At 45.7% G+C, this 124,777-nt stretch overlaps 6 protein-coding genes, 1 long non-coding RNA gene and 2 other non-coding genes across 11 annotated transcripts; 5 read left to right on the forward strand and 4 right to left on the reverse strand.

The window, feature by feature from the left end:
- Positions 1–15,195: 15,195 nt before the first annotated feature.
- On the reverse strand, positions 15,196–18,769 carry LOC133354076 (uncharacterized). The gene is made up of 3 exons (XR_009756537.1): positions 18,008–18,769; positions 16,640–16,783; positions 15,196–15,747 (listed from the first exon to the last, which is right to left on the reverse strand). It is a non-coding gene; the product is annotated as an uncharacterized LOC133354076 (long non-coding RNA).
- Positions 18,770–19,101: 332 nt separating this feature from the next.
- On the forward strand, positions 19,102–45,014 carry SQOR (sulfide quinone oxidoreductase). The gene is given in 11 exon segments (XM_061570633.1): positions 19,102–19,262; positions 23,796–24,001; positions 24,003–24,131; positions 25,443–25,613; positions 25,933–25,986; positions 34,733–34,927; positions 36,737–36,946; positions 38,930–39,113; positions 40,658–40,725; positions 42,813–42,991; positions 43,788–45,014. Coding segments are annotated over 10 exon segments (1,383 nt in total). The 5' UTR covers positions 19,102–19,262; positions 23,796–23,866; the 3' UTR covers positions 43,846–45,014.
- Positions 45,015–50,406: 5,392 nt separating this feature from the next.
- LOC133354113 (anoctamin-5-like) lies at positions 50,407–76,924 on the reverse strand. The gene is made up of 21 exons (XM_061570696.1): positions 76,822–76,924; positions 73,937–74,040; positions 72,750–72,842; positions 70,651–70,719; positions 69,760–69,846; positions 68,942–69,148; positions 67,909–68,016; positions 67,169–67,284; positions 66,592–66,726; positions 65,115–65,220; positions 64,304–64,364; positions 62,940–63,085; positions 62,227–62,301; positions 60,566–60,791; positions 59,198–59,364; positions 57,626–57,723; positions 55,769–55,899; positions 54,602–54,807; positions 53,710–53,915; positions 52,067–52,172; positions 50,407–50,798 (listed from the first exon to the last, which is right to left on the reverse strand). The coding sequence occupies exons 1-21, from the start codon at positions 76,841–76,843 to the stop codon at positions 50,418–50,420; spliced, it is 2,850 nt and encodes a 949-aa protein (XP_061426680.1). The 5' UTR covers positions 76,844–76,924; the 3' UTR covers positions 50,407–50,417.
- Positions 76,925–77,090: 166 nt separating this feature from the next.
- Positions 77,091–86,379, forward strand: C46H18orf54 (chromosome 46 C18orf54 homolog). Of its 2 annotated transcripts, none has more exons than XM_061570773.1 (8): positions 77,091–77,255; positions 79,058–79,477; positions 80,177–81,064; positions 81,590–81,725; positions 82,988–83,078; positions 84,128–84,256; positions 84,782–84,855; positions 85,204–86,379. In XM_061570773.1, exons 2-8 carry the CDS (start codon positions 79,162–79,164, stop codon positions 85,268–85,270), a joined length of 1,701 nt encoding a protein of 566 aa, XP_061426757.1. In that variant the 5' UTR covers positions 77,091–77,255; positions 79,058–79,161; the 3' UTR covers positions 85,271–86,379. The 2 variants fall into 2 exon arrangements, with proteins under 2 accessions (XP_061426757.1, XP_061426758.1); XM_061570774.1 differs by having other exon boundaries at positions 79,061–79,477.
- Positions 86,380–87,274: 895 nt separating this feature from the next.
- On the reverse strand, positions 87,275–98,559 carry POLI (DNA polymerase iota). 2 transcript variants are annotated; one of them, XM_061570949.1, is made up of 10 exons: positions 98,285–98,559; positions 98,070–98,189; positions 96,641–96,769; positions 94,964–95,128; positions 93,923–94,072; positions 91,772–92,008; positions 91,096–91,274; positions 90,467–90,558; positions 90,239–90,387; positions 87,275–89,953 (listed from the first exon to the last, which is right to left on the reverse strand). In XM_061570949.1, exons 2-10 carry the CDS (start codon positions 98,167–98,169, stop codon positions 88,917–88,919), a joined length of 2,238 nt encoding a protein of 745 aa, XP_061426933.1. In that variant the 5' UTR covers positions 98,170–98,189; positions 98,285–98,559; the 3' UTR covers positions 87,275–88,916. The 2 variants fall into 2 exon arrangements, with proteins under 2 accessions (XP_061426933.1, XP_061426934.1); XM_061570950.1 differs by having other exon boundaries at positions 87,276–89,953; positions 90,239–90,375; positions 98,070–98,559.
- A 1,964-nt stretch (positions 98,560–100,523) lies between these two features.
- On the forward strand, positions 100,524–114,494 carry HAUS6 (HAUS augmin like complex subunit 6). Its single transcript, XM_061570948.1, has 17 exons — positions 100,524–100,785; positions 101,470–101,565; positions 101,865–101,943; positions 102,127–102,262; positions 102,574–102,748; positions 103,983–104,090; positions 104,506–104,569; positions 104,687–104,860; positions 105,462–105,655; positions 105,774–105,885; positions 106,375–106,474; positions 106,753–106,837; positions 107,104–107,221; positions 108,716–108,832; positions 110,267–110,405; positions 110,700–112,199; positions 114,200–114,494. Exons 1-17 carry the CDS (start codon positions 100,685–100,687, stop codon positions 114,208–114,210), a joined length of 3,309 nt encoding a protein of 1,102 aa, XP_061426932.1. The 5' UTR covers positions 100,524–100,684; the 3' UTR covers positions 114,211–114,494.
- LOC133354311 (small Cajal body-specific RNA 8) lies at positions 107,265–107,397 on the forward strand. The gene has a single exon (XR_009756570.1).
- On the forward strand, positions 110,050–110,182 carry LOC133354312 (small Cajal body-specific RNA 8). The gene has a single exon (XR_009756571.1).
- A 201-nt stretch (positions 114,495–114,695) lies between the features above and the next one.
- On the reverse strand, positions 114,696–119,673 carry LOC133354253 (translocon-associated protein subunit beta-like). Its single transcript, XM_061570951.1, has 6 exons — positions 119,594–119,673; positions 118,414–118,577; positions 117,640–117,738; positions 116,502–116,610; positions 115,762–115,839; positions 114,696–115,293 (listed from the first exon to the last, which is right to left on the reverse strand). The coding sequence occupies exons 2-6, from the start codon at positions 118,575–118,577 to the stop codon at positions 115,183–115,185; spliced, it is 561 nt and encodes a 186-aa protein (XP_061426935.1). The 5' UTR covers positions 119,594–119,673; the 3' UTR covers positions 114,696–115,182.
- Between the last annotated feature and the right edge of the window lie 5,104 nt (positions 119,674–124,777).

Raw genomic sequence — 124,777 nt, forward strand, 5'->3', positions numbered from 1 at the left:
CAACTGCAAAACGCTACTGAAGTGGAGGGAGAGATGGAGAGCAATCCTGAATCGAGTGTTGAACGTCTTTCTGTTCCTTGCAGAGAGAAATTTACCATTGAGAGGTAAGAAGGCTGAATTGGGAAACCCAAGAAACGCCAATTTCCTTGGACTGATTGGACTTTTAGCTCGTTATGACATTGCGATGGCTGAATATGTTCAAAGTGTTAGGGTAACAAAGGGTGCTCAATCCTACTTGAGTTGGTGCATGCAAAATTTATTTTTAAGTCCATCTCAGATTGTGTCATTCTTTAAATGAAATCTTGACTGAAAGCTTTCGTGACTGCAGGAATTCATATTCTTTGGGTTTTTCGGTAAAGTCACGTAGATAGGTTCAAAGAAAATAACATAAAACTACGACGTTTCGATCGCAACACAAGCGGTCGTCATCAGGAAAAAGGGGCTAGCTTCTAAAGGCAAACTGTTTTATCAAGGTTTGAAATGGGCGTAGCCCAAATGTCAGCAGCATGGGCGGGATAGCTAATGTTAATGTAAGTGGTGGGCGGCGACCGTGACGGTGGTGGGTTTTCCACCAATTGAAGGGCTGCCAGGTAAAAATCAGCATGTTAATGTAAGATCGGTGAGCGACCTCCACGGGGAGCGCGCTGAGGTGGCTATGTTAATGTGAGATATTAGCATGTTAATGGAAGATCGCAGAGCCGCAACCTCTAGGTCGGTGCGCGAAAGTGGCTGTGTAAGTGTGAGACATTTAACCTGTTAAATTAGTGAATAAGTCAGAGCAGTGAAATATAATTCTGTAGAATTAGATTGCGCCCCCGACATTTCAAAGCAGAAACAACCGTCTGTAATACTCTGACATGTAGATATAAATAAAAACAAAGTGGCAAAGATTGAGAAATTGTTGGATTCACATCTGTTACTGACACAACAGGCTTACAGAGACTTTGATGAACACTTGCCAACCTAGGCATTTAGATAGCGAATTGTTGCAGCCAGAGTTATGATAATGGCTCAAACACGATAGAAATTCACCGTGGTGTAGTCATTAATACTCGAAAATAATCCATAGCCCTTATGTATGCCTTGCACAAGCCATAGCTTTAACTTGCTCTTTATGTGATGTTGCCTCCTCAAACAGAGTGCGTTTAAATTTTTTTGGAACCGTACAGAGGCTGTACACAATGTTTTCCTTGTCGGTCGAGTGCTGGGACATTTTGAAAGAATGTGTTGACATTACATTGAAACCACTGAGCAATACGAGATGGGGAGAAAAATTAGACTCAGTTAAAGCTCTGCGATACCAGCTCGGATGTATCCTTGACGCTTTAGAAAAGCTTGAGCTCGAATCAAAATATGTAAAAAATTGTTCAGAGGCAATAAATTGTCAAATGAAATACAGGGTATGGAATTGTTTACTTGTATGGTTATCTGGCACGATATGTTGATGGAAATCACACGCTTTAGTATTGCAATGCAGTCCACCGAGATATCGCTGGACACAGCTGTTATGCTGGTCGACAAGTATAGAGAGGATGGATTAAAAAATTCCATGTCCACTGCTCACATGCTAGCAACGGAATTTGATGCGCGCACAGAGTTTCCCAAGAGACGCAAAATAAAACGCAACATTTTCACGATCAATTGGGCACTGAAAACACTGACCACTCGGAGGATCAAGACCCCCAACTCTGCTTTAAACAGGGCATGTTTCATGTCATTGTTGATACAGTTCGCGGAGAATTTGGGGACAGATTTCAAAATCTAAACCAGATGTCAGAGTAATGTCGCCTCATTCAGATGAATAAAATATCAAAGGAGGATTTGGAGGAATCGTTGGCACGATATGCCTCCACATCACGGGATGTATCCCAAGATATCATTCAGGAAATTTACCCTTGAAGCCGTCTCTTGAATGAGTGCAGAAATGCCCTCGATAAACTGAATTTCATACTGAAAACGAATCTTCAGTTAGTTTTCCCAAACGTGGCAATTACTATAAGTCTTCCTTACCATGCCAGTTCCAGTGGCATCCGCAGAGAGGCAGAGAGGTCTTTCAGCAATGCGCATGATAACTGAATTGTAAGTATTGTACCTTTACATCTTACTGTCACTGTGAAACTATCTTCCTCTAAACCCAATACACGGTGCAACTAAAATAATATATAGTTATAGATTCCAAGAACACAGGATGAGATGTTACTATCCTTTGTGCAAGCACTTCCAAGAGTTCATGAACAGTGAGCCTGGTGAAATTTGGGGAGCGCATCGTCAGTAGTGAACCTTTGGTTCCTAGGGTGTTTCGGTCTTTCATACTATACACCCTCCCCAAAGGCGGCCAGCGACAGGGTGATCAATCCTACGCTTGCGTCCCATTCCCAATTAGTCATAGGAGTTGCCTTGTTGTTGGTAGCCAACATCCCATTATTGTATACGGGTTAAGAACATCTGTAGCTATTTCAGTAAAAGTGAGTCGGGAGAAAGGAGTGGGGCCCACAGTCGGAATCTTGCATAGCCACCACCCCCAACTTGAAATAGAGAGCTGCGACCCTGGGGCCATGTCATACCACCACCATCGTCTCGCTAGCGAATGTTTCTTTGAATAGATTTTTAAAGGCCTTTTATTCCTTCAAACTTATTTTAATTGGAATTAAATTTTCGTGAACGTGCTATAAATCACTGCATGTTCGTGTCTAGTCCTTTACAAGGTAATCCACGTGCACAGGAACCCACGTTTCCCTGTCCTCGTGTAGCCCTGTAGCGACTCGCTCGCGGAACAGCGGCACCCGGGTGTTTAAACCCCCGCGGTGGAGGAAGGGGCGATTCCTAGAAGAGTCGCCATCTCGGAGTGAGATGCCAGAAAAATGTTGGGATGAGTTGCTCCGAGCTTCCCCCATGGATGAGCAGTGACCTGGAATCCCAGAGCTATCTAGGGAGCCAGGGAGACCTGCCTGGTGAGACTGACAACTGTGGAGCTGCTGACTTTGCTGAAGCCTGTGAGTCCTTGTGCCTCTAGTCTGCCTGGTCCCAAGACCCAGTCTCTCAGTGTCCTAAAACCAGTTCAGTTTAGTTTTCATTAATTAGGTATAACCCTGTGAGCCATGCGGCTCTTGACTCGGGTGCAACCGCAACAAACAAAAACATGAACAAGAAACATTTAAAAGTGACTACACGCAACAGAAAAATCCAGGAAATAACAGCAGTCTTCCAGAAAAAACACCGTATATCAACACTGTGTGCAAAAATCCCAGTGGGATGCAAGTCAAACAATAACAACCATAAGACAATTGGGATTAAAGTTATCAAGCTGTACTACAACAAACAAACATGGCTAAACCAAAACGTTTTCAAAATCACCAAAATATAACGATAAAAAAATGTAAGTGATCATAGGAACTGTGATTCTAATTTAACAATATACGATATATATAACATATACGACCAAACTTTGTAGCCATAGCTGGCTGCATGAGTCACTCCATAACAGCAGGAGTATCAGTAGCAGTATAAAAGAAATTCAATACACCTTTAAAGATCAGCACACTATAATCAAAACTCAAGATCATACTTTGCAGCGGTCATCCGGAATGATACATTTGATTTCAGGCCATTCTGAATAGCAGTGGCAGCTAGGGGTGTACAACTCCTCTAGAACAGTTTTGAGTGAAAATCTCACAGGTAATGATCCAAGTTGCAGTTTATTGGCGATAGCATTCCAGACCCTGGGGGCATCAATAGGCAAAGCCCTTCCTCCAGTATTTGTACGGCAATAAGGAATGTGAAGCTGGTAAATGAGCGAAGACCTTAGGTCACATTTGTTCTTCGAAACAGTGAGGAGATCCAGCAGGTAGTCTGCTGATTCGTTTGGAAGTACATCGTGAATAAATAAGATCTGATGCACAAGCCGTCGATCATTAAGATAAGTTAAGTTTGACCCAATGTAGAGATCGCAATGGTGGGTCCTATATGGACAGTTCAATGCAAATTTTAAGGCCGAGTGATAAATTGAGTCAAGCTTCTTCAGTATAGTACTGGGGGTTGATTTATATACGATGTCACAGTAATCAAGTAGAGGCAGTATGGTAGCTTTTATCAATTCCAAGCGGAACATAGGGGGAAGCAGTGCTTGCGTCGATACAGAAAACCAATTTTTTTATTTTGTCTTTTTACCAATATAATCAATGTGATCTTAAAAATTCTGTTTTGAATCAAAGATGAGCCCAAGATACTTATAGATCTTGACTTGCTTTATTTGATGATTATTTAAGGAATATAATTGGGGAAAAATAACTTCCTGCTTTAGTCCTGGTGAGAAGCATAGCACTTTGGTTTTGGAGGTATTCAGGACTAGTTTACGAGCAACTAGCTGATGTAGTTTGTTGAAATCATCTTGGAGGTTAGCAATCACGTCATCCGGAGAGCGGCAAGCAGTAATAAATATCGTGTCATCTGCAAACAGATTTACCCTGGAATGATCCAGGTCAGTGCCCAAGTCATTGGCATAAAGAGATAACAAGAGGGGGCCGAGGATTGAACCCTGTGGAACCCCTTTTGTTATCTTAACACTGTTTGACCTTCAACCATCTGTGGGTGCGTGTTTGGAGAAACGGAGGCAACTTGGTTTACTAAGCAGGGTGTTGTGGTCCACTGTATCAAAGGCTTTGGACAAGTCAAGAAAAAGACTGGCGCAGTACTGCTTATTATCAAGGCTACTGTAAATGTGATTCAGAGGATCTAATGCAGCAGATGTGGTGCTGTATTTTTTTCGTAACCCAGATTGGTTTCGATGTAATAGATTGTTGTCGGACAGGAAACTGCTAATTTGGTAGTTCAATAATTTTTCTAAAATTTTCATCAACGGGGACAAAATTTATATAGGTCGGTAGTTATTTGGATAATCTTTAGGGCCCCCTTTGTGAAGTGGACGAACATAGGAATGTTTGCATTCTAGAGGTACTGATGCTTCTTTGATGGACAGGTTGAAAATATGGGCTTAGGTTTGTATATAAGGTGACCAACAGTTAGCCGAGCAAAGATGGGAATACTAGCCGTTCCGGTAGAGGAGGACCCTTTGAGGTAGGACGGTTGTTTCAGAACATTACTTCCGTGGATAGGCTGGAAACTAAATTCGTTTAATGTTTGGACAGGGTGTAGGAAATTGCATGAGCAGGGGTGACTCCCAATACATTATCAAAAACGTCACCAGCTTCAGAAAAATGAAGATTAAAATTGTCGACAATTTTTTGGGGCTCTGAAAAAGTCCCCATTTTGGTTATGCGCAACAGGCAGATTATCTGTTTTGGATGCCTTTTCGATACATCTGATTGTTTTCCAGAAGATCCTGGCATTGCCATGTGATTCCAGGAGAGTGGAGGAAAAGTAAGCATTTTTTGCATGCCGTATTTTTTTTACGCATCTATTCCTTGAAATCCTGTATTCTAGCCAGTCATTGACCAAATTACTTTTCTGAGCACATGCCCAAGCATTGTCCCTAGTTTTCATGAGCTTAGTAATCAAAGGATCAAACCATGGTGGGCGGTTGCCTTTCATTTTAAATCTAACCAACGGAGCATGTTAAGAATTTGGAGAAACGTGTACCTGAAGGTCTCCCAAGCCGTAGTCAGGTTGGGGATATCACAGACCTTGTCAATTTCCGAGTGAAGCACATCATTAGTAATTGCCTGTATGCTGAAGTGTCTCATGGAGTGCTTATCAACCAATTTAGGGGGGGGCTTTGGGTCTGGCTGATGGTCTCACACCAAATATGAAGGCGTGATCTCTAAGGTTATTACCCAGAACACCAGTAAGTGTGAAATTGTGAGGAGCATTAGTCAATAGGCCGTCAAGCAGAGATAATTGTCCCGGATTGTTTCGGTTGGGTCTTGTGGGGACATTTATTAATTGAAATAGGTTAAATTCATCTGCAAAATGTGTGGCCACAGCCAGCGGGTTTAACCAATTCAGATCACCCACTAAAACTATTTCGCCTTTAGGAAGGCCCCCAAGAAGCTCTCTCAGTGCAGATGCAATTTCAACATCCTTTCTACTAGGCAGTCTATAGCAGCACACTGCCAATATCTGTTATTTGGGAGAGTTATTCTGAGAGCCAAACCTTCAAAGCATTTTTTTTAACAAGGAGTGAGCTGGTGAACATGCAATAGTATTACGAATATAGATGGAAATTCCACCTCCTTTAGACCCTCGGTCAAGCCGAAAAAGGTTGTAGTTGTCAATCGTATCTGCAAGTCATTTACGGCAGGAGTGAGGAATGTTTCTGTAAGGCAAAAAATGTCCGGGTCCAAATTTGCCACTTCTAGTTTTAGTTGACTTAATTTAATCACAGGCCCTCTGATGTTGATTTGTAGAACACCAACACCTTATCTGCCAGAAAAATCTACAGAATTATACGAGTTATTTACATTTGAACCGGGATGAAGTTCAATACCTCCCAGAAAAAAGAAAAGTTGAATTAATAGTTTGCACAGGTATTTTCTGTCAAAGGATGAAAAGCGGCAAACATTGGACGAATAGCAGCAGCTCGCAGATGGTGATATTTTTAAGAGCAGAATGAAGTTTGGAAGGAGTGCTGGTGAAGTTATGGGAAAAAGATAGGGTTTTAAAAGGATACAATGATGGAGTGTAGAAGTGTCTATAAGCTGTTTCATTAGCAGGTGTAGTGGCAAATTGAGCAACAAGTATGGACCAGAAATAACGAGGGTTGCCGGTGGTAGAGTTGAGTGTGGCACTAGATATGGCCGGGAGGGACAGTAGTAGGATACACAGCCGGAGAACTGCCATCTTTATGCACGGCTTCTCGCCCATGTGCTTGAGTTTTTGGAGATGAGCACCGCCCTCAATGTGTCATCGGAGCAAGAGATCACTATTGATCATAGAATTGGAGGTGAAGCGGAAGTGGCGCGCTCATTGACGGCCTTTAGCTTCTCGTTGCACTCGGGCGGCAGCTTAAGGGTTTCCAGGTCGTTGAGCGAGCGCTGGAGGGCGGCTCCGTGCTTGCCGATCAGGTCGTTGCATGTGCTCATATCCTCGAGCTTGGAGGACAGCGAGCGGAGCGTGGTCTGCAGTTCCGTCTTGTTGGCCTGTGTGCCTAATTTCTCATCGTCCGAGTCATATGCTTGCAGCACGCTTGTAGAGCCAGCCCTCCTTCACCACCGTCACCTCCGCCATGGCGTCGTAGTCCTTCTGCCGTGGCTCTCTCGGTCTGCTCAAGCACTCCACCACAGACTCTCCGTGCACCTCACACGAGCATGAGCGACGCGTCACTCCTCACCACCACGACCACGGCGGTCCGCAGGGCCCTAGGGTGCTGCTCCCTGTGACTTCGGGAGACAAAGGCGGCTGGGCCTGGTGCTACCCACACACCTCCTGTGCCATGCCGGCCCCCATTTCTGCTGCTCGGGAACAGCACTTGCCCCAAAAGCACGTTAAGGCTAAATGGGGGTCTTCGTCTGAGTGTGTGTGTCAGTCGACCCATGGCACCTGGGTCATGCACATATCCTGGCACAAGCGTCGTGGTCACGTCACCACCACTTAGTGGCAAATTGTGGTTGTTGTTGTCACTGTTTGTGTGTGTGGGTGTTTGTGAGTGTTGAGTTTAATATCTGCGCGGTTTTAAACGTCCCAGGAGGCCTGCCTACGACCAGTCCTGGGTGTCACCAGACCGTCTCGTGTGAGCAGCTCACAGACCTACGTTGAACTTCGTTCGCACCGTACACAGCCAACCGCGATAATCGGAGGTGCGAGGGAAGGATAACAAACTGAACACGCAAAAAACACTGTTCTAAAGAAAGTAGTTTTCAATCTGCCCGAGTGGCTTCCTCATATTCATTCATAAACACAATACGAGAAGCCTGAAGCCTAGGGCTTTAGATGAGGCACTGGCGAACTAGGCCTTGATAATTTTAACTCAATAAACAAAGTAAATAAACCTTATATTTGAAAAAATATCCGTGCATTTGTATTTGTAATAAATACAGACATGTACATTTATATCTGAAAGTGCATAAATTTACACAAATTAACAAACTATTTAAAATTATTTACAAAAAGCCCTGGGCTTTAGGCGAGGCACTAACGGACTAGACCTTAATCACATTTAAACTCTATAAAAATCAATAAACGAAGTTAATAAACCTTCAATTAGAATAAATAGACGTGCATTTATATTGTAATAAATACTGTAATGAATACAGCCACGTACATACTATAACATTTTATCTACATAATTACACCTTTCCATACTTACAACGTGTAATCTTATTTGTATTTTTGTATTTTAAGATTGTTTAATACAGCTAATTAACATTTTACATTCGCATTTTATAAGGTCTACTTATTCATAATTTTAAAGATTTTAGCCCTTTGGTATTACTTATACTTTGTAACGTTAGTATAGTTAGAGTGTATACCTTTTATATAAGTTAAGATTCCTACTTGTTCAATGTATGCACGGTCCCGCCATAGTAAATTCCTTGTTTGTGCAAACTTACATGGCGATTAACACCGTTTCTGATTCTGATTTATATTTACACTGACGAGAGATATGATGGAAAGAGATGGAGAAAGAACACACGGCGACACCGACACCTCAAGACCCGATACCTGGTCTTCCTGGTCCCTTGGCCCAACATCCCAGAATCCCAAGACCACGAGACCCTGTGTCCCGGTCTGGTCCTCGGACCTCGAGACTCCAACACCCCAAAGCCCGATGAGACCCAGTCTACCTGGTGCCAAGACCCAGAGACCCGAGACACCGATACACCTAAGACCCAGAGAAGCGGTCTCCCTGGTACCAAGACGACTTGAGACCCCAAACCTCCGAGACCTTGGGTACCGGTCTCCTCAGATCCCATACCATGCATCCCAAGATCCTGGGTCGCTGTATCCCTGGGTCCTGGTCTGCCTGGGTGACGAGACCCCGAGACACGGTCTCCATGGGTTCTACCTCATTATTAGCATCAGAATAATCAGCATAATTAGCATAATTAGCATAATGGCAATTATAGTCATACCTCGGTATACGACCGCTTTGGAATACGTCGAATTTGGTATACGTCGTGTTTTGACGAGAAAAAAATGTCTTGGGATACGACACGCTTGCTAGAACTTGTATGGATCGGGATGGGTCACCGCGTACCCGCGTAGACCCCATTCACGACTGAAACAAAGCGCCGCTCCTCAGTTTGCCTGTAGATCTCGTTCAGTGCACAACCCTTGCTATAACTCTCTGTGCATTTTCACGTGTTTTTTGACATTTTAATTTATGTATGCATTTTAGTAATAAGTAGTGTCTAAATTATTTTATACAACCCCATTAATGTATAATATGCCGTATAAAATATCATTTCTTATACTCTCCCTTTATTTCTTATTGGAAAAATTCGTTTGGTATACGTCATTTTCGGTATAAGTCCTACCTTCTGGAACGAATTAACGACCTATACCACTGTATTAACATAATCACCCCCATCAGCATAATCGTACACTCGTACACATAAACACACCTATGAAGGCAGGTACAGCACACGAGGGGGGGTGGATCACCAGCAACCGCACCCGACCGATTTTGTCTCCCGAGTGACGATGTTTACACACCGCTCCAGGTACTCATTTTGAGACTAAGTCGACCTAGGGGAGGCCCAGGACCGGTTCAGATAATCGCCACTGGTGTTGTTCGTGAGCTGGAATCGAACTCGGGTCAACCGGTTCGCAGCGCAGCACGCTAACCACCGCTCCCCAGGGGGCACCTCACCAAAGACACACACACACCTGTCCGACTATTTTCTCTTTAAATGTAACGATTGTTTGACGCGACCCCTGAGCGCGGTGACCGGCACGTGTCCGCCAGAGGGCGCCGCGCAGCCGCACAATGCGGGAACTGGAGTAGCGCTGATCTGGCCACCAGAAGGCGACCCGGTAATTAAACTGTACTCGCGTTTTTTTAAATCCTTTATATTAAGTTCACTTGCTTGCTTGCTTGCGCGCTTACGACCGTGCGAATCTTTCGGTCGTTTTTTAACCCACTTCCCGTGATCCAATCGAGCTGATATTTTGCACACAGACTCGTTGTGCGTGACAATTTATTTTCGTGAAAATTTTTTTTCCTAAATTTTACACTTTTTAGGACAAAAATATTATATTTAATTACCAATTGCTTAATGGTGCAATGCAATCATCTGACCCATAGGTGGCAGCCATCTCAAGCCAGAGGACGAGAGGACTCTAGCCACCACGCATATAAAGGATTTATAGTGAAAAACTTTGTTTTTACGGGTTATACTTATTACACCATTGGAACCTCATTTGCCAGTAAAAAATATAATTGTTTTTTTACCCTTCTATCTGGCAACAAAACTGACACCTTTTTTTACAAGGAGTCATGTTTGCACAGACCACAATACCTGCAGTCATAATGCAAACAAAAAACACAACTCTGATAATGTATGCACTGTCCTTGAAGTTGATTGGTCCACACCCGAGACAGCTTTCCTTAGAGCCTAGTCTCACATGGGCTGGACCAGATGACGCCAAAAGGCCCCTTTTGGTTTATGCAAACATGACTCCTTGTAAAAAAGGTGTCAGTTTTGTTGCCAGATAGAAGGGTAAAAAAACAATTATGTGCTCGCGTTTGTCAACCATAACGTTCGTATTCAGAGCCCTCTCGAGGCTACGGGTGGAGCTTCGATGTCACGGTGTCAGATGTGTAGAGGTGTGAAGACACTCTATTCGGTAACCTGCGGGGCCACTATGTATTAGAGGGGCAATGCAGTGTTACCGCTCTGGGACCAACGGCCGGGGTCAGGGAGAGGTGAGAGCGGATCGTAAACACGGATTCCTGCCAGACCAACGGCCAGGGGTCAGATGAGGTAAAAGAGAATCGAAAACGCAGATTGTAAAGAACCAATCAGAGGGTCCCACGAGGGAGCGTGGTATTGGATAAGGACCGTTACAAACGGGTATAAAAGGGCGAGCGCGGGGAGCGCCCGGGAGTTCTCCTCACACGAAGACAGAAGCCCGGCTGAAGAAGCTAGGATCCTGGACCAAGCCTTCCAGCTCTTGTAAGAGCTAAGGCTCAGTGTTCCAGTGGTCAAGTGGAGAATAGGTCCTGGCAAGCAGGACCCTGGCTCCCCAGCCTTCCAGCTCTTGTAAGAGCTAAGGCTCTGTGCGACCAGTGGTCATGGGACCCACCGAGCCAGCAGTGGGTCAAGCTAGCCTCCCCTAGGTCACAGCCGGAGGACGCTAGGGTAGCGGGTAGACTGGGAATAGCTCCCGCCAGTTCGGAGGCTGTACCTCCCTAGGCTAGCAGTCAGAGCCATGTAAAGGTCCCACTAGGTACGGAGGCTGTACCTCCTCAGGCTACGGGTGAGGGAACCGGATATCCCTCTGTGTGTGTATAGCGACTGTGTCGCAAGAAAGACAATAAACCAGTGTGTGCCTTAAAGAAGTTTATTCATCTCTTATTACAACACTACAGATGTAATACTTCTGGTTTAATTTGAAGGCGTCGGGGGTCCGGCACAGTGAGATTTACCCTGGGCCCCGCACCTTCCTATCGACAGTCGTGCTCCTATTACAAATATAATCTATGCCTAGAGCTTCCCGGCTGCCTTCTGACTGGGCTCCACTCCACCCCAACCATAACTCTATTGTCCGCAGCTGTGGCCACAGAGCCACCTTCCTTCCATATACCAGGACGTCTTCTCGGTAGAGGCACAGTGTGTATAGGTACGGCAAACACAATCCTTAATATTCTTTAGGTCTTTCGTTAAAGCCACATAGATAGAAAAAATAATAAAATAAAAATAATAACAATATCATGACGTTTCGATCGCAACACAAGCAATCGTCATTAGGTGAAAAAAGAGGGGGAAAGCTGCTGAGGCACGTAGAAAGAAAATAACTTAAATTGTAGAATACGACGTTTCGATTGCAACACAAGCGACCATCATCAGGTAAGAATAAATGAGAAAACAAACCTAGTAAACTTAGAAATATACTGCAATACAACACAGAGAGTCGGCTAACACAACAGTCAACACCCTACGTGGTTGATTACCAGGTAGGTAGAGACACATAGACAGACACACAAGTAGAGAGAGACACACACAGAGGCACACAGAGAAACAACGCCTCTGTTATAGAGGGGGAGGGGGGCAGAGAGAGAGAGGGGGGGGTAGAGAAATTGTGATGCCGCCGCCGCGAAGCCGCTCGGCGGACACCCCATCTACGACCCCGCTTCCCCCTCACCGCCCCCCACATAAACAGACCCTCACACATTTTCCCCCATAGAGCTCCGAGGGGAGGTCTCCTGGCTGGCAGGTTTTTACCCGAAAGCCCTCATAGGGATAATCTTCACGGTTTCCTGCGGCCAGGGAATTGGGCGACCTCCCCCGATGCTAATTCGCACCGCGGTGCTGTGACCCGGGTTGAGATTGCATGGTCACGGCGGGGGCTGTTCAGCTACCACGGTCGAAACGCACCCCCCCACACACACGTATCGACAAGGCAGGCAGGGGTCCGCAATCCACAAACGAACGGCGGGAAAACGGGGCCCCGCCCACTGTTCGACTAGACGACGCAATCCACAAATGAACGGCGGGAAAACGGGGCCCCGCCACCGTTCGATGAGACTACGCAATGCGTCGTGCTAACTGGATTCGAACCGCCCAAAACCAGCCAGAGGACAGGTGAAGCGCTCTGATTGGCCAGCGGAGCGGGACCCCTGTGAGGTGAGGGGGATAAAGAGAGGGGTGAAGGAGGATAGAGAGAGTCTTCTCAAGTCAGCTCCCGGGACCGTCAACTCCCTAGTCCAGCCACTCGAACGCTCGTGCGACGTGTCGACGTGCTGCGAGGACAAGCCGACAGGAGCGTCTAACTGTGAGTAAGAGGAGAGAGAGTGTTGGGATTGAGTCTAGGGAAACCCACACCGCTTAGAGTCCATCAAACTAGATAAATCGGGTACAGACCCTCGGGCGATAGTGTAGGCCTGCCTTGTCGATTCTTACTGACTTAACAGCGAATCGCAATCAGCCGGTAATAAATCTTTAATAACTAATCGTAGCCTCGTGTGGTTTCGACGAGAGTGTGAAAGCGCGCGGTGCTGTGTGTATGTACGCTCACAGCGTGTGAGTGCTGTGCGGGGCTGTGTGAGGGGAGGTGTCGCGTTTGATTGAAGGAGAGGCAACGCAGTGTTAACAGGCGTACGGGAGCCGGCGACGAGCCATGCCTCTCTCGCGAACCCGAGGTGGGGTGACCCAGGGAGGGGAACCGTCAGGCAACAGTCCCTGCCCCGCGAGCGATGAGCCCAGCGGCGGCAGCGGCTGCTCGCACAACAGCGAGGGGTCGGGAAGCGACGGGACCCCTGCAGTCAGAACACAGCAGGAAGAGATCTCGGGGGCTAGTGACCCTCGCAAAATTAGCATGTCAATGAGAGAGTAATGTTGAAATCCTCCCCGTAGCGGGTCGGCTATGTGTAGCTACGTAGAATTTTATATAGATGTATCGGCCAGTGTTGTGCTTAAAGTGTGAGAATAAATAAGAAGCCTTCTACACGACGTGTCTCGGAAGTCGCTCACTACACATGTGAAGTATTTGAAATGACGGCAGGAACTTCTTGACGGGTAACACACTTTTATTAAATCTTGTCGTGTCACAATACAACGTGTGGTTTCTATTCTTTTGTCTATACACTCCACATAACTCGTGTAGACTCTATGCCTCTGGCTACACACAATGCACTTGACTCGTGTAGACCCTATGCCTCTGGCTACACACCATGCATTCAACTCGTGTAGACCCTATGCCTACGGCTACACACAATGCATTCGCCTCTGGGTTACACAGAGTCCCGGTCCCGTTAGGACAGCGGGACTAGGTACCGCAGGGCCCTATCTCTTCGATCCCCGTCTTCATTCTTCGCTGGTTACATACTGCCTTTACGCCTGTGTGCATCCCCTTTTATAGCCCCTGCTCCCGGGAGACGGAGCTGATGCGGACGTCGACGTGAGCATCGCTCCTTAGTTAACCAATGACGACGCGCTATCTCTACGATCCGTTTTCCCCAGCGCGTGTTAACACTACTCAACCAATCACACCGCGCTGCCACCCGATCACTCCCTCTCAGCGCGTCACCGGCACACAGCCAATCAGCACCACGTAACCCACGACCCCGCGCTGACCCCTGATCCTCCACCGTCAGCGCGCGTCACCACATACCCAGCCAATCACTACGCGCTGGCGCACGATCCCTACCCCAGCGCGTATCACCACTACACATGTAAGGACAAAAATGGGAGAAAGCTGAGCTGTAACCACAGGTAGGCACACGATTGGCCACGCGGTACGTGACCTTGGGCTTTTGAAGTCAGGGGGATAAAAGGGGAGCCTGGGGGCAGTTGGAATGGTTGTTCTTCAATATCTTGGCAGTCAAGACCCCTCCAGCGCATCCTGCCTTCTCCAGCCGCTCGCAGGGTCTGTGTGACACCAGCGAGTGCCGCTACTAGCTACGTGGTACAACGCTTGAGTCAGCAGGAGTCTAGACGGCAGTAAGCTAGGCTCTTCTCGCAAGATGTTCCCCCCAAGTAGTGGCGACTGGGCAGCTTAATTTAAGGGAGTGCGGTTTGCGCGGAGAATAAAAGTTAGCACAGAGCATAGTTGTGGTGTCTGTGATTTCTGTGTGGAGCGACTGCGTGTGCAAGCCGAGTCCCGGGGTAGCGGTAGGGGAACGCGCGGCGAGAGTGAATGCGGGGCCGCGGCGTGCGTGCGCGTTAAGAGGTAATCGCTCGCATGTGTGAGCGCGTTCACGGCCCCCTTTGCAATAGTTGCGTTGTGCACGGGCGTGTAGTCTAACTCCGTGTGGCTCTAAAGCTAGTAGCACGAGTATGTCCCTCAGAGAGGGCGCTAGCGCAGGGGGCGCCATCATTCAGTCAGCAGGGGTCCAGCGGGAGCCAACCAACGCGTTGGAGGAGGGAGTGGAACGGGCGGACGTCACGCCCCACCTGCTTAGCGAGGGCGGTGGGGTTGGACGTCGGTGCCCACATCCTCTCTCATTGCATCTCCCGAGAAGTCATTCCTTCTGAATTTCTCACCATCACCACCACTTCCAAAAAACACAGAAAACATACTTTTTTATATGTATTATTTATTGTAGTCATTGTCATTAAACATTTACAATTTCCTCCCTGTGCTCACTCGTACCAGGAACGTAACCCTATTTTTCCCGTTGAATAAGGTATCTGAATTCGCGAATTCTAAATTTGCGAGCATTGTAAAGAATCTAACGCTCGTGAATAGAGGGGGTTTACTGTAGTAGTCATTCACCATGTATATAACATTGTCCTGGCTTTTGTTCTCTGCAGCCCATGTAAACTCTCCCTTCCCATGTAATATGGTGGCTAGTGTTGTCCCAGCCATGCTACGTTTGGGTCACTATTGAAAGACAACTTCCTAGCTCAATGGGCTTCACCCGAAATAAACTGACAAACCGGTTCTTCCAAATTCAGTTTAGAAAGGAAAGACATTTTTTTGTTAAAAGCCAACATTGTCGATGTTGCCGAGTCAGCGTTAGTCTTGTCTTTGTGAACGAGCGGGCGTCACGTGGTCAAAGCCACGAGGTCAAAGCCACACCGTCACGCTCCGTGGCGTCGCCGGTACAGGAGAAAGCCGCCGCAGAGCGACGGCCGTTTCCACCGAGGGCTGTCAGCGGCAGATCTCATTTCTGTCAATTCACCGTGTCTGGGGAGAGACAAAGAGGGACGGAGAGTTGAGGGGGCAATGGCTGTGGTGGTGATGGTGGCTGTGGCTGGAAACACGGCACTGTGGGTGTCGTGGGGTGTCCTATATGCAGGGGAGGGGTACCATTCCGATTGGGAGCGGTAGTGTAGTGGGTTAGTGCGCTGCGTTACAATACCGGCGACCCAAGTTCTATTCCCGCTAGTGGCAAACACCAGTGACGATTATCTGAACCGATCCTGGGCCCTCCCCTTGGTCGACTCAGCCTTAAATGAGTCGCTGCGGCAGTGTGTAAACATCGTCACTGAGGAGACAAAGGTGACCAGGCATAGTGTTGGCCACCAACCCTGTTGTGTGCCTTGCATTTGACTCCTATATCCTTGTCTGTTTACACATACATATAAGTCATCCTGTATCTGTTTAATACTTAACTAACTTAACTTGTAATTGCGCTAAGATCAGTATAAATGAATCTCGATCCGAGCTGAGTTATGCAACAGGGATTTAGGATGTTAACATTGCTTTATGTTTGTGTGATATTTTACATTTCTCATGTGACGCAGTTGTTTCTATTTGCTTTGTTTGCTGTACTTTATTATTTGAAATAGATTTTGTCATTTTGGTGACCTAGGTAAACTTTGGCAAATGAGACTTCTAGTCTCTTGTGTTCCCACCTAGGCATTCTCTCACCCATCACCTCGCCATCTCACTGATCCACTCACTCATTCACTGTGCATATGACACTCGTGCTACTCGCTTGAGCTCCCACCTTGTTAATCAAAATAAACTTGAAACGTGTAGGCCACCCCAAACTTGCCACGTGTGTCTGCACCGCTGGTGTGTGGAGTTGTGACACCTGGTCGACTCAGAGGCTCCTGAAGGAAGCCATCCTCACCAGGCTCAGGGGAGAACTCCACGTGCCATCCCTTAGTCGTTAGCAACAAAAGTAGAGGCCTGTTGTGGGGCCTTCTTTTGTGTGAAGACGGGGGCAAATCGCCCCTTTTACACCCCCGACCCGCTCCCACCACCATGGGAAGCCCTGTGTGTGAGCAGAGACACCAGGCACATCACTCATCCAGGTGAGCAGGTTGGCGCATTCCACCCGCACACAAGTAAGGTGCCGAGTCACGATGACATACGAAGTAAAACATCGGCTCGAAGGAGGCTCTGGAATCACTCTGTGCCTGGAGCTACGTGGGGCTGGGCCGGGTGAAACCAGAGTCAGATTTAGTGGCTGCGGGACAAGGCGGGGGGCAAACGGGATATTTGTGCAGGGCCCAACGCTGCATAGGGAACCACAAACAACAAAAAAGATTCCCCATTTAAGACGGAGTCCACTTGTTTTCACAGGAAAGGTTCAGTAAGCCTCAAGATAATAATAATAATGCAATTTGTAATGCACACGATATTTTCCCGACGTAAATAACTGCGACTGAGGCGCTGAGCGTGGCTCAGCGTCGCTCTAAAGCCACACGAGAGAGAGGTGGAGCCTCTAAAAAGTCAGGCAAAGATTGAACGCTGCTGCTGCGAAACGTGTAGGCCACCCCAGATGGATGGAGCTGCCACAGAGAAACGTTACCCGGCTGTGCCGGTCCTGCTGCTTGGTGTGGACAGGAGGTTGTGAGTTGTAGTGCAAGATGATGGGCGTGAAGAGAGAGATACGGTAGACAGACCGAAAGTAGAGATGCGGTGGCGCAGGCAACTGATCTTGTAGCTGGCCCTGGTGGTGGTAAGCCAGCGGAGGGAGTGGAGGGAGGTGAGGAGGGAATCCAGATGAGGATGGCAGAGGGGCCGAGGACCTAGCAAGCGAGATGGTTTTGCAACGAATGGAGTTTCTTGAGGTTACATAATTTTTTTTTACGATTTTATTTATTAGGTAAAGCCGACTGAGATATTAGCTATTTTTCAGCAGCAACCTGGCCACAAATGATAGCTCAACGAGGTGGCTTATCATGTGGAAATGTTTATAGCATCCACATAATTTAAACGCATCTTGATTCTTAATGTGGAGAAAAATCCACGCGACCACGGGGTGTGAGAATATGCAGGGTTGGGACCGAACTCATAAACCTCCTACATACTAGGCGAGAGAGATAACATCTCACCACCGTGGTGCCCCTGATACCAAAGTCAAATTCCAGGAGGCCAATAAGGAGAGAGTGGTTCACGCTGCCGATGGCTGCAGAGACATCGAGGCTAACGAGTGCGATGATGAGTCCACAACGGAGAGATCTGTCATCGATGAGTCTTGTGAGTGCAGTACCAGTGGAGTCGGTGTAACAGAAGGTGTGAACTTGCAGCAGTCGACGTTGGGAGAGGAGGCGATGTGGGCCTTGAGCTGGACGAGGGAGGGCACTGCTTTCCAGGAGTTTTAGGGAGTTTGTAAAACACGTTTTTTAAAAAATAAGTTAATAATTTTCTGTGTAATTATAGAAATGTGAGAAATCCGGATGGACGTTGGCGTGTTTACTGGGGATTTAGGAGGAATACTTTTAGAACGGCGTTATTGAGGTATAGTGGTCTGCAAAACTTGAGGGTTGACTGAGAGTGAGTGGTCCGCGGGTTGAGCAAAAGGTTGACTTAGCCAATGATGTAGGCCTTGCTGTCTGATGTAACTGGACGTTATGTATCCAGCAAACATCGAACGTTGGGCCATCGTTGGGCTAACGTTCGCCCAACGTTCAATATTTACCGGGTAGCAGTTGCCTGCGGTATGACAATCTGGCAGCAGAGGGGGCCCAAGGGAGATTGGGAAGGACTCCCTGCACCTGTGCACACAACCTGTGGCGTCGTCCATTGCTCTTTGGTCTCGTCCCGTATGTGGAGCGGTAGTGTAGTAGGTTCACGGTCACCAACACCAGTGACGATTATCTGAACCGGTCCTGGACCTCCCCTAGGTCGACTCAGCCTCAAATGAGTACATGCCCCCTATCGCACGCACACTCGATCACCACCTAGCACCCGCTCACCCAAGCACGAAACGATACACCCGCTCACCTACCCTACCCTCTCACCTACCCACCGACTAATCCACCCACCTCATTCATCTAACCAGTCGCTCAACTCGCCTACTCCACTCTCGTACTCACCAATTCCACCATATACCCTACTCACTTTCGCCACTCCCAACTACCCACTCACCTACCCCATCATCCCACTCACCTACCCTTCTCTCACACTCAACCTACCAACTCACTCATCCACACACACACAACCCTAATACCACCCACTGCCAGCACCGTCCCACTCACCAACACACTCGCCCATTCACCAACACACTCGCCCATTACCCCTCCCCACCCTGTCACTTAACCTCGGTTTGTCCTCTCCGCCGCCACCCACAGCCCCCTCCCTGCTTGACGCGTTTCCGCAGGGAGGCCACTGGAGGGGGCCGAGGGAGGGGCCCCGTGTGGGGGCTGCGGTTTAAGTGATGAGTGCGTGACACATTGGCCACCAGCCCTGCATTGCCACCGCCACCACCACCTCATCCTCATCCTCCTCCTGCTGCTGCTGAGCAGGTGAGCCGCGTGCCTTGTGGGAAGGACAGCATTGAGTGGTTGGCTGGGTGAGTGGCTAGCCTGGGTGTAGTTTGGTTGCTCGGGTTGGTGGTTGGCTGGGTAAGTGAATGTGTCGCGGCGTGGGTGGTTGGCTGATACGCTGGATGAGTGTGTTGCGATGTGAATGGTTCGCTGGTGAGCTGAGTATCCGCGTGCTTGAGTGAGTGCGTTAGTGGCTAGCTAGGTAGCTGAGTGCTTGAGTGAGTGCGTTAGTGGTTAGCTAGGTAGCTGGGTGCTTGAGTGAGTGCGTTAGTGGCTAGCTAGGTAGCTGAGTGCTTGAGTGAGTGCGTTAGTGGCTAGCTAGGTAGCTGGGTGCTTGAGTGAGTGCGTTAGTGGCTAGCTAGGTAGCTGAGTGCTTGAGTGAGTGCGTTAGTGGTTAGCTAGGTAGCTGGGTGCTTGAGTGAGTGCGTTAGTGGCTAGCTAGGTAGCTGAGTGCTTGAGTGAGTGCGTTAGTGGCTAGCTAGGTAGCTGGGTGCTTGAGTGAGTGCGTTAGTGGCTAGCTAGGTAGCTGAGTGCTTGAGTGAGTGCGTTAGTGGCTAGCTAGGTAGCTGAGTGCTTGAGTGAGTGCGTTAGTGGCTAGCTAGGTAGCTGGGTGCTTGAGTGAGTGCGTTAGTGGCTAGCTAGGTAGCTGGGTGCTTGAGTGAGTGCGTTAGTGGCTAGCTAGGTAGCTGGGTGCTTGAGTGAGTGCGTTAGAGGCTAGCTAGGTAGCTGGGTGCTTGAGTGAGTGCGTTAGAGGCTAGCTAGGTAGCTGAGTGCTTGAGTGAGTTGGTGGGTGAGTCGCTGGGGGAGTGAGTGGCTGCGTGAGGACACCACACTGTCTCGTTGTTGTTGAGTTCTTCAGTAAAGTCTCCTGTGCTTCTTGACTTTGCTTTAATTTACATTTCCTGTATTTCTGTTTCTATCTCGCTCGCAGTGGTGTTATCTCTATTTCAAACCTCTGCCGCCTGTTATGAAGAAGGTACAATCCGTTACAAAGCTTGAGGATTGGTGTAATGTTGAGGTTTGCCAGGTACTGTACTTTATTTCCAATGCTGCAATTAACTTTCTTAACCCGTGAAGCATTACCGAGGCTCAAGACTCCTTTTCAGGAGGGTTGTGCGGCCGACTGAATGATGCCCCCCACCCCGCGCTAGCACCCTCTCTGAGTGACACACTCGTTCTGCTGGCTTGTGGCCACACGGAGTTGGACCACACACCCGTGGAGGTTGTGGCGCTGCGATCCCATAATCTCATGGTCTGCCCTTCTCGCTTATTCCACCCCAGCCTCTCCCGATGTCGTGAATGACTCATTGCGGTAAACCTTTTTGCGCCCATACACTATTAAGCCTACTCAGGGGCACCGCAATGTAACCTGTCCTGGGAGGGTCGGTCAATCCCCTGGTACCGGAAACCTTGGGACTTTCTTCATAGGTACCCTTCGGATTAAAACCCATTGTGCCAAGCAATCCCCCGCCAGGACACTACGTGTGTGCGCTGCATGTGTGTGCTCAGTGCTGGGGCCAGCGGGGGGGGGGGGGGGGGTCGCAGGTGCTTGCAGAGTGGATTCGAGGCCGTGGCACCACAGGGTCCTCTTACATTGGGATGTTTGGCCAATCCCATGAGTAATTGAGCGTTTTCAGTTTAGAGAGTTTGGCTTCATGTGGGAGGAACATTTTTTGCTGTTACCCAAAGACAACCCACCACACTTGCAGAGGGTGTAACACTTTGGAGATTCGCACGGATAGGTTCAAGAATCTATGGTAGGAGCGAGTGGTCTTTCTAAGCCCCAGGGGGGCAATTAGGGTGACCGTTTGGTGCTAAAAGTAACCGTGGACCCGGCACATACAAGCGCCTCACAGCCATCGCAGGGGTCATCGCCTTGCGCCCTTTCCACCAGGATCAACGTGCGACCCCAACCCCTGTGTACATTTATGTTAACGTTAATTAATTAACAGAAATATGTTGTTCAACAAAGTCAGTTTCCGAGGGAGTAATGCCCTCAAAACCTCTGCACCAATGGATTCATAATCCATTGCTCTGCTTCCCAATATTCCGACCACCTCGTGGCTGGCGCCTACCTCACCGGTGACTGCACCCAGAGCCGTTCCGAGGGTCCGGCGAATCGGGGCGATCATCCTGGGCCCCGCACTTTGGAGGGCCCCGCGTTTTCATGTCACGGTATCAGATGTAATACGTCAGGCCTCGTTTGAAGGCGTCAGGGTGGGGATGGCACACAGCGAGATTTGCCCTGGGCCCCGCACCCCCTTATGGACGAGCCTGACTGCACTCGGTAGTCTACAATCCAAATGTACATCCTGGCTCTACCTCCGCTCGGCTTGCAAGATCCCACGAGATGGGGCGCATTCAGGGGTGATTTGTTCGCAGACCATAGGAACGTGACATTTATAGCGCTGATTCGGGCGCAGGTCAAATCTCCCCAAGACATTTGTTAATGTGGACTTTGTTACCTAAATATATCTGTATCAGCTCGTTAAGTACTGTACATATGTAGTGACTGACTTGGAGCCATAACTTCTTGGAGGCAATTCTTTAATTAAACACCAAGCACACTGTTACACACTCTCTGCAGTTACACAATGCTCTGTCTCTCGCTTAAACGCAACGTTACACTGATTGCTAGCCTACAACACAACGCTAGCCATCTGACACTGACGGCGCTGAACTAAGACAGCCAACTACTGCTAGCTGCGCAATATCAAGTGGACGATGACAGTGACGAAGGCACGAGACGACAGCGGCGAAGGCAACGATCTTTAACAGCAACGACGACGGGGATCTCACTCCAAACGACGGCCTGATCTCCCACTCGGGGTCCCCTTTTATCCTGTTAGCGTGGCCTCGCCTGCGCCCCGGCCACTCTCCCCTTCTGGAACCTACGAGCAGACTCTCGACGTGTCCCTTCCGTAACCTTTACCCTAGATCCCTCTCGGTTCTATCGCGTGGTCTGCTATCAATCAGGGCTGCTTCAGGCTGCAGATCCCCTTCCCTGCCAGCAGCCAGCGCTATGCTACGTAGTGACCAATTCTATGTCACTACACATATATGCAAAGTGAGTGCACCGGGTACATTAAATTAGTTCAGTTGACTCGTTCAGGGTACAGTGACATTTTCTTTTAAAGCTCTTTCAGAAGTGACCTGGCCACAAATGATAACACAACAAAGTAGTTTATCATTTGGAAATGTATAGCAGCCAAATAATCTAAACACATGGTGGAGGGGAAAACCGGAGGGCCCGGAGAAAAATCCATGCAACCACGGGAAGAGATAACATGCAAACTCCAAATTTATAACAGGGTGGGGATCGAACCCACAAGCTCCTTCTCATATCAGCCAAGGAAGATTACAATTCGGCACTGTGGCGCCCTATAGATATCTGTATCTGTATAAGCTCGTTCAGTACATATGTGCTAATTTGTTCAGTTGACTCGTTTAGTGTACGGTGACATTACAGTACTTGCTTGTGTAAGACAACCCGGCTCAGCACTCCTTAAGTGAACTCCATTACGGCCGCAGAATAAATATTTAAGGGATTATTTTCCAGATAATCCAGATTAGTACCTGGTGCAACTTGTCAACATCACCATGAGGAAGACAAGGGCGGGTGGGCGGGCGTGGCGCTGGCCACATCGCTTCCCGTGTGTCATGCCGGCCTTCATAGGTGCTCGCTAACAGCACTTGCTGCTTCAGTCTGTTCAGGCTATACGGGGGATCTTTGTCTTTGTGTGTGCACTTATGCTGGTGCGTCTGTGCGTACGTGCTTGCATGTGTGTCACATATGCTCGCTGGACTTTGGATCGATGTGTCTCTAGTGAGCAGGATGTCGTCCATTGTGAACGTGCCGACTCTCCAACACTCGCACTAAAATCGATCGTTATAAGGTTCACAGCGCCACTCCGCATGGCGGTGAGCGATCGTAAACTCTCATTACCTTGAACACCAAGCCAGCACCTCTGTGGTTCTAGCTTGGAATCCCAGCCTCGACACAGATATTGTCCTTCCCCCACACCACCGATGAGCATAGTTGGCTGGGTATGGTGTGAAAGAAGGTCAATATACATACAAGCATCTTCCTGGTGAGTTCTTTCCTTGCCTAGAATTGTTTAGATGTTTTAACCCCAGCCTAACTGGACACAGACCAAATGCTAGAATTTATCCCTCCAGTTTTACATCGTATATTCTGATATCCACACTTGTATTCCAACTTGTGCTGTTGGCATTGCCATGTGACAAAGAACATTTATTTTTTGCAACTCTGCAGGTGAGCAGTGCATCACCTTGCGTCAGTGAACGGCCCGAGAACATGACAACGCAGAGCTACCACTGAAGTCGCTTCTCTAGGCCTCTCTATTCGCACTAGGGCCTCACTTTTTTATTGTTCGTCGCATGTCAATCAAACCTGAATATTTAATTCTCAGAGCTGGATTTGAACCCAATTAATTGAAAAGCCAACTTTAATATGACTGTGTTTGTTTGCATTCATTTGTGGCTGAGCAGAGAGCATCAGCTCACTACACACTCGCACCACCGAGTGCCCCCCCTCGCTGCCACCGTCACTCCCCCCAGCGATGGCTGCGCTGCGCACGCTCGCCCTCCGCCGCGCGGCTGGGGCCCTGGGAGCCGCCCCGCTGCACGGGCCGGCCTCGTCCCGCCATAGCGGCCAAGCCGGCGTCTCCTCCTCCCCCTCCTCGTCCGCGTCATCAGTCGGCGAGCGCCGGAGACTACTACGACGTGCTGGTGATCGGCGGAGGCACGGGCGGCATCACGATGGCCGCCCGCATGCGGCGCAAGCTGGGGTCCTCGGGCAAGGTGGCCGTCATGGAGCCGAGCGAGGTGCCCGATTCACGGACGCGCCGCGATTGCCTCGCGCACCCCGGTTCGATTCGTGGCTGCGGTGCGAGCGAGGATCCCCGTGCGCCCACACGCGGCCGGTATCGGCACGATCGCGTTGGCATGATGGACACGAGATGAGTGCCGCAGTCCCAGTGGCAGGCGGTGGTGTCTGAACCCGGATGGGTACTTGCCTGGGTCGACTTGGCCTAACATAATGAGTACCTGGTGCAGAGTGTGAAATTATGTCCAGTCAATAAAGGTGGCCGGGCGTGGTGCTGGACACAGCCACCATTGTTGAGCACCCGGCCGACCATTTATAGGTGCTCGCTAACAGCATTTGTTGTTAGCGAGTACCTATTAAGGCAGTATTTTAGTTTAGTTTTTATACAATTAAGTGCGTGAACCGCTGCGCCACCACTCCACAAACATGATAATAACTATTATTTTCATTTACCAGTGTAATTCATGCAAGTTGCATCTCACAATCATTGGTGGAGGATTTGTAACGTGCATAGTTTCCACACGGAGGGGAACGAGCGAACAATTTGCAGACAAATGGGAGAGGGAAGGCAGCCGGAACCAACGCTACCAACAATTGCCCAAGCTCTGTGGTCCTATATTGTGATGTTTGGCCATGTGTATATATATACACAAGTAAATAATAATATTAATAACTCTAGGACGGGTAACGCCAGCTTCCAGCAAAACCCGGTACAAAATCTTAATCTTTATAAGAATCAGCATCTTTATTTAGACTAGAGGAATCCGATGAGCTATGAAGCTCTTTTTCATACTTGTCCAGTCGGGGCATGGAGTCAGCAACTTACAACAACAAGCAATACATAACACCACCACTTTCACCACCATCATCTCTCCCATCCAGCACCACCACCACCACCAAAAGACAAAGATCCCCCATATAGCCTTAACAGACTGTTGGGGCAAGTGCTGTTAAGTGAGCACCTATGAAGACCAGCACGACACGCTAGGGGGTGTGTAGCCAGCATCATGCCTGGCCGCCTTTGTCTCTCTAGTGGCGATGTTTACACACTGCACCAGGTACTCATTTCAGGCTGAGTTGATCTAGGACCAGTTCAGATCATCATCACCAGTGTTGACCACGAGCAGCAATTGAACTTGGGTAGCTGAGTTCATAGTGCAGCGCGCTAACCACACACCACCGCTCCCTACCACCACCACCACCACCATCCACCACGGTACCCACCCGCAATCCTCCGTCTCATCCTGGGATTTATTGCTTCCGCCCTCCCCCCCCATCCTACCCATCCTGCCCCCCCCCCACCATGGCAGATGCACTACTACCAGCCCATGTGGACGCTGGTGGGTGCCGGTGCGAAACGCTTCGGGCAGTCGGGCCGCTCCACAGCTTCGGTGATACCCAGTGGAGTGAGCTGGCTGCAGGAGCGCGTCGGCACCTTTGAGCCCGAACAAAACCGTGTGCGCACTGTCAGCGGGGCGCAGGTGAGTGGGGCGAGTGTGGATAGGCGAGATTGGGTATTGGTGAGCGTGTGAGTGAGTAAGTGAGTGGGCAAGTTTGTGGATGGGTGGATCAGTGAGTGAGCAATCGGGCAGGTTTGTGGGTGGGTGAGTGAGCTAGTGGGCAGGTTTGTGGGTGGGCGAGTAAGTGAATGGGTGTATGGGTTTGGGTGGGTGGGTGAGTGAGCGAGTGGGCATGCTTGTGGGTGGGTGAATGAGCGAGATGTGAGCCGCAGGTAATGCCGATGCCACCGCTCATGTTGAAACCTGGCAAAAACAAAACTCTTCGCTCTTGTCTCCGCAGATCAACTACAAGTATCTGATTGTGGCAATGGGTATTCAACTCAACTATGAGCAGGTGAGAGGCCGAGCATCTATATTCGTGTACATGTATGTGCGTGTGTGTGTGACAAACTGGCAAGGGAGATGGACTGATGTGGTTCAAAAGGATGTGGAGCTGATTGGACTTGTTGATGACTGGCACAAGCAGTGTCAAGATCAGCCTCTGTGTAGGTTCGTGAAGGATGTTGCTGGGCAGTTGGAGGCAGTTGCCCTCCAGCAACATCAGAGAGCAGGGGAATCCTGATCACAACAACGAGCAGAGCACCGGGCCGCTAAAATGCTGAAATTTCGCAGTTTGGGGATCATAGTTGGTGCATCTGCCAGTCATCTCAGTCGGTCAACCCATGGCACCTGGGTCTGGTCTGTGACATCGTGCCATTGGGCCTTTGACACTTCACATGGCCTCAAAGTGCACCTAGCATGGCACAAGTACATTGGTGATGTCACTATCACTTAGAGGCGAATGGCAGCTGTTGTTGCTGTTGTGGTACCCAGTGTTATCACAGGCCACGTGCAGAATCACCAGGTGGGCGGCTCAGCGGTACAGCGAGCGACTCGCAATAGGAAGGTCGCGAGTTGAACTCCTGCTTGGGGGTTGACTCTGCCCATCATTGCTCCCTCCAAGGCCAATGAATTGAGGCAACAGTGGCTGTCTTATGGACAGACTCGCCCACACCATATCAATATGGAATTTCAGGGCTGTAAAGAGGAGATGAGCGCCAATTCCTCAATGCTCAGTTTAGCAGGAAATTACTTAAATTTGTTGTAAATAGAATACAATAAGTGGAAGGATGGGGATCTCATCTTGAAATGCACATGATGCTGGGATACCTGGTATGTTGAAGGAACCTTTTGGTATTTAGGTGGTGATACAGTTGAGCAGTAGCGTTTTTGCCGCTTGTTGCAGAGGTTAGTAGTTCCAATCCAGCAGGCTTCCCTGGTTAACGTTGCGGGCGTATTAGCCATACAATATATATGCTGTCTGCTTCGCAGTGGACGTTAAAGATCACGTGACATCATTGAAAAGAACAGACAAAAGTCCAATTTGAAAAGAATTACACTGAAAATTACTCGAGTAGAATTACACGAGGCACCATGGCCCACTTCTGGCAAACTAATGCCAGGTACCGACCCTGTGCCGCACAGGGACAGCTGCCACTGGGGGTGCCCTTTTACATGTGCTGAGATGAGATGCAATGCACGTCACTTAGAGTTTCTGAAGCATTTAAGCAAGTGCTGTGTAAATACAATGATTATATTATTGAGAGTCAACTCAAAAATAAGCGTGTGCGGATTTATCTGGAGTTTCACTTTATTTGGGCCATCCCTCTTCCTTCCTCGTCTCCCCTGACACTCGTAGGCATTGTGACGGTTGGATCACCGTGATCTGTGGATGTTCCGCCATGTCGCCGAAGGGTTGGCGATGTCCGTAGGTTTTTTTTTGTCCTGGGCATTTTGACGTGCGTGTGAAACCACTCCGGGTGGTTGAACCTGTTCGGCGTCCCCGAGTCGTCGAGGACAGGCGTAGCAGCCGGGGCTCTTTGGGCCCAGCTCGGAGGCATTCGCAGCTGACGCGGATCCGCGGCCATTGTGTGTTTAGTTTGTTGTCCTTCCCTTGCACCTCCGATTAGCACGGTTGGCTACGTACAGTGCAAAAGAAGTTCCACATACGTACATAGCCACGAAACTGGCAGTACAAAGGAGGCAATATAAGTGAGACAATAAAAGAGTGACAGTACAAAAGAGACAGGTGTGTCAGCCATGGGGGTTGTTTGATCATACTCCACCACGCTGATCAGTGCGGTGGATTGCATAAAATATAAGTACTTTATTAATAATATAGAAAATATATTCTTACACTTGAAATGTGGTGCATAGCTCGTGAGCTGAGGAATCGACATTGTGTCAACGTGTCGTGCCGGCCATCGTAGGTGCTCGCTAAAAGCACTTACCCCAGGAGCATGTTGAGACTATACGGTGGATCTTTGTCTTTTACTCCTCCGGGTAGAGGCAATAAAACTATATCGCCACCCTTTAAAGATTCTCAACGAGCTCCGACTGAGACACTCGCAGGAGGACAGGACCCTCCTGAAACTAGTCACGAGACTCAGGGTGGAAAAAATGTGTGCAAAGAGCACAACTGTGCAAAAAGAAACGATCAACATTCCTTGAAGCAGTGCTTTGTGATCCTCTAAAAGTGATTTTCTGCTGCATTGTAATTATTTGAGCTCAGCTGTTTGTACTACACCAGGGAAAGTAAGGGATCTGTTCTGTGAACAGTGGTTCAGGGACAGCAGCAACAGGGAGCATGTGTTCTATTATGTCATGTACGAAGGCTGGGGGCTGTTGCCATTTGTAAATTCACCGACAAACCTACCCAGTCACCCATCTACCGTCCCACTGACCCACCACTAATCAAATTGATCAATTATCACGATTCTGGGTTGTGGTCTAAATATGTTTTTAATGATTTAGTTGCTGTAATTTTAACCACTTCCAACCATCATAACCACAATCACCGCAGCAATAATCTCCACAATCACAACTACCAAATCACCACAGCAACCACTACAGCCACAACCACCATCACAACTACCACCAAAACCACCACAATCACTGTAAACACCACGGCCACAATCACAACCAAAAATAAAGGCAAATATCCTCTTGTAGCCTTAAACTGTCGGATCAAGTGCTGTTAGCAAGCACCTATGAAGACCGGCAAGGCACACGAGGGGCTGAGTGACCAGCACCACACCCAGCCACTTTTATCTCTCTAGTGGCGATATTTACACACCGGCTAAGTCGACATAGGGGAGGCGCAGGACCAGTTCAGATAATCGTCAATGTTGTTAGCTGTGGGCGGGAATCAAACTCGGGTTTACCGGGTTTATAGTGTGGCGCGCTGACCAATAAGCCACCGCTCCCCACAATCGACACCACCACAAACGCCACAACCACCGGACTACGGTCAAGATCACTTGGCCGGCCCCTCCACCCCCTCCTGCATTCCTACCCCCGGGCTGCCTTCCTCCCGCACCCCTGCCATGGGCCCCCCTTACTCCGCCTACCTCTGCTGACCCCCACACCCCAGTCGCCCTTCTCCTCGCTGCACGCAAAGCAACAACACCGACTTTGCCAAGTCACGGTGACTGCCACGGCCGGGGCTCAGCTCCCGGCGAGGCTTGGGCTCCTCTTTTTCGTTAGCGCCCCTCCTCGTCAAATCCCCGTTCCCACCCCTCCTCTCCTCGCCGTGTCACCTCGATTCCCTCCTCGTGTCAGGAGCAGGCGTGGTGCCATGTGCTGCTAGGGTTGTGGCGAAGGATAAGAGTGTTGGGTGGTGAGGGTTGCAGTGGTAGGGATTGCGTTGTAATTGTGAGGGTTAGAGAAAAGTGACGCGGTTATTGTTCGGCTTGGGATTATGATTAGCATTGGGTAGGTGGAGAGTAAGTTTCTGAGTTGGTGTTAGGGTTCGAGCAAGCGTTTGCATTATATATCTAGATTTAGTATTGCTGTGAGGCTTTGGGGTTATGATTAGTCTTGAGGTTAAGGTTCGTGTCCAGGCATGCATTGGGTTTAGTGTAATGGTCGGGTGAGTGCTGGAGTTTAGACACCGTTGGGAAATCCCACAGTTGGGACACACATGCACACAGGGACACAACAACACCAATAGCCTCGGAGACTGACGCTGAGAGATTAAAACGCACATGCAGGGACACGAGGAAATACTCGCTCAAGGACACGGGGACACTTACTCAAGGACACGGGGACAGTCTGCAGACACAGGGACACACGTGTGCACCCACACACACCCACAGGCAGGCGCATCCAGATACAAACTGGTTCCAGATATGATTTGTTTCTGTGTTGAGTTAAACCTCTCACTGGCCTCACGTCAATCCTCACACTTTTACCTCCGACAGCGGAGCGGTAACACTCGCGTCTCAATAGCAAGAAGTGCCTGGGTTTGATTCCCGATTGGGGCGCCTTTCTGCGTGTGAACTTTGTATTCTCTCCGCCTGTTGTGCGTGGGTTTCCTTTGGGTTCTCTGGATGATTCCTCCCATAGCTAAACGCACACACGTACAAATGTTATCGATATCGGCCAAAACCATCCCAATGCTGAAAAATACATTGAAAATTACTGAATTAGGACCACGCAAAGTAGCAACATCGCCCCCTCCTACAGAAACTTGCAAGGACCCTCCTGAAAAAGAGCCTTGGTAAACGAACCTGGTGATGATAAAAATACAAAAACTTATCTGTTAATATAAGCAGCGAATAATTAGCAAAGTTCGCAGCAGCAAGTGAATATAAATTATTGTTTATTTAACATTTTTAAATGTGTATGCATGTCATTGCGTGATAGCTATGTGTGTGTATGCAAGTCTGTATTCTTAGTGCAGCGGTTAGTGCACCACGCTATGAATCCAGTTACCCGAGTTCGATTCCCACTCATGGTCAACACCATTGATGATTATATGAATTGGTCTTGGGCCTCCCCTAGGTCGACTCAGCCTAAAATGAGTACCTCGTGCGGTGTGTAAACATAGTCACTCGGGATACAAAGGCGGCCTGGCGTGATGCTGGCCACCCATCCCCTCATGTGCCATTCCGGCATTCATAGATAGAAGCTCGCTCACAGCACTTTCCCTAAGTGTATGTGAAAGCTAAACGGAGGATGTTTGTCTTTGTATTTGCATATGTGTACGTGTCATTGGGCGTTTGCTATGTGTGTGCATGTGAGTGTATGTATGTGTGTGAGTGCGGAGCAGTAGCGCACTGTGCTACAAACCTAATTCTAAGCCAACACCAATGACGGATTATAATCTAAGTCCTGGACTTCCCTAGATTGAATCAGCCAGACATAAATACCTGATGTGGCATGCAAACATCAGCACTGGCAAACAAAGGTGCCGGTCACCCACCTCCTCGTGTGCCGTGCTGGTCTGCGTCGGTGCTACTTGCTAACAGCACTTGCCCCAAAATTATGTTAGGGCTATATGGGGGATCTTGGTCTTGTACATGGCATTCCATGTTGGCTATGTGTGAGTCAATCATAATACATTTGTCAATACATAATTGCGTATCCGTTTCTTCATGAAACATGTTTATGTGGTTTAGGTGAGGCTTTGACCATTTGAGTAATTCCACCCTACATTTTCCTCACTGTATGCGTAAAAATGTGTTTTGCGAGGTCAAATTCAGCACTGTCAACATCATGGATTATGTCTAGAAACACGATGCAACTGTTTCACTTGGTCCATCAGCCTATGGGGCCCTCAGAGCCAATATTTCCCAGTAGTGATTGCTTTTAATCACCCTGCCTGCTGGGAAGACCCCAGCAAGTCAAAACCGGCGTAGATTTTTGTCACCATGAACTAAATGCTGCTGGAAAACGTAAGCTTGGAAGGACAAGAGGCTAACGGACTAAAATAAAGATTAAATTGTAAGCGTAGGTACAGACATTGGCAATTTATTTATTCACCCATGATTCTCCAATTACGGGTGGAGCAATGGAGATTTTTTTAAATAAAACACGCAGAACATATTATTTTATGACCAGATTTTTTTCTGGGTGTTGTAATGTTAAAATTTAGCAGAACCCATTCTTGCTGGTGTGTTTACAGTTGCGGTGTTGCATTAGCGGTGACGTAATCACTAATGAAGATGACGCCATGCCAGTGGCCCAGATGTTGGAGATTCTAAGGTGGCACCGCCTCAAGGTTTAAACCCAGCGGTTATTATTTAGGGATTAAAATGTCCTGCGGGTTTAAACCCAGGTTTCAGCCATGGCAATGCGAGTGGCAGTGAGAGCGTGACAACGTGTGCATTGCGGGTGACAGTCCGCGTGTACGTGTGACAATGTGTATGCGAGTGACAGTAAAAGTATGACGGTGTGGAGTGTGCATGAGTGATAATGTGAGTGATAGTCTGCGTGTGTGTGAATAAGTGTGTGTGTGAGCACAAGAGCGTTTTTCTACGTTGTTGTGAAATGCATCCGTGACCTCACATGTCCCCGGTCTGACTGGAGACAGAAGCTTCAGTTTTCAACTGCAGATGCAATGCACCCAGTGAATGGGGATTACAACACAACAAAGATACAGTTCCCCTGTATAGCCTTGAACAGACAGTGCTGTTAGCGGGCACCTATGAAGGCAAGCACGGCACACAAGGGGGTACGTGGCAAACACCACGCCCAGCTTACATTGTTTCCCTAGTGGCGATATTAACACACCGCACCAGGTACTGATTTAAGGCTGAGTCAACCTAGGGGAGGGCCCAGAACTGGTTCAGATATTCGAACTCAGGCGGCCGGGGTCGTAGTGCAATGCATAAACCACTGGCACCGCTCCCAATGCGTGCACACACACACGAACACGCGTGTGGGCACACGTCACGCACACATATACACGTTACGCACACGAGCAAGTTCTCAAATTTGTAAGTAGCAAGGGAAGTCATCATAGAAGAACAAACAGTTCAGACAGGGAACCCGCACGTCTCTAAAAGACATAAACGCGTACAAATAGCACCAGGACTTGTATGCGTCATACCAAAAGTATCAACAGTTCCTGAAGTGCTGTCTCCAACTTTCATTATCCACTCTAGTTCTCTGGCCTCTCTTATTTAAGTGACATGAAGCAGGGCCATTGCTCATAACGTCGCCTATTATATATGTTTTTGTCAGGCCACACACAGTGTTGTTATTGACGTGCAGTGTGTTGTTGTTCATTGTGTTTGTGCACCACTGCCAAATACAGCAGTAGCAGCAGCACGTGATTTGCACTGTGGTCCTCTTGTCTTTGGTGACCATGAAAGTAAACATAAGTAAATGTGACGGCGTAGGTTTTGGCGGTCATTCCTATGTGAGTGGCACTCTACTCGTGTTAGGCTCGCACAGCAGCCGCGTGTTGTTCGGCGTCGGACGGCGCAGCGCAGCCGAATTTAGCTCCCGACTCGGCGTGCGGAGCGAAACGTCGGACGTCACTCCGCATGGCGCGTGGCACAATGTGGAAACGCGCCGTTTTACGGTTTTCAGCTTCACGCCCTTTTCGCATAAGGTGGAAAATCGTATTTTAATTTTTTATCTTGAACAGCTGTTAGCATAGCAGGGCATCACCGCCTCCCCACCGTGGAAAGCATGCTACTAACTGCCCGTGTGGCCTGCAATCCTCAAACTAACGATGACCGAGCTCTGGTTAAGTCACTTGGTTCCCACGTGGCTCGGGGTTGGGGAGGGCTCATTACGGATTGGAGGAGACGCTCAGCCTGCACCGCTGAGTTTCTGGGTTTGGTAACAGGTTTGGGTATGGGTTGAGGTACAGATTTGGTTCCAGGTTTAGTTCCGGGGTTGGTACCGGTTTGGGTTATGGGTTTCAGAGACCGGGCCCTCCTGGGATCTCAGTTACACACTACCTCGCGCTGTCATGCTCCAGAAACGGACGACGGCGTGCGTACTGCTGGAGAAAGAGACGAATTGTGCCGTGCCTTGTATCGGCACGATATCTGACGTTTCAGTACCATGTGTAGGGAGCTTCTTCAGCAACTGAAATGAGCCGTTCACCTTGTCCCTCGATTATACAGCATTGCAAGAAGCTCCCCAGGCAGCACGTGGAGCGATATGTCAGACATCGTGCCAAACAAGAACAGCAACCTTAAAAAACGTCGGAAAGAAAAAAACACAAAAATCTTGGATCTGACAATGGTACAGCCGCTGCGTGCAAAGCTCCGGTTAGTGAGTGCTGCGGTTACGTGACTTCCCAGACTCTCCTCGTTACCCTGGGACGTGGGATGGGGAGGAGGGTGCCGGGGGCACTCTGCTGGGAAGGATCGAGTGTGCGCTCACAGCCATAATCCGGTGTCGATTGGCGAGATCGCGAGCAGTCGGTAGGGGGGCCGCAGTAGCTAGGTGGTCTGAACCCTCGTCCCACTAACCGACCGGGCCCTCTTGAGATTTTTTTTTCCCATAATGGCGTAGAAAGGTGCAGCCACTGTCGGTGTCGGTTAGTCTGCGATGCTGAGATGACCTCGCGGGAACTTTTGTCAGAGAGCCGCTGCCTTCACCACTGTTGCCCCGTTGTGTTACTGCGTGATTCTATTGCCGCACGTCCCCATTGATTGCTGTGTCCTAGATCACTATCAGGTGGCAGCAATCCTGCCCCCCCCTCCCCCAAATTCACTGCCGTTGCTTCCAATTCACTGCTTTCCCCCTCTTAAGTTCACTGCCACCTCCTACTTCACAATTCATTGTCACCGTGAATACTACTGCTCCCCTAATTCGCTGTTCCCCCCCACCCCTATCACTGCCCTCTTCTTTTGACTCTTGCTGTTGATTTCACTGCCGTCCCTTTTCGGTCTCCTCCTTTTCACAGCTGCTGCTCCCATCACACTCTGCCACTCCCATTACAACCGCCCAGCATCCCCCATCCCCCACCGTGCTGCGGTGGTGAGATGTTATCTCCCTCCCCTGGTATGCAGGTCTTGGGTTCGATCCCGACCCTGATGCCTATATAGATGTTTTTTATACAGGCGTCAGTTTTCACTTCCACATTTAGAATGAACATGCGTTTAGATTTTTTTTGCTGCTATAAATTTCCACGCGATAAGCCACTTTGTTGAGATATAATTTATGGCTAGGTGGCTTCTCAAAACGAGAGACGTAGCTCAGTGGGCCTTACCTGGTAAAATACATTTTTAGTTTATCTCACCATCTTCCATGACCCCCGCCCCTTCGCCATCACCACCCCTTTCCCCGTCTAGGTGCGAGGGCTCCCCGAAGCGTTCGAGGAGGCGGGAGTCGGCTCCAACTACTCACGCCACTACGTGGACAAGACGTGGCGCGCGCTGCAGGACTTTCGCGAGGGAAACGCGATCTTCACGCTGCCCAACACCCCCATCAAGTGCGCCGGCGCCCCCCAGAAAATCATGTACCTGGCCGACGACTACATGCGCAAGGTGCGCCGAGCACCGGAACTCGGCAACCAGCGGCACGGGTTACCATGGGTTATCATGGATTACCATGGGTTACTGTGGGTTACCGTACCACCACTAGGCAGTTTTCGGGCTGTTGCCACTCACGCGTTGTCCGGCGTTTCCTTCTGCGTGCCAGCCAGCTTCTTCTGGAACTGGAATTTAACAAGATTCCCGTCACATGCAGGGACACCAGAATCTGAATCTTTATGTAGATTGAAGGAGAAATCCGATGAGCTATGAAGCTCTTTTTGACAGATGTCCAGTAGAGGCAGGTCAGCAAGTTCTAACAGCAAATTATACACAAAAAATAGAAGTGCAAATATATAGAAATATTTATAAGTAAAAAGTGCGTAAGTACATACATTCCTTCCAGTATTTCAACACTAAATGCAAGCTTGGGCAAGGCAGCAAAACAACAACAAAAACAGTCCCCAGCCCACACTAAGACAACACGCAACGCTTGACATTGTACCTAACACATGCCGGCACAAACCGGACAACGTGAGCCAGGCGGACGTTAGATTCCCAGTGAAGGGGTTAAAGTGAGGTGACGGTTTCTTGAGCAGGGCACGTCAAGGTCAAGAGTTAATTTTGGTTGATGCCACTGTGATGGCAGCGCCTGCCTTGCCATCACTTTCCTCCACATGCTAGATCCTGCAGTTGTCGTGAAGTTGCCTTTCAAAGCCCAGCCTCCCAGTCTGTGCCAATCTGGCTCGTAAGCCTGAATCCACATTGTAAATAAAAAACAATACAGATCGATTGTGAAGTCAAATCGTGGTGTCAATCATGATGATTCTTCGTTCCATGAAAGGGGCAATTAGAAACATACATATAGTTACAGGCTGCCTATAAAGCTATCGTCCGTTATTGAAGGATTAGTAACTTAGGCATAAGTTTGAACATTGTTCGATTCTAACCTTCCTCGATCCGAGGTCTAAGCGCGAGATGGACTCTCCTCTATCCTACATCACAGGGCCCTGTCTATGGCAGTCTTTGTGTCGAATTGTCCCCATACTGAGCCCTGTCCAATCGGCAACAGCGTCGTAATCCCGAGCTCTTCTGGGGTCGGCCTCAGCCTCACTTTCCTGGCTTATAAAATACACACAGGTTTGAGCACGTTTGGAAAAAATTACACGAGCATTTGGTCGTGTGAATATTTTTTGTTTACCTTATAAGGCTCATCGCCCTAACCCTGTACATGTCCACCACATCAAATCGAGAGTCGAGAGGGCCCTAGGCATTTGCCACCTTCTCAGCTGTGATAGCTTTTCGAGTGTGACCAGAATGTGCCATCTAGCTCACCCCAAGGGATTTTTAATTAGACACTTTACATTCGCTTATCCTCAGCATTCCACCACACAGTTCAAACTTGCTCTCTCATTATAATTGTTTAATAATGTTGGAAATAGAGCTTTGTGTTGCACTGCAAGACCGTGAGAGATGCTGGATAGACAATGGATATCTCGTGTATTGATGACAATGGTGATTGATGATGATGTGTTAAAACAAGGAGATAATGGATGATGGTCAAGAATAATAACGGAGTGGCAACCGAGGACTGGAACGTGTCCAAGAGGACATCCAAGGAGAATAGAGTGATATTGGATCATGTGCAGGTGCTAGGGTGTGTTATTCAAATTCAGGATCGTGGAAGGTGGTGGTGACTTGGGGCCGCCTTCATTCAATAGATTGACCATGGTAGATAAAGCTAATTGATGATGGTGGATAACGGATAATGCGTACGAACAACTCCCGTATTTTATTCTAATTCTTAAAATTCATTTTTTTCAGACGGGCAAGCGAGACAAGGCGAACTTCCATTTCTGCACATCTCTGGCCGTGATGTTCGGCGTGAAGAAGTACGCGGATGTGCTCACCAAGATCGCCGCCAAGCGCAACATCGCCGTGAACTTCCGCCACAACCTGGTGGAGGTTCGCGCCGACCGGCGGGAGGCCGTCTTCGAGAAGCTCGACCAGCCGGGCGAGACCGTCACACTCGAGGTTCGGCAGAAGCGTTGACTGTATGGCCTCTGTCCATCCATCTGTCTGAAATTATTAAAACTATAAACTTAACTTTCTATTTAAAGCTTTCGTGACTGCAGGGATTCATCTTCTTGGTTCTTTCGGTAAAGTCACGTAGAAGGGAAATAATAAAATAATGAAATAATAAAAATAAAACATAATAAAATAATTCTCACGACGTTTCAGCCACAACGCAAGCAGCCGTCCTCAGGTGAAGACCAGGTCTGTCGGGGAGACAGCTTCACCTGAGGACGGCTGCTTGCGTTGTGGCCGAAACGTCGTGAGAATTATTTTATTATGTTTAATTTTTATTATTTCATTATTTCCCTTCTACGTGACTTTACTGAAAGAACCAAGAAGATATAAACTTAACTCTTTCTACTTTATCAGGTAAAGCACATTGAACTTTTACGTCTTTTTTTTAGTCAGGTCCCGCAATTTTCATATCAGAGCTCTCCGACACATTTGGCCACTATTGAGTAGTGACATAGCCAACACAGTGGCATGTAGCATATTATCGACAAGGCTCAATTATTGCAACTCACTCTTCTACGGGACGTCTGCTAAAAACAGCAAGCTACGCTTCTGCGGCCGTCTGGAATGATGTTCCTTCAGATATTAGGAAGCCACTGGAGATATGCACTTTTAAATCTACATTGAAACCTAATTTCTTTAAACTGATTTTTGTGTTTAGTTTGTTGTCCTTCCACCTCACCTCCGATTAGCACAGTTGGCTATATACGGTGCGAAAGAAGTTCAACATACATACATACTAATGATAGCTGAATGAAGTGGCTTATCACGTGTAATTTTATAGCAGCCAAATCATCTAAATAGATGTTTATAAATGTGGAAGAAAATCCAGAGGACCTGGACAAAAATCTACGCGACCAAGGGGAGAACATGCAAACTTCAAATATACAGTCATCAAGGCCAGGACCAAACCCATGAAATCCTGCATTCCACACGAAGGAGATAACATTTCGCCATTGTGGCACCTAGAGATGGCCCAATATGAGTTCAACGTTAGTACAGGTGTCCCTTAATTTACGAAAGGAATGGGTTCTTTAAAAAAAACACGTAGAACGAAGTTCCATAAATTGGAATGGCCTTTCCCATAAACTTAATATAAAAAAATAGGAATGTGTTTCGGCACAGGGAACTAGATCATTCCAACTCTACTCATAACCAAAACATATACACCTATAGCACTTTAAGAAATACAAAAATAAAGAACATAAATATTAAAACGATTGAATAATAATGAATTAAAACATATTTTTATAACCTTTTCATGGAGCTCACCAAAACATCTGCATGTTGGAATGACTGGAAAGGTGATGTGGAGGCGTGACTGTTCAACTGTAGGGACACCGTGACGCTGTCGTGGATGGATGACGTTGTCTTCCGGGTGGCTCTTGTTTGATATCGTGGTGCATGCCGAATTAAATTTCGTTTACGTGGAAATTCGATTTCGTAAATCAAAGAGTGTCTAGAATTTGCCAATTACATTGACGCGAAATTTCGTTAATCGAACGTTTCATAAATCGAGGGATGCCTGTATAAGGGACCTACCCTAGATCAAATCAGCCTCATTGATAAAACGGTTGCGCAAAACATGGCGACATAAAATCGGCGTGAAATGCACAAACCTTTTAGTTCAACCCTTCTGAGCAGCAGTGGGTCAGTAGTTAGCATGCTGCACTCCAAACCCAAGTTTGATTCCCGCTCATGGACGATAACAGTGGCAAATATTTGAACGGGTCGACGGCCTCCCATAGGTTTACTCAGCCTTATATGAGTACATTGTGTGCTGTGTATACATCAGTTCTGGGGAGACAATGGCAGCCGGTCGCGGTGCTGGGTGACCACCCCGGCGTTCGTAGATTGCTCGCTGGCAGCACTCGCCCCAACAGTCTGTTAAAGGCCACACGGGGGATCTTTGCCTCTGTGCGCGTGCAGTACAACCTGCTGCACGTGACGCCGCCCATGGGCCCCGTGAACGTGCTCAAGGGCAGCGCGGTGGCGGACGCCGCCGGCTGGGTGGACGTCGACAAGGGCACGCTGCAGCACAAGCGCTACCCCAACGTGTTCGGCATCGGAGACTGCACCAACATCCCCACCTCTAAAACGGCCGCTGCCATCGGTGAGCACACCCGTTAGCACGCCCACGTGTTAGCATGCCCGTTAGTACACCTGCTCGTTAGCAACATGCGTTAGCATGCCCTCTCGTTAACACGCCGGTTAGCCCGCTGCCCAGTTAGCATGTTCTCTAGCTCACCCGCCTATTAGCACGGCTATTAGCACACTTCCCCGTTAGCACGCTCGCTCACTTGTTGGCTTACTTGCTCGCTTGTTAGCAGGTTAGCACACATGCTTGCTTAACCGTTGGCTTATTCAGCATGTTCGTTCGCATGCTCGCTCACAAACTAACGCGCTTACTTATAAAAAAAAAACTCACCTACTTATGAGCTCACTCATTAGCACACTCGTTCACTCGTTAGCACGCTCGCTCACTCCTTTATTTGCATCCTATAGCTCACTCGCAGTCTCCTTCTCTTACTCCCGCACTCTCGCTTGCATGCCCGCTCACTCCCTCTAGTGGCTGTAGACGACAAGCCAAGCTGTTGAGCTAGAGGAGACATCTGTTCATGTTTTGTTGATTACTAACAACGCAGACGTCCTTTGGAATTGACTGTTCATGCGTCCGTCCATCGCTTCCTCTGGACGTGACGTCCTGCCAGCCAGCCACATTTGTTTTGCATATCGTATGATATTGAAGTTATGCAGCTGTTGAGAGAGGTCCCAGTCAGCTTGACTCTGTGCCGACATTTGCAGGCCGTCCAGAGGAAGTGATGGACGGACATAAAGAAATGAACGGAAGTCCATCACTTCCTCTTTATTTACACAAGTTTATAAGTACAAATAGTAAAAGTAGATACTTTTCTGCCGATTTTTCAACACTAGATGTAAGCTTGGCAAGGCAACCATTAGACCGGTTCGCGTCCCGACCATGTAAACACAGGGGTCCCATTGTAGTGACAACAATAATAATAATAATCTGGTATATTTGATGGATAGGGCAGAGGTTAGCCCAATGGATTACAAGCCCGGCAACCCAAGTTCGATTCCCACTCACACCCAACATCAGTGATGAATATCGGAACTGGTCCTTGGACTCCCCGAGGTCGACTCTGCCTCAAATGAGTACCTGGTTTGGTGTGTAAACATCGTCATTGGGGAGACGAAGGCGGCTGGACGTGGTACGAGCCACACCACCCCTTCTTGTGCCATGTTGGCCTTCATTGGTGCTCTCTAACTGCACTTAACCCTACAGAGTCTATATGGCTATACAGGGATCTTTGTATTTGTGTGCGTTTGAGGAGCGGTAGCTGTAAACCCGATGACCTGACTTTGGTTTTCGCTCACGGTCAACATCAGTGACGATTATCTGAACTGATCGAGGACCTCCTCGAGTTAAACTCGGCTTTAAATGAGTGCGTGGCATGGCGTGTAAACATCGGCACTGGGGAGAGACACCGGCAGTCTCAAACGTGGTGCTGGCCAAACCACCTCACTGTGCACCGTGCCGGCCTTAATAGGTGCTCGCTCACATATATTATTGGCTAAATGAGGGACCTTTTGTCTTTGTGTGTGTGTGTGCGTGCGTGTGTATCCCCATGTATGCAGCTGCCCAATCGGCCGTACTGGACAAAACAATCTCGAGGGTGATGAAGGGCAAGGCCATCTCGCACGCGGTAAGCTATGTTTCACTCATGGGTAGGGCAGAGCTTAGCGCAATGGATTACGAGCCCGGCTACCCAAGTTTGATTCCCACTCACACCCAACATCAGTGATGAATATCGAAACCGGTCCTGGGACTCCCCTAGGTCGACTCTGCCTCGGTCCGGGGGTTCGCAGTTCGACGTGAGCCAGCGCTCCCCCTTGACCCATGTTCCCACGACGTAGATCCCCATGCTTAGCGCGGCCCACTGATTTACGTCAACCCTTCCACCCCTTGGTCGAGTACGTCTTCATCTTCCACTTGCCCTTCTGCTTTTCCCAAAAAGGAGGAATATGAGCCTCATCACTACATGTCCATCTCTCTCTGTCTGAATAAATCCGACATTTGTTTGGCAACATCCAATTACAGGCAGTCCCCGAGATACGAATGTCCAATTTATGAACATCCGCACTTAAGATGTTATAATTTTTTACCATGTGACTTGCGAACAACCGGTTGTACTTACAAAACCAAACCGCGTGATGCATACCCCTCTGACGAGCCAGCTAGCATCAGGATGCAAGGACTGTGAAAATATAAAGGATATTTTTGCTTATGTTACTTAATTTAATATTTTATTTACTATCCAGTATTTATTACACTTATACATGCCCGTATTCACAACGCTTTTTAAAAATTATTTTCTTGTCCTTCATATTCTCGTCATGCTTCCTAAAAAATTTCTCTCCTTCGAGTGGTTTCCTTTGTCACTTTTTTGTTCATAGTTTTTCTTGTCTATCAGATTCTCAGCATTGCACTAAAGCACAACATCTCATGCAATATCTACAGTATGTATTAATGTTGAACTTCTTTTGCACCGTACCTAGCCAACCGTGCGAATCACTGATTCAGTGTCCTAGTCTGACATCACTCGCAAGAGTAGGCCAGTGTGTGCCGGCATCAGGGTCCTTAATTCGGCAAATTCGAAAATGAGGCTGCAAGTTACTCTTTTGGGATCTTATGCGATAAGCATCGCCCCCTACTGGAAGACAAACTACCACGGCTACTCTTGCAAATGAGACTCCGTCCTGGTCTCTTGCATTCTGACCTGGTTAAACGAAATAATTTGAAACTTGTTTTAATTTATTTTTTTAATGATTCATACCTTGTCTTTTTGAATTCTAACATTGGCAGAAAACCCTGCTTGTTCGGTTTATGATGTTCCCCTGCTAACTCAGCACCACATGGCCATATAGCATATTAACTGTAGATAATTGTCATATCTGGTATCTTAAGCACGTGTTTTGCAATGCCGTAATATTGAATGGACGATTGCGGGCGTTACATTTTATATTTGTCCATTCCTTTGTGACCATAAGCGTGCGTGCCCATGTGTGTGTCAGTGTTTTGGAGGCAGTCACCCTCCTACAAAAATGAAGGGCAGAGGAGTGACGCTCACAACAATGAGCAGATCGCCGGGTGGCTAAATCGCAGAAAGTGGGCACACTGGGGAGCACAGTTGGTGCATCTGCCAGTTATCTCAGTCAACCCATGACACCTGGGTCTGTTCTGTGACCTCCTGCCAGCAGGCCTTCGACACTTCACGTCGCCTCAAAGTGCACCTAGCATGGCACAAGCCCCGTGGTGACATCACCGCCACTTAGTGATGAATGGCAGTTGTTGTTGTTACATGTGTGCCTCTGTGGGGAACAGGTGACGCAGTGATTAGTGCACTGTCCTATAACCCTGACGACCCGAGTTAGATTCCCACTCATGGCCAACACCAGTGATGATTATCTGAAATGGTCCTGGGCCTCCGCTAGGTCGACTTAGCCTCAAATGAGTACCTCGTGCGATGTGTAAACATTGCCACGAGGGAGACAAAGGCGGCCAGGCATGGTGCTGGCCACCCATCCCCTCGTGTACCGTGCTGGCCTTCATAGGTGCTACTTGCAAACAGCACTTGCCGCAACAGTCTGTTCAGGCTATATTGGGGGATCTTTGTCTTTGTGAGACCGTGTATGTGTGCCCATGTTTATGTTCACTTGTGTGTTTGTGTGTCCGTCCATTGCTGCATGGTCACGCCCACGTACCTGCCCGTCCGCGCGCGTCACGGTGCAGTACGATGGCTACACGTCGTGCCCGCTCGTCACGAGCTACAAGACGTGTGTGCTCGCCGAGTTCGACTTCAACGGGCAGCCCCTCGAAACGTTCCCCTTCGACCAGGGCAAGGAGCGGCGCACCATGTACCACCTCAAGGCCGACGTCATGCCACCACTCTACTGGCACGGCCTGCTTAAGTACGTGCCCCACCGCACCCCACCACACGCCAGCGTGCCTCAGCGCATCCCAGCGCTCGGCCGGCCGAGCTTTGCTAGTCAGGGCACCACAGTAGCGAGGTGTTATCTCCCTCGGCTGGTATGCAGGAGATCGTCGGTTCTATTCCGACCATGACGATGCCTGTATATATGGAGTTTGCATGTTCTCCCCGTGGTCGCGTGGATTTTTCTGTGGGTCATTTAGTGTCTCCCTCCACATTTAAAAACATGCGTTTAGGTTATTTGGCTGCTACTATAAATTTCCACATGATAAGTCACGTCGTTGAGCTATCATTTGTGGCCGGGTAACTTCTAAAATAAAAGCTAAAAGCTTAGTGGGCCTTACCTGGTAAATAAAATAGTTTAGCTTAGTTTTTTATTTAGCTCTCCGAGCAACGCCGCAAGCGTCAATGCATTTCCTTCGTCTGTCTTGCCTGTAAAATTTAAGATCAAAAGTTATTTCCTGCAGCAATGAACACTGACAGTTAATGAGCACCTGGGACCCGAGCAGTTGTGCAGTTGCAAATATTGTTGTTTTTGGAGTAAACCTGGCAACAATTTAATCCACAACACTCACGCAAAATCGGCAAGGTGCTGTGCATGTGTCAGCATCGGCACTTGGGTGGCCGGGAGTGTGCAGTGCTGGCCTTCCTATCACCCCCTGCCGTGTGCTATTGTGCCAACTGTAATAGCTGAACACAGATAACATGTCTCCTGACATGGTAACCAGACTAACGTGTGATTCTTTGTCTCTGGTTGTGTCTGTGTGTTTTTTCAGGGGTTTGTGGGGTGGACCAGGGATTTACCGCAAAATTATGCACCTGGGCTTCAAGTGAAAATCTTACCCATGATACACTGCGTCGCCAACCCCCTCTACGACCCCTTCCCTCCGTCAAATCACGTCACTACTTGAGCGAGTTAAAATGGCCACTTGTTGTGGTCCTTCCTCTCATGAGAGTGAGTTTTTAGTTTTATTGCCAGATCTCGCGTTGTCTCCCATTTTGCGTTTTCCACGTGAGTAAACTTGTTTCTTGTCTTGTCGCGTTGACGCCGCACAAAGTTTTGAGGTTCGCACAGATGGGTTGCTCGGTATGGTCACGTATGTGACAGTCTTTGCCTAGAATGACAGCCTTCATTTGTACACGGCTCCCGAGTGCAGCTGATCACGTAGAACAAATTCCGAGCATTTAAATCGGAAGTGAATTCACCTCGACTTGAAACCTGGCTTTTTATGTTCTCACGTGACAATTGTCGCTTGTTACAGGAAGCCAGGCATGGGGATGCCAGCTCACCTTTTCGGGACGCATCAACGATTGCAATGTGGCCATATAACAAAAGTTAATTTCAACAGCTGTTCAATGTGGTTTCTTTGCATTGCTTACATGTCAAGTATTGGACCATGAGTAATACTTGCCAAATCAGACATTAATCATCCCCGAATAATGATGAGACTTACAATTATCCACACCTATGAAAAGGAGATGCTTTTAGGGAGTGAGGAGATAAGGAAGGAGAGCAGCTTCTGCTTTCGTGTGGGATTATACAAATCAGCAATCATTGCCCCACTACTGGCCCACTTAACTTCCCAAGTCACTCCTGCATATGAGACTCGTCCTGGTCTCTGTGAATTCTCGCTCTAGTTAAACAAATGCAACATAACTTCCCAGATGTTATCGGACGGCTTTAGTTGCCCCCCGTTTTGAGATAGGTAAATATCCTCCTCCCCATCTCCCGGAGTTAACACTGATCTTCAGCACCGTTATTGGGACTCACTGCACTGCAAACACATCTCGCATAGACACTATATTTTTGCATTAAGGGAGAAATTTGTAATAATGTTTCTTTTTTTATTGTTTAAAATGAAAATGCATAGACGGTTACGTTTGTGCGTGTTTGAATCGTCGGCAGCTGCCGCCACTGTGATGTTACTGATGGCAATGGTAATAACGACGACAGCTGTCTTTGGGAAGTAACACAATAAAATTTGCTTGTGGAGTGACTTTAACTGTGATACATTCTCTACTTTTCTTTCCATCTTGTTTGGTATTTTTCTCTAAGTTGTGTTCCCAATTGTGTGATCGGTGTCATCTCCCGAGACCAGGGATGCTGTACCCAGCCGCGGCTCGGCTCCCAGGTTAACACTCGGGCCCAGCGCACGCTTGAGTCAGTTTGATTGCTTCCTAAAGACGCACGAGTTAGCGGCTCATAGCCATCATTATTTGGCTTGTAGGATACCTGAGCACGGCTGGAATCCTGCTCAAGAGCCATGGCTCACTTGAGCCACAGCCAAGCCTGAGACGAGCCACGACTAAAACTATGGAACTGAAAATCCATTCTGATGCAGGGCAGTGCGAGCTGTGTTACACACATTTGTGTCACAAATTATTTGAAGCTTTTGGTGTCTTGGCAGGGGTGCATAAGCCAGTCTTTGTGCTTGTTGAGGATGGGCCCGAGTTAATCAAGAACAGCAGTGATGTCGTTTTGTAATTGAGCTGCAAATGAATTGACCATCAATGCAGGATTTAGACATGCCGATGACGACCGGATGCATGCTCTGACGGAAAGCATCGTGGTCCAATTGTTTCCAGTCCCTGGATGACAGCATTGTGACGGATGGACAAATAATCAGTAATACCACTTTGCACGTCACGAGACTATGATCTGCAATACCGTACCAACCTCTTTGATAATAACGTTGGTCACAGTTACAGCATCTGCGGATGTGAAGATGTGATTCAGTATATTGCCGAGTGACATGTTGCGACACTTGACGTATTGGGTTAAACTGTGACTGTCGATAATATCGGCGAGATCACTGCTGTTTTTACCAAAATAACTAGTTGGTCCGGGACAGTTCAGGTCACTTAGATGACGTAGCGAGAGTCAAGTGACCCACAGTCTAACAGACTGGAAATCTCAAAAAATAATTCCAACAGTGTTAAGGATGGCAGTCCATAGATGACAGCCATAGTAAATCCCCGCATGCTGTTATTTTCACAAGCAGCAAAATTCGTGATTTTCACGCAGATATTTTCACGGTGAATAATTGCAATCCCTCTACCAAGTGGGCTGCCGGTGCCAGGCTTTCCACGACGGTGATGATGTACAATAGCATATTCGTTAAGTGCAGCCTCAAACTTAATTACCCAGGTTTCGGTCACGGCCAATATGTCGCGTCCACTATTGTTGATCAGGTGCTAGATTAGTGCCGTCTTGTTGACTACGGAGCGTACATTTGTAGTGGATTAATGCGCGCCAAGGGGGGAAATTGTAAACACGTGTGGGTTATGGACAGTGGGGTCGCATCAGGACAAGCAGGTGTTGCTGGGGGATAACGGCCGGAGAGAGACGGCTCGTTAGGTAATTATGGGATGCAGGGCAGTGATTGGCCGGTTGTTGTCAGGGACAAGGTGGCGCCAGCAAGTCTGGGGATGGGAGCAGGTGGCGGCGGGGGGGGGGGGGACGCCGGTTAATTAATTGGAAATTAATGAGGACGGGGATAAATACGGGAGCGTGGGAGTGAGACGGAGACAAGAGGGAGATACAGTCGGAGTGAGACAGAGAGACCGAGAGAGAGTGAGACAGTCGAAGCCGAGACAGGCGAAGCAGAGAGGAGAGTCGGGGAGAGAGACAGAGAGAGGAAGGGAACGGAGCGAGTGAGGCCAGCGGAGCACGGCGAGCGAGCAGAGAACGCGCTGAAGTCTTGGTTGTGGAATGTCATGATTTTGGTAAAATAAAGTGACGACGGAAAAAGAATAAGTTGTCTGCGTAAAGTTCAGCACTACACATTGACCAATCCAAAATTGAGGAGCCCTGGTCCCGGGTTTTGCTCGATACCCGACATCAGTAGTATGGCGATGAAGGCGCTCTTCCGTGATCGTTGTGGATGTAGGGCAGAAGAACTGACCAGATCTACAGCACAACCATGTGCGAGGCATTGCAACAAGTGACGAACACAGTCGGGTAGAGGTCAGTATTTCCACAGCAGATCGTCGCACAGTGGGTGTGGAACTCAAGTAGCTTCAACCGGAAAGTTGACCAATCGGCATTCCCTTCTGCATGTTGGATGTTGGGCCGAGTCTGCTGGTGACACCCACCGCAGTATCAGCGATGTTTGGGTGAGATGCCTGTGTAGAGAAGACCCTTCAATTTCGTGGGGGTTACGTTCTTGGAAAGTGACGCAAATTCAGCTAAAACTGCGATATTCAATCTTTAAGCCTTACTTAAATAATGGTAAGGCTTACAATCGATGCACGTGCAGCAATGGAATGGTAGCAGAGTGTCTGCGCTAAAGAATTAGAAAAACCCATTTTTTCACGCGGGTTTTCCAATTGTAAGTTGATTGGCCATGCAATCGCTGGATAACTTATCGGGTCAGATTGGTTCTGCATGCAGAGAGCTCATCATATTCTCCACAGGTGTGGGTGATTGAACTTAACACATGATGAGTATAATCAACCAATGGGCTGGGAGCAATGAATAGCCAGGGGAAATATATAAAGGAGGCAGCACTCGGACAGTGCGGGAAGCAACCCAAACATGACAACATTATGGAGCAGGGGGGACACCACGTGGCCAGCCAGAGACGACGACCAACAGAGGTGTAAGCGTTATAGGAAGAGCCAGTCAGGGAGAATGTAAAGAAACCTTTACACCCACTATGAAAGTTGAGGGTGTCTGGGTAGAGGGAGATCCTATAATAGTTCCCCCTCTGTTTTCAGGGAGCCTGGTGGGGGAGCCAACCTGGGGAGCAGAGGTGAGCAAGTACAGGAGTTGACTGGCGTAACCCAGAGTCGCCGAATTCCTGCCTTAGATGTCCTGCTACTGAGTTTCCTGGGAGGAAACCGGACACCAGTTTTGAGTGACGTATCGTTGTGGAAGTACTCGTAGTCAGGCATGTGAGCCGTACTTCAGAGTATTGAGCGTGCATGTTCTGAACCGTGGGTGTTTCACTGAGATGAACACAGGAGAGGTAACTGAGGGCACATGGTGATTGTTGTACAGAACGATGTGGAACAATGTGCCTATAACTAATTTAGGATGAGCGAGTGTGTAAGCAAGACTTCTATCTGGTGCTCCAAAGTAAGCCACAGCTCATTGTCCAGGGGCTTCCCTAGTCTTGCGTGGTTAATTCGGCCCTAAATGTAGGTAATGTTAACACCAGGCTACCAGTGTTTGCATTGATCAACCTACAATAATATCAGGTGGCACCAGTGTGGTGCAACTCCTAACTCATTCAGTTGCTACATGGGTTGGTGACTGACAACCTGTGTACCAACTGGCCGAGCAAGAGTTTGTGTTTGAGCGCAATCGCGCCGGTAGCTGTACCAGGGAGTTTGGTGCAACAGTGTTTAGGTGTAGCAGGGAGTTTGGTGCAACAGAGTGTTTGTGCAGCAGGGTGTCCGGATTGTGTCGGCACACTGCCCTTCTATCCGGAATGTCCTAGGGTGAGCTCCATTAAACGTTAACTCGGACCCCAACCTGTCTAAGCGCCTAATCTCGGAACGTGGTTCTCACCATCGTACCTCACCCATTTTACACGTCCTGGTTTTACAAATGTTGATAGATGAACTGGATGGCAAGGGTCTGGAGGACCCCACATGGAGTCTGGTTTCTCACACCTGAGCCTCCAGTGACATGTCTGGAGGCTTGTCTGGGATATTTGTTAAGTCCCATTTATTGAGTGCGGATTTGGCTGGCTTCATCCCAAGATGTCATCCAGTTGGGGAAATACCCGAAGGTTGTGGGGAGTCGCCCCGTGCTTCAGTTTCTTTCCAACCCTCGCTATGGCCGGTTGCTCATCAGCCAGAAATATTTTGCTGCGTACACCACGACCGAGGTGTTTCGAGCAACCATCTCGTGGCTGGTCGGCAATGGAGTTGGTGTTGTCGATTAGGGGAGCGTGAGTCTGTGGCGTTGGTGGTGCTGCTGTCACGGAGGCGACATGAGTTTAGGAAATTCAGTTTTGTGGGTTTCCTGTAAGGAGAACTGAAAGCTCCTCCCTTCCTCTATATCTACCCTTGTCTCTGCTGTCTCCATGTCCCCGTTCAACTCTTTCTACACCGCTTTCCTTGAATGTGCAGCCGCTCTCACAGCATCCCTTCAACCCCTTCTCTCCACCTCCAACCCATCGCCGTCGTAATCTCCTCCCCTTTGTTCAGGCTCTTGCCTTCCTTCCTCAGTCTATGGATGGGGTTATTGTTTATCGGGCTCGTATACAAAAATGGAGCTCATTTTAGCCTTTGAATAGGATTTTCTGTTTTCCTTCAGTAGCGTGTTGCGCACATAGGGAAGATCGAGCCACGCCACCGTTTCCCAATATTAAAATCGTTGTCGACTTGTCTCCCTCAGTAGGAATGCCGTTCCTTCTCCAGCAGGCAATTGTCTTCTCTCTTTCTCCTCTGGTATTTCTTCCAATGTGCTTTCTTAATCTCACTTGCTGTGTGTATCGACTCTATCATTCAACAAGGGCAAATTTTATGATTTGCTTTTTTTTTCTCCACTGCTCTACCACTATAGCTCCTGAGTGGGTACTCAGAGTTTCATCTAATGTATTATTTGATGAGTCGCTTCCACGCAGCACTAAGGTGGTAGCTATCCGAACTGTAAAAATGATTTTTATTTCTTTCAATTTCGATAGATTCTCGAATTATTCTTGGCCAGTAGTAGCTAGTTTTGCACAGAACTTCAACATCAAAATCAATTGAGTGTCCTTGTTGGCACGTGTGTTCTGCTTCTGCTGAACACGGGTGCCAACAAATAATACATTATTTAAATGCATGCCTATAAAGAGCAGCATACTTCAATAGGGATTACCGTTGGTACGGATATTTTAATACACACTAGACAGGAAGGACAAGATCAAAGGGCTATCATAATGCACATGCATCATGTACGTTGACTGTAATCCCCCCCTCCCTCACTTTGCGCGAGAGCGCCACAAATCTGGTTATCGCCTGAGGAAGCTAGTTGTAATTACTGGCAAAACGTCGTACTCCGATTGTAAACGTTGTGGCTTGGCTCTCCAACACACCGGTGTGCTGTACTAGTGACGAATTGGCACGTTCTGTTTACGTGACAACCCTTACTAGTTGGCTGTGTCGGGTAGTGGCGGGTTTTAACGACATGTTTATATATTTACGCGATCGAACCCAAAAACCCTCTATGGATGATATTGGTCACGAAAGCCTACGTGTTAAACCAAAATAAAAAGATATACAAAACAATTAATAATTTCTAGTTTTCCTCATTCACATCGTGATTCGTATGAAAGACATGAGATGATTGAGACATATTAAATTAGAAAACGTATTTATTAATATATATATACAGATAGTCCTCGACTGCAATGTACTTGTCCAAGTGCAAACAGTGAGGATAGCAACCTCCTTCAACAGTCAGCGTAGATTTATACGCTGTAGAAGACAGTTGACGAATCCTCGCTGCTTGATTCCTCCTGGGATCTTGTCAGCAGTGAGTTGTCGCCAGTCTTCTCTGCCTGCTCATTCTCCATGTGGCACCGCTGGGGTGGGTGCGATGCGCCAGGAGACTCCGCATGCAGCGAGCAGTGAAGCAGGCCCATCTCTGCCTGCTCATCCTCAACGTGGAATTGAGGCGATGGCGGTGAGCTGGGGGCATCGGTGAGGAGGGAGTTGCGGAGACGGCCCAGCACTGCCTGCTGAAGAATCTTCTGTACGACGAAGCGCTCGCGGCGCATGCAGGCTTGCACATGGGATGGCGTGTCCGGGATGATGTATGCAATGCAGGCCTTCGTGAGTAATACCACGTGCTGCACACGTCCACACACAGGAAAAAGATTTTCAGTTTCAGGATTTGCATGTAAAGGGTGCTTACGAAATAAAATATGGCAGCATCTCAAAGTGCTTTACATCTCAGGTCAACTATTCCGATGACCTGCAGCCTAGGGATACGATATTGTTACGTCGTTTTTCCCAATTAAATTAAGTAATTTGAGTGATTTTTTGAAAATTTGGCAAATTATACCGAGGCACTGACCCACAAAGGCCACTTTTTTGAATTATTTAATGGTTTTTTTAACATTCACTACGCAGCAGGCAACATTTATGATATACAGTTAATGCAACCACCGTATTCACCTGGGCAGCCGCAAATTACCGCAACAATCAGCAAACACTTACACTCGGCCATGTCACCACTACAAAGATTCCCTGTGTAGCCTTTCACAGACTGAGACAAGTGCATCTATGAAGGGTGGCACAGTGCCTGTGGGGGTGGTGTGCACCTTTATCTCGCCAGTGATGATTTTCACACACTTCATCAAGTACTCATTTTAAGACCGAATCAACTTAAGGGATGCCCAACACTGTTTCTAATATTTTCTACTGATGATGGCTGTGGCCAGGAATAGTACTCTGGCCACACAGGATTGGTAGCGCAGTTCACGAACAACTACGCAGCCGCTCCCCTTCCCACACGCCCACATGCTTACGTGTGACAAATGTCATCAACAACATGAATCATCTGCTGCATGATGACAGTGCGTATTGTATTACCACTATTATTTGTGATCTCAGAAATGATGTGCAATTGTGAGGTGTAATAGCATTACTGGCATTATCTGTAATGACCCATGGACAATGATCACGGTTTGCTCTGCTGACCTTAACAACTGCTCACAGATTAGTCTATTCGATGGTGCCGTAGTGTAAGGCTTTGCACACTTAGACTCGCAATCCAGAGGTCGCGGGTGTGAATTGATCTTTGATCGTGGCAGTGTAAACAATGGTGAAAGTTTTTTACATTCCACTGCCTCTTGTCCACCTAGCAGCGTAAATGGGGTACATCCAGTCAATTGGTAGGCTGAGTTTGGTGCTGTCCAGTGTGGCAACTCCCACCTCTTCCCAAGACGTCTGACCAGTGTTGAAGAGAAGTTCAAATACATCTTAAGGGTCCCTCTTGAGCTCCCAATAGCAGGGGCCCTTCTGCCATCAGTGACATGAGCAAGTGATTGGAGGGCTGTACCTTTATCTTTCAATGGGTCTATGAATATGTGTGAGTGTGCATGTTGATGTGTACCTGCATGGCAATGACAAAGGCCAGCTTTGCCATCAGTACTTGCCAGTACTTCTTGGTGACGGAGTAGGCGTGGGGATGATCCGGCGGGTAGCGATAACCTGAATATCTACACACGTACAATCACAACCACAAGCACGCATGGGCTATATTGAGCAAAGTGCCTCGAGAGTAGAGTTGGCGCTAAATGGAACAAGTATGGTTGTGCACAAACGGGGTATATGCGTTCAAAGCCCTTTTAAAAATCCGCTTCTGAAAGAGGGCCTTCCCACAACGTGCACCTTGTGGGGGCTATTTTGACCATGGTTCCCGGTGGTCCGTGCCAGGTTGGTGAATGCAGGGAGCACAGACAATGGAGAGTAATATAGCACAACTGTTAATTTTGCTGAACTACCCACTGCTGACAACCTAGCTCCACAGTCGCCTACAGCACCTGCATTGTGCGTGGTGATTATCAATCTGAGCACGAACGAGGCTCAAGCCTGCTTGACTTCCGGAGTCTAAGATCAGCTGTATTCGTGGTGATTTGGTCATAGTCAAGTAAGGTTATATTAAATATCGATCAATATGGTTATATTGCTTATAGTTGAGTATGCCAGCAATTCAAAAACGTTAGAGGAAAGGGTTGGTAGATCGCATCAATTTCTAACTAACTGTGCTGTGAGGTGACCAGAAGATGGCTGTAGAGCAAGTGGTTTCATGAACTTGTCCGTGTGGACCTTTAAGCTTCTCATTATCATGGGTTCTCCAGGACCTCTTATTGCATCCCACATGCATAAAACCACCTTCAATTGGAATCCCAATGCACTTTCTTCATGAAAAGGGATCTTGAGACTCAATTAAGCAGTCTTGGATAGATAGATAAATAACATTACTGTTTAACACGTAGGCTTTCGCGACCAATATTATTCATAATCAACGTTTTTGGGTTTAGATCGCGTTATTTATAAATGTGTCGTAATCCTCCACCACCCGATGATGCTGGATGCAATTACCAGCGAAAACGTCGTACTCAAATTGTAAATGTTGTGGTTTCACGCTTCAACACACCGGTGGGCTAAAGCAGTGAACTAATTGTCCTTTGTCAACGTGACACTTTTTTACTGATTGGCCGTGTCGGGTGGTGGAGGGTTATGACACATTTATAAATAACGCGATCTAAACCCAAAACGTTGATTATAAATAACATTACTCTTTAGCAAGGTAACAATGAGCTAGAATTTATATCAATCTATTATTATATTTCTCTAAGTGGGACTTTGGTTGTGAAGCCATCCCACCCCTACCCACTGCTCCCCCCTCCAATTCCCCCCACCCCCTGTACAGTCCCCGCCCACCACGCACACTCCTCCCCCAACCCTACCACAACCCCTTACTACCCAACAAAGCCAAATTCTGTGTGCAGGGTAAGGGGCAGGGCCTAAACAAAGGTGGGGCTTAGGGGAGGTGTGGGTCTTAAAAAGGAAAGTCACGGAGTGAAAAGAGGAAGAGAACGAGCCTAATCAGGAAGGGGCGGAGCCAGGAGGAAACCGCACCCAGAAGGATGTCGCATCTACCTGGACAACAACATCCAGAGATCGCTGCATCACATTCGCAGGGACGGCGGCACCCCCTGAAAGCTGGACATGACACTGAATGGCACAAACCTGCAAGTTGTGTGGATTGCTGGATCAAACCAGGCTGGCAGGATATTGGGATGATTTTGCTCCTTGAAGTCACTGATCTTGAAAATTGAAAGGCTGTCCTCCGTGTACCCATGCATTGTAGGCGAACCTGAGCCATACTCTGCTGAGTATCCATAATAATACACCAGGCGTGGGATGATGTCCGTTGTGAACGCCAAGATGCATGACTGTGGAATTAGCATACGGAGACACAGCGATAGCAGTCACTTAGCATGCAATGATTTTACCAAGGCTTCTGAACATCTCACCTTGGCAATTAAATTAATTTTCACAAATACAATTTGGGGGGTTGCTGCCAGAGTGTAATGGTTGGCATAAGGACTTGCAATCTGGCAGTCATCAGCTCAGTCTCCTGACACAACAGTTGAAGCAATGGATCATTTTCTTAAATCTCCCCCACCTCTGTCCAATTAGCAATATAATGGGTTCATCACTGTTTTAGCGCAGGTAATTCCACATCTTACAACATGTCTGGTCATCATGGAAGAGTAGGCCAAATACCGTGTACAGGGGTTCTCTAGAGCTACCTTGAGTTAAGGCCCTTCTGCCAGCAGTGGCATGAGCAAGCAATTGCAGGGCTATACCTTTTGCGATTTTGGGAGAGAGTGGATGGGAGCGGTGGTGCAGTGATTCGTGCACTGCACTTTGAATCCAGCACACATGCAATTGACTTCCAGCTACAGCTAACATCAGTGACGAGTGATACCCGAACCGCTCATGGTCCCCCACTCCACCTCTTTTCAAGCCTGCTATGACCAGAATAGTGAAGTATGGTAAAAAGAACCCACACAGCTAACATGTTATGTCACTCACAGGATGGGATATTGAGCGAGCAGACAATCTGGCGACTTACATTGGTGACGACGGAGAGGATGGCCACGATACTCAGAATGTCGGCCCAGGCTCCAATTCCACTTGCTCGCGAAACCACAGGCCTCCTCATCTTTGTTACGAGCTTCCACGCGTCTACCCGCACTTCAATGATGTTGTTGAGCAGTGCGAGCAATGGCGCAAGTGGAAATGATGCCACGAAGAGAGTGACAAAACCGAATTGGATAACTGGGGGTATATTTTGAGAAGGGGTAGGGTGGCAAAGATAGGATGATGAGTGAAACAGGATATAGACATACACTCTTAGTGCTCTTATGCTGTAATTACTTTAAGCAAATAAAACACGTTTTAAATGCATTGAATGTGTTTTTAGTCAAAGGAGCCCCCAAAATATGATCACATTTTCATATCATTTGTTCACAAAATTCTCGTGTCCATTACAATGGCCACTGAGATGCGACCAGCCACTACCATCTTTAATGCTAAGCTCTGATTCACCCGGGTTTATTTTGCAGCATTTTCCACCACTAGGTGGCTATAATGACTAGATCACATCCTGTATTGAGGACTCCATTACCTGTACCACACATTTTTAGGCATATGCACTGTGGCTGAAATTCCAACAAATCACAGCAGTTAACCACAGTGGACATGATGCACAAGAGTTTTTAATAAATAGTATGGGGAGAAACGTCAACCCAAGCTGACCAACGTAGCTGCATTGGTTAGCAGACAAGAGGAGCAAATATGTGCTCCTATTGTTTCTAAAACTTAACTCTGTACATATGCACATACGCGCATGCTCATGTTGCAGTATATACATAGATTGATGCCTATGGCCAAATAACCAAGTATGCGTCAGATTTAATCAGATCACAGAAGTTAAGGAAAGCTGATCCTGGAAATTGGTTGGATGGGTGACCATGTGACAGTTGTGGGCTGCGGGGTTGTGAGCAGCAGAGAACGGTGCAGCAAATTACATTGTTGGATTGTACATTTAAGCTCTCACGTCTGTGCTCCCTGCCTTCAACAACCCGAAGTATGGGCAATATACCTCCCACAACTTGTGCGACAGATACACAAGGGGCCGTACACACGTGCCTATATAGTCAAATGATACCCAATTGTTTTTTTTGTAATAAAGTAAAACGCATAGACTCCGTAGTGTGATCCTCTGAGCTCATCGTACCCATCTCGAGGTATTCATCAAAAAGTCCAAGTGGGCTCTGGGGCTGTAGGTCCATGTCTTGCTCCCAGCGTGTGTAGACAGCCTCAGGCTTTCGCTTTGCCTGACGCTGGACCCACCAATTGTTGAACCATCTGGGGAATTGTGGAGGGAGGTACGCATGTGCAGACACAAAGACGCCCTTACACACGCGCATATTCATTCGTTCATTAACTCTAGGTTGGCTATTTCATAGCTTTACACTGCGTTTTCAGGTTGTACCATGTGAACATCCCAAGCACGTGGAGCGAAACGTCAAGACATGCCAAACAATATGCAATATGACACAAAACATGTCAGAGAGCTGTACAGAATAACTGCGAAAACCTAAGTAGTAGCTGTTTTTCATTTAGCCCGTTGTCAATCCACTACACTCTGTCAGTCATGGGAGTTGCTTGTCTAATATTATGAAACTAAGTAGCAAGCGTCTGATCGGAATAACGCATGATTACTACGAGGTGAACTTTGTCCAGTTGACTGGTGTTCACTGCTTAGTCGGTGCACACTGCTAACAAGCTGTCGACCTGAGTTTTATTCCCAGCCGTGGCTAACCTCAGTGGGGAGTGGTATCTGAATCAGTCCTGCGCACTAGCTTCACCAACCCGAACTGAACACAGTGGTGATGTATGGTCAGATAAGCCCCAAGACCCAACTGGCATGAGGCACCCCTCATTGGATTGATAGCACTGTACATGTACGTACTGTGCCCAAATGGTGCTAACAAGATATGCAAGGCAAAGTTGCTGACACACGAGATGATTATAATGAGTATATTTGGTGTTAGATTAAGGTGCCTACTTCTCCTGCTGCAGATTTGGATACCACACATCTTTGTGTTTTACAGTTTGATGCCTGGCCACGGTTAAGATTAATGGTGATTATCTGAGCCAGTCCTGAGCCTCCCCTAAGTCAAATCAGCCTTAATGAGTTCTTGGTGTGTTGAAGAACATCAACACTGGGGAAACAAGATGGCCGACCATGGTGCTGTGCCATGCTGTTAGTGAGCACCCCTTGGGTAATAACAACACTTGCTCCAACAGTCTGTGTAGGCTATATCAGGGATCTTTATCTCATGTGTTCTAGAACTGGGACGATTAGATGATTTATTGTTCAACTAAAAATTGTAATCGACTACTTATTTCATGATTGATTACACAGGCCCCTTTAAAATTGGCAATCGTCCAAACATTTTCCTTCAAGGTGGGGAAACCAACTGAAAGCCCTGCCCAGCGTGACGTGGATGGTGATGTCAGCTAGCCCCACCCATTACCTACCATCCATTGGCATACGTGGGAACAGAGATTATACTTCTTCTTTACAACCTTTGTTTTCCAATAATGTGAGTCATTGAACCGATAATTAATCTATCAGGTATAATCATAAATCTGGCCTGTCCTCGCTGAATGCGTTTTCACACAACACATTTTCACTGTAACACGGTTTTTCTATTTGGGGAAAACTTTTCACACAATGCGGAACGTGCCCATTATAATGCGGAACGCACATTGTTATACGCCGAACACGGCCATTATCATGCGTTCCTGAGCAGTCGACGATGAACTACTTTCTTGAGCTGCGTGGCTGAGCAGTATGATAAAGTATGCCTAGTGATACAGTAACACGGCAGCCTTCCCCGAGTTATTTATCCCACCATTGGATGACTGCAGGTTGATTTTACTGTGCAAATGTGATTAACTCAGTAATTCCTTGGTTTGCGCATTTTTGCTTCACGCAGAAATTTTCAGGAACGCATCTATCGCGTTAAACGAGGAAACGCTGTAATCAGACTTCACAGCTATCGTGTGTTCATGCAATACTTACGGGATGACGACCTCCTGAAAATTGCCAACCATCTGCTTCACTACCATGATGACAGTGAGTTGAGAAGTCAGTTCAAAGAGACAGCCTTCTGGGGGACACTGGAGGGGGGATGGGGTGGAGAATAGATTCAGGTTAAACACTGAAGATATTAAATATTGGGTAATACATATATGGATACCACACATCATTTCTAATGATCCTTTCACTTTCTCTTCTTCAGGGCAATTGCATACTGCAAAAGTGACGGCTCCATATGTTAGAGTGGACAGTGATTAAGAATATCAATATTCATCTTCTTGGTTCTTTCGGTAAAGTCACGTAGAATGGAAATAATAAAACATAATAAAATAAAATAAATCTCACCATGTTTTATTTCTATTATTTTATTATTTCCATTCTACGTGACTTTACCAAAAGAACCAAGAAGATGAATCCCTGCAGTCACGAAAGCTTTAAATCGAAATATCAATATTCTCCAGATTATAAGAAACACTGTCCCCCCTCCCCCCATTTATTTTAAATAAAGAAAATGGTGGCGCATCTGATGCTTCATTTGTTGACCTTCGCCCACACATCAGGTGAGTTTAATTCCAGAGCATCTTCTAATTGAAAAAGTATCGTAAAACATGAAATTAAGTTGGTAGAAAACACAGAGGCACTTATATAATAAGCTGTATTCTCTATCCTTTATTTGTATTGTTTTTGATAGGATATCAATAAATGGATCGCCCTCGTGACGAATTTCTGCAAATCTGCAGCAGGAGAAGTAGGCACCTTAATCTAACACCAAATATACTCATTGTAAACATCTCATGTGTCAGCAACTCTGCCTTCAAACAGAAACATGAGCAACAGGTGCACATTTTGGGCAATGGACTTCCGAGCATAGAGTGATTGCAAATACTCAGGGTGACTGAATGGCAATTATGTAAATGTTAAACTACGTGTCATTAACAGTCTTAATGACATTGATTTCACGTGTGCACAACGCAATGCTGCTTAATTCCTTACTCCAGAATTCGTTCTTGATATCATATTCCGGGGCCATTCTTTAACACAACGTGCTCCACTGCGCCACAGTGAGTCATAGGTAGTGGCTAAACATATCCTTTAGGGGGCTGAAATACTGTACATTTTTTAGGATGATCAAATATATTATTTTAAATAAATGGCGTTGTTTGATAACTACGATATAGAAATGAAAATGTCCAATGAGAGACCACAAGGGTACTACTTGCAAAGTATGTGATAAACGAACACCCCCAAGGTAACTGGATTACCAATTGCATCAGTCTAACACGTGTTCTGCTCGTGGTGACCTCGTGCGCTCTCAAGTCTGGTTTTGTAAACTTTTTTACACCGGAGATTGTGTTAATGCTAGAGTTGGTGACTTCGATGTGAAGGCAATAAGGCATATTAGAGTTCCAAAAGAAAGAGTCTTTATTTCGACATTTCACCAACAGCACGGTGTGAAGACAATTGTTGGAGAAAATATCAACTATAAAAATAAAACGTAAAAATGTTGTACAAACAGCCTAGACAAGACAGGGCCAGCCCCTCGGATCTACACACCTCCTCGATTCTCCAATTTCCAAAGTAAGTGTAGCTTCCGGGGAAACCGGTGAATTTCCCTTTGAAGAATGCAATGTAGAAAGACGCCGAGTAGAAGTTGACGAACTGAAATAAGAATTTCTTGAGTGTCAGCCGATACTCATATTCTCCTTGCGTCTTGGGCATCTCTGTGGGTGTGACACAAAGGCACACATGGACACAAACATCAAACAGGGCAATCGGTTTTGATGTTACTTATATAGTTTCCGGCACACAGGCTAGAAAAAGCCATTGATAATGATGCCGCATTGAGGAATAGCAACATCTCACAATGTGACGTCTTTTGATATCTATTACAATGCATTTGAAGATCAAAAGTGATTTTCAAAGATGCTGCTCGGGAATGAGTGACAGTGGACAAGTTGTTTAACAGGTGTTGTTCACCACATTCGCCCTGTGGAGTGTCCTTCAGTCTCCATTTGAAATTAAGCGATTTACACTGTCCGTATGATGATTTTCAAATGTCTTAAAGGTATATATTAGTCATTCTCATGGGTCATCTTTCAGAGGAGGTGCAGGCTTCAACATGGATACCGTGCAGGATAAATGACTATTAAAGGGCTCAATAGAGGGCAACTTGAGCAACACAAGCAGATATCTAACAGCTGGCTAGAAGGTAGCAATGCAGCAGTGAGGGTCAGCCCACATTTACATTCAGTGATTAAATGCATCGAGAGGTGAAATCAGAGTGCCAAGTTGGCACCATTGAGATCCTGGGTTCAAATCCAGGCAGCGGCCTCTGGTAACATGTGTTCTCAAGTGCAGTGAATTTATGGCTTCAGGACGATTACTAATGATGGCATATACATCTGTAACATAATACATTTGGTTCCTCACTTAAATTGGTGAAATTCTAGTTGTGAGATTGGGCAGTTTGACTGTTACGAGATGAACATTATATTCCGTGGCAGGGTGGATTGAAAAGTGCTTCCCTGGAATGTGTGAACCAGAGTTCACTTAAATGAAGGGTCTGAGAGGTAGCTCAGTGATATTCACTTCTAGGGTCATTTCATAACATTAAGGGTTGCACTGGTCTACAAGAGATCCCATTGGATACTTCATCTCAAGACACGATTCTGATAGCCCAATCGGAATGAAACTGGAGGAAAAATGTAACAAAGTTTTGACAAAAACAGGAAGTAGTTGAACATGTGACTGGATGATGCACTGATGCTGCTATTCATGGCCCAAGGTTAAAATCATGATGACATTTTTACAGCGACATTATTTACCACGCACAACATTTATCCAAGCTTCAAATTTACATGTGTTCTCTGGCGGCGTGTAATAAAATAAACATATGCAAACCGAGATGGTGACGACACCTACCCAGATCAGTGAGGACGAGGGCCAGCTTGTCGTAACCTTTGTTGAGTAGTAATATGATTACGATGTTGAGGATGGAGGCCGTGATGGTGGTAACCATATCAGGCGTGAGCAGGACACCGATCACCTTGATCTCGGTCACATGTTTGGGGATACTCGAGGAGAGTATGCCGAAGACGGACAGGCGGTAAACTACCACACCCAAAATTGCAGCAACAATCAGGAGGATCTGCCAGTAACACAAGAAACACAGAGGTGGGTGAGATTGACAGTCTTGTAGCTCTTTTCCACTGAATAACCGAGCCGTGAGTTAGCTGTGCCGAGCTAACCTTGTGTGGCTCGGGAGGTGCCAGTTCGTTTGTCTACTGCAGAACCAAATGACTGGCAAAACGTTGTACTCAGATTGCAAATATTGTGGATTTGCTGTACTAGTAACGAATTGGCAAGTTCTGTTTACGTGAACAACTTTACTAATTGGCTGTGTCGGGTGGTGGCGGATTTAATGACACATTTATATATTTATGCGATCTAACCCAAAAAACCTATATTATGGATGATATTGGTTGCGAAAAGCCTACGTGTTAAACAGAACCTGAGCCGTTTCGCTAACATCACACACAATGAACGTGTAATGGTAACGTCACTTGGTCAATTGTAGAGAATGATGCAAGATTATGAAATAAACTACTATCCCTGGCCCTGCTGGACCTCGAGCCAGGTTCAGATGTCTTGTGAGGTCAGAGCTTTTCTGTTTGGTTCTCAGTTCAGCACAGCAAATAGCCAGTGGAAAACACCCTAACCATGAAAACACCATGCTGGCTGAGCTCGAATGTGCCAGTTGGAAAAAGGAGTATTGGATTCAGGGCCGGGATTCATGATGCTAAGGCTGAGACCAAAAGCCACAAGGCCAAGCTGAGGCCAAGGCTAGCAGCTTTTTAGGTCACAATCAGTGTCAAGGCCACTCAAGGTTGGGTGCTCTAGTATGAGGCCAGTGTTAAGGTCGGTACTTCTAAGCAAACTCCTCGGACTGAGGCCACACTCTCAAGGCCATGGAGCTGAGGACATGTTTTAATCTGGCCTTAAGGCCGAGGACTGGTCTCGAGAAACCCAAAACGAGGTTTTCAGGAGCAGGTGGATTACATGATACGGCCTTGGGCCACCTGGAGATATTTCAGGTGATTGATTGACAAAGGGCTGTAAGTTATATAATTATGCATGTATCTATACCCTCAATTGTAATCACTCAATGGATCACACAGGAGGAACAGCAGAGTTTGAGAGCGATTCTGACTGGTGGAGCACAGTGTGGAGTTTGGGATTGGGTCAAGTAAAAATATATATGTATAACCCGTATATGAATCCACCGCTAGATGATGGCCTCTCTAAACCTGTGCAGGTTGCCAGGGTTATTTTCCCACACTTCACCATGCACACCAGTACAGTTTGGTAAAAGATGGAAGCATCTGAATGCAGTTCTCTGTTGGCCACAAGGTAGCTCTGCAGTAGCCTACAGTCCATTGTGTGCATGATGGTTACCCATTCGTGCAGTACCCAGGCTCAAAACCTGCTTGGCCTCCAAGATGAGGCACATAGCAGGTGACTTGGCCAGAGCTCACTGGATCAGGAGAAGGAGTTCAATGGTGCTGTTGAGTTGGTGGACTCACCCAGAACAACACCACGATCCCGGAGAGGCAGTAACGGAACCTCAGTGTTCTCTTAGGCATATGAGGCTCCTCCTTCTGCACTCACAATGCACGGACACAGACGGAAATGCATTTGTATATAGATTAGTCTGTCAGAGTGACCAATGTTAGTGTGAGCCATTAAGGTTGACTGATGAACCATTGTTTGTTTTCCCCACTTAGTTAAGCATGGCTCTGATGTCTGAGAGTTGAGCTGCCAGCGCTGAGATTCCTTGGTTTGAATCCAGGCAACTGCCTCCAAATAAACGAAGTAGTAAGCCGATAAGCCTGGTCACCAATATTACATTTGTTTATTTTCTTAATTTGGCCAAATTTCACCTTTCAGAATTAAAAAAGATCAGTTTGACCATCATGAACATTTTTTTTGTAGCAGGAATGATGGGAAAGGGCCACCCTCTAGTGTGTGTTCACTTGAAGGGATCTTAGAAGTAATTCTGTAACATCTGTTTCAGCAGACCTTTCCATAACATAGAGTTCCCAATGGACATTATTTCATAACGATGCCGATAGGACGTTCGGGATAATATTGGGAGGAAAACACAATTGTGCAAAGGCCAACAAATATGTAGAAGAAAAACGAGGAAAGCAGTGAACAGTTACACATGCAACAAGTACAAAACAGAGGTATGTGTGTGCAATGAGGTAGTTGCCGTGGTGACGGCAGAAAGCATTACCATGGTGATGATGTTACATTTCGTAGTCGTGCAGTGAGCCAGGTACTCCGGTCGGATGGGGTCTCCCTCCTCCGCCGCTGCCGTCAGGTCCCAGCGGTACGCGAGCGACGCCTGGCGTCGCTTCCAAAATTCCAGGAACACTGTGGCTGTTGTCACACGCCACACGGGGAGGATTACTTTGAAAAGTAATTTGACTATCGATTGCTCAAGGGTTCAAAAGTTACCTAATGTAGTCTGTTAAATGTCATTTTCAAAGTAACTTCATTAGTACTTTTTTTCTTCTTTCATAAATACCTTTATTGGATTTTTTTAGTACATTTCCACAATTTTTTCCCACTTGCACTATGAGTGGCATGGCATGAGATTGAGTTTTCTTTTGGATCTCTAACAGAGCAGTGTTGCTCTTTGTGTTACAAAACGTTACACAAGAGAATGTCACAGAGCTACTTCTGTGATCTCTGATCCACACAGTCGGGGTAGCTCTTTCCCAACTGCTTTGCCACGGAGAGTAGCGTTTGTTACGTGATAGTCATATTCTTAGGTTTTTTTTTCTCGGTAAAATCACGTAGGTAAAAAAAAATAGAAATAAAATTATAATTCACGACGTTTCGGAGGCAACACAAGTCTCCGTCATCAGGTGGGACCGTCACAGCTAAATTTATTGTATCAAGTGAGGAAAAATCCAACAGACAAGCTCTTAAATACGTGATAGTCAAGCTAACATTTTTAATCTCAGAGCTGGAATGTAGCCTAATTAAGTACAGAACCAAATGTAACATTATGGATTTCTTTTTTATTTGTTGTGCAGATATCGGTGACTGAGTTGAGACCATCATCTCACTGTAATTGAGAAATTGAGAAACTGGTTTAATCGCAGGTGGCCACTTTCATTCCAACACAGAATCTCAGCGGTAGCAACGCAGCACTCTGAACTCTGAGCCACCTGGCCACTTTGTATTTTTCATGGAATCGCCTTGGGGTAGCGCAATTCGTTGCTTGTTGCAGAGGTTCGTGGTTCAAATTCTGTGGCTGCCCTGATTAATATTGCCGGTGTATTAATTATACAAAAAATACACACCATCTGCTTCACAGTGGACATTAAATATTCTCGGTTATCATTCTTAAGAGTAGGACAATGTGTGCCTGTCATGGTCCAAATTTGCCCTCATTGAGCAGTGGGTTCATAATAGGACTGTCAGGATCACAGCATTGAACATTGCAAGACATGATGGTTTATTGTTGTACGTGTGTATGTTGAACTTCTTTCACACTGGACGTGGCCAAATGTGCTCATCATCATTGCATACATGTTGATACTTGTCATTGTGTCTGGACAATGTGTTCCAATGCTTCGCATCACTTACCCCAAAGTCCCATGAAAATTGCGAAGAATATGGTAACCGGATTTTCATATATGTGTGAAGTCTGCAACGGCACAATCAGAGGTGTTAGTCACAAACAAACCTTAAATCTTAGCATCCGCGTCTTTTCAATATCAACAGCAGGAAAGTAACGATGCATCGATTGATTTTTCAGCTAAACTAGATTAATCACTCATGAAACATCCATTAAATTGTGGAGGTGAGAATGTTCTGCAATGTCTGATATTATAGCTCTATTCATGTAGCAAACAAATCTGCATGACAAAGAGCAAAATAGGAAATGGGCAGTTCCCTGATTGTGGACATACATTTCAGACACTTTAAAGTGAATAATCATTATTTGGGCATGACATGTCAACTAATTAGCACTGAAATTCAGATTTAAAAAATACTTTGTCCACTTGTATTGATCGTGGAGAAATACTCATGAAATACATCGTGCCGGATTTACTCAGACAAAGTAACTTTTGTATTCCCGCTGGGATGTGACGGTGCATTCATTTTCATGTATTTGTCAAACCATCGACTTAGTCCATTAAAATGCCCTATTTGCTAAAACTATAACTAACTACCTTCAAAACAATCACACGTGTATTATTATAATCATTTTTTTAACACCCACACGAATGGCAGCATAGCGTTTAGCATGATGTGCTACAATCTAATGATCATGGTTGATGTTAATGATCCAATCTCAGCAACGTGAGTTCGTTTTGTGATAATGATGCACAGCACCAATAACCAATAAGTATCCTTATTTAGAGTGACCATGGATGGTGTATTTGTGTGATACCTTCACAGTCTCGCAGGTTTCATTTAGCCTCCAAAAGGTGCATTTTTGGTCACACTGAGGACACATGACCAGGGATCCTCCGATGGTGTTGTTGCATATTTCTCCACTGCAAAACATAGACACGCACGAACATAAACACACTAATGGGCATAGTACACTTGGATGAGAAATATTATTTGCCTATAGGTCATGCCGCCTTTGAATGTGTCTTAGCCTCCCTTTAAACAAAGTCGGACTAAATGATGGGTGCTAACGTCGAGCATTTTCCAAAGTAAAATTTATTTCCTGATGTTTGGTTATTATTTTCGTTGATATCAGTGGTGTAACATCTCTGTATGTATTTATTTACACGGGTGTTTACAGCCCTTCTATCAACCCACTGCTGGCTGAGGGTCTCCCCCACACCTTGTGGGTCGTGGGGGCTATTTGGTTCTAGTCTCCCACATTGGTCAGTACGGGCTGAATATGGGAAGCGAAGACTCCAGACAGAGTACAGCAATATATTTCCTGCACTTCCTCCCCGCTGTCCGTCATGCAGCCCTGCAGAGTCTATGTGTGTAAGTGGATTATAAGGATACATTTCACATTTAAACATTTTGGATTTGAAAAAATTGTGATTTTCGGATTATTTACAATTTGTAATGGTGTCCAATATATTCATGTTAACGAGAGTGACGCAACCCGATACCACGTGATACGTGTCGTCGTGAGAGTGACAGCACATTGGGAGATGTCATGTTTTCTGAGCAATCCAAAACAATGTTTAATTTTCCCCGGATTGTCCGAAATATTGTATCTAGGCTCGATTTTTTGGATTTACTTTTATATAAACAGAGGCATTTGGAACATATATACATATACAATATATTGAATGTTTGTACTGCATATGTATATAAACTGTGTAATGAGATTGTATATCTGTGCATATGTACATTTAGTGGTGAAATGTTAAAGATGTGGGCCTGCAATTGCTTGCTCATGCCACTACTGGTGGAAAGTCCTCCACTAAAGGATGCTCTAGATTGCCCCTCGAGAGGTTATTTGGCCTACTCGTCCATGCTGGCCAGACGTCTTGGACACTGTGTGAGTACCCACATTTTACCCCACCACATGTGAACTGCTAACTGCGGTGTCTCCATTTATACTGCTGAGCATACGTGGGAGAATTGAAGAAACCTAGCCATTATTTCAGCTGCCATGCCAGGCGATCGCACTGGAAATCTCTAAACTGCAATTCCAGTGATATAACTATTACACCATGGCAGCATCCCATGGGATTGTATATGTGTATACGCATGTCTCTGTATACTGTACGTGTATATGTACTTGTGTGTAGCCTTAGTAGGTGCTTGCTGATACTCATTTTCCAGTCTGTATTGCCATGCAGGAGATCTGTGTGAGTTCTACATCTGACACATGCGTGTACATGTGTGTGTGTGTTTGTATGCATTTGTCTGTATGCATGTCGGGCCAGTACCTAGTGATGTCACGGTCCTTGCTGAATACTCCAAATAAAAAGGAGATCAGGCCGACGATTGCAGCGAAGATCAGCATCTTTGTGTAGAAGCCGAGCCATGCAAAATAAAGCCCCACTTGCTCCCCGAAGTATGACCTGTGCCGACAAAATCACTCGCACACACAGCGCAAACATCACCAACCGCACATGGCACCAGCGGTGTAGCTATCGAATATGTAAGCAAGGACCATGGGCTGGAGGGGAATGTGAAGAGGAGGGAAGGCATGGGCAAATGCTATTCTGGAACTCTATTTCCCCAGCTGTCCATGCTATCAACTCCCAGCTAGTATTCAAGTCCAGCCTTAGGACCTTCCTGGACAGGGCACGTCCCTAAGAGGGACGTGCCCTGTGGTCGAGACTAAGAATGTTGTGGCAGTCAAGAGAAGGAATGCGTCTGAGAGGATGTGCACCACAGAGATTTTAGTAATGAAATCAGCATGTGTGCAGGAGCTGCATGGATCATTGCATCCGGAGACTGGGAGAGATGGTGAAGGCTTAGGGAAGTCTTCATCCAGCAGTGGATAGGGCATGAACCTACCGCACAAGGTCCAGAGGCTGCTCCTTGAAAGAGCGCCCGGCTCTCGCCCACTCCCGTCGCAGTGTGTTGCGGTCGCCCAGCGTGTTCGGGTTCTTGGTGGGATGAACACACTCACTCTGACATGGGGAACGCAGTTGTTAGTCACAAACACTGCATGGACATTCACAAATTACCAACTCCACCCCCCAAAACTCTGCCGTGGTGCTGCTGTGGTGTAATGGTGGAGCACACTGCACTGGACTTGCAAACCTAGAGGTCGTCCATTTTGATTTCATGGGAACGACAGTTAAAACAATGACCATGTTTCTTAATCACGCTGCTTCTGCCCACCAAGCAGTATAAATGGGTGCACCACAGTTAGTCTATTGGTTGGTCACGTGTTGTAGGATGAAGTGTGGGTAGTTCTAATTCTCCCAAAGACTTCTGTCCCACGTGAAATAGTCGGCCAAATACCCTTAAGAATGGCTCTCTCGAGTGCTCGTGGAGTCCCTTCATATGCATGTATATTGAACTTCTTTTACCACCGTATGTAGCCAACCATGCAAATCAGAGGTGTGTTTAGTGAGCTGGGGAACTTGGACACCTATGCGGCGCATCTCTGTGGGACACTAATCTTAAGTATATGGTAAGCTATAGACTATGCTGTAGCGGCCTATACAGGTATGCAATTCAGGTGTCGTACATGGGCCTCCCGTAGGGTGTCAGTGTGCCCTCCACCGCCTTCCCCCCAAACAACTTACGTCATGCAGTGGATAGGCCGCAGTATAGCAGCCATTTTCAATCATTTGGTTGATGTTTAATATGTTATTGCTGTCTTGTGTCATGGGGTTTTGCAGCATGTAGTGGACCTGTGTGAGCACACATGACACGCATGACAAACATCACATACATGACACATAGGGCTGGGTGAGCTATTATTTACTCACTCCACTCTGAAATGTTTCCCCCTCTACAACCACCACCAGCCTACACAGTTATAATGGGCTCCCAGCTCTTATTGGGTCCCCTACTCGGAAGGGTCCCAGAACGCCAAAAACCTGAAGTAGATATGGACCCATTTCAGTAAGTACAGAATCCATATTTCAAGGAGACATTTTCTCTATGCTTCCCATTCACAAAGGCAATTTATTCAAAGTACAATACTATCAAAACCCCAAATGACCACAATATTGGCTCGACAGGATACCTGCTCACCAGGATCCAGGAACCATATCACCGGTAATCTGTCATTCTTTTGTTGTGCCGGGGAGAGTGATTGAGTGGGTGTGGTTATATAAATGAGGGCAGGACTTACAAAGGGAGGGGCTGCTAGCTCACCATATCTCCTGGTTAAGCATCCCAGAAATTTGGTAGCTTTCTCAACAGGGGGGCATATTACCACAACCCCTAAACCAGGGGTCGGCAACCTACGGCTCCGGAGCCGCATGCGGCTCTTTACGGGCTGCTTCTTGACGATGAGTACGTATGTACTCAGATGCATTGCGGCTCTTGAAATACTGAATTTTGTACCGAATTGGAAAGAAATGGCTCTTCTTGTTATTTTGGTTGCCGACCCCTGCCCTAAACCATAAATCAATGCATTCTTAAACCATAATGATTTACACCTCTAATCACATGTCACTGAGAGATCACGATGTTGCGATACAGAGCTAAAAATGTTAATTTAAATGATAAAAAACACAACAAAACCCGATTAAATTCAAAGATGTTATTGCTAAAAAAACACCCCATTCTGGCATTACTATTGATGCAGCATTCGTGATACAAACGTACGATTTGGCTGCGCACAGCCGGTGGGATGAGGACGTCATGATCCTTTATAGGATAGAGGTCCTGCTGCGAACGCTGGAAGGGTGCCGTGAAATAGTCCGGTTGTTTGGGCACGGCTCCCGGGTTCAGGTGATGAATATTTCCCAGGTAGTGAAGAGGCCCACGGTCTGAGCCTGACGCCTGGGGGAGGTCACTCTCCTTGAGTGGCACCTGTTTGATTTAAAACGTATTAAATGCTTAGCCTCGAGCACATGGAATTATCATCAACAGCAAAAATCAGTCCACTAATGGATGAAGGTCTCCCCAAGTTGTTGCCATCTCTCAAAGTCCTATAATACAATTAACGTGCCAAAAGCCTCAACTGCATACCCCACCTACTCTTCAAGTTGTCCCACCAATTGCCACAATCATGAGCACACGCACATGGGCCAATCTTATCTCGCCATCTCTATGATATACATCCTCTTAGGAACGTTTTCTCCTTTGGCTGCCACCTCAATGTCATTTTCGGCCAGCAAACATCATCCCTTCAATATAATGTTGCTAATATATTTTTTCAAATGTACGTTTTTCTAATCCGTTAGTATATTTACGTCTCTCGATATCTCATAACGCCAGTGCTACAATTATTATCTTTGAACGTCATAAATTATAATCATCACCCTCACCATCATACTCTGTATCACATGCATGATCATCGCAAATATCACAACCATTATGAATCCTCACAAACATTATCATTATCACCATCATAATCACAATCATCACCACAATCATCATCACAATCATCAGCATCATCATTACAATGATCAGAATCTTGCCTGGATGTGGAGCATCTCGGCATAGGTGGTTAGTGGGTTCCATGGCGCATGTACTTTCACAAAGCTGGTGCGTCCGCTCACCGACTCCTAGTGGATGGCACAAAGTTCATCGTCAGACTCTAGATGAGTGCGTTTAGTTGTATTTATTAGACTTTGTTTGACGAGGTGAGAGCTCAAGGGAACAGGATGGTCTCAATTGCAAAAGTGTCCACGGCCGCGTGGATTTTCGTGCTTGTGTCACGTGTTGTTCGGACCTCGTGCCGATCAACGTGTGGCACAACCAAATGGCAAATTGTATAATGTACGTGCAGTTAGCGAACACTTATTACAACAGTATGAATAGCTGACATGCCACATTAACTTGGAGGCGGTTTATACCCTCCAGTGTAAATGGGTAAGCCACAATTAATCGATCTTAAGATTGTGCATGGTGGGGTAAAGTATGGTATTCGCTATCTCTTTCAAGACGTCTGGCAAGCATAGAAGAGTAGGCCAAATACCCTCCAGTGGGGATCTTTAGCGCTCCTACTCAAGTAATTTATGCCAGCAGTGATATTATGAAGCAATTACAGTCTTACACATTTTTATTTGTATACAGTGTCTGTCATCTTCTTGGTTCTTTCGGTAAAGTCACGTAGAAGGGAAGTAATAAAATAATAAAAATAAAATATAATAAAATAAAATAATTCTCACGACGTTTCGGCTACAACGCAAGCAGCCGTCTTCAGGTGAAGAATTATTTTATTTTATTATGTTTTATTTTTATTATTTTATTACTTCCCTTCTACGTGACTTTACCGAAAGAACCAAGAAGATGAATCCCTGCAGTCACGAAAGCTTTAAATCGAAAGTGTCTGTCGTCTATAGCAGAGAGACACGCAGGAAACTTACCTCCTTGGGTTCAATCTCGAGATGTAGCCCCATCTTCATCAGGCTTGCCTGATATTCGGTCCTCTTCTTCTGTCGAACAAAATTGACCATCGATGTTATACATTGTTCTCAGTTGTGTCACTGTGGGAGTCAAGTCAAGAGGTGAGGAAACTTCTTGAACTCTTACAGCGAGCAGAGCCTCACGTTGGAATCAATGAGAGAACGGCTCTGCAAAGTAGCATCATCACTGAACTGCTTCAGTCGGTGTCACTTCAGAAGACCTTAATAATATAAAAATGTACACAGCTCTTTGTCAATCAACTGTTTGAGTTCATCTTATTTGTTACAGGGAGGGTGCCACTTGGCTAGTTGCTTTGCTATTTTACAAGGGAGATCCATTGTGCGTGGGCACAGCAGCAACAAAATAAACACAAAAAACATCAGTATTGCAGAGAATGCGTACTGGTACTTCAGGAATATTGCACAACTAAAAAAGGCCTTAATGGTCACACACGTGAATCTGAAAAAAGTTCAAACAATATGAGCAAGTACAGGTGCAACTAAGCTCAGTGTTTTTGTTGAATAGGGACACAAATTGGGTGGTGAAGGGAGGGAACCCAGCTGCAGATGACTGGCAATGGTATTTCAGAAACGTTGAACAGCAATGCAGAAATATTTTTTTACCAAATAAAGTTTTAATAAATGGGATGTTTAATAGGAGTAAGATATGCCATGCCACTGCTTAGCCTTGAACTGAAGTAAAGCTACATTGCAGAGTTTATAGTGCAGTGCGCTAACCAGTGAACCAGCACTCCTCCATCGAGGCCTCACACAGGACTTAACAGTGCTGCTTTAAGGCAAATTCACAATAACATTGATCGGAGCTCAGAAATTAAGCAGTATGGAGCCTGGTTAATAATTGTGTAGTGACATGGGAGGGGAGGGGCTGCTGGGGGGGCTCTGGGACCCTGGGCGGCCCAGGCGTTTGGGCCCTTGGCGTCGGGTGCTGGGTTCCCAGGCGGTCCAGACGCTTAAGCCTCTTGGCGCCAGGCGTTGGGTTCCCAGGCGGCCCAGGCGCTTAAGCCTCTTGGCGCCACCAACGGGGGGGGGCTGTGTGTGCTCTGTGGGATATCTGGGGGCGCACACGGCCCCACCCATCGTTGGGGACTAGGCATAAAAGGGGAGCTCCCTGGACGATCAGGGCCAGTTGTAGCTCAAGACCCAAGACCAGCCATCTCAGGACCCTGGGACGCTGCGAGAGCCAGTGGTGGGACTCTGGAACTCCCGACTCTACGACCTTGTGAGGGCGAGTTCCAGAGCGTAGCCAGAGTAGTGTATCTAGGCTGTGGACCTAGGCTGTGTACCTAGGCTGTAACAGTATCAGGACTGTTGGAGTGTTGGACTGTTGGAGTGTTGGATTGTAATAAAGAAGTTACCTGTACAAGTGTCTCCGGAACCCATTACAATTGGATGGGTGGCAACCAGACCTTACAAGGCATTGTGATGTCAGGTGTGGCTGGGAGATGGTAGTGCTGGACATCACCCTTATTCCGGCATCCTCCCACAGCGTGCCAAACTCCCATTCATGGTATTGGTCAAATATCTCAATACAGGGCCCTTCTATAAGAGAATCTTGAGGCTCTTTGATTTTTATCCTGATTAAATAATTAGCACTGTTATAATAGTTTTCCATTTGGCAGTTAGAATGTGGATATTACATATATCCTGTAAGTTATCTGTCTGGGTGTCGGTGTGTGCAATATTAAAGTGGTGTATTTATTGAGGAGTTGGGGATGGAGTGTGATACGTAAAGATAATTGGTTGTTGTTCGCCAAAGCAGTGAGGCGTATGGTTCAGGGTGTGGATGTGCGAGTTGAGTGATGGGAGTCTAGCGTTCATTGAATAGCGTGGTCTGTAGTTGACGATACAATTTGATAAAGGATGTATACTGGATTTAAAGACGAGTATGGAGGTGGCAGGGTGACTCAGCGGTCAGAGAGCTGAGCTGGCACCACTGCGTCAAACCTGGGTTTAGAGGTGTGTGGTGTTGCACGTGGGGAGGGGGTGATAATGCTGGGTGCAGGAAGGTGGAACATTATTTGTAGGTTCCTCGTTCTCACCTGATTGTTGATGGCGTCCTGAGAATTGACCTCCTCATCGAACGCGAGGATGAAATCGATCCGACGGACTCCATCGCAAAAGGAGGCAGTGTCCTGCACGCAAACGCAAGCACACACATGAATATGAGATGTAATAGCTTACGCATGAAATGTATATTTATTCATAAGCTAATGATACATGTATCAGGACATAAGTTAATCTGCTATTTGTATGCAAGTTGTTTATTGCTATGATGATGTGCTTGTTTACCCAGGAAAACCTCAATGAGTTTACATTTCTATTTTCAAGGAGGGTCCTACCAAGTTCTGTTTTTATTACACGCTCTCATTTAACTCACTGTCTGTTGTTGTATCCTCAAATCTTGTAACTCGATTTTAACCCACTTACAAATATGGTATCGACTGCAAACTTGGTATACTTATGTCATACTGATGACAATACTATATTGGATCATAAAAAAATAAAAAAATATTTTTAACATTCTTTTTTATATGTTATGTTTCGACTTGGGTCTAATTGTCCACGGTCAACTGACGTTGGCTTTAATTGGCCACGGTCCCTTACGTTATGGCAAGCTTCGGGGCCACTTCCTGGAGTCATGGTGTTCTTCCATTACTAGTACATTTCATAAAAGCGTGTTTAAAAAAAAGTTGTTTAGAATATTACTTGTTTTGCAGTCGAGAACGAAGTTGCTCAGTTTAATTCCAATTGAATAATTTGCATGTATTTTTTCAGCATTGGTATGTTTGGCCAATACCAGTTACACTGTGTCATTTAGCTATGGGAGGAAACCAGAGACCTGGAGAAATGTGTACACAAAGCATCCAGCCCCTGTGCATTATTCAAAAACCATCAGTATTTTCTTAAGTGCATTGTGGTAATGTTATCTTAAACCACCATCAAAATAAAGTTGAGCAAATGTGACAGACTAACAGCAGCAGTGATGCAGTGATATGCAACTGTGGACCGGTGTCATCCTCATTCGGACTCATCAGCACAGTATAGTCACCAAAGCACACTGCTGCAAAGGCTGGACATCTATAAATGAGCAGCCATGTCTACACTTTGGGGCCCACTAGTTGGCGAATGCAAACAACTCAATCTGTAAATACCAGGAATCTCCCATCTTTGACATTAGCCAAGCTAATTTATAGGCTGTGCAAATCCACACTGTGCTGCATCGTACCTGGGCCAGGGTATATTGAGATGATGATGTCGAAAAGTCTTGCGGCACTGTTGAAGGTTGAGCCTGCTGCCTCTCCGCTCTCTCATTCATTCTCTCCACGAGCTCTGCATAGGTAATGTGGGGGTAGAGGGTTCGTTGTATTGGGGACAGGGGAGAGGGAGGTGCAGGGATGGGAATGTCGGTAAAGAACCGCACATGGTACTCATGCAAAACGCTTTCTCATAAATGTAGACGCTGATCCAGTATGAGTACACCTGTGGTATAAAGACGTGTTACTATTAGGCGACTTTTATCCCATTGAATATCGTACACTTTAAGCAAAGCCGTACCCAGCATGGTCAGACACAAACCAGGGCAAAAAATATTAGTTGGAATATGCAAAGTCATTTTTGCCCTGACAGCTTGTCAGCTTCCATTCTGCTAATTAAATACTTCCAAATTCAGCACATTGGAGCGTGATACATAATGCCTCATTTAATTTCAGTCTGAAAATACCTTCGGTGTACCTTTCAGCAAATAACCCAACTTATTCAGGACGTTCTTGCCAACTTTTATCAGTCGGGGGTGACGTTGCTAATTGAATAATTTAAGTAATTTATCAGCATTGAGATGTTTGGCCAATGCACATTACAGGATGGGTATGTCTAAGTTTTGTGAAGTAGGGTCATTGCCCAAAATGCCGCCTGTGATATGTTTATTTTTAAGGCTACATATACATAAAACAGGTTGCTATAGGCTGCAACAAAAGCCTGCAACGCGAGTTGGATTCCCATCCACTCTTTGGTTCTTTCGGTAAAGTCACGTATAAATAGAAAATAATAAATTAAATAATAGCATACGACGTTTCGATTGCAACACAAGCAATCATCATCAGGTATAAATGAAATAGAAAACAAACCTAGTATATATATTCTTGGTTCTTTCGGTAAAGTCACGTAGAAGGGAAATAATACAATTATATAAATATAAAAAATATTATTTCCTTCTACCTGACTTTACCGAAAGAACCAAGAATATGAATCCCTGCAGTCACGAAAGCTTTAAATCAAAACCTAGTATACTTAGAAATTGCAGCAGTCGTTTTTTGCGCAGGCTCCGTGCCACTAATTGACATGCTAATTTCTCTACCCCCCCCCTCTCTCTCTATTTAAGGCCTCGACACAGAGGCGTGGTTTCTCTGTGTGCCTATATATGTGTCTCTCTCTATGTATCTCTGTGTTATCTCTCTCTGCTTATACAGTATGTCTGTCTATATGTCTCCGGCTTTATGTTTTATCTCTCTCTCAAATTTAGCATTCTCTGGAAGAACGTAATCAACCAGGTAGGGTGTTGACTGTTATGTTAGCCGACTCTCTGTGTTGTATTGCATTATATTTCTAAGTATACTAGGTTTAAATTTTGATTTAAAGCTTTCGTGACTGCAGGGATTCATCTTCTTGGTTCTTTCGGTAAAGTCACGTAGAATGGAAATAATAAAATAACAAACATAAAACATAATACATTATTTTATTATATTTTATTATGTTCTTTCGGTAAAGTCACGTACAATGGAAATAATAAAACAATAAAAATTTCACAATTAAATATTTTATTATGTTTTATTTTTATTATTTTATTATTTCCATTCTACGTGACTTTACCGAAAGAACCGAGAAGATGAATCCCTGCAGTCACGAAAGCTTCAAATCGAATACAGCTCTTTGTCAATCCACTGCGAGAGCTTCCCCGTGACCACGCAGATCATGGTGGTTATTTGTCCACATTTCACCACTCTGGTTAATGTGGCTTGGTGAAGACGTATAGTATGTATAGTACAACCAATTTTGATGGACTGCCCTTTGCTGCCCACCATGTAGCCCGACACCACACTATAAGACCCCCTATCCTGGTTCAAACCCTGCTGAGCGTCCGATTAAAACACTGACGAGATTTCAATATTTAAAACTGGCCCAAAGCCCCGTCATAGCACGAACATTACACTTGACCTATCTCGACAAAGGTGGATATCATGAATATTCTTAGGTTTTTTTCGATAAAGTCACGTAGGTAAAAATTTTAAATTAATAAAAGTAAAATAAAAATAAAATAAAAATCACGACGTTTCGGAGGCAACACAAGCTCCCGTCTTCAGCTGCATCAAGTGATACAGCAATCGTGCTGTGACGGTTCCACCTGAAGACGGAAGCTTGTGTTGCCTCCGAAACGTCGTGATTTTTATTTTATTTTTTTATTTTACTTTTATTAATTTTAATTTTTTATCTACGTGACTTTACCGAAAAAACCTAAGAATATTAATCCTTGCAGCCACGAAAGCTTCAAATTTAGACATCATGAATCTTTGGTCGAATCTCAGGTTTTGTGAGTTAGAACTCGGGATAGTGACGTCACAGCAAACGGGTGTGACGTCACCTAAATATGGGCGTGGTCAAAAGCGTCCCCTCCCCCCGCTCCCCCCGACCTTGCTTCCCCCTCTCCGAGGCTACCCACAGCAACAAAAACACAAAAAAAAAATCACAAATGTACATTATGGAAGGATAAATGATTTTTAACAAAACTGCTCCTGTGCGGCCTTTTGCCAATCCACTGCTGGAGAGCCTCTTGACGATCGCACGAATCGTGTTGGTTATTTACACATACTAATTCACCATGCCGGTGAGCATGGGTTGGTAAAGGAAAAGAAGGAGCATTAACGTACAAACAAAAACGTATTTTACTAGAATTCCTTCTGCTTCCCATCATGTAGCCTGTAACACCTGGCACGCACGATCCAGGCTCAAACCTGCTTAACGTTAGATGGGAGATATCTGGCACATCCCCAGCAGTTTTGTCCATAGGCTCAACATTTAACACAAACACACGTCCATAACACTAACGTTCAACTTTACCTATCTCGACGAAGGCAGACATCGTGAATCTTTGATCTTTTCTCGAATTCAGAGTCAGAAGTCAGGAGGAGCTCCTCGCGTGCACAGCCAGCCAACGATAAGCTCCGTCCCAGAATGATGTCATAGAAATTTGATCCTGACGTCACCGTGACGTAAGCCAAATATGGGCGTGGCCTGAATGTGGGTGTGGCCAATAGCGGCCGCTTCCCCGCCCCCCCGCTGCCCCTCCCCGCAGGTTTCACTAAACCCTCAGTGCGCATGCGCGGGCCGTGCGTCACGTACATCGTCTTCAGCGGCCGTTAGCGACGCGGCGTTTGTGGCGGCAAAATTAATACAAACTTCTCCGATTAACGGCGAGCTTTAACTCCCCTCACTGACAATCCACACGGATCCTCGGGACGGCGAGGCGAAGAAGACCAATGGAATAATCTGCGGTGAGAGACGGAGAGAGACGTGGTCAGGCGTGAGGACGCTGCGGGTTAAAGGGCGGGCCAGGTTGAACTTGTTGAGCGCAGAGTGAATGGGGTTTGCTTGCCTCAACACAAGGCTTGGACACTTCTGCGTGCAAAGTGTCGTCTTGTTGTGCCGTGTGAAGAAGGAGGATATTCAGTAAATGTCCTCGGTTTGTTCATGGGAGTGTGTGGCACGGGACTGGACTGGGTACGACTTTCAATAGTATTACAAGTTCGGCTCACATTGCACGCTAAGGGTGGTTAGCACGGCGATTATTAGTTATTGTTCATGTTAAAAGTAGTATTGATTGTTAGACGATAATGTTTAGTGTTTGTAAGTGAATCATTACTTTCAATATTGTACAGTATAGCATTGTCATGCTGTGTGGCTCTAACGTGGTGAGCATCAGTGCAGCAATATTCAGTTCGTGGTTGTAATGTACTTCTATTGACCCCTGCCATCAGTGCAATATTCAGTTCGTGGTTGTAATGTACTTCTATTGACCCCTGCCATCAGTGCAGCAATATTCAGTACGTGGTTGTAATGTACTTCTATACCCCCTGCCATCAGTGCAGTAATATTCAGTTCGTGGTTGTAATGTACTTCTATTTCCCCCTTGCCATCAGTGCAGCAATATTCAGTACGTGGTTGTAATGTACTTCTATTGCCCCCTTGCCATCAGTGCAGCAATATTCAGTTCGTGGTTGTAATGTACTTCTATTGCCCCCTTGCCATCAGTGCAGCAATATTCAGTACGTGGTTGTAATGTACTTCTATTGCCCCCTGCCATCAGTGCAGTAATATTCAGTTCGTGGTTGTAATGTACTTCTATTGCCCCCTTGCCATCAGTGCAGCAATATTCAGTACGTGGTTGTAATGTACTTCTATTGCCCCCTTGCCATCAGTGCAGCAATATTCAGTTCGTGGTTGTAATGCACTTCTATTGCCCCCTGCCATTAGTGCAGCAATATTCAGTTCGTGGTTGTAATGTACTTCTAAAGCCCCCTGCCATCAGTGCAGCAATATTCAGTTCGTGGTTGTAATGTACTTCTATTGCCCCCTGTCATCAGTGCAGCAATATTCAGTTCGTGGTTGTAATGTACTTCTATAGCCCTTTGCCATCACCAAACTCACACTGACCAGCGTGGTGAAGTATGGTTAATGACCCATCCCCCTGGGAGCTGCATTGCATGGGACAGCTCTCAGCCAGCAATGGATTGAATAAGGAGCTGTACTACACATACGTTGTTATTCAGGGTAGGGTAAGCAACTTGGAGGTTCGGTACGCATAATGTGCTCGGAAAGTATTGTATTATGTATGTGTGTCGAACTTCTTTCGCACCGTACAAAGCCAACCGTGCTCTACGGAGGTGCGATTAGCACGGTTTTAATATAAGTAGTCATACTACTATTCATTGTAGTATTAGTAGTATGGTAATTTGTTGATATGCAAGTGTGCATGCCAAACGTTAACCAATGTTAAATGTTAAGCCTTCTCTTTTGAAAACATAGTGTTTTAAATATGGAGTTGTCTCCAGCTAATTCTTAAATGTATATCATTCATAATGTAGTAGCAGGCAGGTAGTGCATTTGTGACATTTCAATTGTACATAGAGCTTGCAGGTGTGATGATGGAAACCATGGGAAAGGCAGGATTTTTTATTGAAAAAAGGCCAACAGCCACAGTAGCTTAAGAGACCTAACGCTGATGCTGCTAACGCGAAGTGGCCGACACTGACCGATGCGATCGCGTTGTGACGTCGGACCCACTTTCCGCACACAGCAGCTCGTCATGGTGCCCCCCATACCAGGACCAGCGGTGCCCTGGTAGCCACAGCCATTCCTCTCCCTGGCCCCATCCGGTCCGGGCATCCCAAATCGTACAAAATGTACAGCAACGGTGGTGAGACAAGCAGCCCTTCGGCCGACAGCACGGTGACGGACCTCTTCACAAGCCCCCGCGGCAGCCTGGGCAGCTCGCTGCTCCGGACCGGAAGCGGGGGCTACCGCAGCCCAGTGGTGTACGGAGAGCACTGCTACTCGTCGGCGAGCGATGCGCTGGACGCCTACATCGAGGACTTTGAGCAGAGCGGAATCTGTGCGTCACCACCACCTAGGAAGCTGTACGTGCAGAGCACAGCGCCACGCAGCATGGCGGAGCGGAGACGCGCGGAGGACAGGAGGATGCGCAGTGTGGATGAGGGTGGGTTGTGCCTCTCGCCACGCGAGGAATCGCTCCGTGGTGCTTGCGTTCGAGTGGCTATCGAGTGTGCAGGCGGTGCAATGGTATCGAAGCTAGTTGACTGGAGGGGCTAAGGCACCGAACTACGAAGAGGGGGATAATTGAAGAGGAGAGCGTCATTTCTTTGCTTGTACTGGGTGCTTGCCAAGTATGCTATGCTATCATGAATGTAATGTAATTCCTCTAGAAACGAACCCTTAATGAGGTCTAAAGAGACATTTTCGTGAGAGTCCCACACTAGGATGCTTAGCAAATGCCATTAATGAGTTAATTTTATGTCAGAGAAAACTATCCACAGTAAGCACACGCATATGAGAGGATAGCATAGGTCTGAACAGATATGTCCTTGCATGCATTTTTTTCTCCTGTCATCTTCCAGCAACTTGAAAGTTTGTGAAATCTAAGTGATCCTCCAACCTTTGTGTAAAAATTTGCAGATCCTAGACTGCACACATCTGAAGTTTAAACAGTAACAGCTCATGCACTGATTTATCCTATATTCTTGACTTTTTTCACAAACTCCACAAACGGATAACATCAATAGCTACTGATGGCGCAAAGTAAGGCAACATTGCAGGATTGCCTTTCAGGGGTCAAGAAATCTAGGGGAGAGCAAATTCATTCTGTACCAGTAAAATGTCTGTGGGTCTTACATTGCAGGTGGCACGCTGCTTGTGGAGGACCTCATTTCGGGCACGTGCAACCTCACTGCCACGCTGCGCTGCAGTGGGCGTGGCTCAGAGCCCGACGGTCAGAGTCTAACCACGGACCAGCTCCTAGCGGCGCCAGCTGACGGTTCGTCCATGTCCTTGCTTCGCTCGCCTGGCGCCCACCGAGGGCTCACGGTATCGCACAGAAGCAAGCGGTCATCTCTCGGGGTCACCGCGCACAGCCTCGGCGCATCATTGGTGAGGGGCAATAAGCCAACTGAACGGTTGACCTCAACAGCGAGAAGCAACAAGGCTCTGACGCCCAAAAAGACTTTATTTTCTAACCAGAAGAACGTTTTGTCATACGTACGGAGCAGTGAAGCAACGAGGCGTGAGCGCTTGCCTAGCGGCGGCGGCTGTGCGACAAGTACCTATCCTAGGTGGTTGACAAGCCAAAAGGATGAGCTGGATGTGTCGGGGATCACGAGCATCCCTGAGCTCAGGTACCCGGCCTGGCTGCGTGACTGTGACGTAGACTCCCAGACCAGCAGTCACGAGACGGATACCAGAACAAAGAGAGCAGGTGCCGCTAAGAGCCCGCAAAGCAGACCAAAGTACCCAGAGTGGCTCAAGGATTTGGACATTTCCGGCCTGACGAGTGTAGCCAACGAGGAGCCCGTGTCAGAGAACCTTAGATCCCTGGCTCGTAGTCACGAGCGACAAATCAAGGCCCTCGTGAGCGACGCTGTCGCGGAAGCATTTGGTTTGGCGGAAGACGCATCGACTGTCATCGATGATGAGGGAGAGCTCACAGTGCGGCGCGTCAGGGAGAACCCAGCGCTGCTGGAGCTGTTCCAGGCCAACTCGGCACAAAACACTAAACCACTCACGGAAACGGGTGAGCGCAAAGGAAAATGGTATTTACTGTGTTGTACCATTAGCACAATACATTTTTATCATATAAACTTATCATTATTTTACAAACATTTAAAATGATCATTTGTAATCAATATGAATGGTAAAAATTTACAATTTACATCCCTTTGTTAATCTACTGCTGGATGAGGGCCTACCTATGCTATGTTGTTTCACCGTGCTGGTCAGCGTGGGTTGGTGAAGGTGAGCCCAGGACCCGTTCACCTATCACTCGCTACTGACATTGGCTCTGACCTGAAATCAATCTCAGATTACCAGGTCCTTAGCACAATGCATATATCACCCTGCCACTGCTTCCACCGAAATACACATACATTTTAAACAAAGTAGAAACCAAGCATGCATATGTGTGTGTTTTTATATAGTACTGTATATAGCAGATGACATTTCATATCTTTTCAGGTACACATTCAGTCTTTTCTCACAGAGGCGGCTGAGCGACCACCAATGTGGTTGTGACGTGCGATGCGTGATTCTTGATGCACAGCCTCATTGGAGGAGCTGCTGAGCAGGGCGCGCATGGCGTTGGACTCCCCCGGCTTGGAGACCCCCTCCCCGGGCAGCCTCAACACGGACGTCTTCCTCGGGGCTGATCGTCCCTGGGAAAACCCCCCCACGCCCTTGTGAATTTCTCTTTATATTCACACTCACGCACAGCATAGAGGCTGCACCGCCTCTAAGTATGATGTCAGATTTTGAATGTTATAAGCTAAGCAGGTAAGCCTGGTTATTACTTGGATGGGAGACTATTTGGGAATACCATATATTATCGATTTTGGCTGCTAGGTAACCAGGACTTAGTAATACAGTAATGGAATATTTGCGGAGTTTTGCATTTTACTCCCTCTGTTTTCACCGGGTTCTCCGGTTTCCTCTCGCATACCACTCGCTGATGAAATTTGCAAAATATCACTGCCAAACCCTCCTGAGCTTTGGTGAGATTTTTGCTGGCTTTCACCATGTTAATAAGTAATTTCCACCCTCAGTTGAGGGCTGCCGTTGGAGATGAGGCCAGACCCTATGCTCATTCGAGCAGGGATCCACTTTAATTAAACTCATCCATGGAAAATGTTCAACCAGGAAAAACTCCTGTGAGATTAAACATCTTGTTTTCACAGGTATTTTGGAGCATTTGACAGAGAAAGCGGCTGTAACAGATACAATTACACAATAATTACAACACTGTTAAATCACAGAATAAACAAAACATTAACATTTGATATGCTTTAAGCCAAGTATCCCCAAACTGCCACCGACTGCTGCGAGATGCGTATCAATCCACCTGCCCCATTGATTTGTCACAATTCGAGGTTGCGATTCATTCCATAAGAAGATTTGTGTTACTTTGTGGTGAATGCAGTCACTGCAAGGGTTATATGAACCCGTTATACAGTAAAACCTTGGATTGCGAGCATAATTCGTTCCGGAAATGTGTTTGTAATCCAAAGCACTCGTATATCAAAGCACTCGTATATCAATTGTGATCACGTGACGCTCGGCAGACAAAGTGTATACACGTACTACTCGTATTGCAAGACCTCGCTCGTTTATCAAAATAATATTTATTTCAAAATTTTGCTCGTCTTGCAAAACACTCGCAGACTAAGTTACTCGCAATCCAAGGTTTTACTATATATAACACGAATACAAAATAATCCATTACACAACTCGATAAAATTGTCGTGAACATGATAATCGATTTTATTAAATTAATTGATCCATTGTGTTATGCATGTGTTTACCTATTTACCGTTCGTCCGATGCATATAATATGTATTCACCTAAGTTGCTTTTTATTGAAGAGAATTGCCAGATGTGGAACAGTGGCTATGGAAGAATGAATGGTGTCGTGAGCTCATGCTTTGCCAGTGTGTTCTCTCGGCAGTAAATTACCGGTCCACGTCCATTACGCTGACGACCCCGGCGAGGAGGGATTAGCATCGGCAGCTACCAGCTTTGACTCCAAGAGCCTGAAGGTAGAGAACAACAGCAATTATTGGTGATTTTAGGAAATTAATCAAGAAAACAAACGAAAGAGGGTTTTATTTAGCAGTTACGTACCTAAGCGGTGTGCTTGGGGCTGTCTGATGTGCGTCCGAAGCTTTATTATTCAGAAAAAAAGTTCAAGTAACAATCGCGTGCCTCATGCCATTGTAGCGTTCTAGTGACAACACTTATGTATATTTCACTCTGAACTCTATGCTCTGGTATCAAAGGGTGCCTGAATAGGCCAGGTCTACAAAGTGAGGTTTTATATTTCTCACTTTTTCACAGTTTTATCCCAGTTGTGCTGTAGGCGTCCTGTCTTGAAATAAAGTATCCTTTAAGATAGCTTAAGGGCATTGCAACCTGTCGTGCTAGAGAACGGCACATAGGAGTGAATGGATAACCCTTCAAATTACCTGGTCCGCACATTAGAGGGTAGCACTTTCATGGCAGTCCTTTAGTCATCCACTCTGCCACAGAGTAATTTTCATTGCAAGATAGTCAAACTAATATTGTCAGTCGCAGAGCTCTATTATTCATATCTGGATTCGAATTAACGAGATCCATTTAGTAAAACTACACAAACTCTCTTGAATCCCACTTATGGCTAACAAACCTCGATATTTGCATTTAGCTCCTAAACATATTGCTGTTTTATCCAAATATATGCTGAACATATTTTATTTGATGGGCTTTTTTGTGCAGTTATTGGTGACCGGGAAGTACCGCCAACTTACTACACTTTAAAACCCACTAATCAGAGGTGACTGTTTGGATTTGAACCCAGGGTCTCCGCAGTGCCAGTTCAGAGCTCTGATCTCGGAGCCACCCAGCCACCTCCCCCAATAAACGAGGTGTTTATTTTAATTTTGGAGCTTTCGTGACTGCAGGAATTATTCTTTGGTTCTTTCGGTAAAGTCACGTATAAAGATAAAATAATAAATTAAATATACGTGACTTTACCGAAAGAACCAAAGAATAAGAGATGTTTATTTGGTTGTGCCTTTAAGAAAACTGCTTTTGATGCATGCCGAGACAGGTTGAAACCACTGGCCTGACCGGAAGGCTCCACCCGGGCCCTGTGGAGGCATTGAAGCAAATGCTGTTCAGGCTGCAGAGCGTGCAGCTGGGGACACCTGCAGAGGACACTGGCAGTGCTGGCACGCAGGTAAGAGAAGACGCACTGTCGAAGGTGTATGAGCCTGGCGAGTTCAAATGTTCTCCCTCTATTGAAGAGCTCCCACAACCACACAAAATCTATCCTATTCATATTGCGGTAAACTCATGGCAGCCCTTTTGTCATCATTGTTGGATAAGGGCCTTCCCACACCGTGCAGGTTGTGAAAGTTATTTAACCACACCTCACCATGCTGGCCAATGTGGCTTGGGCAAGGCAGGAGCATTGATGCCGGAGTATCAAAGTACAGTAAAACAATAGATTTTTCTGCACTGCCCTCTTCTGCGCACCACATAGCACAGTGGCAGTCTATAACTACCTACTTTGCATGGTGGTCACCCAGCAGAGCTTAGCTTCCGAAATTTTACAAGATCAGGCTAATTCTGGGTGACTTAGTTGTGGGTCTATGACAATACAGTACGGGACAGAAAGTAATGTATTGCACACGTAGCCCATGCTGATGAGTGTTGTGCAGATCGCTCTGAACCTTTTTACATTCCTGTTTTACTTTCCCAGATTATGGATGAGGCAGCATCTCAAGTTGACTTACCTGAGTTTGAGTCGGTACCAGGTGGAATGTCTCTGCAAAGGTATTGTGTTCATGTTTCACTTCAAGCCAAACATTTGACTTGCAGCTTAATTTTCTTAAATCAGTATTGAAAAGTAGATACTATATTGGCTATTGTGATTGCATTTGTTGAGTTATGATCTGTTCCACAGATAAAATGCATCTTACTGGCAAGTCGGTTCCTTATTTAAAATGTATACTGCATTCTCGTCTTATTTATTGTCAAATATTCTAACACCACTGCTAGACTTCCTTTTGTCAGACATCCTCTGTGCATCTTATGATCTACCCAGCCCATATTTTAGCAGCAAACATGTATTCTGGCTGGTGAACTAAGTAATTTTCTCTCAATAATCGTGTCTCTTCTCAGGGCCCTGTACCACCTGTCACGTCTGAAAGAGCTGGTTGACACCATCAAGAAGAACAAGGATGGTTGACTATCCGTGATGTAGAAAGCCCAAAAGAATTTTATGGCGGTGGTCGAGGTTTGTCCTCAGGATACGTTCGCTTGGTCCTCCTGCTAATTCATGGTTGTTAAACGTCAACGATACCTCAGTAGCTGTGGTGTGAATCGCAATTACTTGTGAACTTGTGGGGCCCATGGGGCACAGTAATTGCCCTGTTAATGGAAGTGCCACAACTAAGTATTGGAAAAATGTGAAGTTCGTTCAGGGTTGGAGTTAGTGAATGGTTGCAGCAGTATTTTGCACAGCAACGCTATACAGACTCAAACGTCACTTGAAAGAGCACGGATATGTGAACAATATTGTGAGCACAACTAAACCAATTGTGGTGTTAGCCATTTTGGAAGGAGCCTACTTTATTGGGAACATACATGCTAGTATTTGTGTAGTTATAAACATTTGGGAAATCACTGTAAAAGTACATTTGCTTATTTAGATTGCACTATACCTGTATTGTAAAATTTCAGAACCTTTTACGTAATTTTTTATCAATAAACCAAAGTTGTATTTGTATATTGTATGTAACTCATGACTTGGATTGTTTTTATCACATCTTGTTTAGCATGGTTGGCTATGTGCGGTGCGAAAGAAATTCAATATACATTAAATATTTTCTGATATTTGAATGTTTTATACGGTACATGGAAATGTATTTTACAATAAATCTCAGACAAAGGCTTATACACATGGAAATGAAAATATTCAGCTATGATTTGTATTTCTCAAGTATTTCAAGGAAAGTCAGTGAGTCTCGTGACGTCTTCACATTTGGGGGTGATGATTGCGATGGATATCCAAGCACTAACCTGCTTATATTCATAGAGTATGGTGAATTTGGGTATTCTGGGTGATTGGGTTTTAGGCCAAACACAGGCAGATGGTTGGGGATAGATGTTTTCAAGCATCTATTAATTATTCATCGGCATGTACTATCTTACGATGATGTAAAGTTCAAAAACATGGTTGTTCATGAAGGGAATGGAATAAAAACTCAACTGTGCACAAGCATGGAGGAATTAATACTTGGAATTCAATACCAAAGATCTGGCCATATGGCGTGTGCTGGGCACAAGGCTTGCCAAACAACACATTAAATATGTTTATCAGGTACAGCTTCTGCATTATGAAAAAAATATCACTTCCTGAAGAAGTGCATTTTTCTTCTCCTGTCTTAGGTCACCGTCAAAATAAATTAGAGCAAATGTGACTCGACTGACAGGCAGCATTTATACTTGTGTAGTGTCCTTCTGGCGTGTGCGTGTGCATGTGGGGAGCGATAGCGCGCTGTGCTATGAACCTGGCGACCCGAGTTCGATTCCAGCTCATGGCCAACACCAGTGACGATTATCTGAACCGGTCCTGGGCCTCCCCTCGGTCGACTTGGCCTCAAATGAGTACCTGGTGCGGTGTGTAAACATCGCCACTAGGGAGACAAAGGCGGTCGGGCGTGGTGCTGGCCACCCACCCGATGTACCCTTCCAGCCTTCATAGGTGCTCGCTAACAGCACTTGCCCCTACAGTCTGTTAAGGCTATATGGGGGATCTTTGGTGTGCGTCGCACACCCCAATCCCGCAACTACCTCGGAGACGAGGTAGTTGCGGGAGGCATCGTCTCTCTTTATTATCTTGTTCACCCCAATCTGGCCGCCTCTCGACCACGCTGCCGTAGAGCCCGGCCTTGACACGACCCTGTCCGCGTTGCACCGACGGCGTCAACCGAGACGGCCAACTCCTGTGGCCACGCAATGATTGGGTGAAGGCGGTGGCAGCGACGACAGCGACGACGAGAAGAGTCCACTCCCAGAACCGGCAGCCCGGAGCTCTCGCTCTCCGCTGCTTTTATTCTGACTCGACGCGCCTCCCTTCTCGAACTCACCAGAGCGTTCCAGAGGCCTCCCTATGAGGTCTTCCGTGACCCTTGCCCCAATTCCTCTGCCCGGCCGGCACATCCGTATATATGCTCAACGGCGTGTGCGCAAACTGTCCACCGCAGTTGTGGCTGCTGAACAGCAGTCGGCGCTGTGTCATTACACTTGTATCAACACAATTACATAATCACATTTACACTTATACAAGAGCAGTTGTATGAAGAACGATTGCACTTAATATTGGTTACGTGCAGCAAGCATTGTCAGATTTATTATAAAGCAAGTAACATGACAAAGGCATCAAATAGCAAAAAGACAGTATTAAGTATAACATATAAAGTACTGAAGGCACTTAAACTTGATTATTTTTACAAACGACTAATGGCAACTGGTAATTACAGGCAAGACAGAGCAGTGACAAGTACATACAACTGCACGATCATACTGTTCAGTCACTGTCAATGGGTTTCTTATCTTAATGAGCTTTACTCTTTGGTTCTTTCGGTAAAGTCACGTAGGTAGAAAAATGAAAAAAAATATCACGATGTTTCGATCGCAACACAAGCGGTCGTCCTCAGGCAGAAAAAATTATCCAGCAGTTTCACTGCTGGAAACGTCGTGATATATTCTTTTTTGTTATATTTTATTTTTCTACCTCCGTGATTTTACCGAAAGAACCAAAGAGTATGGATTCCTGCAGTCACAAAAGCTTAAAATCAAGATTAATGAGCTTTATATAGCGCTTTTAGAAGTAGAGAACCCATGTGCATGTCCAGCCCTTTTGTCAATCCACTGCTGGATGAGGGCCTCCCCACACCATGTGTGTCATGAGGGTTATTTGACCTGACTTCAGCACGCTGGTTAGTGCGATGGCTGTATCCTGTCGTCTGTCTGCATGCTCAGCCACCGCATGCCCAAGCAGCTTTTGTTTGGCTGAATTGAGGCAGCTAAACGCAAAGGTGACAAGATCGCCGTCTGTGGAGGAGGCTCGTGAAAGGTGCTACTGGCAGCTGGATCAGCGCGGGTGGCGCATCTGCCAACCCATGGAACCTGGGGCTGTCCCGTGACCTGCCAGCGAGCCTTCGACATCACGTGGCATGAAGGTGCACCTCGCCTGGCAAAAGCGCCATGGTGATGCCACTGCCACTTAGTGGCGAATGGCGATTTCAGTTGTTAGTAAATGTCGGGAGCATGGCTGTTGAACCATAGTACAGTATAATGGATTTTGCTGCGGTGCCATCTGCTAACGCCACATTCAAGTAGGCATTGGAAATCCACTTTATGGCTGTAATCAGTCCTGGTATCGACTACCTTGGTTGGCAAGACATCTCTGGAAAGTTTTTGTGTGTTACTCTTGCCATAATTTAAACTAAGCCTTCAATATTTGCAATATTTTCTCTGAGACGTCACAGAATTTGCAAAACGTAAAGAGCACGTGGCTAAATGGTCAGTGTCATGAGATCATCATAGTCAGTGTTGTTGACAGCACCAAATTTTGCAATTACTCTCTTTTGCCAGATACCTCAACTTTTGTACAATATATCCCCAACATTTATGGTCCATTTTTAAAGTATCCCATTACCTGGCTTCAGGTTTTCTCTATGGTTGCCTACATCTTGATATCCATTCCAGTGCTCGACAATGCGATTAACTTGATACGCACACATAAACTCTACAGTCACAGTGTAGTATTTACAAGCCAAGCATGCACAGACCTAGCCATAACACGTGCCGGGTTTAACACGGACAACTCATGCCCTTTTGAAATATTTCAAAATGCCCTGCGGGCTCTGCGAGCCGCCCACTATCGCCGCTCCTGTCTCACCACTCTTTTGACAACCGGGTTGCGTGGAAATAGCCGGACCCCTCCATGATGCAAACAGCTCCTCCTGCAGCTCGGCGGGCAGCTGGGTGAACACCTGCGGGTCCACGTCTGCAGGCAGGGAGCTCAACTCCGGGAGTTCCACTGCATGCAACCGCTCAGACGGACTGCGTGCTTCACTATCAGACAGTTCATGAGATGCCCCAGTGTGCTGATCGGTAGTGGATGAAACTGTCAAAACACTGTGGGTACTCATCGCGACTCCAAATGTAGTTTCTGCAATTGATAAGTCTTCATCTGAGCCCAGATTCTCGGTTTCGAAATTTATGTCAGCTGTGCTTGCTGCCATGTTAGGTAAAATTACTCTTTTGGCAGTCACGTCCAACTGCTGTGCTGTTTGTGCGTCGTTTGTGCTGCTTTCTGAGACAGAACGCTGCAAGTCGGCAAGGACTTCTCTCCGTATGTTGGGCGGCAGGGCGTGGAAGACGCTTGCGTCTATCTCGGGAGGGAGGTCCGGCTCACTGACCTGGGTGTTCGCTGCAGTGCTGAACTTTGTTGTGGTGGATGAAGAAGTCCAAGCTGCTCCTGCCGCTCTACTCGCAGAGCTCTCTTGAAAGATATCACGTAGAGTCTTTTGCCTTTTGTTGGGTCGACCGTGACCAGGGGTTTTCGGCACGCGATTATGAGTTCTCTTCACCCGAGGTTCGTCATCTTTTTGTGCAAGACTAACCACAGGAACACGGAGCTTTACATCACTAGTAGATGCAGCCTGACTGAGGCTGTTTACTCCTGAGGTGAAGAAATCTCCGATGGATTTACTACAAGCGGACTTAATTGCTGCCGCACCCAGCTTGGAGAAGCAGATGTTCAAGAGAGTCAGGTGGAATGGCTTTGCCACATCAATAATCTTGTGGAAAAGCTTAATCACCACTTCCAGAAGGGGCTCTATAACTTCCAAGACATCTCCTAATTGAAGAACATCAAGGGAAAACATTGCACATTTTAGTGTTTGTTTCTCTTAAACTTTACTTTTTACTTTCCAGAATGAAGAACCATGTTAGCTCTCATGAAGATATGATATCCCTTTTGCAAGCAAGGTCTGGGTACAAACTATACGGGGAAACATTTTTATTCTTTTTTCTATTTTGGACAATTTCATAATTTGAGGTGTGCTAAAGAAGCAGCACCCCATGGGTGAGCAAGTGAACTCATGCAAATGGGTTTTAGCGATGAGCAGAAACAGTTTGTCACCTGCGTGGAAGCGGAGGAAGAGGTGGGCCGGTACGGGACACTGGCGGCTCTCTCGGCTGAAGTAGCGCTCAATCCCCGGTGTGAAGCGGCGGAGGCTGAGTCTGACCGTCCCAGGAACGCGCCCGTCCTTCCGCAGCCTGGAAAGACAACTGCCCATCAGTTTTTGCCAAGTGGCACCATGTACCAATTTGTAAATGTTCTACGATTTTACAATTTTTTTACAGTGACCTTGGGAGCAGGTTGCCTAGAAGCTCTCTCATCTTTTCCACAACCTCCTCCTTTGTTGAGGCCTTTTGGAAGGAGTCCTCATCGCTCAAAGACTGGAACGAAGCAAGAACATTGGCAATGACCAACAGGTTGTTGACAGTGACGAATGAACAGTTATTAAAATAAATGTAACACTAACAAGAGGACAGATAGGTTTAAGTACTTATGTCTAAGCTCATGGTGGATGCTCTAGTTGTGAAACTCATTTAGAGGCCCAAATATAAAGGCGAAAATGTTTATGTACGTATATTGAACTTCTTTCGCACCATATGTACGCTGCCAACCGTGCTAATCGAAGGTGCGGGAAATGGTATATGCAATGCCCGACTGCACAATGCCAACTTAAATATTGGAAACACCAGTGGCATAGTTGTCAATTGTACAAGTGCAGCAACTGCACCTCAGCCCATGGGTTTGAAGCCCATGTGCTCGGACTACTAATAAGGGAAGGCAGAGAGATGCCCTGTTGCATTCCTTGCACCAGCACCCATATCACCCATGCTACATTAATGGTAAAAAAGTGCCAAGCCATATGCATCGTCACAAACTCAACAACGACACTGAATGCTGCTGATGATTTCATAGTGAACCTGTGGGGGACCAGAGGGCAGCACGGGAGAGTTGTCCTCCCCACAGCTGAGATTCTTCACAAAGGTGGCCGTGGAGGAGCCCAGCGCTTTCTCCAGCACCTCGAGGGAACAAGAGCGTAGCTCCTCCATGCTGCCGACACCCATAGCTTCCAGCCTCTGACTGGTCCTGTAGCCAATGCCTGTCGGGGATCCCGCACACGTCGCGTGCATATAGCAGCTGGCACGTTATCACCATCAGTGCAGAAGAGTCAGATACTTGTGAAGTGATAAGCGATATAAAATTCAAAACACCGTGGCACAGTGCATTCTCTTAACATTTGTCCACATTCACATCCACTGGTATATGATTATTTTCAGTTTTCAAGTGTGCATTCTGTCGGTGTAAAAACAATGTCAGGTGTTCCAAAAAGTTATAAGGTTAAACGGTTCGAAATATTTGTGACGTAGGAATTTGTCCTTTCCATGCTGTACAGGACATTGGGCAATACAGCTTCACCACAACGTCCGATAATCAACCAGCTAAGCCACATTTTATCATGTCATTCCAAAGCCCTTTAAACTGTGATGGCGGTGTCTCTCTAATTTGTTACCAATGTAAAGGATAACAAAGCATTTATTTCATTACACAAAGAAAACCCGGCTCTCTCTTCTTTTGACCGATGGTGCGTTCCCCAACCTGTCAGCTGCTTGGGGTGGGTGAGGTGCCCGAGGAGGCTTGCCATGCCCTCGGGCAGCAGAACGGTCTGCTGGTTCGGCTTGTGTGCCGAACCTACCAACTTAGCCGCCAGCTTGTTGTGGGCGATCCCTGCACAGCTCGTCAGGCCCAGCCCGGACAAGAGGCAACCCCGTATCTCGGCTGCCAGCACTGAGCCCATGGCCAGCTGCACGTGGTGGGGAATGCTCGCGTCCAGGCCTGGGTCAGTAGGGAATCGAACCAGAGAGAAAGTCATTCACTTCTTGCTGTCTTAGCTGTTCAACGTCAAGTTTTAATATTGTTTAACCAGGTGCGACTGCAAGACACCAGGCCAGTCTCATGTGCAAGAGTGATCTGGGTCACCAAAATAAAAAAAGCAAAATAAAATAATGAACAGCATCGAAGCAAATGGAAATCAGAGCTAAAAATATATATTTTACCATCCAACTACTCGACAAAGGCCTCACCCAATGCCGACCACTCTTCATCCTCCCTTACCACCACTTTATATATACTTTAACTTATATAATTGATCTATTTTATGTATTTATATTTATATTCTTAGGTTTTTTCGGTAAAGTCACGTAGGTAAAACATTAAAATTAATAAAAGTAAAATCAAATAAAAATCACGACGTTTCGGAGGCAACACAAGCTTCCGTCTTCAGGTGGAACCGTCACAGCCACGACAGCTGTATCAAGTAAATGAGATTGCAGGAGCTACCACTCCGTTTATATAATGGTTGGAGAGGGGGGGAAGGGCCAAGTACAGCACACTTTTTATTCATATGGTAAGGTGAGGCTTAAGAGGGTGAGCCTTTGTTATGGAGAGGTACGGTTTGTGACTCAACCTGTGAAAAGGAGAAAAAAAAACATGGTAAACCTGTAATAGTTGTCTGTCAAATAAGATTGGCCAAATAAGTGTAGTTAAATCTTTTTTGCATGGTTAATCACATCTTTCCAATGATTACTCAGTTTGTAACCATCATCACGGTTGAAATTATGTCTGTGTTTGTATATTTGTATGGCTTCGTGTACAAACCTTTGATGGTAGCCAGGAGGTTTGCAGAGAACCTTGGTCTCGGAAAAGACAATTTCATGAGAGCCCACCGAGTTGTAGCAATGATCGGCAACGGTGGGCTCTCATGAAATTGTCTTTTCCGAGACCAAGGTTCTCTGCAAACCTCCTGGCTACCATCAAAGGTTTGTACACGAAGCCATACAAATATACAAACACAGACATAATTTCAACCGTGGTGATGGTTACAAACTGAGTAATCATTGGAAAGATGTGATTAACCATGCAAAAAAGATTTAACTACACTTATTTGGCCAATCTTATTTGACAGACAACTATTACAAGTTTACCATGTTTAGTTGTTTTCTCCTTTTCACAGGTTGAGTCACAAACCGTACCTCTCCATAACAAAGGCTCACCCTCTTAAGCCTCACCTTACCATATGAATAAAAAGTGTGCTGTACTTGGCCCTTCCCCCCCTCTCCAACCATTATATAAACGGAGTGGTAGCTCCTGCAATCTCTCATTTACTTGATACAGCTGTCATGGCTGTGACGGTTCCACCTGAAGACGGAAGCTTGTGTTGCCTCCGAAACGTCGTGATTTTTATTTTATTTAACTTTTATTAATTTTAATATTTTACCTAAGTGACTTTACCGAAAAAACCTAAGACTATGAATCATTGCAGTCACGAAAGCTTCAAATCTAGAATTATTTATAGTTATTTTCTTACCGTCCCGATACTTTGCACTCCTATCGTGTTTTGTATTGTTTGTTGTTGTAACTTTCTGACCGGCCCCTACTGGACATCTGAGAAAAAGAGCTTCCTAACTCATCGGATATGCCCATGGTAAATAAAGATTCTGATTCTAATTCCATATCCAGTGCACAGCTCTCTTTCTCCTGCCTTCAATTTGGCTTCCGTTCTATTGTTAATATTGACCATCTGGCATCTGATATGTGAGCCAGATTCCCTTTTCACTTTGTAGAATGCATCAGTTAGCCTTGTGTTATCACTCAAAATTTTTCATTTGAAAGATATGGCTATGTAAACAAATGTCACGATTCGCTTTCATCCATTACAAGTTAGGTTGAATAAAGTAGTGGCATCATCACTCAAGTCATCGTAGACGTGTCCCTCCACTCGGGGGGGCTCCTGGCAGGTCGCTCCTCGTCCCAGCCGCCTGTGCACCAGCTCAGTGACGTCCACGTAATTCTCATCGAATCCCAGCCTTTCCACCAGCGGGCTGAACCGCTCCAGCAGCTCTGGGGAGACCGACGGGTATGGTCACATGGTTAGTAACTCTTCGATATTCCAAGGTCTGTTTACAAAGTGCCTGAAGATTGGGAGAGATGAAAGTACCGAATACACGCGGACTAATATGGATAGATAATTAGCATCAGCCATGGTCAATCCACTGATGGATGAAGGACTCCCCAATCTGCCACCATCTCTCATGACCATGCAATATAATAATCCATCTAGCACCTGCACATGAGCTAATTTCATCACTCCATCTATCATGGATGATGAAATCAGACTTCTAAGTGCCTGAGGATGAGTTTCAGGCTGCATTACTATTCGGGGACTAGATGTGACTATACTTCACCACGCTGGTCAGTGCGGGTTTGTGGAGCTCGCCTGACAACGGGAACACATCACTCACATTTAGGTGGACAAATAGCATTGAAAATTTAAACGAAACTATTGTTATTTTACCAGGTAAGGCCCACTGATCTATATAGCTCTTTTTCAAAAGCTACCTGGCAACAAATGATGGCCCAATCAAGTGGCTTATCATGTGGAAATTTATAGCAGCCAAAGAAATGCATGTCTCTAAATGTGGAGGGAAAAACCGGAGAATCCGGAGAAAAATCCACGCGACCATGGCGAGAACATGCAAACTCCAAATTTCCAGGCATCACGGTCGGGATCTAACCCACGACCTCCTGTATACTTGGCGAGGGAGTTAACATCTCACTAGCGCAGTGCGACTCTCGCCACTGCGGCGAGAGGGGAAGACAGTGGACCGAACTCATGATGGAGTAGCTTCGTCATTGAGGTCACATATACTCTGCACTGAGTAATGAGCAACAGGGAGAGAATATACACAGAGGAGGGCAGTGCTGCATCTCCTTGCTGGTGATGACGCTCACCCGTCACCTGGTAGGACATCTCGCGGTAGTGCGTGAGGTCCTCTCCGCTCACCAGCACCAGCCCGGGGCACTTCACCTGTGCCGCCTTCACGCTCATCATCTTGCAGACACCCATCGCCCGTGCCACGTAGTTACACGTCACCAGCAGGTACTTCTGCTGGATCCCTGATGAGCAAGGAACAAGATATTTATGATGTTGTATTTATGAACTTAGCCTGTATATCCCGGGGTATTATGACTATGAGTTTAATTGATCCTTAAATGTGAAAAAAATACTTTAAAATCAGTCAGGTGTGCTGCCACAGGGTGCTGTAGTCATGTCACTCGATTAGCGTTTTTTAAATGCAGGGCATGAAATCACAGTGCTGTCATTAGACACACAGTGATGTTACTGTGTGTGTAATGATGTGCATAACCGTCATTTTCAAAAATCTGTTTTTATCAATAATACTTACTGTTCATGTCAGACACCTGAAGACATACAAGACAACAGCTATGTCTTTTGGGCTGCACCTTACATTAAGCATGCTGACATGTTGGATGCAGCAATGGCAGACAACTTGAGTTCCTCGTGTATATGGTGTAGCAGACTGATGTAACGTGTGTCGGACAGTTGTTGGCAATTCCATTCCGCAATAGAGATGTGCTACCGATTTTTGGATTAATCCAGAAAATGTAAAAATCAGGCGTAATATTACATAATTTATGTGCTTGTGCAGTGACATCCCAGATGTCACTGCATGGTGCCGGCCCTAGAGGGGCACGGCGTGCGATGTACTCGCATCGCGGACATCACGTGTGTAGCGACATCGTGAATGTCACCGATTAATGCCGTCTCTAGCGAGGCACGGCGTGCGGTGCATTGTCATCACGGACACCCCGTAGGTGGGTGTAGTACCAGCCCTAGAGGGGGCTCGGTGAGCGCTGGGATAGCAGTGACACTACGCGTGGTGTGCAGTGTTGACTCCTACAGGAGGGAGTGTGAGAGTGTCAGCCATGGGATGAGGTTACCCTGGGCCACGGCTCTCTGGTTGACCCTGGAAGACACGTGACCAGTAAGATCTACACAGGGGGCCCAAGCGGGGGCTAGGGGGTGGTCACGTGTCGGGGGAGAGATCCTACGGGAAGGGTCGAGAAATGACAAGAGGTTTCTCGAAGGTAGTCGTGGTCAAGGGCGGGGCCAGCCACGACCTGGGAGCATATAAACCGGGTTCCCACAGGGACCGGGCTTGCTGCGTTATTGTCATCATCCGAAGATCTACGATCTACATCCAAGAGAAGAAGTCACCAACACGTGGACGAGGAACCAAGCCAGGGTCCTGTCCGTTGTAGCTACTCCCTGTAACTAGCGTAGTTAGCCTGGTGGTCCCCCACCATAGGTTATCTGGTGAAGGGGCAGTAACCCCTTTGTGTTAATGTGATGGTGTAAATAAATGTGTTGCCTCCAAGAAGTACGTCTGCGACTCAGTTGAATCCATTACACTTTTACCACGAAGTGATGTCCCATGGCATGGGGTGACGTCACCATTATGAGCATGTAAACATCTTACATTAGTGATTTCAATGATTTAGAATAAATCCGGAATTGATCCCAAATTGTCCTGAATGATCAGAAAATCTGAATCGTCTGTTTAATCCAAAACTCATCCCTATTCTCTATACAGGTGAAAAACCCACCGAGTGGTTTGTCTCTTAGTTCTGGATTCCGGATCATTTCCACTTGGGCATAGAAGCAATCCATGTCCACGTGGATGATGACTCTACTTCCTAAGTTGGTGGCCACGGATCTCGGGAGAGACTTTGCACCTGTGAGCAGAGAATGACACAGGCAAGCAAATCAAACACATTTATCAATTTCACTGCCTTAAGATGAAAAGTATATAATAGGCAACGCTTTGGGCAATTGGAATTCATCATCACACATTTACGTGATACCGTTGACTTTTCACAGAACGGTACTCAATTTATTGGCCATATAAAGATCACGAGTAGAGTGGACCTTCTGAACTATTCAAACGCTCTGCCTGTATACACATGGCAGAAGATGTTATGTGTACTATAAAGGGCCATTACCCGATAAACGATGCACATCATGTTTTCCTTTAAGCCCAGTTATTGTGCTTGAAAACCACTGCCAACGCTTCATCATAAAATAATGTTTACTTATGCAATTTTACTTACTGTATTGACTTTATTTTTATAAATGTTTCTATTTTTAGTCACTTGCTTACCTTTTCTCTATTTTGCACTCGTTTTTTGTATTGTTTAGTGTTGTAACTTGCTGACCCGCTCCTCCTGGTGAAAAAGGGCTTCATAGCTCCTCGGAAACCTCCAGTCTAAATAAAGATTCTGATGTCTAATTACAGAAGAGCAACTGGCCAAACCATTATATTCTTTTGTTAAGCAGTGTTCTTGACAAATGTGTCGAGTTTTACTTTGTTAGTTATGCTTGCGCACCAATTCTAACGCAGTATCGCCAAACAATTGTAAAGGTGACATAAATAACCTACCTAATTCGGAGTGCAGGGCAACTTCTCACGGCAGGTGATTTATGTAACCTGCTTACAAATTGTGATCACAAGACACTGCAAGAATTGACAGTGTCAAAAACATAGACAAGCTGGGTAAGTGGGTAGGCAGGCAGGGAGGTATGTAGGTAGGAAGTCTATGGAGAGAGATTAATATGCAACCTATTCATGTGCCCACATATAACGCATGCAATGACAGCATGGTTGGTTATGTACGGTGCGAAAGAAGTTCAACATACATACAGCCGTACTCCAGGCCGCTCAAAACTATACTGCAATTTCTATTTACCCAGTAGGGCGGCAGTGCATTTGAATTATATTCAGCTCGACTCAACCCATCGCATCTACATGGTCGATAAAACGAGCACTACTTTGTGGGAACAGTAGTTCAAGTTCATGTATTAGGTATAGCCCTGTGAGCAATTCGGCTCTTGAATCGGGTGCAACCGCAACAAACAGAAAACAAAAACATCTGAAAGTGACTGTGCGCAAACAGAAAATCCAAGTTTTTTTTTTCAAAAAAATTTGGTTCCTATGGATGACCGGTGCTCGTCATGGGAACGTGGAAGGCATCGTACGTGAGTCGTTGGCGATGTTTTCTCTCCACTCCGTCTCGTCGTCCGAGGTGGCCCCCTCCTGACCGTCACACGGCACCTCGAGCCGCCCGCAGTGGCTCATCGTGGCCAGCGACTGCCACTCTGCGTGTTTTAAAGTTGTCCTTCACTTCTACAATGCACAATGCAATGCGTTATATTATACAGTGTTATAACATCAGTGCATGGATATTACTCACGTTTAGTTCGGATAATTGATACAAAGTGGGTGTTCGCTCTGATACAGACGCAGAGTCGTAGTCTATTCCAGACGTAAGTAGGTATTTAAGAATCCCACTTTAGACGCTTTGAAAAGCAACAATAACAGGAACAGTCATTGATAGTTGCCCGTATCGGGGATCGAACCCGTGTCACCGAGCTGGGCGGCTTGAGCCATTTGCTTAAAGACAACAATAGCACAAAACAAACGATGGCACATCTTCCCGAACTCCGTAAGCGTGGATTTTCACCAACAAGATCATCTACCAATTTCGGAAGACGTCCGGGAGACAGACGGTAGATGTATTCTGGAAGATGGTAGAATCTTCCGGAATATTTTAATAACACGAGGTTGTAATCTCGTTGGTTCTTTCGGTAAAGTCACGTAGTTAGAAATCAATTAAAACAAATCACGACGTTTCGATCTTAACACAAGCGGTCGTCATCATGCAAAGGAGTCAGCCTCTAAAGGTTTGGAGACGGAGCTAGCCCAAGTGGAACAATAACACCAGAAGCATGGGCGGAGTGCCAATATATCAGCAATGCCAATGCAGCAGCAATGCCAATGTATCAGCAATGCCAATGCAGCAACAATGCCAATGCAGCAACAATGCCAATGTATCAGCAATGCCAATGTATCAGCAATGCCAATGCAGCAGCAATGCCAATGTATCAGCAATGCCAATGAAGCAGCAATGCCAATGCAGCAACAATGCCAATGCAGCAGCAATGATAATGCAGCAGCAATGCCAATGCAGCAACAATGCCAATGCAGCAGCAATGCCAATGCAGCAACAATGCTAATGCAGCAACAATGCCAATGCAGCAACAATGCCAATGTAGCAACAATGCCAATGTAGCAACAATGCCAATGCAGCAACAATGCCAATGCAGCAGCAATGCCAATGCAGCAACAATGCTAATGCAGCAACAATGCCAATGCAGCAACAATGCCAATGCAGCAGCAATGCCAATGTAGCAACAATGCCAATGCAGCAGCAATGCTAATGCAGCAGCAATGACAATGCAGCAGCAATACCAATGCAGCAACAATGCCAATGCAGCAACAATGCCAATGCAGCAGCAATGCCAATGTAGCAACAATGCCAATGCAGCAACAATGCCAATGCAGCAACAATGCCAATGTAGCAACAATGCCAATGTAGCAACAATGCCAATGCAGCAACAATGCCAATGCAGCAGCAATGCCAATGCAGCAACAATGCTAATGCAGCAACAATGCCAATGCAGCAACAATGCCAATGCAGCAGCAATGCCAATGTAGCAACAATGCCAATGCAGCAGCAATGCCAATGCAGCAACAATGCCAATGCAGCAGCAATGCCAATGCAGCAACAATGCCAATGTAGCAACAATGCCAATGCAGCAGCAATGCCAATGTAGCAACAATGCCAATGCAGCAGCAATGCCAATGCAGCAACAATGCCAGTGCAGCAGCAATACCAATGCAGCAACAATGCCAATGTAGTAGCAATGCCAATGCAGCAACAATGCCAATTCAGCAACAATTCAAATACAGCAACAATGCCAGTGCAGCAACAATGCGAATGTAGCAACAATGCCAATGTATCAGCAATGCCAATACAGCAACAATGCCAGTGCAGCAACAATGCCAACGTATCAGCAAGGCCAATGCAGCAGCAATGCCAATGCAGCAACAATGCCAATGCAGCAGCAATGCCAATGCAGCAATGCCAATGTAGCAGCAATGCCAATTAAGCAACAATGCCAATGCAGCAGCAATGCCAATGTAGCAGCAATGTCAACAATGCCAATGCAGCAACAATGTCAATGTAGTGGGTGAGAGGCTAATCTCTCACAATACAAAGGCCCACAGCCTCTGTGGTTGGACCATCTCTAGCTCCACCCAGCTACCTTGGTGCACCCATCTCAGACTGTTTTAATTTAGTTGCTTTCATTTATTTTGTTTTAACAAACTGCATCAATAGTAGGTCATGCTTTCCCACCTGGTGTTGTTTAATTGTCTACCAATTCCGGAAGATGACAACAAAACAGACGGTAGCTATCTTCCGGAAGATCTGCCCCCCCCCCCTACTTCTGGAAGCAACACGGCGAGGGAGAGGCAACGCCCTCGACTGGTGACGTCACCACGCTCGTCCAATGGAAGACGCCGTTACAAACCGGAACGCCCCCGCCCCCGTCATAAAAGGGCGTGGCTACTGTGAGGCGCGACGTGATTGGCTGAGAAGCTTCACCCGCTCGCAGTTGGCGCCTTTTTTTGTGGAACTTGAACTCGTGGGGCAAGAATAAGAAGTAGGAGAGGGCCGGTAGAAGTCATCGTAAGACGTCGACGTTTCGCGACAAGCCCCTCGTGCGAGTGTTACGAGAGAACCTTAGCGATGGCGGAGTGCGACCTGGAGGGCAAAGGCGCCCGCATTTGGTCGATGCTGTTGCTGCTGGGATGGAAGGCGCCGCCCGGCCTACGCGTCTCAATGGGGCCGTGAGTGGAGGCCGCTACTTTTATTTTTCAATGATAATGATCACTGTTGTTGTTGTTGTTGTTGTAAGTTGCGCTATTGATTAATGTGAATTATTTCATGACTAAATGATCGCCGTTCTGTTTGAGTTGTTGAGAGTTTATCGGGGAAGTGTGACCGTTAAATACGTTAGAGTATCGTACTTGACGAGTTCACAAATATTGGCGTCTTTAGATGCCGCGGTAAGATATTTGAGTTAGGTTCGCGTTTAAAAAGAATATGCCATGAACTTATTTCATGCGTATTTATTAAAGAACAATGCCAATTGCCCAGCGTCGTATATACTCTATACAGTACTCAAAATTATATTCTTTGTTCTTTCGGTAAAGTCACGTAGAAGGGAAATAATAACAAAAAATATGTTTTATAAGTCGATGGTGTGTTCCGTTCCATGTTGTGTTATTTCCACCCTATTGTAAAGACATCAGTAATTTTTGTTTTGTAAAAAAAAACACTACAGTAATGTACTCTTTGGTTCTTTCGGTAAAGTCACGTAGGTATAAAATAATAATTCAATCACATCAAATCTAGAATGTACAGTAATGTGTAATTGATGTAGGTTTACACGGCTCTATGTACAGTACAGTGTGAGCATTTATCAGGCTGTCAAGGTTTACTCACTTGTGCATGCTTTTGTCTTCAACCAGGGACATGTTTGTGAAGCCGAACAAATGTGCCTTTGAGAACATTACATATTTTCTATTTTGTAAGCTGAATCCAGTGCTCGCCAAGGAGCGATTCAGGTGAGGTCGTTTTTTTCTGTGTCCACGCTTAATTTAAATCCTCGTCGTATTGTATATCACAGTTATGTGCGATCAAGAAGAACCATTGCCTGACACATCACCTATGTTTTATTTTAAGGCCACAATGTTAATGTATGCGTTTTTAAATTCAACAATGAATTAATTTAATGATTGTTATATTAGATGCAGGTAAAATACCTGTTTCTCAGTGCCTAGCCTGCTGTAATTAACTTAAATGGATAACCTTTATTTTAGTCTGCGTTTTCATTTTTTATTTCCCTTTTCTATATTTCATTCAGACTGTGCATGCCTATTGTCGACAAAAAAATGGAGCAAATGTTTCGCAAAACATGCAGCTCATGGCTTCGAGATATATCGGTAAGTCTTTACTGTCTACCAGTTTCACTGAAGTAACATTTGCTGCATTAAGTGAATGACGAGTCTACTTTTATGTAATAGTTTAATTACTAAAATGACTCTTAATACAACGGATTGTAATTGTATTTTTTCCAGCGAAGTTTTACAGTGTGTTTGTGGTTTTGCTTGTCTGTTCTCCGACAGGAAGAAAAGCAGAGTTGTGGATTTCCGCAGATTCAGCACTCCTTGTTTATTTCTCCTGGGGGAAACCTGTTTATAAACGTCATGTACCATTTCTGCATTTACGTCTTGGAGAAACAGATTTTGAAAGCAAAAAATGGTAAGCATGATAAAGTTTGTAAAACATTAATTTTTGACCTGAGTGTTTAAAAAAAATGCACAATGTGGAGAAAAGGCATAACACTTAAAAAGGTCTCCATGGATGGTCTCACAAACTCACTTGCTGTTCTGCTATTTCCTGGCCACCTTAAAGCACAGTGAGTTTTTTTTTTAGAGTTTCACAAATCTGCATAACTTAGCAATTCTTTTAGTAAAAATTCTTAAGCAAAAATTGTAAAATTGTCGATTAGGAATAGCAAGAAGAATGCACATGCCAACAGTTGCATGGTACTTGATGTTTGCGGCGTGCAGTGGGCGAGTATCGGTCGCGCATGGTCCCACCGGCGTCAATAAAGCCCAGGCTGAATGGCATGGAGGATGTGGTGGCCGAGAGATTGATTGCCGACACGGCACTGCTGCGGAAAAAGACGTTTCAGCGCGTGCACCACATGCAGGTGGACATAGAGGAGTCGTGGAACAATAGCAGGTGAGCACTGCTGCCTCTAAGTGGCTTTGAGTCTCGTCGCCTTGACTGAGGGAGGGAAAAAAGCCAAAGTTTTGCAAAAACTCTGTTCTCCGGAATGCACTAACTGGTGTCTGTCAAACTGCAATACAATCTTCCTTCACACGTTCTGGAAAAATTCCGATAGCCATCTGGCATCATGCCGCGTGCTTAACACATTCCTGCGGAGGGAGCTGGTAGGAACGTTGGGTTGCTCGGTCAATGGCCAGAGTCAACGGCGGCGTGGTGTATTCCGCAAATATGCCCGACCGTGAGGGCGGGCACAAGCCGGCGTGAGTAGGTTAACGTTGAGTTTTATAAGGGCACCACGGTGTGACCAGCCCCTCAACCCTCCCCACCCAGCCCCTCCCTGCACGACGGACGGACAGACACAATAATCCCCTGTGGACTGGTGTATCCAGGAGGTTCCTACCAGTATAATAGACCTGTTCGTTATGGAGCTTCAGGACGCAACCAATTGGTGGCACTTGCGATAGTCTGTACATACAGCACTGTACTTTGTATACTGTACTCTAAACGGCCCCACTGCTTCTCTACAATCAACTTGGAATGCTCTACAACTGACTGGCGAGTATCTCTGTAAAAGAGTATCTTCTATCTTGTATCATTAAAATGTAGGCTTTTTCTTACTTGAAAAGTTTGTACTTGCAAAATTTGGTGAACCACAAGTATAACCGGAATATTTGATTTTAACTGGCACCCTCCATTCTCCATGGATGCCGGATAACAGAGCTGCTAAAATATATATGTGGTGCTTGCCATTCCCTAATCCATCAGTAGTAATCCCCATGTCTATGGTGAGCAGAAGTCTGTAGGATAACCTTTGATTTCCCACACATGTTATAGCAAACCTGAGGATTATGGTTAGGAGTTGGCCCCCATAAATATTTGAACATGCAAAACTTATGATTGTGAGGTACACTCTAATAACACTGACTATTGTTAAATATAATCAGTTGCCATCTCCCAGAACCATTTTGGAACAATTTATTACCTTCATAGTCTCTAGTTTGGGACTTTCATTGAAGGAACCAATTTATGTGACTAGTCTGAGCGTAAGCTTTTAAAAAGAATTGTATTATCTGAGCGTAAGCCTTTAAAAAGAATTGTATTGTTGAACGGCTACTGTCCTCATGAGTGATTTATAATTGAGTGTAAAGAATAGCTCTGATTAATATTGTCCTTGAATGTTCTCCAGATCACAGGACAAAGAGTACAAGGAGCTCACAGTCCAAATACAAAAGGAGGAGAAGAATATGGACCGTATGGTGAAGGATTGTGGCTACGCATTGGTGAATGAAGAAGGGTGCGCAAATTTCATGTCACTATTTACAATTTAAAGTGTTTTGTTTATTCACTGCAGCCGTATAATGCAGTCTTTTGCAAAGTGATACCGACACGTAGCAAGCCTTTTTTCTTGGTAAAGACTGTAGCCAGATTGGGAGTGATTATATTTGTGAAGGACTCTATGCATATTGTTGAGTGGTATAAAAATGTGTCGGTTTATGCTCATATATTCAAATTACATTTTATTGTATTTGGTAACAAAACAAAGTACACTTATATTGTGGTGTAGTGTTGCAAATCAATATTTTACTTTACAAAAAGAGGTTGCGTTTCTACTGTTCACAAAGGTGCTATATAGATGAGGTTTGTATAATAATTTCAGACTTGTAAACAAGCAACTTTTTTTAACGTTGACTGTTGCATGCTCTCGTTAGGGATGCTGCAGTGGAAGAGTGCTTGGATCGTAAAACCGAAGAGAACAAGATGATGTTGAAAGAGGTTGGAAACAAGCAATTGTTCACCAGCATAAGTTTGTGTGTTACCAATTTTCTGCTGATATTAACTGATAACGATGCACCATTGATAATTGTATACCACCCATAATCTGAAATGTAGGTACGCGCCATGTGGGCTACATTGGAGGGGACGTTAAAGGCACTTGAGCCCAGTGTGGAGGCAGTGGGCGCTGTGTTGAGTGGAGAGGCTGATCGCTACCGGCTGGACGGAGCCGCGGTTGACGTGAAGATTCCACGAATGCTGCTCACACTGTGTGAGAAGGAGATAAAGCGGGTATGACGGCGGCAGTGACGTTGACTGTTCAGTTTCCTTAGCCAGGAGTACACTTCCATGTAAAAATACGGTCTAGTCTGTTGGGCGGTCATTGATATAGTGGTTTGCTTATTCTATTTATGGCTTAAATTTATGATTTGTTATTGGAAAGTGAAATCATAAGTTGACTTTAAAACATGAAAAAGCTGAGGTGCGCAATGCACTTTATCCAAGTGCAGCATTTTGAATCTGTTAGCTGTATAATGCCCTTGATTTATAAAAGTAAGCCTCACTGAGTCTCAAGACATACATTGAGATGTTTGTCTAATTCCATTAAGGGATGAAACCCGAGCACAAAACACATTTTAAGGGATTAACTAGCAAGGTCTACACAGATGTATTCAAAAATCCACTCTCTATAGCCAGCTTGGTCACCTTATGGTCCAGCTGATTTAGGAATTTAACAAATCTGTAATCCTCCAACTTTTGCCTCCCAAAGCAGATTTACAGGCGCATGCTACCTCCAGTATAGCCAGTGCATTGGGTCTACTGGCATAACAGATATTTTGTCCATATTGGTTGACTGCCTGACTTTGCCATGGTGCGGTGCTCCTTTCTGCAGCAGCGTGTGCACAACGTGTTTGTGGCTGGGCGGCTCGACATACTGAGCTTCCTACAGCTGCACAAGCTGGCGCTACGCCACTACATGGACGAGCTGCACAATACGGGGCTTCCTGACCTAACAATTGCTGCCCGTGACCTTTACAGCCAGGCCGCCTCCCTGTCTACTTGCCTGGCGGAGATGCAGACACTACGGTGAGTGAACGAGCATGGGGCTAATGTGATTTGAGTTTGTGTTCACGCAGAGCTGGGATCATGAAAGGGCTGTTTGATAGCATGCTTGTGAAGGAACGGTGTTCTCATGCTCACACAGAATTACGATAGCAGGAGGGGTTCTCCCAGACTTGAATAAGGCCGTGGCGGAACTGGACACTCGTTGGCAAGAAAAGAAAAACAAAGGGTTTAACCCCCTCGTCATACAACCGGTAGGATCAGTTGGTAAAACCTCAATGCCAGTTTATTTAAATTACCATCTAATTGAAAAATTTGAATATTTAAAACATTTTTTTAAAAGTCTATTTGTGCAAACCATATACAATCTGTATAATGACAAGCAATGATCATGCACACAATCTTGTAACTCACCTTTCACTCGACACAAGCTACTTTGCCCTGTCATCAATACTCCAATGTTAGCTCATTGGCTATGTACGGTGCGAAATAAGTTCAACATGCGTACATAAATACTGTGCTGCCATTCTATTGCAAAATATCAGATCTGTTTAATTCCCAATGCTGCCACAGCATTTCGGATGAGAAATACATTCTGCCGTGTTTTTTGTAGGGACCACTGTCGATAATACAAGGGCTGTAACTCCCATTTTGTTCGTGGTAAAATGCAAAGATAGTTTTCTCATATACTGCCCTGTTCATATTGCCCAAGAGATATCTTGTTAACCTTAGATTTTCCACAGGCGTTTACTTCGCTTCCGACATTTCCACCTTTGTCGCTTGAGGTGCTGGAAGAAGACTCTGATGAGAATGTGCCTTCCCTCTTCCCGTACCCACGGATGGGTGAGAGGGGGTGGGGGTTAACTTCCATTATCACTCCTGTTCAATGTCTTGCTCAAGATTGCCTTTTGACAATCGTTAGCAGCCTAAAATTTACTGTACTGATTTACATAGCTCCGTTAAGTTTGTTTTCAATGAATTTGGTTGTATAGAGATGAGGCATCTCGCATGAAAACCATTGAACAAATCAAGACATTTTGTTAATAAACCTAAAACCTTTTCTGTGATTTCAACGTTAACTTGCTACTGAAGTACTTAACACATTGACACATGTTTTCTAGAAAAACCAATTGATGTATCTGCCAAGGCTGGATCGCTTCAGGCAGAGGTCGATTTACCTATGTCATCAGGCTTGAAAACCCCCAGGTAAGAATATTAAATAATTGACATAGTTGTAATATCGTTATGTAGTTCCAACTTTTAACCCACTACTCTTTTGGTTCTTTCCGTAAAGTCACGTAGGTATTTACCGAAAGAACCAAAGAATATGGATTCCTGCAGTCACGAAAGCTTCAAATCAAGATTTTAACCCACTGACTGCATTTATTGTAATAAATTATTTTTTTTATAAATATCTCTTTTTAGACTTGGACTGTATTTGCATTCCTTAGTTTTGTAATTTTTCTTATTAGGGCTCACTATCCAAGCCATCTCAACCAAACGGAGAGTTCTGAAGGAGATGGTTCACGGGCTTCTCAACGTGGCCTACGTCATAAACCTTATGCTACAATGACTGCACCGGCAGAGAAGGTCAGTTTTTGAGAATTATTTGTTATCCTCCACACCAAAACTTTGGGAGGCATGATACATGTCCAGTCAGCCAGTCAGTGCCTGGATGTCACTTTGCCTCCCTATATAAAACCTGCCTTCTGATGAGCGAACCGAATGGAGAGAAATTGGCACGTACAGATACGGGGCAGACAGAATTAATATTAGTAACGCGCCTTTTTCCCGTCCAAGGACGGGTGTATTTCAGTAAATCTGAAACTTGCAAACGAAAAGCAGACCTTTTTCGATTGAAAGCTTTCGTGACTGCAGGGATTCATCTTCTTGGTTCTTTTGGTAAAGTCACGTAGAAGGGAAATAATAAAATAAACAAAAAATTACATAATAAAATACAATTCTCATGACGTTTCGGCCACAACGCAAGCAGCCGTCTTCAGGTGAAGAACAGGACGCTGTCTTTCCGACAGACCTGTTCTTCACCTGAGGACGGCTACTTGCGTTGTGGCCGAAACGTCGTGAGAATTGTAATTTATTTGTTATTTTTATTATTTTATTATTTCCCTTCTACGTGACTTTACCGAAAGAACCAAGAAGATGAAAAGCAGACCGCGGCATGATATTCATTGCATCAATTCGTGTGCAATTTGTAAGGCCGCGGTGACAGACTTATTTCATTTAAAGGTTATAATCCCTTGTTCATCATAACGTCCTTTGTACTACTCGCTATTGCATGTAGGGTGTGTAAGTATATATGCCTACAGGGGAATAAAAATATTTTTTGAGGGGGGTCGACAATTTTTGGAAACCCTTTAGATCAACTATTTACCCCCCACTTTATATTACTTTTTGATTCAGGACTTCTGCAAGCCTCTTATAATTTTGTTCATGGACAAACGGAACGCCGGGCTTTCACAATAGCTTAGCATTTGTATGTATATGTTATGTTTTTAAGAGAAGAAAGTTTTGAAATATATTTTTCCCCTGGGCAATGCTAGGTACTTCCTGCTAGTCTATATATATATGGGAAATTTGTGAATGTGTGTGTGTTCAGAATGTTTAGCGTACTTCCCGACATGCAACAAACTTGAACTTTGCCATGTGGTTACTTTCCAGACTGTACACCATGAAAAAATTATAAAAATAGACTTTTGTATTTTGGTGGGGGGGGGGGCACAATAATGCATATATTTTGCACGGCAAGTGAGCTGTGATGTCACATCTGTCATGTGACCCGTATGCGGAATTGTAATGGAGTGTGCCTGCTGATGTCACCCCCCCCCAACCCTCCGCGGGTAACGTGAAATACAAATGTGTTGTGGGTCTGCGACGTTCTTCGCGCAGCATTGGTTTATTATTTGAGTCGTTTACTGCCGTACGGACCCTCAAAGTTGTGTGTCTGCAGCAAGTGCGTGTGTGTGGGGGGGAGCGGTAGTGTAGTGGTTAGCGCGCTGTGCTACAAACCCGGCAATCTAACCCAAAAACCTTTATTATGAATAACAACTGTGTTTTTGAATACAGAGGACTCTGAAGGGAGAGACCAGGTTGAGGAGGCCAGCATGGAAGTCTCAAGCGAAGGACTTTAACCTCAAAGCAAAAAGTGCTATGGAGCGGGCGCATGACAAACTGGCAGAGCAGGTGTGGATATTGGTGGAAAATCATCCATTGACATTCTTGTCATCCAGCAGCAAACACTAATCATCTCCTGTTTTAAAGCCCTGAGCCAGTGGTGGAAATTCCACATTCATATGGCAAGAATGATTCTATCCGTTGGACAATGACTTAACAGTAATACCACTGTAGGGAAGTTATTGAGCCTGGAGGGATGATGGCCTGAATCAGCCCCCAACCAACGTTTTTTTACTCACAACTTGCAATTTGTGAGCCACTCACACTACCATCTGAGTCACCCGGTCAGATAGTGAACATGAGTAAATATGTATCAATCTGTGATCCATAGACAAATTAGTGGTTACATATTTATTTGTTAGTCATTATGGTTATACTTAAAAGATGAGATTATAGAACGTTGTCTGGTCTGCTGGGATTGCCAAAAGGTTGTCTGGGGGAGGGAATCGGTGTAAATCATTACCGTATTTTCCCGCGTATTTTCCCGCATATTGCCCGCATACGCATATAACCTGCAGACGCATAAAATAGCGTTTTGTGTAAACCAAATTTCAGATACCCCGCATGCATTCATATATTTAACGTTGTTCCCACAGCTTAATTCCATCATATTAATAAGAAGTTTATATTGTAATACATTCCACTATCAATTGTTAACATTTAAAATCGTAGCGTGCACAAAGAAAACAAACTAACCGAAAACGAGTGAACTTAAAACGGTAAATAAGTACCAAAATTAAATATCCAATACATAAGTAACACAACTGGTAGATAAGTACAATTTTAGCACTTGTAGATTGCGCATTGTGCAGATAATTAGCGGCACTACGGTACGCCGTTGCCTCGCCCCCCAACCTCTCTCTTCGCACAGCTCTCCCGTCGCCGGTAAACAAAATGCACCCACATCAAACAGTCGTTTCATTGTACAAACAATTCGAATAATTTAAAACGTGATTTAACATGTGCAATTTTAGTGTTAGTGGTTTATTCAACAGTGCTTTAGTCAAAGGTAAGTGTGCATAGTGGATAGTCCTATCCATGAAAAAATTAAACGAGTTATGACATGTCACACGTGTAAAATATTTTTGGGATAGCCCGCACCTCCATATACCCTGCAGGGTCTTGTTTTTGTAAAAAGTGGCATACCCCGCGGGTTATATGCGGAAAAATACAGTAATTGACATCGTTGATAACCAGCTGTGAAAATTGATCAAGTAAAAATACTTTGGGAGGCATGATACATGTCCAGTCGGCCAGTCAGTGCCTGGATGTCACTTTGCCTCCCTATATAAAACCTGCCTTCTGATGAGCGAACCAAATGGAGAGAAATTGGCACGTACAGATACGGGGCAGACATAGCAAAGTGGACACTCCCTTTGTTTCTGTGTGGTAGCCTTTTGAGATCTTACCTAAAATTGTCTTGTGTATTGGTTTGAATTTTAGATTGCAGAAGCAGTGACACTCGGGGTGGTCGGAGAGGGTGCGTGCTTTACATTAGAGGGGGCGGAGGATCCAGCCACTGCTATGCTCAGCAATCCATTCACCATCAAGTCGGAGCTGCAGAGGACACCTGTCCAGATGGGTATGAGTTGGATGCCCGCAGAGATTAATCTAGCTTAAGTTAATCTTCGAAAGCTAATTGAATGATTTACCCTTGTGTTTTGATTTTCTACAGTTTATAGAAAAGGTAAATTACGTGCAGTTTCTAAGTGAACAGCATCTCTGTATTGATTACAGTTAATTTGTCTTGTTTTAAATGCTGTGTGGACAATTGTTTGGAATTCATAGTTCTAGTTGTGACCTGATATGTTCAAAATGAAAGTGCAAGTGTTCTTTTTTGGAAATGTGTTGTTTATTCACCAGTCTTTTACTTTAGTTTCAGATGTGAGGGCTACATGGAGGGAAGACACTGATGGACAGCTCTTGGATAAGACACCAGATAGTTTTACGGATGCTGATGAAAACAAACTGGCACAAATCTCTGACGAGAAATCCGACAATACCTTATTTGAGTTAGGACAAGAAGGCGACCAACACACAGATTCTCCTGTGTCTGGTGTTTGGAGTCCCCAACCTCTGAACGCCTACAGGGCAAATACAACGGAATCAAAAAGGATCGGTGCCTCGGATAGGGACGCTGAAGTAAATGGGAATGGCAGCTTCTTACCAAGAGGAGATTTATCAATGCAGCCTAAGAAGGAGCACCCTCTTAATATTCCCTTGCATAAGATGGATGATGGCATTGGCTCGTTAAGAGATTACCGGAGCGTGTTGGAATGCGTACATTCTTTGCAGGAAGAGTCAAGTTTAGACTGGGAACGCAACCTGCCACTAAATTCTGTGGGAAACCAGGCTTCAACAAAAAATGCAGAATATTTCGGCGAGCATGCAGCAGAGGAGGACCTGATGATCAAATCTTGCCCCTCGGAGAAAAAGGATTGCAATGATTCAAATGAAATGTATTTTATGAGCCCATTTACCACTACGACAGATCGTTTAAAGAGATTGTTTCAGAAGCCAGCTGATAAGAGTGTGGACTATTCACCAATTCGGTCACCGCTGTTAATGTCCCAAACCCCATTCCTAGATTTGTTTTCAGAGTCTGCTGGCAACAACGCCAGTTTTTCTCCACATTTAATGAAGTTTAGTGATACAATTACACTGGCCAAATTGCCTCTTGAAAGGCAAGAATCAACTCTGAAAAACAACTTACTGGACTTAAGCTTAGACTTGATGAAGCCAGAGATAGACAGGCAAGTTTTACCCAAAGTTTCAAACCAGCCAGAGGCTGATGGCTGTACTAAAGCCTCCACGGCCTCGTTTAAGTCATCCAATAATTGGCCAAATCGATGGTTGCATCTGAGGAAAGAGAAGTACGAAATTGATGATGCTGCCCAGTTTGGAATCCTCAACGAGACGATGCCTGAGCTGGGAGACAGCCACAGCTCCCCAGGTTCGCTGTGTGCCGAGGACAGCATGGAGGACAACAGTGCAATGGTGGCAGCGGCAGAGCATCCGCGGTGTCCAGACAATGGTGGTCATGATAGGTGGCAAGATGACACGCGATGGCTCTTGAAAGATTTCACTTCCAAACAGGTGCCAGCAATCGGTGGTAAAAAGGCAATCGCTGATGAAATGGAGGCCGTAAATGAGGAGCCGAGAGAGTCTGAGCTTGACGAAAAATCAAGTAAGAAGGCCTTTTGTCTGGACGACGACTTCCTCAATTCTTTTGCACTGGATAACCAAGAGATGGTGCACGGAGATCGGCTGTCCGTGGAGCTGGCAATAACACCCAACCTTTTAGACCAGCTGGACCTGGACTTCCCACTCCCACAAATTTACTTGGACCGCTTTGCAGGGAGAAAAGTCGCGCCCGGTAAGCTCTGCCCATAATCCCAACTTGAATGGTTGTGACTAGAACACATCTGTCAAGAGCCGCTCCCTATTCTTTTCTTGCATATGACTGTTCAACTAATTGCCAATTCCATGGTCTGCTAGCCACAAGTGGGCTTCAGGGGACTATAATTTTGCTCTTCCTCCATTTGAAGGAGCACTGACAACATACTATGTGGTCCAAAGTTGCACTGTGGCTTTTATTTAATTTTCCATTGAAGGATGTGTGCAGCAGCCTGTTGATGTTTTAATGTGGTTGATAGTACACCGGTGTTTTAAAAGAATGTCAAAGCCAGAAGGTGCGATGTTTGGGTCTCGAATTAGGTGTTTATTATGGCCGTCATTGATCCACTAGTCGCCAGCGTTATTCTGGATCTGGATGAGATTCTAGGATTTTGACAGTGAATCCCAGAATGGGGAGATGGGCACTTGAGTCGATGTTAAGGTACATTTTTGATGTCTTGCTCAATGTCGTTGGCAAGAACTTGTAATCTCCCATGCAGTTTGCATGGGAGATGAAAATGTTATCGAGGGTGTTGGCTCTGCAGCAAGGGCTGTCATCGGCATATATGAATTTGTGAGGTGTACATGGCAGGTCACCTTATGTATGTTAAATAATCACGTGCCAGTACCGAGCTTTGAGGGAGACCATTGTTCATAATTCAATTGCAGCTGTTTACCAGCGATATAGAGTTTATCCTCTTAACGCAGTAGTGCCATGTTAAGCAAAAATACATTCTAGTGAAAAAATTTCCCCATAAATAATGTTACGATAAAGTTTGGCGAGATACGATGTATACACACAGATGACGGTATAAATAATTGTGTACCGCTGCGTTACTGTATCATTCCACATAACATACCGTTCAGCTGCACAGCTCTGAAAAGTAGTTCGTTGTCGACTGCTCAAACTGTTAATGGGTGTGTTCTGCGCACGAGCGTGTGTTCCACGTTGTGGAAAATGTTCCCCAATGGAAGAACCGTGTTATAGCATAAACGCATTGTTTGAACACGCGAGGACTTGCCGTAGCCTGAACATATGGTTTTGAGCATCGTGTCGCTTTAGGTGCACAGTAGAACGCCATCTGATTTTGCCAACTTCAATAGCAGTCCCATGACGCTAAACGGAGTCATAGGCAGCAGAGTTCAATCGTTGCTGTGACAATTTTCTGTTGATGCTGGAAACCAGCTTCTAATGAAGGTGGGGAAGGCAACGATCTGTTCGCACCAGGAATGGCCAGTTGGAAATCTGGCTTGTTGGGGAGGCAGTTGGACATCGATAATGTCGTAAAGTCTGACAAGCATGGCCCATTCCATCAGCTTGGAAGTGGAGGACGAGGGATAATTCGCTCCTGTAGCTGTGGATTTCCAGGTTTTCAGGATGGCGATGACTTTGGCTTCCTTCCATACTTTTGGGATATTGCATCTCTTTGAGCCTCTAAAGACATGCGGCTGTGTGTAGCACATTTAACATGAAGATTTAACAACTTTTAACAGTAATTCTGCCTGCCACATTTAATTTACTTCCTTGCGCTAGGTTTCCTTGTTACAATGTTTATGCCCAACATTTTTTACACTTGACATGTCCTCGGTCTCCTGTGTTAGGTTATCCCATTAATTAACTTTTGGGTGCAACTACAATGTCTTGATAACTTGCCCTCCATCCTGCACGTGCCCCACCCATCAGCGTTTATCTCATCGCATAAAAAAAACTCTTTATTCTCTTCCACACTTTCACGAGTTTGCTGATACTTCCATGAAATACCGATCATCCTCTCGACCGTTTATAGGTCCAGAAAGCTTTTCTAGTTGCTTTGTTGAAGGACCAGCACTGTCCCACACTAACAGTAAAATATAGTGCAGTGCATTTACATAATCCTATTTTAGACAAATGTGTGACCATTAATAATTTAATTTTATGTGTTTGGACATTACCATTATTTTACCTTTTTTATAGACTGCTTCGTTCTTTTGTCTTTTCAGAGGGTGATTAAGCAATCAAGCCTTTCTGGGAAGTGAAACATTCAACTTTGTACCAAGCAACTAATGGGTAGCCAACACCGTACATAATTGTATTGCTCACTGTGTGAGTACAACGTGCATATTTACATGTTGACCGTGTTAGAACAAAGCTAACATAGTACTTATTGTTAGCTGTACTTAGTGTGTGTGGTTTTATGTAATATTTTTTTTGCAATTGTCCGAAATTTTTAGAATGTTAAATACAATTCACACTTTCAATGTTTAATATTTTTTTGAAAATAAACTTATGAACTAACTTTGAGTGGTGGCTCCTTCCAAATGCTGTCACATCGCATAAGCATTCAATAACTGACTTTATGGCATGTTAAGTCGGCCCTTAGAATATATTTGTTAAACCCACAAGTGTATAAATATCGTGTAGACTTAGTAAATCTATTTGTTTCTAGCAAGCATTGTTTTTTATAATTTGTACATTTAAAGCAAAAAGCACACAGGTTGTATTCAATGAGGAAGTTTTTTTATTTGAATCAAATGCAATGACAGTACTGCTTTTCAGTGACTTGCGTTACATCAAACAAATTTACAACATGATACAGGTGCAAATCACAATTATGGTGGCATTTCGACTATTTCAGAAAGTTGTGCCCTCATGTGGATTTCACCTTGAGCTTGTAAGCCCAGTAAAAATATAAAGGGTAATGTATCTCAGCATGTAAACTGTATGCTAAATGATACAAATGTGCTATGTTAAATAACTGAATTCTTGAAAACACAAGTCATTGCAAACTTTTATTTTTGGGTAACTATCACAAGGAATATTTTGACTTCTCAATTGGTTCTCATAAAAATTAATCGTTGGAAATAAACAATCTAGTGTTTACTGCCTGGAACATCACTTACATTAAAAAAAATTACTGCATAGTTAGAAAATCCCAACACCCTTCCATAGTTTGATGTCTGACCAAAGTTTGAGTAAGGCGGTACTAGTTTTTCTTCGACTTGAGGGCATCATATTTCCTCTTGCTGGAGTACCACAGCAGCAGTGGAATGCCGATGGAGGGCAGCGTCATCACTCCAAATGCTGCCCAGTCCAGCTGGGGGAGAGATTTAAAGTCACCACCAACTCTGTAGAACCAGGTAATCATGACCAAGTGGCGTAGCCTAAAATGTGTCAAACGAAAGTACGCCCCAATTGACACCAAGTCTTACTAAAGCATGTTTAAATATTTAACTGCACATGTTCATCCCTCCTGGGCACATTCCTGGTGAATTTGTCAATCACAAGTCCTTGGATGTGCAACCATTATGCGTTACAGGTCTTATAGGTGGTGGGGAAAGAGGGCAGTGCAATTAATTTTTGCGTTTTTCTTGTCTGTTCCCTGCCTGCAACCAACATTGACCAATAGGATGAAGTAAGGTCCAACAACCACCACACCGCATCGGGTGTTGCTGATCCAGTAGACTGACAAAAGAGCTGTCGGTATTTCCAAAATGATTGTTAAGTAACGAGATTCCCATTTTACAAAATGAGGTGGAGGGGATCTGTTGCAGTGCAAACGTACATAGTGAGGAGAGAACTTGCGATCGTATTCCTTCTGAGCCAAAATTCCTCCCTCGCCAGGCGCACTTGTATGGCCGATCTGCAACACAGACATACATGGTTTGTATTTTCATAGCACGACCAACAGCCATCGCTGAGCAACACAATACTTTAGGCATATCAATGACACCTTAATCATGAAAGCCCAGTTGCAATTTATAACAAGCGTTCGCAAGTGGTGTACAATACATCCATGCATTGAATTACATTAAAACATTTAACGTGTGGTGCTGCACTAACTGACCCGAGACTTGTGTTGGTCCTTCATTGCATCATCCCATTGTACTTAGCCTTGTTGGCCCTGCGCTGGGAGGGAAGTGTTGCTCTCCCCTCACCCACTTCCAATTTTACGCTGTCATGTAATACATCTTGATGCACTTAAATGCTTTGTAAATTGTAATTCTACTGCAACCAACTCGATTATCCGTGGTAATGGTGGGGGGGGGGGGCTGATCAAACAAACGGAAAACGCAAACGATCTGTAATTTAGGCTAAAAATATTGCTTACCTATTGAATATAAATTTAAGGTAGGATCTCGTCTGTTTCAAGAAATCGGTTTCCTTGTGGACGTTTGTACTCGTGTCGGCACCAAGTGAAGAGCACAATAAACTAGCAAGCCCATGAACATGTTTTGCTTTTTTGCAAGCATGCAATCCGGATATGCCCACGGCTTCAAGAGAGTAAACTATTGAGCCACTCACCACCACCTCAGCGCCCTCCTGTGGCAGGTAAGAAAGCGTGGCGGATGAGAAGTTGAAGAGGCCCGGCACAAGCGGCCGCAGCACGACGGAGTGCGACACGTTACTCCCCCTGCAGGCAGCTGTTAAAGAAGCTCCCTTTGCTTAACGTTGGTGACCACAGTGCACGTTGAATCCATTATCAACTTATACCATGTTTTTATGGGACATAACCAGTTTCAACTCAAGTTGCAATCAAAGCAGCACGTTTCCGTGGTATATTTTTTTTAAGTTGCCTGCATATTCGGGCTGTAGTCTGATTTTTTTACAAGCCAATCTTGCATCACTGTCTGGCCTGACTTGTGTATTTTGCAAAACAATCTCAATTACTGATGTGGGTGGCAGCATCATTTAATTTTGCATGCAACAATTGTCAGCAACCCTATCTTGACCTTTCATTGAATTTTTGGGAAGGTGTTCTAAAGTATTTTTCGGTAAAATCTGGCCAACTGCAGTAACTTAATGGAAATTCAACTTTTAGTAAATTTTGGGTTTATGAAGCCAACTTAGGCAAACTCAAGTCTAATCGTGTTATGGAAACAAGGCATGCTGCTCACTCACATTGCTGCATTTAAAGGACAATTCATGTCACAAATGACATTTATTTTTGCAGATAAGCACGCAGGCTGCATGTCCTAGGCTGTCAGACCAGTTTCAGAAAACGACGATTATAATCGGTGCTAATTATAGCGTTTATGATGTGGATGCTACAAGAATGTGATAGTGGCATGCCAGGAAGTTATAAATCTCTTCACTGCTTAACAAAGCCTTAGACTCTCTATGGGCAGCTTTGACATGCAGCCTATGTCTTTATATATGCACGATAAGCTATTTTGTGCTGAGTCCAAGTTAATTTAGGGAATAATTTTAGGCAGCGGTTCATGCAAGACACTCCATGCCCAGTGATCAGTTTGATTCCCAGCCACGGCTAACATCAGTGGTGAGTGAGATATTTGAAACTGTTCCTGGGCCCAATTAAATTCACCAACCTGCACTGTCTAGCATGCTAAAATATGTTCAAATAACTCCCATGACTGAACACATTGCATGGGCAAGTTTTTTTTTTTAAACACTGACTGCAGTGTGCGTGAGCGGAGGATACGGGGCGATCCTCTCCCACTTGACGTTGAGCATCCCTGAGACGATACCGAACTGCTCGGGGTGGAAGGCGTCGTCATTCAGCTCCACATCCAGGGCGGCACTAGAATGGTGACATTGACAACAGCGAACCGTATAAAGCAGGGGAGGGAAAACATTCACGAGGGCTGAATAGCACTTGCAAATACCTTTTTACAGTGCACTAAAATTATACATTTTTATTAGGCCAAAAATATTCCTCGAGTATCCGATTAGTGGCGAAGATGCTTGCATTGCTGGATAACTATCATTGTGGGCCATTTCTGAGTGATAGATTCTCTCAGATTCCCCACTTATGGTTAAACAGAAGACAACTTAAAACAGCTGTTGTGGCAACCTATTTAGGAAGTGTCTCAGGCTATCCAATGGGAATTTGAATTTGAAGCTTCATTAATGAAAAACTGCTTGAAAGTTATGGTCAAGAGTGACAATGGAGTATTCTAGTTTTATTATCCCCTAATAAATCAATGTATCCACAAAACGAACGCTATAATGGAGCACTTGTTTGATTTTACGATACTTTTTCATGTTGATTAAAATATTTGAGTTTGTGGTGGACAGCCCAGAACGTAACCTATATCTACGATTTTTGGGGTTGCATCCTTTTAAAATAGTTTCGCATGTGCATGCCAATACTCCAACGCAACAAGGGCAATTGAGTTGCTCGTTTGACGGAGCGGGCAGGCGAGGGCTGCAAATGGGCTCTGTGGGTTCCCACAAGGGTGGTCCAAGACCTCACCTGGAGCCCACATTGTAGATGTTGTATTGCACCGTAAGATCCTGCCCCTCCACCGCGTACTTGTTGAGGAGGCTCTTGGAGGCGAGTAGCCTCGCCCCCTCGTCAGTGCGCACCGTACCACACACCGCCAGGGCCACCAGCAGCAGCAGAGCTAATCGCACCATCTGCGGGCACATGCACATCATTGCTGAAAGCGACTGAAAGGATTTTAAAAAGCAATATTTCTAAGGTGAGATTGGACTGTTTGGTTACAATGAAATCGGTTCATTTATGAACCGGTGAAAGTCCTTCCGAGTCCACAGGCTATTCTAAAATTGTATAAACACGTAAATTAAACTGATCTGTTCGTTCATGCAAAGACCATCAGACACCAGGATGTAATTCGAATATACAGCAACGGTTCCTACCTGAGGTCTGAGGACCACTGGTGGTCTGGAAGATCGTGGAACTGCAGATGTTACAATTTAGATAGGTACATTTTCTAAATAACTGATGCATGGTGGTCCGCGAAAAATGTTTTATTGTTGGTAGTTTTCCGCGGATCCAGAAACGTTTGGAACCACTGGTCTTGACATCCGTGGAGACCAGTGTTGGTTGTGTAAAGACCCCATCAGCTGCTGTTATGCCATTCTATTACCGCCCAGACACCTCATCAGAAACCAATATACTTCTATTGTCGAGACTCCATTGGACACCCGTCTGCTACTTATATCCAGGGACCCCATGACAGCTCTACTATGGGGGTCATTGCCAGAAATGCCACCTATTTAATACAGAACTCAGCATTATTCATCAATTCATACCGTGACCCGACTCAGGATACGATCACACCACAGTACAATCGACTCTTATGGAGGTCACTTGCACAGATGTCAATCTCCAACTCGCGGCGTCGCAGCGTGAACGAATTCGTGAAGCACAAACGAGTTTCAACAACGAATCAATTAACATTCAACTCGATTAGTACGGCAGTCGATGCACCAAACATTCTCCATTCAAACTCTCGACTAGTCAGGCCCTCATAGGCGGACAATGGGGAAATGAACTTTCCTGAAGACGCGGGCCGCCTATTACCAGTACGCATTGTTTGTGTGAAAGTCAAACGTGGTGTAATTGGCTTTGAGCAGCTGAATGGTGGAATGTTTATTTGTGATCTGCTTGGCGGCGGAGACGAACTCACGTTGTTGAGCAGCCGTCGCCTCGCTGTGAACGGGAAGTGGCAACCAGGGAGGAAGAGGGGCCGCGCGGGGCGTGACGTCATCGGCTAGACTGGATGAATGACGTCACGCGTCGGCATGACGTCATGTATTTTAAATGGGTTTTAAATACAGGCAGTCCCCGACTTACGACGGAGATGCGTTACGACGACCCCATCGTAAGTCGAAAATGGCCTCGCCTACCCAGGAGTCTTAAAGAATGGTGATAATTTAGCAAAACAGAGCAATTTACAGTGCCGTAATGTATAAACTATATACCGTATGTATTTATTAATTACAATACTGTATTGCACAGTAAAATTTAAAGTAAAATACAAGGTGCATTCTTAGCCTACCTATATGAAGTGCAATTTCATAGAACGTTTTTTTCAGGAAACAATGCTATCTGCTATAAAAACTTTTAACATGCATTGAACACCGAACCCCCATAACTCCGCCGACCGCTGGTGAGAGTGAGAGGCAAACAATATAAGTATAACCCGTAAAAACAAAGTTTTTCACTATAAATCCTTTATTTGCGTGGCGGCTAGAGTCCTATCGTCCTCTGGCTTGAGATGGCTGCCACCTATGGGTCAGATGATTGCATGGCAGCATTAAGCAATTGGTAATTAAATATAATATTTTTGTCCTAAAAAGTGTAAAATTTTGGAAATAATTTTTCACGAACATTAATTGTCACGTACAACGAGTCTGTGTGGAAAATGTCAGCTCGATTGGATCACGGGAAGTGGGTTAAAAAACGACCGAAAGATTTGCACGGTCCTAAGCAAGCAAGCGAACTTAATATAAAGGATTTAAAAAGAGGCATCACCACGCAAGGCGTGAGATGCGTTCAGTAACATCCCGGCAGCGCCCCAACCTACAGTATCGTACCTCGTGCGCTGCTGCGTTTGCCTGCCGCGCGAAATGTAAAATATTTAACAATTTTGTCATATCGATATCGCCATCGTAAGATCGAAATATCGTAAGTCGGAACACCGTAAGTCGGGGACTAGTTGTATATGTGAATTAAGTGTCGTGGAGAATATCGTGTAACACATTACACAGGCAGACAATTCGTCCCCTTCACAACTCGTGCCTCCACGTATATTTTTGTTTACACATCCATCAGCCACACGGCCTTCCGTGTTGACTGGTGGTGCACAAAGATCATAATAGAGTCCTTTAAATCCAATTCGTATTAACACCTCAAGTTCAAGTTCATTTATTATGTGTAGCCCTGTGAGCCATTTGGCTCTTGAATCGGGTGCCACCGCAACAAACAAAAAACAAAAACATGAACAAGAACACATCTTAAAGTGAATATGTGACTATGTGCAAACAGAAAATCCAAGAAAAGACAGCAAAATATTGCAGAAAAAACACCATACACCAACGCTGTGTGCAAAAATCCCAGTGGGATGTAAAATCAAAGGAGTACAGTACAACATTTAAGAGTTTAGCGGAGCTGCGCTCACGGGGATCCCGTTCACGGCCAACACCGGTGACGATAACCGAAGCCGGTGCTGTGCCTCCCCTAGGTCGACTCAGCCTCAAATGAGGACCTGGTGCGGTGTGTAAACATCGCCACTGGGAAAGACAAAGGCGGCCGGGCGTGGTGCTGCCGTGCCGACCTTCACAGGTGCTCGCTAACAGCACTTGCCCCAACAGTCTGTTCAGGCTACACGGGGGATCTTTGTCGATGGGAATTTCGAATAAATGCTTTAAAGTGACTCCACAACGGCGTCCCTGAAATGGAGAATTAACACAAGCCGGCGTGAGTAGGTTAAACGTTGAGTTTTATAAGGGCACCACGGGGTGACCAGCCCCTCCCCACCCAGCCCCACCCCTCCCACCCCCACCCAGCCCCACCCCACCCAGCCCCTCCCAACCCAGCCCCTCCCTCCCCACCCAGCCCCTCCCTGCACGACGGACACAATAATCCCCTGTGGGCTGGTGGAACCAGGAGGTTCCTACCAGTAAAAAGTGTGAAGCCATACCTCTGGGAATTCACCCGAATGACCCCAAAATGTTACTCTAGTTGTTTTTTTCTCTCTAATTATCAGCTGTATAGCTGTTGGAATAGAGCGGTCTGTATTCTGTGTTGTATCTTTCAAGACACACAAAGATGAACATAAAATAATGATGTCCTTGATGATTTTCATCTCTGGATGATACCATTCCCATCTGCACAGTGACACTGGGGTAGATTGATTTGTGAAATAATTATCAGCATTAATTGCGACTGGATTTATTTCCCCACAAATGTAAACGTAAAAAACATTAGTTTTTTTTTTACGAAAGCATTGTTCAAGATAGCAGTCATTTTTAGTCTGATGATGGTCGGCGATGCGCCAATCGACTCATCTCGACGAGCTGTACACGATGCACTATTCAAAGTTGAATTTTTCGATAGCTAATGTTTGGCGTTTCGACATCGCGGAGTAGCACTGATTTCGGGTTGATTGACACCACAGTCGCGGAGTTAAATACACCCCTGGAAAACAATAGTGTCCCAGAAATCAAATATTTAATTGCCTCGGCCATTTAGTATTGATTGGTACCCCAGGGGTATCGCCATGAGGATCATATGTTCAATTATATATATATTTTAAGAGAATCATTAAGTTATGTTAAATTCAGAGGCTGATTTGATCAAGTGCACTACAGGCAGATTCATAAAACCCATGGGCACTGGCCGCTTCATTTGCATGCAACACTTTACCTCAGTGTAATTGGAAAATCTAATTAATTGTAATGTTTTTTCATATAGATATGCTTACTCCTGTCATAGGAATGTTGAACGTATACTACTAGTCATTGAAACTGGCGATGATGAATCGATGTAAATATGACATCCTCTGTACATTTTTGACCTAACCGTGTTATACTTTTTCCTACCTCATGTGTTGTAACGTGTTACCTTTAGCCTAAGCAATAAGTTAACCTCAGCGTATTGCTTTCAGTTGAACTGAGCAATTTGGTGACGCTGCTGCGTTGGCAGTGGCGTACATGATTGACAACAACTCAAACTCAACAAGTTCGACAATAACACTGTGGTTGCCTTCAAAAGAAACGTGATATGATAGACGAGGGTTCAGGCAATGGCCCTTCACAGCATAGAACGAGGTCATTTGAATAAATAATCGAAAATATCAGCACTGCTCTATTCACTTGTTTATATGCAATGACCGTACCTCATTTATAATTTTGGAAAGTTGCGGGATGAGGAGGAGGAGATGGGTGACATCAGCGATGAGGTTGCAGCGGAAAAGTGGAACTGCCCAAGGAACGATGGAGGGAAGGAGTGAGGCATCGTGCGTTCACAAGGAGTCTGTGGCAACGGCGCAGAGACTCACTACTCATCCAGCAGTGGGGCGAACATGACTCCTCACCAATACATTCCAACTACCGTTTTGGTAGTGCTGTAGAAACGTTGCTGTAATTACTGTATGAACAACCACGTTTTAGCAATGGCTCTTCTACTGTAAAAAGGGTAATGGTCAGGAATGATAGCTTATTCTTGTTCAGTTATAACCGAAGAGGCAGTGTTTCTTGATGATTATGATTAATGAAAGGTGATTAAAGCTCTAACATTGGGGGGGACAGGAGGGGGATGAGCGCCCCCCCCCCCCCCCGTTGCTTAAGGTTCAGACTGCCATCCAATCTTTAAAGTCAAGTGAAAAAAATGGTAGTACTGCACTATTTTGTATATATGAGCCAAACCTCATCTGCATCGAGGGTGAGAATTAGCGCATACTGTGCTATACAGCTCATATTGTTACTCGTTCTGTCTCGCGTTTGTACTTGCTTCAGGTTTACCATTGGCTGGGTCATGCCCCCCTCGCCCTGAGGTTTTTTTTGTATCCCCTCCTGCCACAATTTAAGTAAGTGATGAAGAGTAATTGTGTGAGTGAGTGCCTGTAACCATCACTGGTCACTTATACAATACAACTAAAGTTTGAATATCCCTTCAAGTCAATGTGAAGTAAGTACATCTACTCAAGGTGTGTCATACAGCTAGCAAGGTCTTGTACATTAGCCTCAAGAGGCCTGAATGTGTACAGGTCCTTTCTTCGGGTGAAGTGCCCAATATCGCACGTCCTTGTGGCAAGGCTTGGGTGGCTTGTTCACTGGTGGTCGCTCAAAATGCCACTTCACAAAGCACGCACGCTCCCCGCGCCCTGTTGCCACGTTATCAATAATGTACGCCGTCTAACCCGCCAGGGCATTCCTCTCTGAAAACCAAAGCTTGCGTAAATAATTCACGGGGTAGTGGAAATAAAGAAAGGAAGAAAGAACATAACACACACCATCTTACTTCGTGCAATTCCTCCGGTACTTTTACTAAACCCAAAAAACAACAACCCAGCGTCTGGTCGGGCGCGTGCCAGAGCGTGACACTGGCACCCACTTTGTGCCTCATCGCAGGTGACACGAATGTTCTAAGCTGCCTGGTCCCTGCGTGTGCCTGTTGATGTCTCCCGTTACGCTGACACGCCCGGCCCCACAGAGTGTTGTGTTTCGATATTCCCTAGCAATGACGGCCCCCCATGGTCCCCTAACCACGGGGACGCTTGGAGACAAAACATTACTCTGGAAGGCGCGCTCGTGGGAGCACCATCTGCAGAGTGGACAATGGCATTGAGAGGGCAGGTGCGTGCGTGTGCGCTCCATCCATAGCCCCCGAGACGTCTGCTCGCCCGCCTGCCCGCCCAGCCACACCATGGGTGAGTTCGTAGTTGATGTTCAGTGTCGCGTTATGCGTGGGTTTTGCTCAATTCCACCGTTCGTGAGATGAATACTTCATCCGTGTTATTTTCTGTAGAGTATTTTGCGTGGCCTTGCTAAATCCTGCCACTCACGGGTAAAATGTCACTTTTGTTGCTCTATATGTAGCCTCACCAAACTCTCGTAATAATTATCAGCCATTTTCTATCCACTGTTAGATAAATGTCTTCCATCTCTCACGGTCCAGTGCTGCTACCCTCCATATCACTCCCGCAAATTAACTGATCTCATTACTCACTCTCCACTGTGGTCGCATTCTCTTCTTTGGCTGCCATTTCGTCACCTGCCTCGTCAATCGACCATCATTCTGCCTAGCGATGCTACCTGCCCAAGCCTATTTACTCTTCTCGGTTGTTCGTATAATGCCTCCGATTTGT

This window comes from Lethenteron reissneri, chromosome 46, assembly GCF_015708825.2.
Source record: "Lethenteron reissneri isolate LAM-NWPU_2019-01 chromosome 46, ASM1570882v1, whole genome shotgun sequence".
Taxonomy (NCBI): Eukaryota; Metazoa; Chordata; class Hyperoartia; order Petromyzontiformes; family Petromyzontidae; genus Lethenteron; species Lethenteron reissneri.

Coding starts and splice junctions, on each gene's coding strand:
- LOC133354253 (XM_061570951.1), bottom strand. CDS start 118,577: ATGGTGCGATTAGCTCTGCTGCTGCTGGTGGCCCTGGCGGTGTGTGGT. Junction 115,840..116,501: donor AGGAGGGCGCTGAGGTGGTG/GTGAGTGGCTCA, acceptor TCTGTGTTGCAG/ATCGGCCATACAAGTGCGCC. Junction 115,294..115,761: donor GCAAGTTCTCTCCTCACTAT/GTACGTTTGCAC, acceptor TCTCTCCCCCAG/CTGGACTGGGCAGCATTTGG.
- LOC133354113 (XM_061570696.1), bottom strand. CDS start 76,843: ATGTCTGCCTTCGTCGAGATAG. Junction 74,041..76,821: donor GTCTGCCTTCGTCGAGATAG/GTAAAGTTGAAC, acceptor TTACCTATGCAG/AGCTCGTGGAGAGAATGAAT. Junction 72,843..73,936: donor CTCAATATACCCTGGCCCAG/GTACGATGCAGC, acceptor GTTTGCGTGCAG/GACACTGCCTCCTTTTGCGA.
- HAUS6 (XM_061570948.1), top strand. CDS start 100,685: ATGGCGGAGTGCGACCTGGAGGGCAAAGGCGCCCGCATTTGGTCGATG. Junction 102,263..102,573: donor GATTTTGAAAGCAAAAAATG/GTAAGCATGATA, acceptor TGCGGCGTGCAG/TGGGCGAGTATCGGTCGCGC. Junction 102,749..103,982: donor GAGTCGTGGAACAATAGCAG/GTGAGCACTGCT, acceptor AATGTTCTCCAG/ATCACAGGACAAAGAGTACA.
- POLI (XM_061570949.1), bottom strand. CDS start 98,169: ATGAGCCACTGCGGGCGGCTCGAGGTGCCGTGTGACGGTCAGGAGGGG. Junction 94,073..94,963: donor GATGTCCTACCAGGTGACGG/GTGAGCGTCATC, acceptor CGGTCTCCCCAG/AGCTGCTGGAGCGGTTCAGC. Junction 92,009..93,922: donor ACACGTCTACGATGACTTGA/GTGATGATGCCA, acceptor CTACTGACCCAG/GCCTGGACGCGAGCATTCCC.
- C46H18orf54 (XM_061570773.1), top strand. CDS start 79,162: ATGTACAGCAACGGTGGTGAGACAAGCAGCCCTTCGGCCGACAGCACG. Junction 79,478..80,176: donor GATGCGCAGTGTGGATGAGG/GTGGGTTGTGCC, acceptor CTTACATTGCAG/GTGGCACGCTGCTTGTGGAG. Junction 81,065..81,589: donor TAAACCACTCACGGAAACGG/GTGAGCGCAAAG, acceptor CTTGATGCACAG/CCTCATTGGAGGAGCTGCTG.